This window comes from Podarcis gaigeae (assembly GCF_964106915.1).
Source record: "Podarcis gaigeae genome assembly, chromosome: 2".
Classification (NCBI taxonomy): domain Eukaryota; kingdom Metazoa; phylum Chordata; class Lepidosauria; order Squamata; family Lacertidae; genus Podarcis; species Podarcis gaigeae.
Window position 1 is genome coordinate 54,154,868 of NC_139679.1, and position 144,179 is coordinate 54,299,046.

Here is a 144,179-nt window from a genome sequence, read left to right on the forward strand (position 1 = left end):
GCATCCACAAAGCAGGCCCTGCTGGTTCAGCTCTGACCCCCCCCCCCCCAGTTCAGGCCTGACCTGGGGGAGGAGAGCAGACAAGTGGGCAAGAGCGCTGCCATCCACCCTTCTCGGCCATGGCACACCTAATGCCAGGTGGCAGCAGCATTTGTTCTGACCCAGCGGTGGACAGCAGCCCTCCTCGTCCATGGCATGGCAGGCCTGGCTGCAGCAGCTCCAATGCTGGGTCAGGTGTGACCTGGCAGTGGAGAGCAGGAGAGTCGGCTGCAATGCTGTTGCCCACCCTCCCCGGCTGCACGGTGCCTCACGCCCGGCTGCCACCGGGTCACATCTGACCCGGCAGTGGAGAGCATCCTACCTCAGGCACCGTGAGGTGCATCCAGCCACAGCAGCTTCGCCTCTGCTGCCGGTTCAGGCCTCACCCAATAGTGGAGAACAGGGGGAGAATGGGCAGCAGCTTCCCCACCCCTCTCCTACCCTGAACTGTGGTGCGCAGGAGGGCACCCTCCATGCCCTATACCCTTCCATGGTAGCACGAGTATATGCTCTGTCACAGGAGGAAGGGCCATAGCTCAGTGGCATCTCCACATAGGGTACCCGAGGCCTTGGAGAGCTACTGCTGCTTGTGTAATAATAATAATAATAATTTTATTATTTGTACCCTGTCCATCTGACTGGGTTTCCCCAGCCACTCTGGGCAGCTTCCAGCATGTATAACAGCACAATAAAACATTAAACGTTAAAAGCTTCCCTATCAAGCCTTCCCTATCAAGCTTCCCTACCTTCCCTATCAAGCTTCCCTATCAAGCCTTCCCTATCAAGCTTCCCTATCAAGATGTCTTCTAAAGGTTGTATAGTTACTTATCTCCTTGACATCTGATAGGAGGGCATACCACAGGGTGGGTGCCAATACCGAGAAGGACCTCTGCGGACAACAATGAGCTGGATTGGTCCAGATTGGCATTGCTGCTTCCTATATAGGGAATTCCCTATACAGGAATTGAACTGAATTCCTATTGAATTCCCCTGTCCCTGATACAGTACAGTTTGTAGCTGGGAAAAGGTGATTCTGGATAAGGGCCAATAAACTGAGTTTAAACCCTGTCATGGAGACTGGCATTCAAGAGAAAGAGCATTTCCCGGCCCATGATTCGCTGCTGTTGTTTGCTGGCTCCACGTATAGGGCAGTGTGTTATCCAGTTGAGATTCAGGAAAAGGCATAGATGAAGATTACTTTCTTTAACTCTTCATATAAGATGTGAAGAGACAGCCAGAAAGGCAAGTCCCACATGGCACAGTGAGCTAGTGGTGCTACATCACACTCCTGAGGTAAGAAATGGACATTCGGGACATTGGGCTGGCAATTCTGTATTATCTCTAGAATACATAACACCAAAATTATGCCAAAGTCCCCTCCTCCTAACAGGACTGTCTGATTAGGCCATGCAAATCAGAAAGTCTGGCATGTCAAGCAATAACCTCCTCCAAAGAGCGGATTCAAATGCAGCAGTGACTCTTAGCCATTGGTGAGTAAGAGCTGAAATGTTCCCATGAAAGTGAACCTAAGGATGGGGCGCGCGAGAGAGAGGAGAGAGAGTGAAGAATGAGTCAGAACTGCAATTGCGTGGGCATGTCAATATTTATAGCAAAGCTCTGTGGGTTTCTAGTGACTCTAAAGCAGCACTCCATGCAGTTGTGTTGGGTAATAAAAACCCAGTAAATTTGTCTGACAACAGTGGAGACCTGTTGATACCACCTCTTGATAAAGGATTCCTGCTAAGCCGAACTGGCTGGCTATAATACATGTGTATTCCTGTCCTCAGAGTCAGCATCTTTGAGTAGTTTTCATGCTCATCCTGCCCTCCTCCCTCCTGTGTCAAGCTAGAGGTATGTATTAAAGACTAAACAGGATTTTATCCACCATACTATTAGCACATGTACAATGAAAGAAAGATCCATTAGCTCTCCCACAACTGGGTAGCCCTGAATTATTTTATGTGCAAAGGAGTATGGGTGGGATAGAATTCACTTGGCAGCCTCCAATCTCTGAAATCTACCTGGGGTCTTTCACTGATTCCCTCCCTAGTCTAGATGGATGCCTTTGGCACAGGAGTCCTACACCTCTGGATTCGTCAAGGCTGCACCAAGAGTGCAAGGAACTTACCTAAGTTCATGTAAGACAGAAATGGGCATGCTGTGGATGTGTTAGTGGGCAGTAGCACATAGTAACAGTGGGGCAGCAGTTTTGCCTGTCTTACAGTCCATCACGTTGCTGCTGCTGACTAGAAGTCAGAGGAAGAAGAGGAGGCCATGAGGCTGTCACAAAGCCAGTGACAAAGCCAATCAGTGACAGTGTATTTGTGCTGCAACTACCTCACCACCACCTTGTCCTTCCCCTTCTGCCTCCTGGTAAACCAAAAGGTCAGATGAGTGCCAGTGGATCAGCACACCATCAGCTTCTGTTGGAGGGCGAGTGCTGCATCTGGGGAGTCAGGATGTGCCTTGACAAGAGAAAGGGTGAAGAGGAAAGGAATAGCTCCTATTCAGGTGGCTGTGGGCAGGAGACAGTATGGTGGAATAGAATCTTAAAGCTGGAAGGGACTCCAAGTGACTCAATACATGGTTCCCCATCCAATTTGGAACCATACAGGACCCTGCTTAGCTTTGCAAATGTGCTAGCAATTTTATTGCCGCACCACTAGGAGAACAGTGGGGAGCATATGATTGAAGGAGGGGAATTTCAGGTAGCTGAGGATCATATATTTTTCAAATTGTGCTGTGTTTTTACTTTCTTGGGATTTTGATGTTTCCTCTGGCATTCTAGTCTTTCATTTTTCATTGAATTTGTTATCTTTTTGTAAGCTGCTTAGAGACTGCCTTTGTATTAAGTGACACGCACATATAAAATTACCATTGTATTTTTTTCTAAATAGCTTTCCAAAGACTAATCCAGATCCCCATATGTTTTATCTGGTAGCAGCAGTAAAATGGGACCAATACAAAACTATTCTGTGAGCATATTCATTTTACTCAAACAGCTATAACTACTCTAATTCCAATACTAAGAGAGGGTGGGTAAAAAAAACACCTTAGAAGATTAAAGGTTTACAGGCACTATAAAAAGATAGACTAGAATAGATAGAAGCAGAAGAATAATGCAAAAATTCGTTCACTCTGTATTTTTAAGCGAATTTATCAGATTTGCACCTCCCAGACTAATTCACACATTACAAAATAATTATCCTTTGGATTTCACTTCTCTGGATTTTGTGATGCACTTTATGTATCAAAAAAAGAGGAGCAAAATGTGTTTAAAAGAGCATGTTTTAGGATAGAATGTTTAGACGCCTGTACATTAAGAGAAAAAACATATTTTGTTATAAAATATGTATTTAAATACAAACTTCAGTACATATATATATATATATATATATAATGTCACTGGCAAAAGCTAGCAAAAGAGAAAACACACTTCATTATGAGCACATGTGAAATTGACGCAGGCAGGAGTGTTCCATCTATGCATCCCTAGACACTGCCTCTACTTTTTGTGCCTCTTCTGGTCCTTTGTATTTCTGTTCTACCTCTGACCCCAGCAGACAAATAAGCTGATACATTCTCCCATAACTAATGTGTCGGGGACTAGGCATGCTTCCAGTGTCCAAAGGTGAACCCTCTAGATCCTTTTAAACTGAGAATATCAACACAGCAAATAATTTATTCTCTTCCAACAACTTAACCTTTCCCTTCCTATCCTGCCAAAACAAAGCACTAATTATATGCAATGTGTCCTGGTACTTTTGTTTCCTAAATGTCTGATAATTCTGCTTATGACTTCTCGCAGACATTTAATCAGCCATGGTGGTTTAACTTTCAAAGGACATCACCATCACTCGATTATTTGTTTTAGACTTTATGGGGTTTTCAGCAGGAAATTGTCCTCGGGCATGCTGACAGGTTCATGCGGCCAACTGATGGGCGTCAGTTTGGGAAGTATTGACTGGTGAAGATATTTATATTCTGAGAGGGATAGATGAAGGCTATTTTGTGCCTGTCATATGTTCTGGAAACATTTATGGCAATACAATAATGAGCTGGTAATTGGGAGAAGGAGAATAGCATGAAAACAAAACAGACTCCGCATTTCTGATTTGACCCAAAGGACTCGTGTTTTATAGCATGGTTATTAACCACAGCTACTAAGGCACTTTCAGTAAATTTGAAGCAATTTACATGGTGTGATCTTTTTGCAGGTAAATGTTGCATTGTGTATACATGGGAAGGTCATATGAACCAATTAAGTTAAATGCTGAAATCCTCAAAGCACTTAGTTTCCATAGACCTGCAATCAATGACTCTATACTTTGAGGCTCCAGTGATTGCATAAGCACATGGGGGGGGGCTATCTCCCCCCCTTACCTTGTTAGCGATAAGAAAATCACTCCCTTTATAGAGTTCATGGCCTCTTTTCTAATTACAAGCAGGTACATTTGTGAAATTGCTCAGCAGTAATAGCATGCAAATGTACATATCTTCTGCCTGCATGTCTACTTAAATCCCACTGCAATCTCCAAAATCAACTAAGTCATAATTTCCTGTGCTAAGTCTGAACAAGAACAATGCAGTTTTTCTTTGCAGTTGTCTCAAAGGTACCAATTCCCTTGAAGTTCTTCTAGAGGGACTGTAAAACTTCTTACTTTGGGCAAACACTTGCAGTCCCTTTATATGTTCATGGTTTAAGACCCACTAAATGTATATGAATCTATGTGTGTCATTGATGCCCACATCTATTCTAGGACATATATATGCAATAGGAGCTATGATAAGCATATGTACAGTGCAAAAAAAATCTGGAATGGAAAAGAGGCGTCTAGCCTGTTCAAAAGCGCATATTCCTGAGTGGCAAAAACCATTAATGCTTTCCAAAAATGGCAGGAGGGGAGCAAACCCTTTGAGATGCTGGGTCTCTCCATCTGCTTGCAACTAGGGTGGAAGAGAAAGCCATTCGATTTTCACTTTAATGCAGGGTTTCCTCCTTCGCAATTTCCAAACCAGTGCAAAAGGCAGCTACCCTTTGAAATTTATACTCTCCCGAATGTAGCTTTTAAGTGAAAAAATGCACACGCACACACGCACACAGCAAATATCAGGGAGAGGTGCTCACAGAAATGCATATATTTGGGGAATGTTCTTAGGCCACCTTTCACTCAAATATAAGTATTCTAGGAGAAATGAGTATTTAAAATGTGTAGAAATTTTCAAGCTGGCTTCTCTTTTGAATGCAAACTGGAAATGGAGCAAACTTTACTTTAGAATGGAAAAATAAGGAACCGGGAGTAACCTAAATGCTTTGATTTGGCCATCCCTGCTTGCAGCCACTGCTATCTTCCTTTTCTGGCCAGCCAGAGACAGCATCTGCAAATGTGCCACCTGCTTGGAGAGGCAGAGGAACTGAATAGCCTACATTCATCTTCCCTTCCCTTCAACTTCAGCAGACAGAACAGCAATGATCAGCCAACAAATTAGAATGACATTAGGGAGCCAACAAACTGAAGTTCAATCCAGATACGACTGAGGTGGTTCCCTAGACCAGATGGATGGGAGGCTCTTGAAGGAGTTACCCTCCCTCTGAAGGAGCAGGTACGTAGCTTGAGGGGACTGCTGGATCATTTACTGCAGCTTGAGCTTCGGGTGACCTCAGTGGCATGGCTGGTTTTCTGATCACTATATTTTTAAGCAAGCCACCTCTTAGCAGAAATGAAAGAAAAATGAATAAGAAGCACATTGATCACAGAATAATTATGTCACTTAAATTAGAAGCAATCTTTTTCCTTTTACAAAGAGCTACCGTTCTCAGAGTGGTTTAACAGTCAATCAATCTTCACCAGGGATCTCTGGCAAGTGTAGCTCAATGTTTGCTCTCTCCAGGGCTTAAAAAGACAGTGAACTATTCCCACAAATATGAGCCCATGGGTTCCTTTGGACTTCTGCCCATCTAACTCAACCTCTGCTGTTTTTTCAGAAAACTCAAACTCCCCCTCAAGTTCCTTTCCAATATTGCCATCTCCAAAATGTATTGTTCAGTGAACCACACAAGCAGGGGTCTTACTAGAATGCATGATGAGAATTTCCATTGAAAACAATAGGGCTTTATCTAAAGGCCTGTTAGAAATAATGGGAGCTGTGAATAACAATTTATTCCATTGGCATAAATGCAACCTGAACATTCAACGTGATGAAAAATGGATGAAGTATTAACTGCCTACTTGAAGAACCTTTTATCTTCCCAGATAGGAAGCTGATAGAAAACGTGTAGAAATGATACTTATGCTCAAGCTTTTCAAAGAATCATAGAATTGTAGAGTAGGAAGGGACCCCAAAGGTCATCTAATCCAACCCCCTACAATGCAGGAATCTCAACTAAAGCATTCGTGACAGATGGCTATCCAGCCTCTGCTTAAAAACCTCCAGCAAAAGAAAGTTCACAGCTTCCTGAGGGAGACCATTCCACTGTCAAACAGCTCTTACTGCTATAACGTTCTTCCTGATGTTTAGTCAGAATCTCCTTTTGCATTGTTCTTGGTACTAGACAGGATTGGGGGGGGGGGATAACCCTGTCATAATACAACATGGCTACCATAACAGTATATTAGTGTACAGTCATTGCTGCTTCCTACCCCATTCCAGAAATCCTCATGCATGCTGTAGGAAGTCCTCTATGTCCTGCTGGTCATGATTGCAGAGATTACACAATGCCATCGCTCTCTAATAGTAGGCTTGCCATATTTCAAAAAGTAAAATTCCTGACATTTGCAAAGTTGTTTCCGTTGCTTTTTCCATCGTGTTGCCATACATCTGGGCTTTTCCTGACATTTTGCCAATTTGGCAAAATTCCCTCAGACACCATCTTTATACCCCAAAACCTGGACTTGTCAGGAATTTTCCTGATGTATGTATGGCAAGTCTATCTAATAACAATAGGGAGCATCCACCAGTGCAAGGGGAAATGGGCAAGCTGGTCCCACCACACTCATGCTCTCTCACACAGCATGCACACACCCATTCACTGCACACATGCAGACCACGACCACTCATGCCCCCCTCTCCCTCCCTCCCTCCCCCCTCCCTCCCTCCCTCATACATACACACATCACATGCATGTTTCTCAATCACAGTTTCTCAATCTTGAGCAGCACAGCCATTCAGAAGGCACACCAGTCCTGTGAAAAAAACTACTTTTTAGTGATTGGAATGTGGCTTTGAGAGGCTTTATTTCATAGGAGGAACGGCAGAGAGAAGGCATTCCCCTGGCATTTGTTCAGGCTGACTGCGCCCTGCCACACTCCTGCAAGCAGACCATGGATGCCATTCCACAGCAAGCCTCTTTGAAGCCCTAACTGGCTGTAGTTTCAGCAGCTCTTTCCCCGCCCTTCAAATTGCTCTTTGTTCTTCTTACCAGTAACATGCCACTGTCATGTAGTTCAACAGATTTGGTTGTATGGCGATGTCACTGGAGGTAAATGAAGCTAATGAAAAATAAGGACATGCTTCTTAAATAAGTAAGAATACTCACTCAAAATTAGCTTAGTTTGCCTTCATTGGCTATCTAATGCAGTGTTTCCCAACCTTGGGTCTCCAACTGTTTTTGGACTACAACTCCCATCATCCCTAGCTAGCAAGACCAGTGGTCAGGGATGATGGGAACTGTAGTCCAAAAAAAGCTGGAGACCCAAGGTTGGGAAACACTGATCTAAGGGGCCATTTAACTGCTTAGAAGCCTATTTGGTAATAACAATGCTATTAATAATAAGTAGGAAACTGAAGCAGAAGTTGTTTACACCAAGCAAAACATTCTGAAAACTTTCCAGTTACTCAAATGTGTGTCTGGGTTTTCCCCCCCTACTGAAAATATTCACTGAAGAACTTTCATCTCAGACCTACATAATGACTCATAAACTGAACAAGTGTTGTTCTGCCAAAGAAGCATAAGTCCTGAGGGAAAAACGGGAGGGTAAAAGGTATGACTTTATAATTAAGCTATGAGAAGCAATAAAAGATATTTAAAAGACCATTTGGTTTGTACATGGAAAGTTTTGAGTAGCATAGGTTAATTGGCAAGGTGACTTGGACTAAGAATTGCAGAAATGAGATGGAATTTCTTCAAGTCAAGAGGGCACAGGTTATCAGTAAAATGCAGACTGAGTAAGTTGGGGAAATCTTAAAAGAAAAGATTTGTGACTTAACTGTGTGACAGTGGCAATATCAGAGGTAAAAACAGAATTGAGGTGAGATCTTATTATTCAAGAAACCAACATAAGGGGTGTCCCGTAGAATTAAAAGTATACTGTATTTAATTGTCTTTGTCGCATATAATAATCTATGAATATCTGCCTTCATTGTCCAGAGTTTGTTTCTGAGATTTATAAGCTACCTTTCATTACTTTGATTCTGGAGTGGATTACCTCTGTTTCCTATGGATCAGACTGTATATAGATCTAACCCTTTGTTTCTGGTAACCCCAGACAATATGAAAACATCCAGATTTGCAACGCCTGACTAGGGCAAGCCTCAACTTCCTCAAGTCCATTGTTTGACCTTTGTAGCAGTAGTGGCACATGGTAGGTTGGAGCCACAGCATCATCCTCCAAAAACCACGTCGCTGCTGCTTACCTGGACAGGGCTGGGGCAGGTTGGAGGTGCTCTCAGCAGTGCAACAGCAAGGCCCCAACCTCACTACTGTCCCAGCCCTATGCTGAGAAGCAGCAGTCACACTGGTGTCAGGGCAGCAGCTTCACCCTCATCATACATATTGCTACTGCTTCCTAGGGCACAGTCAAGTTTTCCCAAAACTAAGGCAATGACTATGGGCCATAGCTGTCAACCGTCCCTTATTTGGTGGGAAACTCCCTTATCCCAGCGCTGTGTCCCGTTGCTGTCCCTTATTGATGATGTCCCTTAAATTTTCCGGGTTTCAAAGGAAGCAGCTCCTCTCCCTCCCTCCCTGCTGGCCAGGGAGGAGGGAGGCTCCAACTGTATTGCTTGGCTGCCCGGCCCGCCCCCCTCTGGCATCCTCTCACCAGCCTCGGACCCCGGGAGCCCCTCCCCACCGGGACTGGCAGGAGCCTCGGGCCCTTCCACCGCCATCCTCCTCACGGCCGCCTGAGCGTCTCCGCCTGGGGCCTCCCCTCTGCCCGCTGCCGCCGCTCCCGCTAGGCCATACTGCAGCTTCGCCACTGAAGGACTCGGATGAGATGGGCAGCCTGGTGCGGCCTATGAATGGCTGAGGAGCCTTGAGAGGAGAGCGAGGGCAACTATAGAGAAAGCAGTTCAGAGAGAGAAGGTGCGGGTAGGTGTTCCAAGGGCTAACCATAGTGGGGGGAAGCGGAAGAAGGACCGCAAGTCCCATAGATTTGTAGTGGTAGACTAGCATAGATGGTCTGATCTGCAGGTTTACTTCGGGCGCTATTTCCACCCCCCTCTTCCTCCTGCCTCGCTTGATGGAACTGAGAGCTGCAGATGGAGCACGGGAGAGAAGATACAGAACTGCAGCAGCAGCTTCATAGCTTGGACTTCGTTTTACGCAAAAAGTGGTTGCTGCTTGTAATTATTTAATTGCAGTGTTTCATCAGCTGGTGTCTTGAGCAGCAACCTCTGGAAACAAAGAGCTAAAAACCGGCACTGCTCTCCAAAATTATCTGGTCCCTTTTAACTTTGTATTTCAGCTGGTTGACTAAAATCCCTTATTTTCAAATCTGTAAGCTGACAGCTATGCTATGGGCTTCTGTTAAGGAACTGGTGAAAACCATGCCTGCTAGATTCATTCTCTGTCAGACTGTCAGAGATGGTCCTGAACAGAGGTCTCAGGAGAATTCATTTGACTGACTCAGATATTAATTTTGTGTGAACCACTTAGAGATTTAAATTATATTAAGCAGTGTGTGTGTGTGTGAGAGAGAGAGAGAGAGAGAGAGAGAGAGAGAGAGAGAATTTAACTCCTGGGGCACTTCCAAGCCTGCTTGGAGGATGAGGATCAGCTTGAGAACTTTACTGATTTCTCTCCATTTTTTTCAGAGAGGAATAGGCACATTTCTGGGCCAATCCAAGGGGGTACTGAGGAAATTTGTCCATTCCAGCCCTGGATTTCTAATTTCAGCACTGTTACTTCTTGCAAACACTTGTAACAAGCAAATATGTAAACGACCTGCTTGTGATCTTATCTACTGCAGATGTCAGCTGGAAGAAGAAGAGGAGGAGGAGGAGGAGGAGGAGGAGTTTGGATTTGATATCCTACTTAACACTACCCTAAGGAGTCTCAAAGCGGCTAACAATCTCCTTTCCCTTCCTTCCCCACAACAAACACTCTGTGAGGTGAGTGGGGCTGAGAAACTTCAGAGAAGTGTGACTGGCCCAAGGTCACCCAGCAGCTGCATGTGGTGGAGTGGGGAATTGAACCCGGTTCACCAGATTATGAGTCCACTGCTCTAAACCACTACACCACACTGGCTCTGGAACCAATGGTTTGTCCTTTGAGCTACATGATAGCACAACTTCCTTCTGTATGAAAGAAGCTGTATGGGATCCCAATTTGAACTGCAGCATGGAGGAAGGATGAGGTCTAACACTAACCCCCTTGTTGTAGGACCCTGATCTAGATTGCGTCCGTGGAATAGCTTTCAGGGGGGGGCAAGTGTGAAGGTGTTAAGTTTGCTTAACTCTCTTCCTGTCTACTGCAAAAGTTATAGAGATAAGAGTAAGAGAGAAAATATATGAAGGAAATTGCATGGTCAACATTATATGCATTCATATGCCTTGATGCCTTCTCCTGTATGCTTTATCATTCAAATGTTTCATTCTTTTGCAAGTTGCAACCACTGCTCTTCATGTCCAATATCTATTTTTTCTATCTTGGTCAGGGAAAGAATTGTTGTTGTTGTTGTTGTTGTTGTTGCTGTTGTTGTTGTTGTATTGTTTGAATTCTCCCCACCTGGCTGGGTTTTCCCAGACACTTCCAGTACATATAAATACATAATAAAACATGAGACATAAAAACTACCCAATAGAGGGCTGCCTTCAGATGTCTTCTAAAAGTTGTGTAGTTCTTTATCTCCTTGACATTTGATGGAGGGGTGTTTCACAGAGAAGATGCCACGGCTGAGGAGGTCCTCTGCCTAGTTCCCTGTAACTTCACTTCTTGCATTGAGGGAACTGCCACTGCAAGAAGTGAAGTTACATTCTATGTCAAAATGACTTCTAGCATTTTGATCCCATCTTTTTTTGTTTTTATTTCCCACATTCATTACTATATGTTGTTGTTTTTCACGCCAAAGTCCAAACACCCTTGGCCCTAGTGTGACGTCTGAATTTGATTTAAAGTTGGGTGCACTTTGCGAAACAGGTAGGGTGTTTATTTGTGAGAGGAGGGGAGTAATGTTTTGCTTTGTATTTGGCCCATCAATCTCTCACAGTTGAGACTATTTTTATAGGGAGCTTGATATTTCCCAAGTGCTTCTCTGAAATGACATTCAGTTTGGTCTTTTAAATAATTCTCAAGCAAATGTATACATAGTTCTGAAAATATATTTCCTCAGCCATGTTCGTAAACAAGGGTAGAGTTTGTCAGAGAGAGAAAGGAGTTCAGTTCTCACATAACCTGCTGCGCTATGAGTCTGTGAAACTCTTAGGAGCAGAGTCCATTAGTCCTAGAACACAAGCCAAAGTGCACATTCCTTTTATGAGTTTGTCACCAAAACTCCGCTCTCCCCACTGCTCTGAAAGTAGCTGCTTTGAACTCATTGTGAACTTTGAACACAGTACTGAAAATACATACAGCTTAAATATTCCCACAATAAATTAATGTGTAGGATATACAAACACTTGGCTGGAACTAGGGATGAGACGATCTGTCCATTTCGATTCTCTTGGTTTGTCACTTTTCCATTCTTAGATTCAGTTCTCCACATTTTGTAGCAATATGCCATTTTTTAAAAAAAAATCCTTATGAAGATGGATCAGCGTTTTAGGGTGAATTTCTCCTAATCAGCATTTTTCTGAGTGCTGTACACATTTCTGCAAGCAATTTCTCCCAATATTATGAATGTTTATATTCTATTTTCTGTCATATCTTCATTTTTATGGACACTTGCCCCTAACAGATGCCTTTTCAGAAGCATAGTTTGGTGGGAGAGCTGCATTGCAAAATTCAGATAAATACGAATTCTGAAGGATGGCTGTGTTTCGGTTCACATCTTGTTTCTGAGTGTGCGAATCTGATAGATTCAGCTTAAATATGCACTGAATCAAATTTTTCCTCCATCCCTAGTTGCAAGCAAGTCTAACTGTCTTCATTAAGACGTAGTTCTAGACAAGTGTGCATAGGACTGAAGCTATACTCACTTAAGCCTATTTATGTTGGAAGGGTGGTGTACAAATTTAATTAAAGATTGATTGATTGATTGATTGATTGATTGATTGTCTGACCATCTTTATGTATGTGAATGCATGAAAGGGGGATCAGAACCACATCCGCTTGCCCTTACTAGGGAGGGATAAATTTACATTTTCCTCTGCTTCTCATTTTTCCACTCTTAAATTCAGTTCTCCACGTTTCCACATCAGTTTCTGATTTATTAATTAATTGATTTTAATAAGAAAAATTCATCAGCATTTTATTGCATATTTCTCCCTTACTTATCTTTGAAAATGGATGGTGGTGGTGGTGTTTTGCATACATAGCAATCCCATCTGGGCAAGTGATCAGACCCCGATTCACTCAATGTAAGCACTGGATTGCAAGCTCCTCTGCTTTCTGGGAGCATTAGGGAGAGAATTCTAATTAAGATTCTGTCAGTCTGGAATCCTACAGTCCCTAAGAGGGCGTCTCACGGGCCACCCAATACTCTGGGTTCGTTTGAGGCTTTCTCTCCTGTGCTGACAGTGTTCTGATGGCAGAGTGGGCAGAAAGAGGGCATTCTGTGGGGATATTTAGGGAGGCTTTGGCTCTCCTGGATCCCTAGAATGCCCCCAGAATGGGTGGGGAGAAAATGCTAACCTTGGAGATGGCGTATTTCTCCCTCCCCTTCCCCAATAGCAATCAGTGGGAAGGAGGAGATCATGGTTGGGCATCTAATTGAGTGGGGAGGAAAAACATGTCCACACTCCATTTTCAAGGAGCCTGGTGGGCCTCTGAATTTGGTGGTTTGTCTTTCCTTTGCGTCTCCCTCCCCTTTGCCCTTGGTTAAAATGGGAGCAACTTAACTCTCAAAGCTAAGATGCCTTTCTTTGAAAAATGTCAGCAATGCCATCATGCCCCCAGCATGCCTCATTAGAGCTCACGGGATATAATCACAACATGTGGTTTCATTTCTTTCTGGTTGAACAGAGTGGGCTGTCACAGGGTATAGAAACCCTTTTTCTTCCCATCAGTATTTAATTCTCTTGCAAGAAATACCAGGCCCCCCCTTTATTATTATTAGATAAAATACTCAGTGACTTACTGTTCTCTTTCACTCTACCCCACACCGCCTTCTTGGAATTACCATAGCCTTCCATTTTAATGCAAAGAACCGTTCTTTTGCCTTTGCCTCAGTAACTGCAGCTCACATATGCTTGTGATTAAATGGAATTCCTTAATTCTGAAAATATATTTCTCCGTATTCTCACTCTGCTGAACATTGAAAGCTTTGGAGTCCCCCGTGGATATCCTCTGGTTTCATTTATCTGTGAAGCTGAGGGAACTCAATGTGCTGGTGTTCTGTGGGCTACATTTTCTTCAGGATGGAAAAGGGGGGCTGTGGGTGTCAGCACAGATCATGTATAACCCTCCCCACTGCAGAGTTCATCAGCTTATGTCAAATGGGGTGCTTCCAAACAACCTGTTTACTTTTTTAAAATAAGATTTTATTAAAGCTTTTCATATTAAAATAAGATAAAAGAAACTCATCTAAATAAAAAGAAAAATGGAGAGAAAAAAAGAAGGAAAACCAAAGAAAAAACAAGAAAGAAAAAGTGGGGGGGGGAGAAAAATAAAAAGGACTTCAGATTTTCCACCTGTCAGTTAAATAAAATAAATTATTTGAAATATTCACTCTAGAATGACACCCAACAGATCTACTTTCTGTGTTAGACAATAATTTCCCAGTCTTCTGACCCAAATAGTTTAATTCATTCAGACAACCTGTTTATTGAAAATTCATCCTGATTTGTTTGTAGGGAAGTTACACAATGGTGTATCAAGAAACTGTTACTCCACAGTTTTCAGGGCATATTCCCTTTACAAAAATTCAGATATTTGGAGAAAGCACACTGTCTCCCAAACAACTGTAATTGTGCAACCTGAATTTTCTGCTATGTGATTGAACCCAGCTCAGAAATAACAACAGTCTGGGAGCACCCACTGTCTCAAAGTGGTAAAAGTGTGTGCTTCTCTTCAACTGATTTCATTCCCCACTTCTTGACATTACCTATATTTCAAGTTTCTTGACATCCCTGGCACTTTCCCTGCAGTATCTATAAAATGGCTTATTCCAACCCTTCAGGATACTGATGGGCTCCAGTTCAGCCTCAGCCAGCATGGCTAGGTCCTACTAACCATGCTCAAATGCACTCTCGTTCTCTCACTCACACACAGGACACACAATGCCCCTCTGAGTATCTGTGCAGATCAACTGAGGAGGGGGCTTCCAGCTCATGATGGGAGGGGAGCTGATGGCAGGAGAGGAGACGATTTGCATCCCCAGTAGGGGACTGGGCCACATGAAGATGCTCAAACATCTCTAGTCCCCTTGCCCCAGCACCACATCTGCATTCTTTTAGCTACTCTCAAAATCAGTGGGGTCTGATTTGGGGAGCCAGGTCATGTCCCTGAGCTGGGGATTAGCCATTTCTGGGTTAGAAGATCACACAAGTGTACTCATTGGCACATTATCAGGGGGGCCTAAGTGATATTTTCCATGTGTGGATGGGTCTCCTGTGTGTGTGTGTGTGTGTGTGTGTGTGTGTCCCATTTCCATTTTGTAGTCATGGAAGCAGTACAAACCACCTCTCAACTGGTTAACGGAGAATTAACGAAAGCAGTGGGAAGGAGAAATCTGGCAGTGCTATTGCCAATGTAAGCCTTCAAATGGTCTCCCTAATATAACCTTCCCTTGCTCTGTCCTCCAAATAAACACTCAGACCAGCGCATTTCGGTCAAGTCTTTTCCTCCAAGCTTATTCTCAATTCCAGAGGGTTCTTTAAAAAAACAAATCACAGCATTTTATTGCAACAAGTCTCAGACTCAAAGTCTCAGACTCAAAGTAAATAAATAAATTTCTCACTCGAAACAAGAGAGTGTGGATTTTCCAAAATACGCCCCACACACACACACACACACACAGGAAGTCTGGCTGTGGTAATACCAGGAAATAGAACAAACTGAAGGCTTGAGTACAAAACCAATAAGTTTGTTCTTCTGTCTCTTGGCCATTGATTGAGGAAAAGAGATACAGATCACATCTGATGCTTAGGACTTTTTCCAATCATCATTCATACATGTATCACCTACACACCCACACATTTTCCCCAGTGGCTTTTAATATATGAAAAATAACAGCTATTATATAACACATCATGTTCTCTTTGAAATTCATTGCACTTTTTTTTCTTACCAAAAAAAAACCCTTCAAATAATTTTGATACTGCAGAAGAATTTTAAAATAGATCTGACTACAGTATCTTAATGTTAACAGGTACTTTTCTATGCAGAGTGGGTGATAGAGATTGTGACTAATACGCACCCAGAAAAATAAGAAGGCCCTTATGCCGTATTTTGGTTAGAAGAAACCTTCTCACAGTAAAAGATGGTCCAGAAGCAAAGGTGTGCTGTATACAACAGAATCCCTGCACCTTGCTTCGTTATTCACCAGCTGGCAATGTGGAGTGCCATTTTTCTCTACCTGCTTTCCCTGTTTAAATGTACAATGCTTTAAACTGAAACACTTCTTTGATGTGTCTAGATCCAGCCTCAGTGTGTTCCCCATAAGGTCTTGGCCTGGCCTCATTTTAATTCTGACAGTTAACTGGGATTTAGGAGTATGTTGTTTAGAAAATAAATAGATAATCAAAACAGAGAATTTGCTCAAGACTCCGAGAGAAAGATGCATCTGTTTTTATTTCTCTCTGTTTCTCTTTTTTTTTAATAAAATTTTTATTAGGGGTTTTTACAAAATAAAGTACAAAGATAAACAACCTTTCTTTTATCTCAACAGAGTTTCATAACTTCTTTGGACTTCCTCACATCTCCCGCTGCCATTTTCATCATCATAGATTTTTCCATGCAATTTATCATCTAATTTGCAAATTTTATAACCACTTATTTAAATATAATCCTCTGTAAATTAATTTCTCTTAATCTCACTTTACATCCCATTCCGATCCGATTTTGTGGTGGCCAATTATTTATGATCAAACATCCTACTTAACTTTCCACCAAATCACAATATTTTTGTAAATAAGTCTTAAATTTCCTCCAATCTTCTTCAACCCTCTCTTCTCCCAGGTCTCGAATTCTGCCAGTCATCTCAGCCAGTTGCATATAGTCCATCAGCTGCATCTGCCATTCTTCCAGAGTGGGTAGATCTTGAGTTTTCCACTTCTTGGCGATAAGTATCCTTGCTGCTGCTGTTGCGTACAAAAAGAATGTTCGGTCCTTCTTTAGCACCATCTGGCCGACAATGCCCAGGAGGAAGGCCTCTGGTTTCTTAAGGAAGGTATACTTAAATACCTTTTTCAGCTCATTATATATCATTTCCCAGAAGACCTTCACCCTGGGACAAGTCCACCAGAGGTGAAAGAATGTTCCTTCATTTTCCTTACATTTCCAACATTTATTGTCTGGCACATGGCATATTTTGGCAAGTTTAACTGGGGTCATGTACCACCTATATATCATTTTCATTACATTTTCCTTCAGAGCATTACATGCCGTGAAGTTCATCCCCGTGGTCCACAACCTTTCCCAATCCTCAAACATAATATTATGCCCAATATCCTGTGCCCACTTTATCATGGCCGACTTAACCATTTCATCTTGTGTATTCCATTTCAACAGCAAGTTATACATTCTTGAGAGTACTTTAGTCTTAGGTTCTAACAATTCTGTTTCCAACTTCGATTTCTCCACCTGGAATCCTAACTTTTTATCCTTTTTAAAAATTTCTTGAATCTGAGCGTAATGTAACCAGTCTCGCACTTTGTCTTTCATTTTTTCCAAACTCTGCAATTTCCAATTATTGCCCTCTTTCTCTATTATTTCCCAATATTTCGGCCATTTGGCCTCCATATTGGGTCTTTTTCGGGCCTTAGCCTCCAGAGGTGATAGCCATCTTGGAGTTTTATTTTCCAATAGGTCTTTATATTTTGTCCAGACATTAAACACTGCTTTCCTGACAATATGGTTCTTAAAGGCCTTATTGATCTTAACTTTGTCATACCATAAGTATGCATGCCAACCAAATGCATTGTTAAAACCTTCTAAATCTAACACATCAGTGTCCTCTAGGAGTAGCCAGTCTTTTAGCCAGCAGAAAGCTGCGGCTTCATAGTACAACCTTAAGTCTGGCAGGGCAAAGCCCCCTCTTTCTTTCGCATCAGTTAATATCTTAAACTTAATTCTGGGCTTTTTGCCCTGCCAGACAAATTTAGAAATATCTCTCTGCCACTTCCTGAAGCACTCCGTCTTATCCACAATTTGCAATGTTTGAAACAAAAACAACATCTTAGGCAATACATTCATCTTAATAGCAGCAATTCGGCCTAACAAAGAAAGCTTCAATTTTGACCAACTGTCCAAGTCTCTCTTAATTTCAGACCAACATTTTTCATAATTGTCCTTAAATAGACTCAGATTTTTTGCTGTTATGTTTACCCCTAGGTACTTTACTTTTTTAACCACAGTTAGTTCTGTTTCTCTCTGAAACCGTTCTGACTCTGCATCTGTCAAGTTTTTTCCCAACACCTTAGTTTTCTGTTTGTTTAGTTTAAAGCCCGCTACCCGACCAAAGTCCTGAATCAATTGTAACACTCTTTTTGTGCTAGATTCTGGCTCTTGCAATGTCAAAACAAGGTCATCTGCAAAAGCTTTAAGTTTATATTGTTTCGCTCCGATCTGAATCCCTTGCACCAACCGGTCCCCTCTAATCAAGTTCAAGAGCACCTCCAGGACAGAGATAAACAGCAAGGGGGAAATCGGGCAGCCTTGTCGTGTCCCTTTTTCAATCTTAAACTCTTCTGTAACCACATTGTTGACTATCAGTTTTGCCTTTTGTTCTGAGTAAATCGCGTCAATCCCATTTTCAAAACCCCGCCCCACTCCCATTTCTTTTAAATTCCCCTTCATAAATTTCCAAGAAATGTTATCAAAGGCCTTCTCCGCGTCTATAAAAATTAGAACTGCTTTAGTGTTAATATTTGTTTGCAAAAATTCCAAAATGTCAATAATGTTCCTTGTATTAGCAAACAAATATCTTCCTGGGAGAAAGCCTGCCTGGTCTTTATGAATTGTCTCATTTAAAACCCTTTTGAGTCTTCCTGCCAAAACGTCAGCAAATATTTTGTAATCCACATTTAAAAGGGAAATGGGACGGTAGTTCTTAAGTTGTGTCTTTTCAGTTTCTGATTTTGGTATCAATGTGATGAAAGCTTCCTTCCACGATTCAGGCGCCTTCTTTCCCTCCATAATTTCATTGCTGACCTCCATCAGTGGTTGAATCAAATAGTCACTTAATATCTTATAGTACTTGGAGGTCAAGCCATCTGGCCCTGGAGACTTGCCCAACTTCATATTCTGAATGGCCTGTTCTATCTCTAATCGTGTTATTTTACTATTCAGGAGTGATCTATTTTCTTGTGATAGTTTTTTAAGTCCATTTTTCTCCAAAAATTTTGCAATCTCTTCCTCATTTTGTGGCCCTTGAGTGTATAATTTCTTAAAATATTTCTGGAAACATTTTCTAATTTCCACCGGGTTCTGAATATTCCTTCCTTCTATTTCCAAATTTGTTACTATGTTCAGCTTTTGTCTCTTCTTCAACTGCCAAGCCAGCAGTTTCCCACATTTATTAGCCGATTCAAATGTTTTTTGTTTCATTGATTTAATCTTCCATTCTATTTCCTGATTTATCAGTTTGGAATATTGTGCCTGATGAAGTTTAATTTCTCTCAAGATCGGCTGTGACTTCGGGTTTACTCTTAGTTTCTTCTCTAACTCTTTAATTTTCCCCAAAATCTTATCCTTTTTCTCATTTTGTAGTCTTTTCTTTATAGCGTTCTGTTGTATCAAGAACCCTCTCATCACAGCTTTGCTTGCGTCTATTTCTCTCTGTTTCTCATTTTTCCAACCTTCAGTTCAGTTCAGTTCTGCATCAGTTTTGCTTTGCTTTTTTTAAAAAAAAGTTCTCACAAATATTCATCAGGAATTTATTGCATATTTTCTCTACATCTTCGTATACACATTTTGCAAGCAATTTCCCCTAATGGAATACAGTTATTTTCACAAATAGATACATTGCTCAGCTCAGTCTTGCTCACGAGCATTTAAGCAAATGAGAGGTTGGAAGAGGCCTCCTGGATCAGGCCAAAAACCCATCTAGTTCAGCATCCTGGCATCACAGTGCCCAGCCAGATGCCCATGGGAAGCTTGCAGGACTTGAGTGAAATTTGGCCTCCCTCAAAACATGTGTTCAGATGCATCCTGCCTCAAGCAGTAGAGACAGAACTTAGCCATTGCAGCTCATGACAATGGATAGGCTTCTCCACCATGAATCTCTTTAATCCTCTTTTCAAGCCATCTAAACTGGTGGCCCTCGCTGTCTCCTGTGGGAGCAGAACTCCTTTCACATATTGCGATTAGACAAACTGCTAGAGAACAGTTTGGAGTCATTCTGTGACAATTGCTTTAACTGCTGAAGCTTCCGCCTGTTGTCTGAAGATGGTATGCTCGCTCCATGAACCATGCCAACATGCTGGGAAAGCACATTTGGCATATTTGTGACTGTGACAATAAACAAATATGTCCCTCACAACTGACACATTTGTAGTTTGTTCTTTGCTATTTATACCTCAGGAGAAAACCTTTCCTCCTGGTAAATTTCATCTTCTTATACAGAGCTTTCTCTGCAAAGAGAATCGTTTTAAAGTTCAGAAACCCAGTTTAAGCTGGCGTGAAATCTCTTGTAAAATCACCTCTCTGCTTGCATGAAAAACTAAATGTCCTAAGAGGTCAGGAGTGCCCTTTCCATGAAGCAATGTGAAACGGTCGCTTCAGGCTGCAGATTCAAGGAATCACTGTTTCTCCCCTGTCTCTAGCCTCTTGTTTCTATGTTTAAAATGAGCTAATTCTGCATTAGAGAAGACATCCCATTGTGATTTTTTTTTGCATCAAGGGGTAAAAATGTCTTCTTGCTATTGCTATTATCACCTGCAGTGGTTGCAACCTATGCACTCTTTCTGGGAAGTAAGCCCCAGTGAATACAATAAACCTGTACAATACTGTACTGTTCATTGTTTTTATTGTTGCATTAGTGTTTAATAGTGTACAGTGGTGCCTCGCAAGACGAAATTAATCCGTTCCGCGAGTCTCTTTGTCTTGCGGTTTTTTCATCTTGCGAAGCACGGCTATTAGCGGCTTAGCGGCTATTAACGGCTTAGCGGCTTTAAGAAAAAGGAAACAAACTCACAAGAACTCGCAAGACGTTTCTTCTTGCGAAGCAAGCCCATAGGGAAATTCATCTTGTGGAACAACTCAAAAAACGGAAAACTCTTTCGTCTTGCGCGTTTACCATATATTTCTGTATATTTCTGCCCTGATAAGGAATAATAAGAATAAGAATAATACACCATAAAATGTTGCCTTGTCCCTTATATACCCAACCAATCAATGCTTTCTGCAGGAGAGGGCAACCTGCAGGTACCCTTTTACCAGGACGGACCATTCCACACAATCTCACAACTTGGCCTTTACTGTGGTGGCTCCCACCCTATGGACCACATTCCCATTACGTATCAAGCAGGTGCCATCTTTACAGTCTTTTCACTGTCTGCTTACAACTTTTCTGACAAGCTTTCTAAATAGCATAGCTTTTTTATTCCTGTGGTTTCTGCATATATTTGAAATTGTTTTAATTGTTCTTTTACATGCAGTTGTTTTGTATACAGTTTTTATTGCGAAATCACTCTGAGATGCTGCATCGGAAGCAATTCATAAATGAATGAATGAAAATAATACGAATCATAGTAATACTGGCACAGCTGGATTGAGTTGTTCTGGAACCCCCATTTCTCATAAAGGATTCCTACTGATATGCCTAAGTAAATGTTACATTTCATCATCAGATGCCAGTGAAAAAATGCAGGGTAAGTTAACTCTACAAGGTTATCACTGCCCCGCCATGTGGAGACCATTTTCCCCCCAATGGCATCCCAATGGCAAATGTCTGACCTAACTCTGTGTTAGCATCACTTTGATTTATGTGAACATCTAATTATCTCAACATTGCCGATGTTCTCCATCCTTCCCCCATCCTTCATTCAGATACATGAGGTTGATTGCATACTCTGCATTAATCAAAATACTTTTGAACAAAGCAGGCTTAGAATTCTAAACAGCACATCATGCTATTAGCTTCAGGCTTGTCTCCCTTGTTCAGGGTTCCACACACCAGCCTCGTATTGATTTTTCTGCATCTTTTGTTGAGAGCAGAGCAGAATTTGCCATTTCCAGCCCTAAGTAAGCTTCTTCAAGAAATCAATAGACCTGAAAGAAATAGGTGAGAGGAGTGCACCTTGGGCACTACAGCAACCTAAATAATAGATTGATGGCTTGAAAAGTGTTAAAAGGCTTACAAAATGAGAAAGGAGTCAAGAAACAGAAAACTGAACGTAAAGTCAAAAAGATGATTGGCAGGGGTTAGCATTCAAAATACCAGTGGACCCTATTTGGCATTCATAATGGCAAAGGATGAGCTAAAGGAAATTAAGTGCCTTGCTCACAGAACACCTCTTATGCCCATACAAGGGTCTGTGTAAAGTTTCATATTGTGATAAGGAACAGTAGGACTATCCACATGAAAACAGCAGGTACAGATGTAAAGGAATAAGATTGCTGTTACCGTTTGATACCGCTTTCTTGGAACTCCTAAATCCAAAACATTTGTGGTGCCTCAGATGCCCTGACTTAAGCATGCCATCTGTAAATATGATCCCTATATGGCTGTCCCATCAACATCCAATTCTGCTGCTCCAATACAACGAAGTTTAAAGTAACTAGGAACTGTGTAACACAGGACAACCTCTTTGGAAGCTGTACAATAACGAAAACGGTGACTGCAGTATAGCATCATCATAAGAACAAAAAGACTCCACTGGATCAAGCCAGTGATCCACTTGGTCCAGTTTCCTGTTCTCAGAGTGGCCTGTGAGAAGTACAACCTGAGCACAAGGACACTCTCCCCTGTTGTGGCTTCCAGCAAATGGCATTCAAAAGCATTACAGTGGTACCTCGGGTTAAGAACGTAATTCGTTCCAGAGGTCCGTTCTTAACCTGAAACTGTTCTTAACCTGACGTACCACTTTAGCTAATGGGGTCTCCCACCGCTGCTGTGCCACCACTGCACAATTTCTGTTCTCACCCTGAAGCAAAGATCTTAACCCGAGGTACTATTTCTGGGTTAACGGAGTCTGGAACCTGAAGCGTCTGTAACCCAAGGTACCACTGCGCTACATCTGACCATGCAGGCAGAGCACAGCCATCAAGGATTGTAGCCCACTGAGAGCCTTATCCTGCATAAATTTGTAGAATCCTCTTTTAAAGCCATCCAAGTTGGTGCCTGTCACGGGATGGTTTTGTATTGAATGATTACCTTTATTCTGTTGCTGACTTTGGAGGAAGGTCTGGGTGTCAATTTAATTAATTAATTAATTAATGCCCTTGAATTCTAGTGAGGGGGTCACCATTATCATCCCGCTCTTATAAACTGTCCAGACCCTCACAGTGATTTGCTTTCAAACCAGTGCATGACCAACCATTGACTGAAAATGATCTTATTAATGTACTGTGCAGCTAATGTTAAGCCAACTTGCGGTTTTCTGCTGGTGCAGATGCCCCCTTGAGGATCAGATGTTCAGACAGAGTGAGCTGGCACTATGTCAGCAAAATCAGCTGAGGGTCTGGCTCTGAGTTGTTCAACCAAGGGCTGGTGAGGAAAATTAAACTTCATGCACCATTGACTCTGCGCCTTTAGCAATATTTCATGGTAGGGCTTTTACTTCTTTTGATCATTTATTTTGTTGCTGGAGTCTGCAGTGCTAAAGGCAGCCCTTCCTTCTTATTAAAAGAGCAATCTATCTGAAGAAGGTAAAAAGCAGAGCAGCTTCATTATTATTTAATTGGGAGAGCAAAGGTTAACTAACAGTGGGAGATTCTTTGTTTCTGCTTTGTGACCTGAGCAGCTATACATATATATAATGGGAGAATTTGTGCATGGGAAGCCCTCCTAGTTAAGATTAAGTAGCAAATGCTGGAATCCAGAATGGTGCCTCTGCTGATCCTTCGAACTATGGAAATATTGCAAATCTTCCCTTTTGGCTTCCTAAATCATCCATTAGGCTCATACTACGTTATTTCCATTTTATGGGGCGACATTCCAACCATCTGCTGGCTGTCAGTTCTACTGTATCTGCAGCTCCACACCTTCATAACAAAAAGCAGTCTATTTACCACTCCAAGCACCATTCAGTTTCTCTGTCTCTCGTTTTCATGGGTCTAAACTGAGGAGAGTCACAGCCAGGCCAGCTCCAGGTTAGTCAAGGGATGGACAAATCTGCCAGTTTAAGTTCTCCAAGTTTCCTATTTTCCCCCAATCTAAAATAAAATTATCCACATTTCTGCGACAATTCACAATCCTCCTAAAAATTTGCCAGCATTTTTGTGTGATTTTCCCCAATATACAAAAAATATAAACATTTTTTGCAAGCAGTTTTCCCTAAAACAATGTGTTTATAGAAATACATTTTTTAATGAAAATGTGCATTTTATGCACACTTTGTCCTACTATATACATTTTGTACATATTAGTTGACTGGAAAAGTGCACTGGAAAAGTCAAATAAGACTGCTCACCATTTCTGTTGGGTGGCGTTGCAGCCAGGCATCTGGGCCCCTGCAGTGATCCAGCTGGGGGGTGGAGATTGCCATCCCGGCCACATCACTGGCGCAGGCTGGGATCCCACCCAGGGGTGACCCCACTGACCAATCAGCGCCAGTAGGGGGTGTGGCCGCATGAAATTTAAACTGTGACGCAGCCAGGAGGACCTCCTCTCTCGCCCTCCACTGGATCTAGGTTGACCTTTAAATGCAAACTGAATCACATTTCTCCCTCCCTTCCATGACCTTGGTGGGTACGTGTGACTTGGGGCAGGGCAGGTGTTTGTTTGTTTTTAGCCAACCTCACTATAGTAGAAGCATCAAAGTAGGAGGGGCAGTGCAGTAGAAATGTTGTTTAAAATGTTGGCTGCAGCCAACCTCAACTAGATTCCAAAATGAGCTGAAGGGGAAACAGCATCTGCCTGGAATGGAGAAGAGTGCCAGGCCCTGACATCTGTAGCAACAATTTTGGGTTGGCAAGATGCCTGATGGTGCCAAATTCTGAAGCCATAGCAGCAGGCTGCCTATGGGTACGTTGTTGGCACTGAACATTGCAAACAGTGGGTTGCCTCCAGGTAAATCTTCCACAGAGTGGACCCATGGGAATGAATGGGCCCAAATTAGTCATGACCATTGCTTTCAATGGGTCTGCTCTGAATAGGGCTAACACTGGCTACAACTTAGTGAATCACATTAGGGGGCTGGAATGGATGCTAGCATTTCATTTGCTGAATCTTTGGGATAGGCAGAATACTTACTGTAGAGAGGCAGAATGAATGTGGGCTGCAACATTTGTTCCATTATATTACATTATATTGCATTTCGTTTGGATGGATGAATATGCCAAGTGAGCAAGTGGAAGAGTTTGTAGAGGCCAGTGTGCATGGAATCACATCACCCAACATTTTAATGTGTTTTTTTTCTGAAAAGCAGCTGTACAGGTTCCAAATGGCACTTTTGGAAGAGGGAACCCTTTAAAATCCTTTCCTTCTTCTTTGGTGGTCGCTTATAGCCAAGTAAGTTTGTCTCACCATTTCTCTGAGCTAAATCCATTCCAAGAGTTAGCTGCGTGGGGGCGAGGAGGGGAAACAGATTTCACCTGATTTCCCCCTTCCTCTTCTTTGGACAAACCTTGGGGAAGAAGCTTCAGATCAGGAAAACATCACAGAGTGAGGGCGACCAGAACCACAGCTATGGTCCAGTTTGGAGCTACAAGCCCCTGCAGCCACATTTAAGTAAAAAAATCAAAATCAAAGAGATTAGATAATAGATCTGTCACATCACATATAGATTGGTCCTGGGAGTGTGTGCTAAGTTGCAAGCAGAACTCATTAGTCCCTGGTCAAAGCTTGTTAGTGTAAGTGAAAAGGAAGAACACGATGCTTAGATGGCTGAGCTTACAAAATGCAGGGGTGAGGAACCTTTGCAGCCTAAGGGCCACATTCCCTTCTGGGCCACCTTCCAGGGGCCACATGCCCATGGTGAGGTAAAACTAGATGGAACAATTAATGTAAATTTTTTCCATTGAAGTGTAAGCTAGTTTCTGCACACACTCTCCTTTCTATTCTCAATCCAAGCAAGCAGGAGTTCAAGGGCACATTCCAGCCAAGTAAATATACTCAAGCTCGATGAGGGGTGTGTCCTGGGAAGAGAGGGTGTAGCCAGAGTGCAATCCCAAGGGCCAGATAGAGGGCCACAAATGGCACCCAGGCCTGAGGTTCCCCAGTCCTGCTACCACAGCTATAGAGTGTGTGAAGGAGCTATAGAAATCTCTTTAGAACAGGGGAGAGGAAAGTCCTGCCCTGGTACCCATGAAAGGTAACCCATTGGGGGTGGGATACACTGCTGTGGTTGATATTAAATATTGGACTTCTCAGACTGGACTTGTGTGATCTCCTGGACCCAGAAGACTGGATTGCCCTTTCTTCAGTCTTCTCTGGAGACAAAGCAAGCAATGCAGCTTTGCCATCAATAATCCAGGATGAAGGACAAGGTAAATGGGCTTCATTTCTTTTATGTGAAGGGACCTTCCCTATATCTGAATGACATCCAATAGCTGGCGAAGTGGAGGCCAACATTATCACCAACAGTGGATCTGAGAATTATGTGGATGGGAATGGTGACACTCTAGAATGAGGCTGTAAGTACGGTGAATTGACACCTATCCCCTTTGTTGACAACTTTACGGTGACAGCTGAATACTCATTTGTCTTTTGGGGCCTTTGGGAGATGAGACCCCTGGAGGCCACAATAAATATTTTCTTTGTGCTACTCTAGAACTATCTATAGTTGTGAAGCATTTGGTTTGAAGATTTCAAAAAAAATACTCTGTGCTATGTTGCATTGTATTTGGTAGCTTTTGAAAAATACCCTGACATCACATGGGATGAAGGGTGGGACAAAAATGAAATGAAATGAATGAATGAATGAATGAATGAATGAATGATGAATCAAAACTCTCACCCAGTAAATGATTTCCCAACCTTTCTTTTACAAAGTCACTGAATGGAGAATAAAAATCAGTAACTCCAGTGTCCTATCAAGGACTGCTGTAATTCACATTGACTGATTAATTGGCTTCCTGTGAGATCAAAGATGCCACATGATTTCAGTTTCCTAAATTTTAGCTCCTTGCAGTAGATTGAATTTGTTTTCTAGCATCTTTCCTAGCACTTGGTGGCTTTATAGGGAAGAACAATGCACATTTTTTTCAGAATACCCAACAATCTAGAGCAGATGTGCACTACTTGATCTCATCTCAAGGAGAATTTTGACATGAACTGGTAGGGAGGGCTGGCTTGGCAGTGTCATTTGTTCCAGTGAAGCTAACAGTGAGGAAGGGGTGCAATACTCTTTATAACTATTCAAAAGTCTCAATGGGTTCAATGGTAAGTGGGTGTAGGACTGCAGCCTAATTTTAGCAATGCAATGAGTTGTCCTGATGCAAGTATTGGATGCTTCACTGAAGCTTAGCCACTGTCATGGGAGGATAAACATGTTACAGTTCAGTGAAAGTGGCTGCGATAGTGGAAGCAAAGATCTAAGGATTACCTTTGAGCCCAGACTCTGCATTGTCAGGGACTCTGGGATCTGAACCAACCAACTCATGACCTGAGGTTGCAGCTTCATCTAGTGAGCTATGTGAGACTGTGTTCAGGGTTGTGTGCCTCTTCTGGTAAAGAATGGAATAACTCATTTATTTTATTCAATTTATGAGTCGCCTAAGAAAGAATATAGAATAGGTTGTACATCAACATCAGCAAACTGCAGTCTTCCTCCAGTTTCAATTTGGTTTGGGGGTTTATTGGTTGGTGGGTGGGGTTGTTTCCCCCTTTACTTTGTTTCTCTTTCCACGCTATGTTAACTTGAATGGAAATACTTCTGCAGACCCTTTGCCTGTCTAGCTAGTGACTGCTGGGGGGGGGGGGCTATCCTATTCATAATGTAAAGCCATCAGTTCTATTCGTTACTGGAACGTGAGGAGTAGAAGGCTGAGAAGCTGAGGCCTGAGCCAATTGACAGAGAGTTAGAAAGTCAGTGTTGTTCATTTTCAGGCTTCCAATAGAAACCACTAGAGACAAGAGCCCTTTTAAAGCATTTGCGTTAAAACAAGCCATAAGTGCTTAAAAAGCTTTCCTCAAGGTAAATGCATCTTGCTGCTGCTTCCGTTCTCTGTATAACACACTATTCTTTCTCATGAGGACTCTTTAGGGGTGAGGTCTGGAATTGTTGAAAGGGTGTAGTTTAGTGTTGATATGCTTGCATTGTGTGGTATTGCTAGTGAATAGTAAAGCATCTCAATCCCAGGTCTTGCTTCCATTAGCTCTGGGTCTTGAGAGGTAAGAAATAATGGGTTTTCCCTGTCTGCCTTTCAGGACTTCGTGAAGCTGCTCACAGGCAATTAATACAAAGCTTTCTTAAATTCTGCCCCTTGATAGTGGCTTTCACCTGAGGACAGAATGCCATCTCCTTTAAGCAGGGTCAGACATGTGCATAGGGCAGAGCGCAGTAGCAGTTGGGGGATAAGGCAGTGTGGGGTTCCACTCCTTACCTGGCTTCCCAGCCCCAGGCAGGCTGCCAGGAGAGAAGGTCAGGTGCAGGTGTAGTGGTGGAACCAAGCCAGTGCCTCCTGCCACCAAGTTTGCACTGTGCCAACCTCCCTCTCCCTTATGGTAACCAGCAGCAACCTTAGTGTTGGGAGTCAGTTAAGCAGCACATCCCCACAGACCACTACTGGCAGAAGGTGATGTACATAAGGAAAACAGCAATGATTTAATCAACAATCTTCTAGTTCCAACAGTGCTCACCATACCTCCTGGCCACAGGTTTTGGAGAAACAAAGGGAAGTGTGGTAGAGCAGGTCCATTACATGCAAATGGTCCCTGGTTCAGTTATTGTACTTCTTAGATGCCCAAATGACTTCTAAGCGCATATAACAATAAAATCAATTATAAAATTCATACGTAATTTAAACACACAATAATATTGCTCCCAGAGCATTAAAGATCCTTAATGAAAATGTACAGTAAAACAAGGCAGCTGAAAAGCATGAGAAAGTAGTTAAAAATAGTTGAAACAGTAAGATGAGAAGTTCAAGTTTGGGGAATTGCTTGCTTAAACAGGTGTATCTCCAGGAGCCAGCAGAATGCCAGTACTGATGGGATTTAGCTTCAGTTTGTTGACCCTCATCCACTCCACCATTGCATCCAGGCACCAGTTCATTTTATGCAGAGCCTGCCTGACTCAGATCTGACAGAAAAGTGGAACTTAGAGTCATCAGCAGACTGTGTCCCAAACCTCCTGATGATTGCTCCCCATAGCTTCATATAGATGTTCAATAGCACTGGAGTTAAATAGCATGTAGGGCCAGGAAAACAATCCTGTCTGAAACCCAGAAGAGCCACTGCTAGTCAGTGTCGGCAATTCTGTAGAGAGGGTAGGCAATACTGACTTGATAGAAGGCGGCTTTCTTTGCATTCAATAACTAGTAACTAGTAAACCATTTCCAAAATCCTGTCCTTGGTTTATCATCTTCATAAACATACTTTGTGACTGAGCATCTTCTGTAGCTTCACATCCACATAGGACCTGGAAATTTGGTAGTACTGTATGGATTCATGCTTATTTGGGCTTCTCCAAAAGAGCAAGATGTGTAAGCAACTGAATTTGTTGCTACAGGTCATTACCGGCCTGTGCTTTCATTGCAAAACTTCTTAACTGCAATATCTTGCATGGTTTGAGAACATTGCGTCTTTTTTACATAATTTATTTGGGGGGTGGGGCATAGAGAGTATTTTTGCAGAGAATCTTCTTTATGCTTTTTTTAAAAAACCACATATGATGAAATAGATGCTCCTGTGACATAATCCATTCACTCCAACTTCCTGCCATTGAATGGCTTCTCTCAAGAGCAAGAGAAATCCTGTGACCACAGTTGATAAAGAGGCCAATCAATAACATCAGTCAGCTTTCTTGGACTTGCAATTTATAAGATTTCTCTTTTAAAAGCCCAGGTGGACTCAGTTTTCAGCTTACCCTATCATTTTTTTCCATCTTCCATCTGTTCTTACAGATATAAGAAGTATTTTATGATAACCATCCAGGCATGCAGGCATGCAGAGCCTTTATACTGCCTTTAACTGCAGTACTGAACAAAGAAGATAGTGGTGCTTCAGCGAACTCAGCATGCTAGACACAGAAAGTCGAACAGAGTCCTGCAGCACTCCTCCATTCCCCCAATCCACTTTTTACAGCACCGAAAAAGAAGCACTAAGCATCAATGGTCTTTTTAAATACACCCCTCCAAGCCATAGCCATCCACACAGGGAACTTCCATATAACAATTTGCTTTGGATTTGGTGTTACATACAGTATGTATACAGGTTTTGCACTTCAAATCACACTGATGGTCCATGACAGCAGATACTTCCATGCAACAGTTTGCAATGGATTTGAGCTTTGTGCAGCATCCACATGACATCATCCTCATCAAAATACTGTTCCATATCCCCCCCCCATTTAATTCCTATTTATCCGTATGTTATTTGGCATAGTTTCTATGAAAAGGGTGAATCCTGAATTAAATGGTAAAATAATATGGGATACATTTTGAGGAGGACATCATGTCATGTTGGAAACCATGCAGTAGTTCCAAGTCCAAAACAAACTGTTGTGTGGAAGCATCTTCCACTGACCCATCATCGTGGTTTGGTGCCACCTGAAACTGTCCCTGTCCCTAATAAAAATCTTCCTCTGCCATTTTTTTCCAGGTTGCTTTATATATGATGAGCGCAGATGATCATTGTGGTCCATTGTGGGGGCAGCGGGGGGGAACAACTTCAAATACCACAGTTGGTTAATTCCTGTAGCAGCCTGTGGGGCAGTGCAGATGGGTCTGCATTGCTCTCCTGGCTTCCCAACAACACATATCACAGCTGCTTACAGGGAGGAAGAGGTGGAAGGGGCAAGACAGCTCAGAGCTTGGCAGGTGTGGGCTTGGGGCAGAAGCAATCTACACCCAGACTGTGCTGAGTTTCCTGCTGCCTTGCCTCTCCCCCTCCCAGTACGTAGCAGCTGCATGCAGTGTTAAGAAGCTGGGAGAGCAAGGCAGGTCCACCCAGCTGCCACTAGACAATACTTTTATTGGGACCAAGCAAAATGTCACAAAATAGTGGAGGTCTCCATAATTGCTCCTCAGGCAAGCAGGGAGTGGGAAAATGAAGAAAAATAAGGGGGGAGGATACACAAATTAGTCTGGATGCTGCAGCCATAAGATCAACTTTTACCCTCAGTTCCAAGATGGGTATTGCAAACTGAATAAAGCTCAAATTACCCACCTGGTATTCCAGCATAAAGAAGCAATGGCTGTTCCAATTTTGAAAGCAAAGCCACATTGTTACTCAGATCTGCTCTATGCCTTAAGTGAAACATAGGTCCCTGGTTATGCAGAGAGCAAAAACTTTCATTTATTTACTTATTTCATAATATTTATACAATGCTTGATTGTAAGAAATCAAAAAGAAAAAATCCTCAAAGTGGTTTACAAAAAAACCACACGCTGTAACATCAGGAAAAAAATAACAGTACATTAAAACATACAAGAGTTAAAAATACTAAAACAGATTAAAATTCACACCAGCCTTTCTAAGCATCTGGGTAGGACCAACTGTTGTTGTTTTTAATAAAAGCTGTATTTTTGTATTTTACAAAATTTCTAGCTTTTACTATATTTCATGTGGGGTTTTTTAAAATAAATAAATAAATGGGAGAATAGCCATGACGTCTTCTTTGTCCCAGCACCCCTGGGTGCATCCTGCAATCTGTCTTGCACCTAGCGATGCTAATCCAATTATGTCTGCACAACTTCCTCTGTGTTCCATTTTTAAGACTGTTTATATAAACGACAAAGCTTCAAGCAAACGACACCTTGCCCAGCTTTTTCTTCCCCGCTCCATTCCCTCGTTTATTTCCAAAGAACTCAAAAGCTTCCTCAGGACTGGGATGTTTCGGTTCATTCCAATAAATACATTATCATACCATGACTTTGAGGGGTGTGGGGTTTTTTAAGTGAAAACTGGCTCTCAGGCATCAGAACTGAACATTTAAGGACACAAGCCTTTACGGAAGGTCAATTCCATTCATACACTAACTAGGTGGGGGGGGGGGATTGCAGGCTGGCCCCACTCCAACTTTCCAAACCCCACTAGCCTTTCCCCCTTGATGCCCATTTATGTGGTGATGTGACTGAAAACAGAAGCCTGCACACATACGCACATCTGTCCACAAAGAGGCTCCTCTTTTTGGACATTTTGCAACTGTCAGGACAGAAACAGCACACTCTTGCTTCATGGGCAAGAGCAACCATAGTGGTCTTTTCCCCCTCTAAAGGTGGAAGCAACCTTCTGAATATCATACATATCTTTTTCTATTTGAATGAATGGATTTCATTTACCTTAGTGAAAAGAAAAATGCACCAGGTATTATTTTTGCAGTTTAGCTTATCATATTCCCAGCTGGGTTTATGATTCACAGACAGAGCTGTTAATCTCTAATCCTCATCTCTAACCTTGTTGCTCTGATTGGAGAATCATGATGTGCAGCCAACTCCTAAGCAGGGAGGTTGAGCAGAGTTAAATGCCATATTTCTTTCATCAGCAATGTAAAATACCTCGGAGCTACTGTGGAAGATCTGTCTATATACGAGTAGGTTTCTTGTTTTAAAAAATCCATCAAAATAATGGCTGCTCTTTCCCTTATCTATTTCAAATTTTGAGAGGGTTTGAGTGGCACCTCTGGGACAAGTTATAAACCCTTCTTATGGAAGAGCATTTGTATTCCAGGGATGCCCTCTACTTGGGCACAGAACAGCATCACAATAATAGTGGTGTGTCAAAATATGGCCAGCCCAAAACTAGGGGGAGCAGTGTTATTTTGCAAACATTGCCAGTGGAAATACACATTCAGAACTGTAGAGAAAGTAATGCAGAGCAACAGAATATCTTCCAGGTGAGGAGGTAACCCATCTGCGATGCTTTACATTTAATGGGATGTTCCTTTGACTGTGTATTTGGATGTGACAGAGGGCCACAGGTGGTTCCAGTTCTGCTGGGCAGCACTAGGAGGAAATAAGGTGACCTCTTTACCACCACTCATTCAGAATATGGAAAATGGAAGTGGCTTTGTCTGTCCACAATGCTGCTGCCACATTTCAATGTGGTTTGTGATGTCATGTAATTCCTGATTAGCTAGGATAACCTTGTGAACAAGAAGCAGATAGGGAGAAGCATTTATTTGTTTCTTTGAATACTAGAACCTAGGCTCATCTGATGAGTTGGAAAGTTGGAAACTCAGGACAGACAGAAAGAAGTACTTCTTCACATGGTGCAGAGCTAAAATATGGAATTTGCCGCCACGGTGATTTGTCACCAACATGGATGGCTTTAAAAGGGGGAAATAGACAAAGGACAAGGCCATCAATGGCTACTGGTCATGGTTTCTGTGTACCAACTTCAATATAAACACCAGTTGCTGAAGAACACAGGTGGAGTGAGTGCTTTTGTGCTCATGTCCTGCTGGAGGGCTTCTTGTGGACACCTTTGGGGTTAAATATAATTATGTCAAAGCATCAGAAAATCAGGAAAACAAGAGCTGCAAATAGACACAAAAGTGAATAAAAGAGTGGAAGATAGGGGGTTTACCACCAGCACTACCATAAAATGGCTACTTTTTCATTGAAATACAAACCTCATGAAAATGCAGCTATAGTTTAAAGTAAAGTGGCAACAACATAGAAACTTGCCAGTGACATTCCTACTCAAACATCCATGGATTCCAAAAAGATACTCCAGAATGGAAAATTGTAAACTGAAACAGATTCATAGGTTTGGGGGGGGGGGCATATCTGTCAGCTATTCAAGAGACTACCCAAAATTTGACTCTGATGGTTACAAAGAAAATGCAAAGGCCCTAAAAATAAATACATAAGTTATTTTCTGAACAGAAATACGATGATGTAAAATCGCCACTAGCTTATGATGTCACATTTCAATTCCATCACAAGTGAGCCCACATTCACCCTATCATTTGTTCCAACTCCATGCCGTCCTGAAAAAACTCCACACAGAGTGTGTGTGTGTGTGTGTGTGTGTGTTTGTGTGTGTGTGTGTGTGTGTGTGTGTGTGCCCTGTATGTTGCTCTCTTTTTTGTTCATTTGTTTCTTTTATTACTATTTGTTGTTCTTTCCCCCCTGCCTGCTGTGCATTGCTCCAAAACTGGGACAAGAGTTCCACAGCCCCACTGGCAGAGTGCATCATTAAAAATATATAGTCTGTGTATTTAAACCAGGGGAAAGGATGGCTTCTGGCAATATTAGTGGCCTGATTTCAGTTCTCTAAATGAATAAAAGCAACCGTGAGAAAAACCTATGCTCTCCTTTGTCAGCATCAGGACAGGGGACTCCAGTAAATATGGGAATGATCTGGGCTTGTATTTTAAGCAGCACCTTTGCACAGGGATCTAATTCTCTCCGACATATCCAGCATTTTTTTCCAGCTCTTGCCATGTGTCTTCACATTCCTGTATCAGGGCCTTTCCTCACACAGTGGATTCCCTTTGCAAAGTCATGAAGGGACCTTTGCAGTCTAAGATGGCCACTTACACAACAGCATGAATTTTGCATACGCTGATCCCTATGTGTAGAAGCACATTTTTAAATGATTATAATTTAAGCAGAAGCTATTGTAATTATTAATTATTAAATTCCTATGCCACCCTTCATCCGAGGATCACGGGTCAGAAATGCTGTATATCTCACTATGGTGGGGAAGATGGTGTGTGCCGGTTATCACGAGGCAAACTGTTGATGGGCCCCTGCTCTCCCTTCCTAGGCTTCTTTCTTTCTCTCTAAACTCTTGGACCAGACAGCCTTTCAAATACAGGATGCCTCAAAACAGGGATCATGTCCACTCTGAAATAGTAGGATACATGGGCAGCCTACTTTGGAGTTTCTGCAGCATGGCTCCCTCTTGGGCTAATGTCAGGAAAGCCCTTGAGAGGAGACTGCACTATAGCTTCTTCCCAGACAAGCATTGCCCTTGTTTCTAAGAGGGTTGGTACTGAATGGGGCCTGGGAAGGAGCCTTTGGTCATGTTCTTGCCACATAATTTTTAGGGTGAGAATCCCTCTAAAAAGTAAGCACTCAATTCCCACAAAAGTTCAAGAAAATATGTATTTCTGCAGTTGGGAGATGTTTGCCTTTCAGCTCTACCTTCTTAGTTCATCCCCCCCCCCTTTCCTTATTCAGTTAAAGCAGGTGAAAAATCAGCTTTTAAAAGGATAGCTTTACAATTCCTAACAGTTTCAAGTTAAACAGCTCTTCCTTCCCTTATCAGGATCCACCACAAGGTCATTCTGGCAGCTGTTGTTGAGGATTTTGTCTGGCTTTTTCCTCCCTGCATTTCCATTCCAGGGAGGGGGAGTGACGAGAGAGAGAGAGTTTCATCTATGGATTTTGTCGTTGTTTTACAGCTATCAAAAACACTGGATCACTTAGTAAAAAACAAAACAAAAAACAAAACTGATCTGATCTGACATCCCGAGTAAAGAGGCTTATTAATTCTGACCATTTTAAACAATGGTTAGGGAAAATCATAGTCTAGCCTCATTACATTACATTTAAGCATGCTAAATATGCCCTCCAGTTTCCCTATGGTGAGGCTTAAACAAAGTGCATCATATTTGACTCTTAGGATGTTGTGTTTCATTTGTTTTTTAATCTAGGAAAATCACTGGGAACTGCACTACATATATTAAGTAACCTCTTCAGTTTAGGTACCAAACTTGAATTTGTGGGCTGTAATTCACAAGGATTTCTCCCTGGTTTAAATGAAGACCTGAATAAACAGACAATGCATCATGATGATTTTTAAGAGTCGTTTTTAGAAAAAGCAGAGCTGGGGTTTGTGTGGAATAATTGCACCATAAACATGTTATTGGCTCTTTAATAAGTGCATATTTGGATCAGGCAATAAATATTTTTTATAGCGTCAAGGAAGGCAACATTAGAGCAAGGTGATAAAATTAATTATATGTTAAGAGAGAGGTTGAGAGGAAATAGCAAGATATGCAGAATCGTAAGATTGGCTACGAACTGAGCAAATTGTGTCTAAATCATACGTTTACCCCCAGGACATGTCTAAGGACATAGGATGCAGTCACTTTGTTTAAGTTAGGGAGGGTTATGGTCTGGATGAATGACCACCTGGAAACCTTATGTATGCTGAAACATTAGAACAGCACTGTAAAGAATTATCTAGTTCAGAATCCTGCTCTCACAATGGCTAACCAGAAGCCGGTGGGAAGCCCAACCGTAGGACCTGAATGAACCATGGCTCAACCCACGTGGGATTCACAGCAACTGGTACTGAGAAACATCCTTCCTCCAACAATGGAAGGAGAACATGGAAGATAATATGCTATTTATATCTATCACTAATAAATAATCTAAGGAGTCATCACAGCCTTGCTCAAGGGAATCTTCCACTTCCTACCTCATGAAGAAATTGTTCCGATCTCCAATTTATTACCTTCTCACTTTTAGCCACAAGATTAGAGAACGGTCCAAAAGCAAATTATAGTTATTGACTTGTTTTCTTACATTTGTATCCCATCGTTCTGTCGTCATGGAACCCAAGGTGCCATGCATGTTGTTCTCAGGGGGTTTCCCTGCCCATACCCAAACCTACTCAGCTTCAGCAAAGTGGTGGGCAATTTGGCAATTTTGGTTTTTCTCAGTTTTTTCATCATATTACAAAGAAGTGCAGAGAATAGGAAACACAAACTGCTCCAGTTTCTTGTTTTCTGCACATTCAAGTAACCTTTGAAGTCGCTACTGCTTCCATGAACTCTGATGCACAAGAATCACAAAAAAATCAACCAAAGAAGCGCATAATCATAATAATAATATACAACAGCTATAATAATTAGCAATCTATTATTATTATTATTATTATTATTATTATTATTATTATTAATACATTCATTCATTCATTCATTCCACACAGATGTCCTCAAAGTGGCTCACAGTTAAGGCGCAGCAATAGAAGATTGCTAATTTCATGAGTGGGACCTTGCCTAGCTTAGCCCTAACTATTGCCCTCAAACTATCAGCTATTGACCTTGTGTGTTATCTTTCCTTTACAAAAACTGACCCTGTTTCTCGAAAAAGTTTGAACCAAAACACTGCATTTGACTCCAGTCACATATATTCACATGATGAAGGCTGAATCCAAGGTTTGTTGCCATTCTTCCACTTCCACTTGGAATCGCCTGCGCTTAACACAGCTTCACCTGTCACAAGTGACGTCAAAGCTGGTTACTCACAGGCTGCTGTGCAGAATAGAAGAATGGCCAAGAGCCTTCTGGTCTTCATGGGAGGGGTGACAGTTTGGCCATGGCCCGTAAAATGGCATATCACAGCCAAGAAGCATTTCCTTCTCTGCTTTCTGGGGGTGCAATAGCGCTGCCAGTCATAAAATTAACACTAACCATCCACCAAGTGACTCTTGCTATTTTTATCACTGTAGGCATGTTAATGAAGCAAAATACATTTCACTTTTTTTTCAAAAAAGAAAATAAATCAATTAGGCTCAACACAGCATACGCAGAGGCCCTAGAAACACATTGTGATTATGGTCAGAAAAATATTCAGCGGTGGTTTATACCAGCCTAACATGCAGGATGACACTTGACATCCGTTCCTGCTTCTAAGATTCAACTTTCTGTTTCTTCCTTAGCCCAAACAAGGAACCAAAACCATCTCTTAAAATGAAGCTGTGGGAGAGATAAAGATTTTAGGTTTGGTTGGAAGGCAGCATTTAAAGAGGCAACCAGGCCAGGGAAGTTTCCCTCAAAACTCAGCTATGAGGCTGAAAAGTAAGCCAGGAAGGAGAAGAGAGAAAACCAAGTGCAGCCGAACCCCTTTTATTCTGTTTAAGCCAAAAGTCCTTCACTCCTTACCAGGAGTTGCATTTTTCTCCATTTCTCATTTTTACATTCAAATCTCCACATTTTGCAGCTTCATTTTTTAAAGAAAAATCCTCTTGAAAATTTATCAGCATTTCAGTGCAACTTTCTCCCAACACAGACATTTTTCTGTGCAGCTTTGACTAATGTACTTGTTTCTACAAGCAATTTCCCCTAATATAATGCATTTCTGTGTGTAATATTTTCATTTTTATGCACTCTTTCCCCAAATATATGCAATTTTGTAAGCATTGTTTGGTTGAATACCTGCAAATTTTGAATGGTGGTGGCATTTTCGAAAGTGCTAAGTTGACATATTCAGCTTTAAATATGGTACTGAAGCAAATTTCTCCTCCATCCCTACTCCCTACTCAGCTCTGCAATTGTTTCCCCCATCTCCAACATCCAGCACAATAGGAAATAAAGTAGAACTTAAGAAGAATTTGCTAGATCAGGCCAATGACCCATGTAGTCCAGCATCTTGTTCTCACAGTAGCCAATCAGATGCCTATGGGAAGCCCCAAAGCAGGGCTTAAGCATTCTCCCTCCATGAGAACAGGCATTCAGAAGCATACTATCTCTAACAATTGAGGTAAAACATAGTCATCACTATTATATTTCTTAATTTCTTTATTCATTGAATTTCTATCCTGCTGTTCATCGCACAGCGGTGGTGGGTCACATAATAAAATCAATGCACGCTATACATATCTATCATATCACACAAACGAAACTAAATTCCCTACAAAATACCTAATTGTTTCTACAGCAACATAACCAGTACTGGCTGCCCCTGCTCACAATCCCTCCCCACCAAAAGCCTGAGTAATGAGTTGAGTTTTCACTGGCACCTAAAACAGAGTAAAGAAAGGGCCACTCACACTTGATCTGGTGGGGGGAGAATTCCAAGACCAGGGTGCCACCACTGAGAAGGCCCTCTCTGAGGTAAGTGAGAAACATGCTTTACCTGGAGATGGTACAACAAGAAATACCTTGCCAGCCAGTTTTAAAGCCCCGGCAGGATGGCACAGAGATAGGTGTTCCTTCAGATAATTGAATCCCAAGTCATTTAGTGATCTATTCTGGCCCATTGCTTGTTCATTTTATTGATCAATTCCATTTATGAATCACTTCCCATAAAATATTTCATGGTAAAAACATTGGCAATAAAAACAGGTCTGTATATACAATAAAAAACAATTCCAGGTACTATAGACAAACATTTTCAAATCCAATGCAGAATGAAATAAAGGTCTTTGAGTGGTGCCCAAAAGACATAAGACCGAGCCCTGCTGAATCAGACCAATGGTCTATCATCCTGTTCTCACAGTGGCTAACCAGATGCCTATGGGCAGCCTGCCAGCAGGATTTGAACGCAACTCCATGGTATGCAGAAGTATACTGCTTCTGAGAGTGGAGGTAGAACATGGCAAAGTTGCCATTGAGAGCTTTCTCCTCCGTGAGCATGTAGCCAGGTTCTTTCCCTTCATTAATGATTTAGCTGGTGAACCAGCCAAAGCTCAAGAACTCTAAAAGCCAGCCAGGAAATCCCACTGCTGTGTTATTATTTCCACAATGTAATGTCAGATATAGTGCCAGATAGGTATCCTATTGTATGGTCAAAAATTACTGACTGCAGCAGGGCTGTGCCTGAACAAACTTGGTGCGCTACGTTAGAGAGCAACCTCTTCTTCATGCGGGTATTTAGTATGAAATCTGGACAGAGCCTGCGTGATCTAAACTCTCCATCTGTAGGCCCCCTCTGATCAGGAACTGTGGAAAGCAAGGTCCTGCCACACGTACAGAGACGGGCACAAACAGGTCATACACGCATGAGCTCTCTTCACAAGTTAATCTCAAGACACATAGGGAAAGGACTACAAATAGGGTCCAGCCCAAGATATTTTGCTGCCTGAGGCAGAATACCAAATCCCCACCCAAGGCTGGCCAAGTAAACTGGCTCCTGAGGCAGAAAATCCCACAAGTGCATGCCACCTCTGATACCGTATTTCATAGCCATCTAGCTAGTATTGCCTATAGTTAGGAGTAACAGGGAAAGGATGTTATTCACATTGTACACCGATGTAAACTTGGGCTTGCAGGTAGGGGTGTGCAGGTAATCATGCTCTTGAAGAATCCAATATAGTACTGGCCAATCAGATGCCTGAGGAGCAAGCAGGGCTCACTCAGGACCAGCCCTACCATTAGACAAAATCAACTGCCTGATTTTGGGTGTCATTAAAGGGTAACAAATGGTTATTGTTTTAATCCGCCTGTATTTTAGCTGTCAGGGAAAGGCACTAAAGACATACGAACATAACAAAAACTACTAGATCAGATGAAAACTCTATATCAAGTCCATCATTCTTTCCCAGCAACAGCCAACAAGATGGCTATGAGAAGTCCACATATACACAACAGCACTCTCCTACCCATGATCCCCAGTGACTGGTATTCGGAAGCACACTGTCTCTGATATGGAGTGAAATATATAGCCATCCTAACCAGTAGCCATGGGTAGCCTTATCCTCCATGGGCACGTCTAATCCCCTTTTAAAGCTACCTTCAGCTAGTGGTCACATTCACATGTTGTGATAGCAAACTTCTTAAGACTACAGCCTCCATGATGACAACAACAATGTTTTTGCAGGTTTCAACTAGTTCTCCCACTAACATCAAAGCAATGTTTCAAAGGACTCAAATATTCTTCAACAGCACTGATACTTCAGTGGATCACAAGTTAGCAGAAGTACACAGCACTTCTCAATCCAACTCCAACAAAAGAAAACTCTCAGGGGGAGGTCAGATTTGTCCATTGCTTGAGACACCTAAACTATACAACCAATCGCATATTCAGGATGCCCGCTATGATTATGAATCTTGGAATTACAAGATTGACCCACTGGGAGATGAAATTCAGCTTCCATTTAATTGGCATTGCCAATCAGGTTCTGAAAAATCAAGCCATTTTTTTGTTATTCTCCACCTCTGAGATATTACAAACTAGAAACCACAAAATGGGAGAAGTTTCCAAGCAAAGAGATGAAGCAGTGGCTGAATTATAAACACTGGTGATGGCATAAAAGTGTGGACATCTTAAATGACCACCTTAAAGGTTTTTTTGTGCTTACTCTTTTGCTTATAGATGTAATTGCAATAATAAATAACTGTGGGAGAAGAAACCACAAACAGCTCTTTCTGCCAAACCCACAGGGTTTCTTCTTATTTAGAACCTAGGAAATTGCCTTATACCAGGTCGTATCAGTGGTCCATGTAGCTCAGTATTGTCCATACTGACTGACAGAAGCTCTCCAAAATTTCAGGTAGGGGTCTCTCCCCACCCTACCTGGAAAAGCTGGGGACTGACCTTGGGACCTTGTGCATACAAAGTAGATCCTCTGCCACTTTTCTCACACCATTTCAAGGAGGATAGAAATCAGCCCAATCTGAATTCAAGTTTCCACGGGCACCAAACAAATAAACATTTCAATGGGATATGTTCCAATCTGACGCCATCAGTTAAATGCCTCAGTAGTTGTTGCAGCAAGAGGTTACAAAGGCAAAAAAGGAGGAAAGAGATTGTTATTCTTATTAAAAACACAATGACAAATAAAACACAATGATTTATCTAATAAACGTAATGTAAATTGCTTTATTTGACCTTATGTTCACAAAATAATTTTTATTATATGTATGAAAGCAGCTTACAGGCAATAAGAATTATGAAAACATTCACAATACTTAAATAACACAGACCTGATTCAGGGTGTATATTTTCATTAGGCTTCTAAATGATCTCTCCCAGTCCTCTTTTGCTGACTACACTTCTGGATGAATGCTATAATAAGGAGTATGTTTCTGCAAAAGTTTGGGGTTTTGCTAACATTCTTACCCTTCCCCTCACAAAAGGAACCCCCCAGATTATTCTCTTGGAATGTGTTTGTATATCAATGCTGGTGTCTGTTGGTGGGATTGGCATCATCATTGTTTTTTGTTTATATCTTCAAGGGAATGTCGCAGGAATTTTGATTTCTACGTAGGTAGTCAAAAAGAAATATTGGGCAACTTGTGGGATAGTGGGGGGTTTTGCTTCTCCATTCACTGTGTCGGCATCCAGAATAGGAATGAGGCACTATTTTCTACATGAGGGAAGCCAACCAAGACAGCTAGAATTTATATCGCAGTATCTCACTTCCAACATTCTGAATGGGTACAGTAGCAAATCGTGCAGCTTCAGATGACATCAATATTTATTTATCTCTTCATTTTTTATTACCAGTTTCATAAGAGCAAAGGAAACCTCAACAGGCCAGACCAGGGTGAGGGTGGGATGTTTCCCATGGTGGCCAAACAGATGCTTCCCAGAAGTCCATGTGCAAGGCCCAAGGGCAAGAGCCCTCCCTCATGGTTTTTCAACAGCATCTGGTATTTAGAGGTATACTGCCTCAGAAAATGGAGGCTCTAGCTGTCATGGATAATAGCTATTGATAGGTCTATTCTCCATTTCACTGGTTACATGGGAGGGGGAGTTCTCCCCCCCCCCAAGAAACAATAGTCAAAATTTGACATTAAAAAAAAAGTCCGAGAGGGGTGGTTTATCTTACAAAATGACAAATACCCACTGTTGGTTAACTAAGATGGTTTTCTTCTTAGCTCAATTCATCTTATAAGTTGTATTCATATATAAGGTGTACTATATACAGTTTCACATGCTGACGTTCAAGCAAAGTCAACATAACAGGAAATTCCAAAATAAATTTATGGCAATTTGTTTTGTTTCTTATAAGGGCACAACTTTTGCATTTTGCCATTCAGTCAACTCTGGTCCTATATTTTTGGTACAGAAAGCCCCACAAGAACACTGCATCATCACCATCACACAACTTTGTCGGTTCTTCAGCTTCTCCTGTGTTTTGAACAACTACGTGTTACATAGTTATCCAGGCAAAGCTCACTTTCAGAATTGTTCCTTTGTTTGTTTTATAAAGTGCTGACTAGTAAACTGGTCAAAAATGCAGTGAATGAGACCCCAGAAATATCCCATTATTTAGACATATATAAAATAAGATAAATAAAGCTAGATTTCTTAACATATGAAAAAATAGCCATTTAAATAATAAATAAATAAAGCCAGTATTGACACATTGTCTTCCTACTATTAAAAATATTCCACTCTTGTTATAAGGCTCTATTGATGTTCAGAAATCATTTATAAAGGCATCCACCTAACCTGGCAAAAGTCACCAAACTTTACTTGCAACCTATGAACACTCAAATACAACTATGCAAGTCAAACAGGAACCTCATACTTAGCTTAATACATTTTGTTCATAAATAAAATTCGTTAGCCTCCCCCCAGTTCTGTTTCTGCAAACATTTAACAAGCTGATTTTCCATTTCCTTCGCAGCTGTGCAGTATCTACAATTTAGATCTGTTTCAAATTCAGGATGAACAACATAGAACAATCTCTAAATACAATGTTATGCAGGTTGGAATTCTTTGTTTTAAATTGGATGCTTCTGTCAAACAGCAGCTAAGTGAGCTCTGGGCTTTTGTGTGATGGCTTTAAACTCTCGCGATAGCACACTTTCTTACAAAAGAAAAAGAGAGAGAAACACCTTACAAATCTTCCTTCTGCATTTCGATGGGCTGCTAGCTCTTTCACACCTCAGGTTTTATGCTGACCATTTTGTGTAATGGGGTTGATCTTTTCCAAAGAAACGTCAGCTTCAAAATCCAAGATACCTGATAGGGCTGGAGAAATTTTCTCCAACGTTTTAGACAGTTCCCCCTCCTCTTCCTTTTTTGCCATGTCGTCTTCTTCTGGGCATATAACAGCGTGGGGGATCAGATAGACTAAATTGCATTCTTTGGGGCTGGACCCTCTGGGCTCGAGCTGACTGGAAAAGGCTATGCCCCCGTTGTTGTTAATACTAACCGTCTCTATCGCATTGATGGAAGCGGGACAGAGTCTGTAGCATCCCAAGAGAGTAGAGAATGCCTTGCGGAAGTCTGCGTTGAAGGCATAGATGATGGGGTTCAGCGAAGAGTTGGCCCATCCGAACCAAACAAAGACGTCAAAAGTGGCAGAACTAATACAAAACGGTTCTGCTCCCTTGGATTGTATGGTGGGCTCACAGAAGGGCACCATGCAGTTCAGTATGAAAAAGGGTAACCAGCAGCACACAAAGACCCCCATGATCACCGACAAAGTCTTCAAGACTTTCGTTTCTCTCTTGAAGGACATTTTGAAGGAACTTTCTGGCTGCTGGCAATCCATGCTGCTTCCATTGCCGGCGGGGGTTTGGCAGTTTTTGGCGTGCACGGCTGCTCTTTCCAAGGCGGAAATGCGCCTGATTTGCTTCTGAGCAATCCTGTATATCCTCGTATAGGTGACTATCATGATGGCCACTGGGATGTAGAAGCTGATGAGGGAGGAAGAGATGGCGTACATCCTGTTTAAGCTGGAGTCGCAGTTGTCCATAGCTACCCCTTGGAAAGTGGAGTTCAGGTCTAAGAAGCTGGTGGTTTTTGCCTTGTGCCAGTTCAGCTGCACTGGGATGAAGGAGATCAGCACAGACAAAGTCCATGCCACACTGATCATAATGAAGGCTGCCCTTGGGGTCATTTTCCTCTCATACCTAAATGGGCTTGAGATGGCCCAATATCTGTCCACACTGATGACACACAGGTTTAAGATGGAGGCTGTGGAACACATGATATCAAATGCCACCCAAATATTACAGAAGGACCCAAAAGGCCAGAATCCAGCTATCTCTGCCACGGCTTTCCAAGGCATGACCAAGACAGCTACTAACAAGTCTGAGACTGCCAGAGAGATCACAAAGAAGTTGGTCACCTTGGACCTCAGGTGGCGGAACCTGATGACCGCAGCACAGACCAGTGTGTTCCCTAGGAGCGTGGAAAGAATCAGCAAGGAAAGGAAGCAGCCGGTGAGGATCCGAAAGCAGGAATCCCTTTTCACAAACATCCCTTCCCCGTCCATAGTGGTGTTGTTCCAAATCATGTTTCCTCCCAAGGCAAGATCATATCATGGGGGCTTGCGATGACATCAGCTCATGTCCTTGCAGAGCTTGCAAAAGAGACATCAGGTGTCCATTAATTACTCACCACCAGGCAGACCCCCACTAAGGATTGTGCTAAAGTCTCTTCGTTCTCGGGAGGGATCCCATCATCCTTAGGAATCTCATTAAGAAACATCAGGCATTCTGTGGCAAGTATCTGAAACTGACTGTCACAGTCATGGTTTCCCCCCTCCAGTAATCCTTCCTGAATTTCAGCCTAAAATGGAATACTCTTAAGCAGAACAGGCCAGTAGAAAAATCCTCAGAGTCCTGTACAAATAAACTCAGCATCCCAGGGGCACAATCACTCTCCAGCCTACATGGATTCTCCCTTAAATAGGCTATTGATTCACTTTGTCCAGTGTCCATTTAACTAGCCCTTCAGCTCTATTGAAGCAGAACACATTAGGTGCTTTTGTTTCCGATTTAATTTTCCATCCCTTCCATTGGCGGGACATTTTTATATACATACTCTTTCAGACTTTGTCCCTTTCTGCTACCAAAATTTAAAATGTCAGTTCTGTCTTTACAAGTAGATTCAGAAATCAGCTCCTCACACTGTTCCACATTGTTTTTAAGATTCACAGTCCTAGAGGCAAAGAAAATAAATTTACATTTTAAGACATTCAATACCTAAGAGATCACAATTTATCTGTCTTTTTTTAAAAAAGAAAGAAAGAAAAGTAGAATTTTTCCAAGTCCTACCTTTTTGAATGTTGATGCTCTAGCGTTGTCCAGGGAAGAACATTTTCCTTTCTACTTTATTGAGAATTTGAATTGCATAGCAAAGCAAAAAAGACAACAATCGCAGCTGCCAGGCTGCATTGCATCAGGTATAATCTTCTGACGGTATGTAGGGTAGGCAGGTATGTGGACCTGCAGGTGTGCATTTTATTATTATTATTATTATTATTAGCAAAATCCACCAGCCCTAACTTTCGAGATCTCTCCTTCTAAATTAGTCTTCTGAGGATGTGGACGAGCTCCTTCCTTTTCAGTGCTCCCTTGCGATTCATGTGTAAACTCTGTGCATCAAGTCAGTCCCCGTTTGGGTGCTCATCACCCAAGTCACGTTTTGTACATCCCGTCAAAGTGGCCCATCAGGATGAAATCATCCCAAGCAAAGGCACAATATTTCCAATTATCTGGCAAAGATCTGGGAGAAGTTCAGCTTGTCTTGTAGCCGTCATTGGATGAAGGGAGGGAAGGAAGGAAGGAGTCGGAAAAGACCTGAGTGCAGATCCCTTTGGCCCTTGATGTAGTTTCCCAGCCACCGACTATTATGTGCAATTGGAGTTTGTTAAGAAGCTGAGGTCCATCACTGTTGAGCGACTTTCTCTTGTTTCTCTGAGGAGCATCCACCTTCTCCCTACAGCTCAAGATTGTGGCATCCCAGAGATCAGATCATAGCCAGTCCCTCTCCCTTAAAAACACAGCCAGGAACAGCAGCTTCCTCAGGGTCGTCTGTTCTCCACCTCTGGGTTTACATCTCTGATCCCAGGTGCTCTTTCTTCAGCATGCTGAGCCAGGGACCCTGACGGCACACGATCCTTCCTGCCCAGAGCAGCAAGCAGCAACATTGCCATGCAAGAAAAGGTCTGTATATTCGAGGTCTCTTTCCTAAATCACAGAGGAGGGAAAGCCAAGCATGAGGCAGAGAAACTGACAAGCAGGAGCCCCTCAGATTGCCTGCCCTGAAAATTAAAGCAGCCTCCCCTGTAGAGAGCATGGAGGAAAACACAAAACTCTTTTCCCACACTCTCCAGGCAGGCACACCAGGAAGCACCGGGAGATTAATTACCCAAATATTCAGATTTTGAGCATGCTCTATTAATTTAAACTCTCCATTGCTACATTGCTCTCAGGAGCACTATCTCACAATCGTCCCAAAAGTCAAGGAGTGCTGATTTATCCTGACAGTAAACGGACATTAAATTATTTTGGAATAGTCCATGAAAGTGCACACCAAGCGAGCCCCCGAGACCTAAGACCCGGGAGATGCCTGATTAGCAATGTCATTTGGCATACATATGCACTTTTATATGTGACTGTGCATAGCCACACATGTCTATGAATATTGAAAGGTAATCTAAAACATACCGTGCACAAAAGAATGTAGGCATTTCAATTCTCCTAAGTCACCCTTTGTATTTAAAACCAGAGCGCTATAGAAATAACAAGCAAACACCACAAATGAACTCTGCCGCCTTGCCACGAACCCCAGCTCCCACAAACGAAAACACACACATAATCCAAGCTGACACCAAGATCTGAAACTCATCTTTGCCCTCTGGCATGGACCTACCAACATCGAGAAGTCATTTATACCACCGTGTCGTGGCTGTTGCAGAGTGTAGTGGCTGTTGCTCCCAGCTGAAAGATCAACGCTCACCTCATCTTTTTCCTGCTGGTTTATTTCTGGTCCTCCTTTCCCTCTCCCCCCCACCCCCCACTATACATCACCACTTTCTCTTTGCAGTTCACTGTGTTCACTAACTTCCCATGTCGCAGACTTCTGCGTGGGCCTGGCTCCCTCTTATGGCAGAAAAGAGAAGCACTTCCCTATATTAACAGATGCCATTATTTGTTTTGTGTCCCTGATGTGTGACTGTGTATTTGTGCAAGGAGGGGGCGTTAAGAGTCAGGGGGAACACAACCCTTGTCCCTAGTATATATAGTACATACAAATCCTAAAGCAGACCTGCAGCTAAATAAAAAAGGTGCCTTTTTTAGCGTAACTTCAGGCCTAATCATTCATTGCTTCAAAGGAATAGTCTGGTATAGATGTGACAGTTTCAACCACTTTTCCCCATTTAAAAAACAAAAACAAAAAAAATCCTAATTAATCATACAAGCAGGAGGCAAGGAGAAGAAGGAGACATTGTTCTCCCTTGCCCTGCATTCCTTACCAAAAAGCAGGAGGGATTAATTTTGCAGCTGCTCCTTTGCAAGCATGTTCTCTGAGAAGCTGTTTGCAAAGAAGTGCCCTGCACCAGGCAGTAAAGTCGGGGTCCATTCCATGGGGTTTCCTGGCTTTCCTTCTTGCCTGATGCCTTGGCCCCTGGGCATAGGCACTGACTCCTAGGGGCTGAAGCAGTTTTGGAGGCCCCAATTTTTTTAGGGGCCTGGGCCCCCTCAACGTTTAAAGGACATTTGGCTCTGTCCCTGGCTCCTGGACATCACATCAGGCCCCCTCAAATAACTAAAGAAGATGGTGTCCCTGGCCCTGGGCCATCCAACCTGGCAAAGGTAGATATCTCATTTAAATCCCTTACTGGTTGTCTATAGGCCAATTTTGGAAAGACTTGGAAGAGGCACCCTTATCAAATTGGCTTAAAGGAGTTTGACAATTGGCCCTAATAGGGAAATGGACCAAATAAATATGACTAGCTAAAAAAGAGGCACAAAGGCTCATTTGCAACTGCTTGGTACTGTTTTATTGATTACATGAACAAGAAAAGCAATCCTGAACTCTCACAGACATCCAGGCTGTTTTGGTCCTCCCCAGACGGTGGAGATCTGGTTCCAACAGCTACTCAGAAGTGATGTTCACTGGCTGGTCTTTGAGCCTAACCCTCCTCACAGAGGACTTCTGAGAACACAATTTGGCAGGATGGCATTTGCTACTTTGAAATATGATCAATGCACAAAAAAGTGATTGGTGCACAGTCTTAGGGCATGGCATGGAATGTATAACCAAGTCTTCTGGCACACCACACTGACTAGGCACTTGTAGCCTTCATTCTCCCATGTGGAGGAAGCTAGGCTGGTCACCAAAAAAGCACTCAGATTTGAATAAAATGTGCATGGCACCAATTTGGAAAGAGTGGCTCTAGATCGAAAAAAAATACAAAACATTTCACCGTAGAGAGGAGACTCCAGGCAAACAACAAGAATTATCAGAGTTCAAGAAATTCCAGGGAGGCAAAAGACTCAGAAGGATGCTAACCAAGTGAGAGATGTGGCGCGAGAGCAGAGGGGCAGTTGCTACGGGTCAAAGGCTATTTCTGCAGCAATATACCTGCCTCCAGTGTCCTGGAGGTGCTCAATGAAAGGAGAGCTTTTGAGCCACGGAGAAGAGGTCTCAGAGTGAAAGCAGTGAGACAGCCACTGAGGATTGACTCCTAGGGTCACTCTGGAGAAGGAATGTGGGGAGACTATAGAGTTGTTGTTCTGTATGCTCCAAAGCTAAACATTTAGGAACACTGAAAATGCACAATGCTTCAGTTTCAAGACAATGGTGTGCAAGTTCCGTTTCCTACATCGGAACATCAATGTAAGCACAATGTACCGGTAAGTCACTCCAAAAGCAGATATTGGAGCACTCCAAATCATTTGCCCATGAATGTGCAGCGAAATAGTAGATCTAGCTCAAAGGCAACACACAGAGATCTGTGTTTGCTGTTGCAGTGCATCCCTAATAATGATTATTGTATGATTATATATTTAATAATCTTATAATCATACAATAATCATTATTAGGGATGCACTGCAACAGCAAACACAGATCTCTGTGTGTTGCCTTTAATAATGTTATAGTCTTAGATGGGAGAGGAGGTATGAGGGGACATGTCTGCAGTGACTATCATGAAGTGACCCTGCATATCTGACTTTGCCACTACACTGCTGCCCAAAGGGGAGTATGGACTGGGATTATTCCTAATAGCCAAACCAAGAGACCTGGGTAGAGTCTGCATTTGGCAACTGGGCTTGAGGTTCCCTAACCCTGATCTATGGACACAAGTTAAATAATGTACAACAGTCATGGGAAGATGTAGAGAGGTTGGGAATTGACATGGTACTCCAATGTTTCTTTGAATTTTGTTGACTTGTTTTTGTAACACGTTAAGAAAAGATTTTTAAAAATAGATGCATAAATGGATAGATAAATGATAGATATTAAAAATCCATTTTGGTGCCAGTAGGCATATCTAAGCTTTAAAGAAACTTCAAAATGTTGAGGGGGGGGTTTCTTTCCAAACACTCCAGCATGAAGAAAGAACCTGTTTGCCCTTTTGTTTAATCTGCAAAGCTCTAAAGAAAGCGGTGGATATGAAGAGTCTGACAACATAATGAAAGGCTTTTCAAATGTTGAGATTTTGTGAAAGCAAGATTTGTGATCAGCTCATTAGGATAATCTGTTTTCATTATTTGAAAGAAAACCTTGACACCCCACTGTGGTCAAGGTAGTTCAGAGAAATGTGATTGAAGAGTTTCCTAAAAGCTGAAATGGCAGTACACTCACTCTGATACAAGCGCGTGGATTGCACATCCTGATGTGCTTTCATTGGAGGGAGTTGTTGTGGATTTAAATCACACTACTTTAGGACTTCTGGGTCTGCCATGGGCAATGGCACATGGCAGAGATTGCTCGCACTGAGTGACCCGCTTGCTGTGAGGAGACAAGAAGGTAGCGAGGGCAACACATCTTCTCTAAAAAAAGTCCAAAGGTTTTTAGTTCGGGTTGTGTGGCTATTCCCTCCCCCCCACAGGTGGAATAAATGAAGACAACGGACACAGAGTTTTAGGTTAATGGGCGAAAATGGCCACAACTTTATTGATTACAGGAAAGAAGGGTATTGGCTTTAGGCATTGGCCCTAACCGACTATCCGGTCTGACCGGGAAGGGTTAAACACCAACAGGGGGAGCCACCCGAGATGCATATCCCTAGGCGCTCCCCGAGGGGTTACCGCTCGGGGGCGCGCTTTAGGCCCTAGCCTCCGTAGGTTTCGGACGAGGCGTCGCCCCTCGGAGTCCTTTAACGAACTACCCTTCAAGCATTGGGGGAGGTGATGGCGTTCCTCTCCCCCAACCTCATCTGCATGATAATACCCCGGCCAATGCCTACCGCCAAAACCGAGGGAGTTGTGACGATTTGCTACGAGGTAGGCGAAAAAACCAAGTGGCTCACAAAACCAGCCAATTAGCCAAATGGAAAAATTCCTACCAGGCCCCTTGCGGCGACCAGCCGAAGCCCATAGCAAGGTCAGTGGCAAAACCTAAAGGGCGGGTGGGTAGGAAACCGCGTCGTCTCCAGGGAAGAAAGGGGGCGAGCCAGGGGCTGCCCTGACCTTAAGTGGCCTTACGAAGGCCCGCCCCTGCCACCAGCCGATTGGCTGGCGCCACAGGGTATGCTAATTGGGGGAATCCCTGTCTCTAGCGAGGCTGACGCCAGCCTCGCGAGAGCGAGTGTGGGCGGGTCGTGATCCCACAACCCCCCCTCCTCCTGAAGATCGGAAGGGGCATTGTGTGGCTATTCCCTCCCCCCCACAGGTGGAATAAATGAAGACAACGGACACAGAGTTTTAGGTTAATGGGCGAAAATGGCCACAACTTTATTGATTACAGGAAAGAAGGGTATTGGCTTTAGGCATTGGCCCTAACCGACTATCCGGTCTGACCGGGAAGGGTTAAACACCAACAGGGGGAGCCACCCGAGATGCATATCCCTAGGCGCTCCCCGAGGGGTTACCGCTCGGGGGCGCGCTTTAGGCCCTAGCCTCCGTAGGTTTCGGACGAGGCGTCGCCCCTCGGAGTCCTTTAACGAACTACCCTTCAAGCATTGGGGGAGGTGATGGCGTTCCTCCCCCCCAACCTCATCTGCATGATAATACCCCGGCCAATGCCTACCGCCACCGAGCCGCAAGCCGGCTCGCCGCCAATACCCTCAGACCTGCAACCAATCCCTAACGCCTTGAAAAATATCTGCCAACCAAATATCATTGCCAACATCAGATAGATGCACGCCATCCCAGCGATAAAGCGTTTCCTTGTCAAACCGTATGCATGGGTGCTGAATGACCCGACCGCCCCATGCCGCCACTCTACGAGCCACCGTGCGCTCCACAATCCTCCTAGCTTTGTTCACAGCCACAGGTTTCTCTGCATCCCACCAACATCGCCTTTCCAGCAAAGATGACCAAATTATTGTAATGTTTTCATGGGATGCCCTCAACAATTCCAAGTCATTGATAATGTTCCATATCAGGTCCACCCCTTTCCTATACGCCAAGTCGTTCTCGCCCAGCTGGATGACCATGGCACTGGGTGGGCCCTCGGCAGCGATTTTTCTGGATACGACTGGGAAAAACTCTTCCCAACGCATACCCCTCCTAGTGATCCATGACAATTTGACCCTGCTGGGTAGCCGTAGCTCCTTATCCCAGCCCCTTTGTTCGGCGTGCCGCTTTGCCCAATATACGATGCTGTGGCCGAGGATCCACAGTCGAACCACACCAGTACCTGAAAAGAGAGAATCGGAGAACCGGATCAGGAGGAGTGCCCGGGGAGAAAGCTGAGGGGAATTTAGAAGGGCTTACGGATATAACCCTGGTATGCGTTAGATTTCCAGCGACCCATGTCCATAATTCTTTCTGCCGGTAAGCCCATATGGGCGGCGGTGGTCGCTGCCCCAATGCGAAAGGAGTGCGCGGCGTACTCCTCTTGGGGAAGCCCGATGGCGGCAATTGCTTTGCGCAAGACCCTGGTGAACTGCTGCTTTGAGAGGGAGGAACCGTCAGAATGCAAGAAAAAGGGGCCCCGAGATTCTGGTCTTACACACAGGTATTTTCTAGCATCCTTTACAGGGCAAGGGCCCGCCTTTTGAGTCGCCTGAAGGCGAACCAAGGCTCCGTTGCCAAGCTGATCAGTCTTAGAACTACGGATTTTTAACAATACATGCGAACCGCCCACAGTTACGTCCTCCAGCAATAGCCCCCTGGAGGCTGCGCGGTCCTCACAGACCACTTCGCCTATGCGTAGGGCGCCAAAAAATGCAAAAGAAAACGCTGCTGAAAATAATCTTGCTTCATATCTTGACCAACACAGGGCCCTCAGCTTCCTACGGATTTGGGTGAGTATATCTAAAGTTATTGGCCTTCTTCTGTCCCGGCCTTGAGGCCTGGCCCTGCGCCAGCCCTCAAGCATCTTACGCACCACAAAATGCGAACAGGGATCCGCCGAAAATAGAGTTTTAGAAAAGAAGGATATAGCCGCTGAATGGATATTGAGGGTTTTGGGGGCCCGGCCAAGATCTCTAAGATGGACCAAATACTCTATGACTTCCGACTTGGACGGTGGCCTGCCTGGCTTGGACCGTCCCTTTCTGATGCGGAAGGATGTGAAGTCTAGCCATGCCTTATTATACGATCTCAGGGTAGAGGGCGCTAGCGCAGACAATACTCCCTTTATTGCTTCTCGTTGCCAATATTCCAGAGGTGCTCCGGGAATGGTTGCGGCTGCTGCTGCGCATCCGGCGCCAATGAGCGAAAGCGTTCCATCTGGAAACGAGATAAAGCATCCGCGATGTTATTATCAATACCAGGGACAAACTTGGCTGAAGCGTGAAGGTTCAAGCGCAAGCAGGTAAGGACAAAGTACCGTAAAAGGGACGCTACTGTGGGTGAGCGTGACGATTGTTTATTCAAAACTGACACGACCGATACATTGTCCGTCCAAAAACAAACCCTATGGTTTTTGAACTGGTCTTCCCATAAATGAATTGCAACAACGATGGGAAAGAATTCTAAGAATGTCAGGTCACGTAGTATCGGTTTGCCTTGCCAGGAGGGAGGCCAGTGCTGGGCACACCACTGGCCCCTGAAGTAGACCCCAAAACCTAAGGACCCAGCCGCATCCGAATGTACTTGGAAATCAGACTGCAGCGCCAAACTATCCTGCCAAAGCGATATGCCATTGAAACCATCCAGGAATTGCAACCAAACAAGGAGGTCCGCCTTTACTGGCTTGGAAAGGCGTACCCTATGATGGGGTGACCGTAAGCCCGTGGACAGCTTTGCTAGGCGGCCGCAAAAAGGACGACCGGGGGAAATAACACGGCAGGCAAAGTTGAGGTGCCCCAGTAGGGATTGAATTTGCCTCAAGGTGACCTTCTTTAGGGGCAGCATTTGGCCGATAAGCTCTCTTAAGGCAACCAATTTTTCCGCCGGTAAGTGCGAGGTTTGGGCTACGGTATCAAGTTCAATGCCCAGGTAGGTCATGGTAGTGACCGGACCCTCGGTCTTCTCGCTTGCCAGAGGGACCCCCAGCTCCCTAGCTAAGGACTCGAAGGCCAGGAGGAGGGACCTGCACTCCCCTGCATCACTTGCCACCAAAATAAAATCATCAAGATAATGACCCACCCCTAGAGAGCCAGTTCTAAACTTTAGGGCCCATTCCAAGAATGTGCTGAAAGTCTCAAATGCAGCACAGGCAATAGAACAACCCATGGGCATAGCTTTGTCAATGAAGTAAGCTCCCTGGAATTTGAAACCCAACCAGCGGTAGTCTTCCGGATGAACCGGAAGTAAGCGAAATGCTGACTCAATGTCGCATTTTGCCAAAAAGGCGCCCCTGCCAAAGCTCCGCACCAACCGCACAGCTTGATCGAAAGACGAATACTTCACCGTGCACATCTCTTGGGGGATGGCGTCATTAACCGAGGTTCCTTTGGGATAGGACAGGTTGTGTATCATTCTAAATTCGCCGGGGGCCTTCTTTGGGACAATACCAAGCGGGGAGATATGAAGCCCTTCGATAGGCGGAGTTGCGAATGGACCAGCCACCCTGCCGGCTGTAACCTCCTTCTGTATCTTTTTAAACGCGATGTCAGGCCTTTCCCAGACTGATTTCTGGTTAGGGGGGCAACTGGAATTGGGTGTGAAGGCAACCGGAATTCTAAAACCTTCAGAAAACCCTTCATCCAGTAGGTGGGCTGCACATCTATTTGGATAGAACTTTAGCAATGCTCTCAAGGGTTCCAATTTTATCGGAGAGCACGCGAGGCCTAGGGAGATGTTAGTAACGAGCCCCAGCTGGCCCTTGGGCGGGGGCTGCTGGTCCGACGGAGCCACCCCTGTTTCCCCGAGCGAGGTGACCCCTGCCTCCCCGAAAGGGCTGCTGCCTCCCTTTGAAGCAGTTGACTGCAGGGTGGCTGCCTAAGCACCTATCGCATTCATGCACGTACTTACAATTAACGCGCTGACAGGCACCCTTGTTGAAGTCCCAGCACTGCCTACGGCGTTGGGTCTCTACCTTACCAAATTTTGGCTGTTGGGCGGCTTTCTTCTCGATATTGGGCCCCACATGGTCAAACCAGCAATTGTTGTCCTTTTGGTCCCAGCACGTTGAAGACAGTAGCGAGGCATTCCTCCGAAAGTCTTCATCATACGCCAAAGCAGCTTCATCTCCTGCCAACTCCCGTGCCCTCCTGACGTGTGCCAGGTAGGACACGAGATGCGCGCCCCTCTTGGGATAGCAACTTGACACCACAGCCATAAACACTTGATAGCCATTAAGCCAATTCTCAAACGTTCGCTCTACCCGGGGTATCCTGTACCTCCTTTTCCCATAGTACTTAATTTTCTCCCCTTTTCCCTTGACCTGAGCTGGGGGCAGCAAGGAGAACATATCTACATAATTGCCATTCAATATCTTGTTCCTCTTCCTCTTAGAGAGGTGGTTCCCCAGAATAAAGTCAGTGGCAGCGTTGGTTGAGACTTTAACGTCTGGAACCAGGGCCCCATCCTTCCAATCAAGCGTGCCATTAAATGTCTTCCTGTGTGAGTTGGCCCTCCGTTCGTGCACCCACTGGGGAGCTCCAATGTCCTCTCCCTCTCCCCAATATGATTCCATTGGAGCGTCACTATCCCCATCTGAGGAGGAGGTACCTGTTTCATCGTCGGAGTCCGAAGTATCCCTCTTCTTGCTTTTCTTGGACCGGTGCTTCTTCTTCGCCTTCCGCTTTCCGCTCCGTGATGTGTCGTCACCGGGGGCCGGGTCGCTGGCTGAGGCCACCTGCTGAGGGGGCAGCTCTTCCTCGGAAGATGACTCCTCCGAGGTGCCCGGTCGCCTAGGGTTGTCCTGAAATACACTGGGAACACCCACCACCTCTTGGCGGGGGGCTGATGTAGAGGCCACCACCGGCCTGGCACTTTGAGCGCTCGCCCTAGGTTTTTTAGCCGGTGCCTTGCCTTTTAGTGGACCAGACTTAGATTTTTTAGTTCGGGCAGCTTGTAAGCGTGTCCGTGGCCTGCTGGGGGCCTGCTCAACCATGTTGGCTGCACTAGTGGAGGGACCATCCTGACCCTGTTGACTGGGGGGGGTGTCTGGTATGCAATCTTGTGACACCTCGACGATGTTTGGGGAGGGGGTGATAGGTGTCCTGCACTGTGCGTAGAATGCTTGCAGCGCGGATAAGAGCTGGGCCATGGCCTGAGGGTTACAAGGGCCTGTTGGTACCAGGGCGTTACCACGCTGAGATTGTTGGGGATTGCTGTTACTCTCCATGTCCAAGCCGAAAGCAGTGACTTGGGGGGGGGGCAGTCAAGTTTTATACAAATCGGGAATTTCTTTCTTTATTTATTTATTTATTGTCTATTTATTGTTTTCTACCTTTCTTTTTACCAAACAATTTTATTTATTTATTTATTTACTTATTTATTTATTTATTATATTCATCTATCTTTATTTATTTATTTATTTATATAATTCTTGTTTACAATCAACAACCGCAATGGGAAACAGGCAACCTGATCTGTCCACAATCACTGGCTGTTGCTGTAAATAAGGGATCTGAAATGCACTTCACAAAATGCTGCAATTATACTTCTTGCCGCTAGATGGCAGTGTTCGCCAGGAATTCGCTTAAACCCACCGCAGAAGACGGGAACCAACGTAACTTAAAATAGAAATTTGTTATTCACCAAAACGCTAAATAACCAGTAGCTGCCAAATGCAGATGTGATATATACTAGTATTGTCTTCTAGATTTTTACTTATTAGTAGTTAGGAGCGTAAGTATGAGGCGTTTTATTTATTTTTTTTTGTCTATTTATTTATTTATTTATTTTTAAGGTTAATGCTCAGTCCCAGCGAACTGCCCTGGCAGGGGCTCCCCTGCTGGTGGCTTAGAGGCGCGCTGATAGAAGACCTGAGTGTATCAGAGCCTCAGAACAAATCAAAGGCAAGAATATTTAAAATTTTAAATGCGGTTGCCAGCCCCTTTCCCTTAAACAAAATGGCTGCCCCAGCTTCACACGTGGCCTCCCAAAATGGCGACCGGCAGGGGAACAAGGAACTAAGTACTAAGGAACTCAGTACTAAGCAACAGCGTATAGCAGGTCAGCCTCTGGAGACAATGCCCCTAATTATCGCTCGTTAGCTGTGAATTGACCTGCCGTCAGCACACAAAGATGTTTCTATGGCAACACAAAGAGCCGGCAGGCAACAAAAGCCTCCTTAATGGAGTAACAGCAATAGCGTTTCTATGACAACCACAGAATGCAGCCCCAGTGGGGTAGGGAGGTGGGGGAAGGAGCACAGAGCCCAGGGAGGAATTAAAGACCCAAACAGACACGGAAGTAAAATACCCGCTTTAAAAACAAGCTGGTGGGGAGGGTAAACAGGGAATGGGATCAATTACAATGTCCACAAACAACAGAAGGAGAAGCGGAGACTGTTCGACATCAGCTGTTTAAAGAGCAGTCAAACCACGTGGGGAGAGGGGAGAAACAAAGGGGCGGAACGGAGACTGACTAAAGTCGACTGTTTAAGGAGCAGTCAAACCACGTGGAGAGAGGGGGAGAAACGAAGGGGCAGAATGGAGACTGTTTGAAATCAGCTGGGGAGAGGGGAGAAACAAGGGGGCAGAATGGAGACTGTGTAAAATCAGCTGATTAAAGAGCATTCAAACCACGGGGAGGGAGGGGGAGAAGCAAAGGAGGAGGGATGAGGAAATTCTGAAGCACCTCAGCTGACCACGGGAACAATAAACACACACACAAACAGCAATGCACCAGCGGAATTAACGACGAATGGCTATGCAGTCACCCCCCAGGCACCCCAATCAATTAAAATTCAGCCAAAGTACCCAATTATGAAGAGAGCAGCGCAATAAAGGCGAATTAAGCAGCGCTCACTCCTACAGGAGAAAGGAATAACGAAAGGTAAACTTCCCTGCCGGCAAGCCTCTTCCGAGATAGTTCCACGTGGTCCAGCAGCTGAGGGAAACCAAACCGCGTCGTCTCCAGGGAAGAAAGGGGGCGAGCCAGGGGCTGCCCTGACCTTAAGTGGCCTTACGAAGGCCCGCCCCTGCCACCAGCCGATTGGCTGGCGCCACAGGGTATGCTAATTGGGGGAATCCCTGTCTCTCGCGAGGCTGACGCCAGCCTCGCGAGAGCGAGTGTGGGCGGGTCGTGATCCCACAACCCCCCCTCCTCCTGAAGATCGGAAGGGGCATTCTGGAGTGTCCAGCAGTGTCGGTAGATGTTCTCACTGAGTTCCTGAAGCTCCAGCAAGAGCTGTGGGAGGCTCTGAGATTGAGCGCAGACACATGGCATGATCGAGACCCTACAGCAAGAAGCCTTGAGATCCGTCATTAAAGCACCAACCTCTCTAAAAGAAAAGGATTTGGGACCAATCTGGATACGGTAAAAGGACTTAAAATCTAGAGATTTTTCTACCACGAACATTGTCTGACCACAACTCTATAATAGTGGAATTAAGAACAGCGAGGTTTCCCAATGAGATGGAGACTAAATGAAAGTTTATTAAATGGTCAAGAAATATTAGGGAAAGGGGCAAAAAAATTAAAGGATTACTTTGAAATTAAGGTAAACCAAGAGGCAGATTTAAAGGTGGTTTTGGACACGAGTAAAGCGGTAATGCGGGGTTTCTTTATACAACAAAGAGCGTACCAAAAAAAGATAAGAGAGATAAAAAAGAAGAAATTTTACAAGAAAGAAAAAGAAAAGAGAAAGAATTAATAATTTCCCCATGAAAAGAGATAGTGAAACAGGACATTAATATGTTGCAAACACAATATTCAATTATAATAAAACAGGAAACAGAATGGAAAATTAAATATTTAAAACAGAAACAATTTGAACAGGGTAATAAGTCAGGGAAACTACTAGTATGGCAAAGAAAGAAAGAAAAAACCTGTATTAATAATAATTAATTAATTATGATGAAGAATAATTAATTAATAATAATTAATAATTTAAAGGAAATTATGAATATGACCTGAAATACAGGGGAGCTGCCAGAATCCTAGAAGCGTGCTTATATAACTTTGATCCCTACGCAAGATAGAGATCCAGAGCTGGTTAAAAACTATTGACCTATATCTTTGTTGAATAATGATTATAAACTTTTTGCAGTTATATTAACCAACAGGTTGTAAGATGTATTAAAAGGTAATCCATCAAGATCAGGCCAGATTCTTGCCAGGAAGACAAATGAAAGATAATATCAGAAATAAAATTGATGTAATAGAATATTTAGCAGTGAGAAATGAAAAATAAGCAGCCTTAATGTTTTTAGATGCAGAAAAAGCATTTGATAATGTCTCCTGGGATTTTATATGTTTAAAGTTTTGGACTATATGAGCTGTGGAGACACTTTTATAAAAGGAGTTAAAGCAATATATATATAGAATCACAGCAAAATCAATAGTAAATAATGTACTGACTATTGTAAGATTACTGAAGGTACTAGACAAGGTTGTCTACTGTCACCTTTATTGTTTATATTAGCTTTAGAAGTTTTGGTGCAAAGAATAAGATGTATTCAATAAATTAAAGGGGAAAGCGTGGGACAGAGGCAATACAAATTAAAAGCATTTGCAGATGACGAGCCAGTGTGGTGTAGTAGTTAAGAGTGGTAGACTTGTAATCTGGGGAACCGGGTTCGCGTCTCCGCTCCTCCACATGCAGCTGCTGGGTGACCTTGGGCTAGTCACACTTCTCTGAAGTCTCTCAGCCCCATTCACTTCACAGAGTATTTGTTGTGGGGGAGGAAGGGAAAGGAGATTGTTAGCCGCTTTGAGACTCCTTCGGGTAGTGATAAAGCGGGATATCAAATCCAAACTCTTCTTCTTCTTCATATCTGTAGAAGAACCAATAGAGTCGATTCTGAAAGCATTAGAAGAGATTTTTAAAATGGAAAAATAGCAAGGCCTAAAATTAATAAAGATAAAACCAAGCTCCTGGTAAAGAATATGAATGATGAAAGTAAAAATAAATTACAAAATATATCAGGTCTAAAGATCAAAAAGAAGGTTAAGTATTTAGGTGCATGGTTAACAGCAAAGAAAATAAATCTATATAAAGATAATTTTTTTAAAAACCTGGGAAAATATCAAAAGAAATTTGCAAATATGGGGTAGAATTAAACATTTGTTGCTGGGTAGAGTGTTGACTATAAAGATGAATGTATTACCAAGAATGTTAATTTTGTTTCAATCAATACCGCCAATTGGCAAGACAGATTGCTTCAGCAAATAGCAAAAAGATATTTCTAACTATATCTGGCGGGGGGGGGGGAATAAAATATAAAATACTGATAGACACGAAAGAGAGAGGAGGTTTTTCCCTGCCAGATATGAGATTATATTATGAAGCATCTTGTCTGTGCTGGTTGAAGGAACGGTTGCTGTTGTAGAATCTGCATTGTTTAGATTTAGAAGCTCACAATAATATTTTTGGTAGGCATACTTCTTTGTGGTATGAAAAGGTGAAAGTACATGAAGTTTTTACAAACCATATAATTGTGAAAAAATGGTATAGCATATGGGATAAATATAAAAAAATTACTGGAAACTAAAATACCACTTTAGCTTTCACCTTTGGAAGCCATAGCAATGAAAAAGAAAAAATATGGTGGAAAGTTGGGCAACTTTTAGAAATTTACTAAGAGAGAAAGGTGGAGAATTTAAATTAAAAGAGTTTAAGGATTTACCAGGAATGTTAACAACACGGTTATAATATCATCATTTGAAGGAAATATTTTAAAAGGATATGAAGCAGGGGTTTGAGGAACAACTATCTCAATTAGAGAGAGACTTGTTAAATTCTAATGCTAAAGTGATGTCTAAAATGTACAAAATGTTATTGGAATGGGAGACAAAAGATGAACAAGTGAAATCTTCAGTGATACATTGGGCAATAGATATTGGTCATAACATGGGAACGATTATTGAATACAGATATAAAATTTACAGCATGTTATGGTTTAAAAGAAAATTATATGAAAATGCTATATAGATGGTACCTAACACAATGTATAAATCAAAGTTGAATAAGTGTTGGAAATGTAAAGAGAAATAAGGCACCTTTTTCGCATGTGGTGGTCTTGTAATAAGGTTAAAGCTTACTGGGAAATGATATATAATGAACTGAAAAAGATGTTTAAGATAACATTTGTTAAAAAAAACCCAGAAGCTTTTCTCTTGGCAATTATAGGATTAGAACTACCCAAACAGTAAAGAAATTTATTCATATATGTAACTACAACTGCAAGAATGTTATTTGCCCAAAAGTGGAAGGAAGAAGAAGAAAATGGTTGCAGAAACTAATGGAGTATGTAGAAATGGCGAAACTTACCAGAAGAGTAAGAAATCAAGATAACAAACTTTTAAGAAAGGAATGGAATGCAATTTGTAGGAAAGGATGGAAATAAACGTAAGGAACCGCAGAAAGAGGGGGAAGGAAGTTGATTGAAATTGAAAATGTTAAAACTTGGTTAGATAATTGTTGTAACGTATATAAATGAAAAGGGACGTGGGTGGCTGTCAGGGAACTGCCATCGGAAAGGCAGGCGGTGGAAGGGCTCTCAGACGCTAAGAGAGACTCAGCAGCAGAGGAAGGCACCAGCAGGGGGAGGGAAAGAGCTCAGAGAGAAAGTGAGTCGGAGGGAGGGCTCCGAGAGACTGCCAGCGAAAACAGTGGAGAAGTCTCAGGACCCCCCATAGATACACCCACTCCTCGCCGGAAACTGTCTCGCCGAGAATCCCGAAGACGTGTTTCCGTTAAGGAACTTTTATGTTGGAGCAGATTCCGCAAACGCCCACTGTCGGATTCTGCTAGCGATTGTCGGAGTCATGTTTAAGGGGGCTCAGCTTAAGGCAGAGTTTGAGGAACATGCCCAAACTCTGAGGGACTAAGCTTTAACGCACAAGCAGCTCATCATCCCATCACAGTGGCGCTGCGGGTTAAACCACAGAGCCTAAGACTTGCTGATCAGACGGTTGGAGGTTTGAATCCCCGTGACGGGGTGAGCTCCCGTTGCTCGGTCCCAGCTCCTGCCAACCTAGCAGTTTGAAAGCATGTCGAAGTGCAAGTAGATAAATAGGTACCGCTGCGGCGTGAAGGTAAACGGCGTTTCCGTGCACTGCTCTGGTTCGCCAGAAGTGGCTTAGTCATGCTAGTCACATGACCTGGAAGCTGTATGCCGGCTCCCTCAGCCAATAAAGCAAGATGAGAGTCGGCCACGACTGGACCTAATGGTCAGGGGTCCCTTTACCTTTACATATAAATGAAAATTATAAATATTTTTAAATAAATAAATCAATCACACTGCTTTAGTTCCCAGCTTTCTTTCTGTGAATGATTCCTATCATGAAATGTCCTCCTCTACCTTCCTGATCATCCTGTACCCTCTGAAAAAACTGCTTCTGGAGGTTAAAATACCTATGGGAATAATGTTAATTATGGTACAAGAACTGCAGGCTGAAGGAGAAATTAGCAGCATTACACTTTCTTTTGTAAACAAAGGAGCAGCTTGGGTCCCAAGCTATTCATTAATAATAATAATTTTGATCTACAAAAGCATCTTTCAGGATTCTTGAATGTTCCGAAATAAGAAACTTCATTTCCTTTCTTCCCTGCAATGCAAATTATTTATAACCCTGATGTATACATTATTAAAGGCCAGTAAAATAGTTATTTAGGCAACAATTCTATGCTTACTTACTTGAAATAAAGTCTCATTGAGCTCAGTGGGACTTATTTCTGAGTCAACCTGCGCAAGTTTTGCAATGTTAAAAATAAATCTCCTATATTGGCATAACAAACTGTGCTCCGGTAAAGCTTGTAAATGAAGACTTAAGAAATCTCAGGCAGGGCGTTGGAGGGAGGGTTAACTGTCATGAAAGAACAAATAGACTCACTGAGCTGTCAGGCAGAATCAAAGGTTAATTTCCTAGGGTTTAGCATTTGTAGAGCTGCTTTTATGCCACCTATAATTTTTCTTAATGTCAGTTACGACAGATAATGCTTAGCTAACCTTGAGCAGCTAACAGTAATGCACGTTACAGTCTGTTGGGTTTTTTCCCCCAAACACACACACACCAAGGGGAGGGGAGAGGGGGAATTGTACCACCGCAAGCTTCCCTTCCCACGGCTTATTATTATCCCGTCCTCTAAATATTATTCATTTCATCCTTGAGGGAAAAGATGTGGAGCAAGGAGGTGAGAAAACATAATTATTTGCCACCAGGAGAGCCTTTATGTGCTACTTAGTGAGATTTGTTAAAACACACACACACACACAAATAGATTATATTAATACTCAACCATTTTGCCGTATCTGTTTAAACTGCTTCCATTTTCTTTTAGAACAGCCTTCCTCAACCTTGTGCCCTCCAGATGTTTTTGATTACAGCTCTCATCATCATCTCTGCCTATGGGCCATGCTGGCTGGGACTGATGGGAGTTGTAGTTCAACATCTGGAGGGCACCCAGTTGAAGAACTCTGTTCTACAATAAAGGCAACAGCAATCAATCTGTGAAGCATTGATTTGATTAAAGAGGGTGCTTGAATAAAAATGGTAACATGTCCCTACTAGTATAATGTTTAAGGCAAAAGGATAGATGAAACAAGCTGAAGAGCCCACCAATAACAAGTGGTCAGTTTGGAACTTCTTCATTTAAGGGCCCTGCTTCCTTCACAAGCTGGATGGTGATAAAAGCAAGAAAATCAGTTGCAAAAACGTGTAGGCAACTGCCTTCCATGCTTCTTATTTAGACTCTCATTTATTGAAGGTTTTAAACAGAGGTTGGATGGCCCTCTGCTATGGATGCTTTGAGATTCCTGTATTGCAGGGGGGTGGACTAGATGACTCTTAGGGTCCCTTCCAACTCTATGATTCTTATGTCACATCACTGCCCTATCCCCCATGTCTCTAGTATAAGTCACGCCACCTCCTGGCCAGGTGTAAGTGTCAACATGCAGAGGGCCAGAAGGCCAATTGGCTAGCCCCAGCTGGGCCATCTCCTTCCAGCTGTCCTGCTGCGAAGACCCATTGGCCTCTGCTCCGATGTAAATCAGCGACCCAGGCTTCAAAGCCAGGGCACACAATCAGCATATCAAACTGTGCACACAGAATAGGCGTGAGGCTTGTGAAAGCATACTACAACTACAGATTTATTAATCATAAATCAGGACAAAGAAACATGTCGTCTCTCTCTTCATCTTCTCAGAGAGACAAGGAAAAACAAAAGCAATACACACAATGGAAGTTTCCAGCAAGCTGTGCTGGAATGTAAACAGACATGTGACACGCAACAGTTCCACACGTCTGCTCCTTAAGGTGGGATAGAAATTCTCAACAGTAAGGGGGGGAGAGAAGCAGGAGATGGGCTGAATCCCAAAGTACAGACCTCCTTTTTCCAGCTGGGACATCAGTCATGGAATCATTACAAACACTGCATTTTGCATTGCAATATCGCAGGATTTTAACAGCCACCACCCTACAACGGGTGCAGCTTTCAAGTTGTGTGAATTATTCTTTTGAAAGTGTTTACAACAGAACAAGCCCATCAAGATAAATCTGGATTTAAAATGAGGTCTTTTGAAAGTTTCCATTTAAATCTAAGGCATCCCAATAGCACTGCATGTCAAGATGACAGCACTCTTGCCGACTGCTGGGGGAGGGGATTGCGCAACACAATCACAGGCTATTTCTTTTCCATTTTGATGACTTGCTTGTCAGCAGCCAATATATGGCTGTACATATGCTTCATTCACGACAACTCAGAATGACTGGGAAACATCTGTAAAACTTATGTAAACCTCTCAACAGGTTTTAAATTCTAGCATTTAATACATTGTGAGCCCTATGTCGTTAATAAAACACTGCAACTCGTTTGTCGGTCTAAAGAACCAATGTGATTTAGAACTGATTTGTCCCATGTGAGTAATAAAATGAAAGCTGTTAAAATCCCATTGTTAATGTTTAAGTGACTTCAGAGCAGGGGAATCATGTCAGACTGGTGGAACCCTGGAAATCATTTAGCCACAGCTTTAGACTCAACTTTCCTGTTGATGTGCCCCAATGTGCTAGTTCAAGGATCACTTTTTTTCAGTGATATATCAAACATTTCCTTTGGCAAACAAAGACTAACCTTGATCTGCATTTAGGCAAGAATAGCCAGATGCACAAATATAAGATGGGGCACATCTGGCTTGCCAGGAGTGCATGTGAAAAGGATCCATGGGTCTTAGTAGACCACAAACTTAACATGAGTTGCAGCAGCAAAAAAGCTAATGCTATTTTGGTTGCATCAACAGAAGTACTGTATAATGCCCTGATCAAGGACCGTAATAGTCCTGCTATACTCTGACTTGGTCAGACCACACCTAGAGTACTTTGTCCAGTTCTGGGCACCACAATTTAAGAAGGATACTGACAAGCTGGAATGTGTGCAGAGGAGTGTGACCAAGATGATCAAAGGTCCGGAATTCAAGCCTTGAGGAACAGTTGTGGAAGCTGGGTATGTTTAGCATGGAAAAGAGGAGACTGAAAGGAGATATGTTAGCCAATCCAGTATATAAAGAGCTGTCACGTGGGAAATGGAGCAAGCTTGTTTTCTCCTGCTTTGGAGGGTAGGACCTGAACCAATGGCTTCAAGTTACAAGAAATGAGATTCTAACTAAACTTCAGGAAGAACTTTATGACAGTAAGAGCTGTTCAGTAGTGAAGCACACTCTCTCAAAGGCGGTGGATTCTACTTCCTTGGAGGTTTCAGAGCAGAGGTAGAATGGCCATCCGTCATGGATGCTTTAGTTGGGATTCCTGTACTGCAGGGGTTGAGCAAAATTACCCTCAGGGTTCCTCTACAATTCTATGATACTTTGAAATGTTGCATGAAATGTAGGCACAATATAAGAATTCACTACCTTCATTTCAGTTGTCAGCCGTTCTCAACCTGGTGCCTTCCAAATGTTTTGGACTCCAAATCCTATCAGCCACATCCAGCATGGCCAACAGTCAGGGAGTTGTAGTTCAAAACATCTAGAAGGTACCAGGATAGTCTGACTTAGATCAACATATATGATAGTGGTGAAGAACCCTCCAACCCATAAGTTAAATTAGACCCACCATCAGTCCCAATTTGGCATGTGAGGCCATTTTCTCCAAACCACACCCTCCTGCCTCAAGACCCACTGGGATCAGCGGTGCTACAGAACTTCTTAATGGGAACTCCATAGTGCAGCTGAATTCTATCCAAAGCAGGGCTTGCCAATCAATTGGGTGCCTTCATAAGATTTCCATGAGGATGTAACCAATAACAGAGGAGGGAGTTGGTGGGGGGACAGGATCAGAAAAGGGGAGAGGGGAATTGAATAGTAAGAGGCAACTGCAAGGCAAACTACTAGAAAGGGAGAGATAGAGAAGTAAGGTGACAAGCAGCATCACAGTGATGCTTCAACATGCAAGAGGAATGGAGCAGATACTGCCAAGAGGAAGAGAGAAATTTAGAGGCACAGAGAGAGAGACAAGTTATACAATTATACCTATCCTTTTGGGATATGTCAGACACATACCAGAGGGAGGGAGAACTGGTTCTGCAGCATTAGGGTAGATAAAAAATAATAATGGGTGAAGCTGTGATTTCCAGGCAATGGCTAGGCAATGGCCTAGCAGAATTGTGGGGTGCAGCTATACAAAATAGGCACCCAAAGCAGGATCTGGTTGGGGGGAGTAGCTACTGGCTGGACAGTTCTCAAGAAGAGGGCGAAAGTCTGAAAGTACAGTAGGGCTTCCAGCTGAGCAATTCAGAAGAGTGGGTAATGTAGAAACTGCAACAATAACACGCAAAGGAGGAGGGAGCAAAGAAGATCCTTGAGAGCTCAGGGATCCATGACAAGTATTAGTCCTAGAAAACAAACAGCAACAGAATCTACTTGGCCAGCTTTCAAAATGCTTCATCAGACTGCATCCTTAGTTTCAGGGTACCTTCCCAGAAAGAATACCACATAAATAGGAAGGCCAGCCTGACCCTAGCCATTGGCCAAGAAGGAGCAGCTCAAGATAGCTTGCTTCTCTGATCCTGAAAGAAAGAAATCTGTTTGCATTGTCAGTTGTCTTGTTACTGCAGAAGCAAGAAAAGTGTCCCCCTGACCCCTATAATCATTCAGAAGACCCAAACCAATTGGGAAATGCAATCCTAACAAGAACACCAAGAAAATATTATCAGTCTGTCTCCAGCTGAATGCAGATGCCTTTTAACAACTCTCCTTTTTGTTCCGACATTGTCAAAACCAATCTTCCCCATCCACCATTTTCTATCACCTTTTGTGATAGGAGTCTCGTCCTTTTGTTTGCAAGCCTGGGGATCAGGGGCTGTGTCTGTTTGTGGCTTATATACAGCACTGACATAACTCAGGCACTCTGGGAGGGAAAAAATCACAATAATGTTATTAATATTCTTACAAACAGATCATTCAAAGGTTTTCATTTCATTTTCAGCCCATCAGAGTGACACTGGTGAGCATTCAGTGGTAAATGCATGAATCCAAATGAAGTGCTCAGTATGACAGGCCAGGTCCTTTAAACAATAGTGAGAGGGGAAGGAAATTAAAAAATGCTGGCTCCAGCAGGTTAATTGGGACAAATGAGGTGAAATAATAAAGGCAAGGACATGGAAGGACAACTCTTTAGAAATATTTGGAAACATAATTCATGTACCTCCCATAGGGTAGAAATGGATAGAATATAAATGTATAAGTCATTGTGTCAGAAACAAAACTTATTAGAGTCCTTGCATGTTTTGATTTGTACAGTAATTTTCTGTATACAACACGGAATGACCTAGAAAGCAGCCATTTCAACCCTATTCAGGAGGATCACATTCAGTGCTTCCACTATACACTCAGATTAGCAATGAGCGTAGAACCTAAATGCATATGTGAGTGAATGCATGGAGGCTCTCTACTGGGGTGGAGAACCTGTGGTCGTTGAGATGGACTACAACTCCCATCATCCCTGAGCATTGACCCCATACTGGGTGGGGGTTGGGCGGATGGGAGTCGCAGTCCAACCACGCCTGGAGGGCTACAGATACTCCATTCTTGCTGTATTGTGTCATTAATCTGACTATGTGTAGACTGGGAGTATGGCTCTGCAAACAAGCCTGGCCTTGTGTTTCTGTAAATCAAACAAGAGTGATTACTATCTGGGCCTTCACTTCACACAGCAAAATGTCTCAGATCAGCTCTGCATCTTAACTTCTGGGCTCAGGAGTTCAGCCAATTTACAAGTCGCATCAGACTGGGATTACAAGAAGAACTGACATTTCCTCTGATTGGTGTGTGTGTGTGTGTGTGTGTGTGTGTGTGTGTGTGTTGTTATTACATTTAACAACTACATTTAACCCTAACCCTAACCCTAACCCTAACCCACCGTCCCTCCAAGGAGATCATGGTGGCATAAATGGTTCTCCTCCCTCTCCATTTTATTTTCGCAACAACTCTGTGAGGTAGGTTCTGCTGAGACATTGACTGGCAGCAAGCTTCATGGCCAAGTGGGGATCTGACAACTTCGTCTCCCAAGTCCTAGGCCAGCACTCTAACCACTACACTATGCTAGTGAAGTTGACATCCATCTGAGATGTAAGTGATGCAAGTTCACTGAATAATAATAATAATAATAATAATAATAATAATAATAATAATTTATTATTTATACCCCGCCCATCTGGCTGGGCCTCCCCAGCCACTCTGGGCGGCTTCCATAAAACCCAAAAATACAGTAAAATATCACACGTTAAAAACTTCCCTGAACAGGGCTGCCTTAAGATGTCTTCTGAATGTCAGGTAGTTGTTTATCGCTTTGACATCTGCTGGAAGGGCGTTCCACAGGGTGGGCGCCACTACCGAGAAGGCCCTCTGCCTGGTTCCCTGTAGCTTTGCTTCTCGCAATGAGGGAACCGCCAGAAGGCCCTCGGCACTGGACCTCAGCGTCCGGGCAGAATGATGGGGGTGGAGATGCTCCTTCGGGTATACTGGACCGAGGCCGTTTAGGGCTTTAAAGGTCAGCACCAACACTTTGAATTGTGCTCGGAAACATACTGGGAGCCAATGTAGGTCTTTCAAGACCGGTGTTATATGGTCTTGGTGGCTGCTCCCAGTCACCAGTCTAGCTGCCACATTCTGGATTAGTTGTAGTTTCCGAGTCACCTTCAAAGGTAGCCCCACGTAGAGTGCATTGCAGTAGTCCAAGCGGGAGATAACCAGAGCATGCACCACTCTGGTGAGACAGTCCGCAGGCAGATAGGGTCTCAGCCTACGTACCAGATGGAGCTGGTAAACAGCTGCCCTGGACACAGATTTGACCTGTGCTTCCATGGACAGCTGTGAGTCCAAAATGACTCCCAGGCTGCGCACCTGGTCCTTCAGGGGCACAGTTACCCCATTCAGGACCAGGGAATCCTCCACACCTGCCCGCCTCCTGTCCCCCAAAAACAGTACTTCTGTCTTGTCAGGATTCAACCTCAATCTGTTAGCCGCCATCCATCCTCCAACCGCCTCCAGGCACTCACACAGGACCTTCACCGCCCTCACTGGTTCTGATTTAAAAGAGAGGTAGAGCTGGGTATCATCCGCATACTGATGAACACCCAGCCCAAACCTCCTGATGATCTCTCCCAGCGGCTGCATGTAAATGTTGAAAAGCATGGGGGAGAGGACAGAACCCTGAGGCACCCCACAAGTGAGAGCCCAGGGGTCTGAACACTCATCCCCCACCACCACTTTCTGAACACAGCCCAGGAGGAAGGAGCGGAACCACTGTATGACAGTGCCCCCAGCTCCCAGCCCCTCAAGACGGTCCAGAAGGATGTTATGGTTGATGGTATCAAACGCCGCTGAGAGATCCAGCAGAACTAGGAAACAGCTCTCACCTTTGTCCCTAGCCCGCCGGAGATCATCAACCAGTGCGACCAAGGCAGTTTCAGCCCCATGATGAGGCCTGAATCCCGACTGGAAGGGATCCAAATGGTCCGCTTCTTCCAGGCGTGCATATGTGTTAGCTCCTATGAAGCCTACAAATAAATAGGTACCAGGGTCTATAGTCTAAGGCTGATCTAAGGCTGCAGTCTTGAACTACACAAAATTAAATTTAAAATGTCAGAGAGAGAGAGAGAAAACCAAGTTCCAGGAGATCCCTGGCTTGGATGACTACAGCTGCAAGTCTTGGCAAGGTGGTTCTTTGGTTGCTCTCAATAGAATCATTGCTGGTCCTACTCAGTCCCACTGAGGTTAATAAACACAACTAACTCAGGTTCATTACTTTAAACGGGTCTGCTTTGTGTAGAACTTAATTGGATTCAACCAACACAGTGCATTTAAGGCTAAGGTTGAATCAGCTCCTTTTTGGTCTGAAATATGGGGTTTCCTTAAAAAATTCAGAAACTTGAAAATGATCAGAAATAAATACTATAATGATTTAAACCACACTTAAGACGGAGCATTTAAGATTAACAAAATGGAGCAATACCCAAATCCTATCCTTTCAATTTGGATTTGGATTTGTAATAAAAACAGACTTGCTCAGTTACATGATTCCTCCCTTGCATATTTAAACTCTTTCAGCCTGTTGGGGTGCACACTGCAATCATAAACATATGCAAGGAACTAAGCTCCACTCAAAGCAGTGAAATTTAATTCCATGCCAGCATGCTTAGAATTAAACTGTTAATCTTAGCTAAGGACCAGAACTCATGAAAATTCCAAACAATTTTGCTTATGTGAGAAGTTTCTATTTTTCCACTGTGATTCTTATCCAAGAGAGTACATGGATAGCAAATTCTAGAGGTCTTTTACTATTCTGTTTGCAAACCATTCCAGTAGCAGCCTGGCTAGTCAGCTTTCTATTATTCCTCTTAAAAGCAAGATAGATCCATTATGCCACCAGTATCTGCCATTCATCATGCTTTTATATTAATATATCAGAAAGGAATTGTTTGATTGAGTTGTACAAAGACCAAAGTTCCTCCTAGTCTCTAAAGTAGAGCTATTCTTAAATGTTATAAAAAAGGTTTTATTAGGAAGCGAGGAGCTAACTTTGTATCAGCTGAAGCAATAATCCATTTATTTAACAGAATGTGATTTGCCATAAGGGAGATGGCCTATTTGGGGGCATAAGAGAGATCTTTCTTTATTTTTTAATGTTACATTATGTATTTAATGGAATTCTGTGTTGACATGGCTTTGCAATCATCGCCACTGCTGTGATTGTGTACTGCATTGTCATCGTTCATCAGCAATACAACATGCAGCTTGATTTGATTCAGTGCCTTGTGTGCAATACTCAGTATAATGTCTGTTAAAGTCTAATTTATCTACAGTGAATTATCCTGAGTAGGGTGCCCTACTGAGTGATTGTTCTAATTTTTGTTAAGAGCTATAAGTGCAGAACCAGAATAAAGCACAATGATTTTAATGAGACTGGGAACAAAAGGAATATTGCTTGCCTTTCTTTGCCAAATGACTGTCACAGAACTCTCTCTCTCTCTCTCTCTCTCTCACACACACACACACACACACACATGCCAAATTTGCATTGATTTTGTTCTCTCTTACATTAACGAAAGATAAAATAAAAATAAAAGCCATAGCTACCAGCAGTTTGTTTTCTGGATGTGATTTCTTTGTGGCTTTGAACAGTCCCAGGGCTACATGCCATTCATCTCAATGAGGTCCTAATGAAATCCAGCTAGTCACAATGTCTTTTGATAGCCTTGACACTCTTCCCTCTGTCAGTTGCTGTATGAATTATTTTGTTGTTTCTGAGCAAGTCCCTCTGTGAGACACACAGCTTCCCAGAGCTGGAAATATTTTGTGGGTCTCTTTCATCATAGTGTTATTCACATCTGACTCATAAGACGTCAGGGACGGCATTTTCTGATATCACAGAATTGTCTCGTGTTGCTTGCTCTGGAACTCTTAATGGCAAACAGATTCATTCAGGGTGTGTGCACATTACTACCTTAAGAGCAGAGTGAAGTTGTTTTTTTTCAATCTGTTTCACAGCCCGTCCACCCACCTTCCCCCCCCCCCCACCATCTGGTTACATCAACATGGCTTCATTAGTGTCGGATTCATTTCTGTTTATGCACCTGCCATGGGGCGTTGACAGGGTGATGATATATTTGCAATGGTGTTCACACCTTGGCTAAAGATAAATTGGGAACAGTTTACAGACTTCAGTCAGCATGAAGCTGGTTTGAGAAACACATCAAATGGTAGAATCTTATTAAAAAGTAGAGGATACATATGCATTTTGGATAAGGTTGTGTGAACATGGATTAAAGACCCAGCATTAGAAACACAGTGAGTGCACAGTAAACGCATCCTCATAATCTAGAATAGTAAATTTGTGCATTTACACTTGTAGCCAGCAAAAGGTAGTTGTGCAAGTATGTATCTCCATGATTTGTAGCAGCTCCACTTCCCTCTTGTTTTAACAATAGCAACAATATAAAGGGTTTCTGCCACCATGACAAGCCTTTCAAATTAAATTGATAAAATTAAGCAAGTTTGGGAGAAAACCAGTAATGGAGTTCTCTGTGATAGTACCTCGGGTTAAGAACTTAATTTGTTCTGGAGGTCCGTTCTTAACCTGAAACTGTTCTTAACCTGAGGTACCGCTTTAGCTAATGGGGCCGCCCGCTGCCACCGTGTGATTTCTGTTCTCATCCTGAAGCAAAGTTCTTAACCCGAGGTACTATTTCTGGGTTAGCGGAGTCTGTAACCTGAAGCATCTGTAACCCGAGGTACCAGTGTACTGAGAACATATTATCTCAGAGGTGCCAGGTCCCACGCTGCCCTCCAAGTCCCCATAAGTCAGGCATAGGCAAAATTGGCCCTCCAGATGTTTTGGGACTACAACTCCCATGACCCCCAGCTAACAGGATGATGGGAATTGTAGTCCCAAAACATCTGGAGGGCCAAGTTTGCCTATGCCTGCCGTAAGTCATTAATTTGCAACTAGTTCTGGTTAGTAGACTTAGAGTTCTAGTAAAAAGGCAAATAGATCTCACATGCCTGAAGTGTGAATTTTGAAGGATAGCTGTGTTTTGGTCTGCGTATTGTTTCAAGTTTGATGGATTTAAATGTGAACTGAATTAGATTTCTCCTCCATCACTAAGGTATCATTTGTGTTCTTTAACTAGTATTGGGAGCCATTGCCCACTCCTATGAACTGCCATGTGCATGCCCATCTCCTGGGCACTGGGCTATAACAGATTATAAACATGCAGTTTTAAAACAAACTTATTTTTTTGCTACTTGTTTGGTGTCTGCTGAGACATTAGCAGGAAGGTTTCAGAAAGTAAGTTATGGGCTGCATGCAATGCACGGCGGGAATTCCTTTCCTCTCCTGCCTCTCTTACCCGTGAAAGTTTCTGCCATTATAAATTTGATGGAGTCTTTAAGGTGTCATGGGACTCTTTATTGCTTTTGCTGAAGCACCAACCCCCCCCCTCTCCCTGGAAACCGTATCAATTTGTAGTTTTCCTTGAGCTTTCTCAAAGACCTTAGTCATTCCCCTAAGGAGTTGAAGACTTATCTTCACTTGCAGTTCCTCAAAGCCATTTTGAAATGTGTCTCCGCTGCTGGGCTGACAATCTCTATGTGTGTTTTAAAATCTCATCCTACAGTGACAATGAGTGAGCAGCCCATGGGGCAAAATCAGCTTGTCTTTGAAATTTTCCATAAGCAAATGCAGGGGTGAGCTTTCGGGCAGTAGTAGGCAGTAGCTGCAGATTGTCCATTTCTTAGCGATGAACCCCCTGAGAATTTCTTTTAGATGATTTCTCTCAATTTTCCTATCATTTTCATCACTGGGGCTGTAATCATATGGCTCCTTAGTTTACCTAGAAGTAAGCCTCATAGAAGACAGTGGCATAATAGAATCATTGTGTTGGAAGGGGTCTCAAGGGTCTGGCCCCTAACAAGGCAGGAAACCCACAGGTACCTGATATGTAACCAACCTGCTTCTGATTAAAAACCTCTAACATAGGGCAGACCACCACCTTTTGAGGCAGTGTGTTTCATAATCAAACACTTCATACTGTCGGGAAGTACTTCCTAAGTCTAAATCCTTTTCCTTGTAAATTGATTCAGATCCTAACCAATGGTCTGACATAGCATATAAGGCAGGATTTGTGATATGTGCTTCAGAACTGTTTTTTAGGCACGCCTTCCTCTTTTTATTATTTTCCTGCATCTACTACATATTTTGGAAAGCTGTTTGTCCATTTAATATGCATTTGGACACCTCAGAACAGGTTATAAGCAAATTTGTTTTGTTTTTGTAAGTCACCTTTCTGAAAAAAGCAACTAAATAAGTAAATAAATAGAATAATAATTTTGCATTATGGTTCCTGAAATCAAGGAGCAAGGATTCATCTATTTCCTGAAATCAAGGAGCAAGAATCCATCTATGTTTGGGTGCAATTGGACTCCATTATGAATCAAGATGGTGGATCAAACCTTTCAAACTACACTGATCTTTACCACTGATTCCAAAACTGCATTGATTTTTTGGCCTTAGAATTCCCAAACAACACCAGGTACAAGGCTGCTAGTGTTTTAGATATGCAATTCATAATACATACATACCCATTTACTATTCATCTTTTTCTTGTTATCTATATTACATATCTGAGTGCTCACTGGAAGGACAGATTGTGAAGCTGAGGCTCCAGTACTTTGGCCACCTCATGAGAAGAGAAGACTCCCTGGAGAAGACCCTGATGTTGGGAAAGATGGAGGGCACAAGGAGAAGGGGGTGACAGAGGACGAGATGGTTGGATAGTGTTTTCGAGGTTACCAGCATGAGTTTGACCAAACTGCGGGAGGCAGTGGAGGACAGAGGTGCCTGGCGTTCTCTGGTCCATGGGGTCACGAAGAGTCAGACACAACTAAACGACTAAACAACAACAACAATATTACATATCTAAGAGAAACAATAGCTCCATAAAAGTAGAAATATAGAAATCAACACTGTAATATGAATCATACGTCTATTTTGTAACATGAACCAAAACAGAATCAGTTCAAATGCTGAATGGGAACTAAACTTATATTGGCCTAAATATCCAAACTGCTAAACTCAAAGTGGAACTGAGCTACAATATTTAGCAATGCTATTCACTGGGGGGAAATCCATTAGTGCATTGTGCCACTTCTAATCTTTCATGACTGCAAACAAAGGAAACAAAGTATCCCCAAAGTTTATTACCAGAAAACTCAACCAATTCCCTAGTAACATTCTATATATATGATACAGGCTTTCAATAAAAGCAAAATAATTTTCATCTGTCATTTTGAGTTGCTGTAAAAACCTAGTCCTGTAGTGCCACTTACAGGATAGATCTAGTAACTGTGAACAAACCTTTTGTGATATGCTGCCGTTCACTGCAACTACAGTGGTACCTCAGGTTACATACGCTTCAGGTTACAGACGCTTCAGGTTACAGACTCCACTAACCCAGAAATAGTACCTCGGGTTAAGAACTTTGCTTCAGGATGAGAACAGAAATCGTGCTCTGGCAGAGTGGCAGCAGCAGGAGGCCCCATTAGCTAAAGTGGTGCTTCAGGTTAAGAACAGTTTCAGGTTAAGAACGGACCTCCGGAACGAATTAAGTACTTAACCTGAGGTACCACTGTATTTCATTGTGTGAAACATTCAGTAAGCTAACTTGCTAGTTGTGACAGCTCATTGGATTTCATCTCAAGTTAGTGTACTGTATGTAAACAATCTTATTTTTCAGGCAATTGCTGGGTTGAATTCCCCATGGCAAATGATTCTCATTGTAGATCCTTGTTTCTCCACTCCTGCCTTCCAACTTGATTTGGACAGCTCAGAATGAGCTGTTCCTTTGCTCTAAAGAACAAAGCCCTTCTTAAAGGTTGGTGCAGGCAAACAAGGCCTGAGGGTTTAGATTTGCTTTATTAATACTGATGTTGGGTTAGACTTGTATGCACTCAATTACTATGTAAGAAAACATGTGTATAGTCACGTTACCATCTTTCATGGGAGGGGCATACAGAGAAGTCTCCTTGAACCTGTAGTAGCCTCTGGTTCTGACAGCCACTACAAGCAGCAGCAGTTGTAAATCTATCTCCCAGCTTTTGTGTCATCCCATGCTCCTAGAAAGAAAGGCAAACATCCCCATCCACTCTACCTTGTAGCAACACCTCACTTTTTATTGCCAGAAAAATAAACAAAGAAATTGCCGCTGTTTCATTATATTCATTTGATGATTTGTGTCTGAGATCAAAATAAACTGTTGAACAGGTTATATGCTGGCTCTTGAGATGGTTTAGAGGTGCAAAGGAATAGGCCAGTAGGGAACAGCATGGTGGAGTGCAGCCACACCTCCGGTCAGGTGTGTGGCTGCTGCTTACTGGGAGGTAACGGGGTGAGGAATCAGCGAGACTGGTGTGCAGCAACCAGTAGAGCCAGTTTGGTGCTCCAGTTAGGGTGTGTGTACCATGCCAATCTTCCCACCAACCTCCCCCTCCTGGTAAGCAGCAGCACCACAACTCACTGTCAGGTGAGAAGTGGCCCTTTACCATGCCATCCACTACTGGACTCAGGGTACAACATTTCATATTTAGGACGTTTAATCTAGGCCAGGGGTAGGCAACCTAAGGCCCGTGGGCCGGATGTGGCCCAATCGCCTTCCCAATCTGGCCTGTGGATGGTCTGGGAATCAGCGTGGTTTTTAAATGAGTAGAATGTGTCCTTTCATTTAAAATGCATCTCTGGGTTATTTGTGGGGCCTGCCTGGCGTTTTTACATGAGTAGAATGTGTCCTTTTATTTACAGTGCATCTCTGGGTTATTTGTGGGGCACAGGAATTCACTCATTATTATTTTTTTCAAAATATAATCTGGACCACCACATGGTCTGAGGGACGGTGGATCAGCCCATGGCTGCTGACCCTGATCTAGGTGGCTATGAGTGGCAGGGAGACCTACTTGGCCAATTAAGATGAGGTTCACACAGGCAGCAAGGCAGCCTCAGTTAGCCCTTATTTAAACAAGGAGATGAAAGTAAGAGAATAATGGAAAAGAAGATTGCTCAGTCTATGGCTGACAGACTCAGCGTGGGTGGTTATGTCAGAGACAGTATGCTTCTGAATGCCAGTTGCTATGAATCACAGGTGAGGAGAATGGTGCCAGCTCTGCTTGTGGGCTTCCAATAGGCATCTGGTTGGTCACTGTGAAATCAAGATCTTGTGCCTTTGGCCTGTGCCAGAAGGGCTTGTCTTATGTTCTTAATGGAGTTTTCAGATAGTTTATTTGAATTGCCAGGGCTTATATGCATGAATCAGTCATCTTGAAGAAATGGATGTTAGCTACAATGGCCAGGGAGGCTGTAGTTCTAAAGAGATAAATGCAAACAGCAGGCCTGCATCACAGAGTTGTTATTCAGCATCTCCTTACTCAGATACCCCTGAAAATGTGGCCTTTCACACACATATCAAAACACAGGTCTGGTAAGTGAATGTGTATACTGCCTTATGCCTTAACACTTAAAAGCAAATTCCATTGCAATCTTCAGTGTAATTCCAGGGTGCTTAGGTCAGCAGCACTGGTTTTCTGATTTACTATAAATTCGGCAGAGTTAAGCAGCATTTAAACCGAAACCTGCAAGCTCAGCACACACTTGTTTAGCTTTAACAGGGTCATCACCTTTTCAACTAGTTACAAAAGAAGAGATGAGCTTATGCAAGACTGTGACATACTCATTTTTGTCCTGATTTTCCCTCTGTCGTTTTCATCGGACTATCTCCAGGCTACTTAATGCTCTCAGGAAAGAAACCAATAATCCCAATGTTGCTAAGAAGCTATTCATTTGGTTGGCCTCAAATAGGATTGTGAAAATCAGCTCAATAATTTCTTATGTATCCCCTGTGAACAGAAGACACTCTGATTTATTTTTTTAAGTGTAAAAAAGTTACAAATGACTACAATTGTAGTCATTTGTAACTTTTTACACTTAAAAGATGCCCTTGCAAGAAACAGCTTCCGGACGAAAACAGGAGCACTTCCCAACGGGAATTTAATCTGAAAACGAACCTGCCAAGGTTGCAGGTTCGATCCCGGTATGGCACAGCTGCATATTCCTGAAATTGCAGGGGGTTGAGCTAGACGATCCTAAGGGTTCCTTCCAACTCCACAATCCCATGATTTGCTGCTGGAAGGGTAAGTCCGCGTTAAATAGGAAAGAGAAAGCGAGCGGGGCATGTTGAGGCCCAAGCTGCCATAGAGAAGCCTGGCGATCCCCTACCCCACTCCAAACACCGGGCAGAGCGCTGCCCTCACATGTTTTTCTAAGAAGCCGGTCGCGGGGGGGGGGTGGCTGATTCAGCTAAAATCCCGGTCGGAGGGTGGGGCTTGCGGGGTCCATTCCGCCCCTCCTCCCCACATGCTGAGCACCGCAGAGGCGGGCACCGCTTCACCTTTTGGCTCTCCCTCGCGGCGCCAGGCCCGGGTGCCTGGAGCGAGCGAAAGCCCCTCCGCCACGGCGCCACCTCGCCGCCCTTCTCCTCCTCCTCCTCCCCTGGCGCGCCCTCCTCTTCCTTTCCCTTCCCTCCCGAGGGGGCGGTCCGGACGCTGCTCGCCCCTCCCACCCCGGCTTGGCCCGCTCTGCAGCTGCCGCCGCCGCTTGCTCGCCTCCTGAATTTCTTCCGGCGGGCTTTGGCGCGCCTATCGGACTGGAGCCGGCGCGGACGTGCGGGAGGCAGCCGTGGAGCGGGGCGCGCAGCGGGCGCCGTGAGTAACCCTGGGCAGCAACCAGAAGCACCTCTCTCTCCCCATCCCTGGCCGCTCGGGAGGTAGGCGCTCCTTCGACGGCGCTGCACCCAGCCAGCAGCCCCGAAGTGGGGGGGTGACCCTCCCCGCTCTCCATCCCCCGGAGCGGGTGCAGGGAGGGAGGCCGGCTTGGCGCCCCGCAGCTGCTGCGTCTCTGCAGATGACGGAGAGCTACGCCTCCCTTTCTCCCCGGTGCCCGTCTCTCGAGCGCGCTAGAGGCATCCTCTTCCCCCAGGGTGCATCTGCCTACAACAGTAGCCTCTCCCCCCAAATACAATACATAGGAGCCAAGGTCCCTTCGGCCTCCCAATAAAATATTTCAGTGCCCCCCCCCCGTTGATGGGCATTTCCACTCCAACGGTACGCGTGCGCCGTGTCTTGTGTGTTGTGATGCGGGGCGGGGCATACATGGGCCCCCCAATATTTTATTCAAGTTGGCACCCTTGATGCAATGTGGCATCGCAATGCCCGTTTAGCTAACCCACTTTTCCTGTCCTCTTGTGCATCTATTCAGTGAGCTCAGCGACAAACCCAAAATGTCCCTTTCGGTTATGTGTGCGTTCCCAGTAGATGGATCTAAAAGTAGTGGTTTAGTTTTTAAATAAATAAATAAATAAATAAATAAATAAATAAATAAGAGAAAGAGACCTTCGTTTGGGTACTGATCGCTTTCTCCCTTCTTCCAGCTGCCTGATTTTGCGTTAAATGGACCTCATAAATACTTTGAGAATGAGGTAGACCGGGTTAAGGTGTGTGCGCTTTTACAATTAATAATTTCCCACGGCCACGTTGTTAGGAAGGGAAAAGACGCGGCCATTCTCCCCAAGAACCTCGTTTGCTGCAGTTGCATTAGGAAAGGAAAGGGTAAAGCCGTCGAGGAGGCTGTCCGGGCTCGGCTAAGAGAAATGTGTCACTGCGGAGAACAGGTTTTCGTGTGAAGTTGCTGCGCTGGCAGGGACTGCTGTAAACCGCGAACATCTGGAGGTGACTTCAGCGCGGAATGATGAAATCTCCCGCTAAGTTACACACCAAAGATGGCTGCTTTGCTGCTGTGCAGGCTGCCTCGGCAGTGGGAATTATACGGGAGCTGTAATTTTTGTTGCTAGGTTACGTGGGGACTTCTCCCACCCTCCTATAAATTGCATCTTGTAATATTGATGTTGTAGACCCTCTTCCTGACTTCTGTCTTCCTTTGCTTCGTAGGCTTCTCTAGCGCACTGTGGGGAAGTGTATATTGCAGACAAAGCGGCTGGTGCAGATAAATGCCAGGGCAAGCTGATTTTAAGTGAAAGTAACATTGGAGGGGCAGGCTGTTTGCCTCCCTAGCTTGATGGATGTGGTGCACCACTCCTCCTTCCCAGCCATCAGCTGGGCTGCTGGTTTTCTCAGACTGGAGCTGCAGGCAGGGCACAGTTTTGTCAAGTGAAGCAAATGAAGTCTGACACCCGTAGCCTCGAAGTTCTGAATGGCACCTTCTTTAGAAATGCCACGAGTTGATTTTCATTAGAAGCAGGGGAGGGGAAAACTAAAATTGCTCAGAGGAGGCAGGAACCTTGGTGGATTTGTTACCTGTCCCATTGCATGGTGCTTGTTGTTCTTAAGCTATTCTGCGTAACCTTCCCAGTGTACCTGAACCCTCCTGCTGTGACAAGATGGCCAGAAAAGTAGTTGGCAGAAAGGGTAGGAGTGTTTGTGTTGAATTTCATCACTTTAATTTTAGACTTGCTTGTTCCGTGTGGCTGTAGTGCATTGCACTGATACCATCAGGGTGGTTATTAACTCTTAGTAATTTGCTCTTTGGTTGGCATACTTGGAATAGCTTTTTACAGCAACTTGTTCAGGGGTGGGGACCCCCAGGGCGCAAAGTACAGCCCTCCATGACTCTCTGACCACATACAGCCCCTGACAGATTAATCCTAAGGCAATATGGTCCTCAGCAGTAAAACGTTCTTTTGCTTTTGTCCATGTGACTGTAGTTAAACTGTGGATGGGCCTAGAGAAGCGTTCTTATCAGTTATATGAGGTGGGGGACGTTACAGCTAAGTCTTGGCTGTGATTAATGTATCCTTGCACCCAAAAAAAATGAATGAGCAAGACTTCTTGGCTGCAAGCCACAAGAGAACTCTCAGAAAAGAGATAAGCTTTCTTCTTCTAAGAATCCTCCAAGAAAGCTCTTAAATAACTGAGCTCATTTTGAATGAGCTAAGCAGAGTTTGCCCATTGCTTCTTGGAATCCTGCTCCTGCAGTGAATTTGTTAGATTGCTTTATGCAAACTACTAAATCCCCACCACTTTTTTTAATAAAAAAAATAAAAAATGTTGGTATTAATCTGTCTCAAAAGACAATGGCCTGCACCTCCAGGGGCCAAGTCAAACTGCTAGAGAATCACAGCATTTGCTGTGGCTTCAGATGCTGGTAACTGGTAACTGCTGCTTTCCTTGTTGTTTTTGTTGCATTATGTAGTTAATCCTTACAATATTATAAGGCATGGATGGGGTGGGGGCTGTGATCCTTCAGATGTTATTTGACTGCCACTTCCATCATCCCTGACCATTGGGCATGCTGGCTGAGACTGTTGGAAGTTGGAGTCCAATAACTTCTTGGTGGCCACAGGTTCTCCACCCCTTCTATAAAGCACATGAAACATTTTGAAAAATGCAATTAACTACATCAGTGCTATTGTTTGTTATCACCAGGTACTGGGTTTTGTGGCTTATTTGGTCTTCTCTAGTCAGTGTCAGCTCCTGTGTCCTTCAGAAGCTGAACGGACATTTCATAAGCAAAATTCATTCCAGGCAAGCAATAAACATATATACCCAAAACACACTAATCTGATTATAACACTCCGGTCTGAAAAATGTAGTTTAAACTAGAAGGATGTACGTAAATGTTTTCAGCTCTAATCATGCAGTATATTGCTGTGGGAAATCATGCATTTCCATGTACCAGCTGTGACTTGCAACCATATTATACAATAGAAAGTTTTTATTTTTAAAAGAGAACTAATTTCTGATTGCTACTGGAATTTCATTGCAGGTACATTGTTGACCTTTAAACAAGGTCTAAAGTCTCCTTTTTTGCTGTTATATGTACTCTTTCATACTAAAAGCATTTGGCTGAACTTTGTTCAAGACTTGCATTTCATTTTGAAACTAGATTAGATTTTACACTTGTGTTACTGATCTCCTACATTTTGTGTTGGTAAGACCCTGTAACCTTTCAAACATTCAGGCTATTCGCCAGCTCAAGTTTAACCAACCAGTTTAACCCTGGCTTCAACAAAATGCATACACTGTACTGTTTCCCAAAGACTTTGCGGTTTTGGAACAGCCATTGAAATCCTATATGCCCTACCTTTTCCAAATGCAATACACAGGTATAGTTAATTCTGAGGTTCTCTTTCAATCTTGAAGATTGCAGCTGGAATCCAGAGAACTGCAAAGCTGCTTCCTCATGTACACCAAGTCTGCCTATGAATAATCAGAAGGGTTCCCAAATATAAGTGGGCTGTCTCACCACAATTAGAAGTGTGTGAAGTAATACACAATACTATCTAAAGAGAGCTAGTTATTTACATCCAGAATCTAAACTTGCCTGATTGCATACTCTAGAGCAGCATTCAGTGGAGCATGAGCGGTTTCTGCTATCAGCAAAAAAATGCAATCCTTTGCACATGAGGAAGATTCCCAGACATTCAAATCATCTCTTTGGATCCCTACCTTGGGCAGTACATTGACCAGCTTCAGTGATTCAAAGATGGGAAATGGTAGCTCACACTGTCTGTCAATTATGGCATAAGCAGTTGCGGTTTTAAAACAATAAGAAAGATAAGTTGGAGCCAAGTTCAGCAATGCAATTAAACTGTCTAGGGTATGTGGATTTTTTTTTTTTCAAGAGCCAGTGTGGTGTAGTGGTTAAGAGCGGTAGTCTCGTAATCTGGGGAACCGGGTTCGCGTCTCCGCTCCTCCACATGCAGCTGCTGGGTGACCTTAGGCTAGTCTCACTTCTTTGAAGTCTCTCAGCCCCACTCACCTCACAGAGTGTTTGTGGGAGGAAGGGAAAGGAGAATGTTAGCGGCTTTGAGACTCCTTAAAGAGAGTGAAAGGTGGGATATCAAATCCAAACTCTTCTTCTTCTTCTTGGAGTTTTTTGTGTTTTTTTAACTGAGTAAACATTGGCCAGTGGAGATCCTGACCTATGATAAGGTTTCAGATTAGAAACTTCAGCAAGCCTTTCCAGTTCTAAGAAAATGTCCCCTAGAACCAGGAGATGATTAAGAGGTGTGTTTGTGGTTTTGCTTGTCTATGAGAATCCAAGCTTGACTGATAATGCTGACGTGGGAGTAGGCAGGACAAGCTTTTGTGTCTTTCACGAATAAAACCCTAAATAATTTTGCATTCAGACTAGCAAATTTGTAACCCTTTGTAACCTTGGTTTTTTAGTATTGGGTTGACTGGTAGGCATTGGACTATCTCTAGTACCCACTTGCATTTTTGATGCAGCCCCCCCGATGATGGAATGACAGCTCAGCATATTGTTGTTGCAGGTGATAGAAGAATAAATGGCACCTGCTTTCATTTTTCATATCGATGTGCATATGTATACACACATGCACAGAAATTGTGTAATATGCTGCTTCAGAGGTTACCTGCATCTTTAAGGCATGGGTGAGAAATAATGAAAAGTCTGTGAAATCTGTGTGTCAGATTAGTTTCTGACCCTATGGACAACATGCCCATAGTTATTTTGCTGCCTTCTGCTAACTGCATCTTTAAGATGACTAGGGGAAAGTAAAATCCAATACAGTCCTTAATGTGTCTATCTCATATAACTTTGTAAGTAGATACACACACTGTTTCATCCTCAAGTGAGCTGCAATAAACTTTTCTGCTATTATGAATAGAAAATTAAATATGATGGGAGGCTTACAAAACAGACAAGGGCATTCAACAAAAGCTTTGTGGGACATCTTGACCTACTTTTAGCATGATCTCATCCATGTTGCAAGCAGGGTTTTTTATTGAAAACTCTGGTCAAATATCCTGTTATTGGAGATGTAGCACATGTGCTATTTCAGCATTTGACTGCATCACTGGGCTGAGTTTTCTCTATCTCTGATTTTCAACAAGAGTTCAGAGATCTGTGGCAGAGAACCAGAAATCTAAAGGGATCCAGATAAACACAGGAAGCCAAGAACTGTGAAACTGAAAACTGCTTCTGTCTCCGTTTCTTATTTAGTGTTCTTGAAAAAATGTCAGCCGATATACCATTCAACATCAATATCAAAGAGCCTCGCTGGGATCAAAGTACGTTTATTGGACGAGCGAGCCATTTCTTCACCGTCACAGATCCTAGGAATATTTTGTTGTCCAATGAGCAACTAGAAAAAGCAAGAAAAATTGTGCATGATTACAGGTAAATGTTTATTTTTAAAAAGCACCCTAATTTAATCCCAAGGGCTCAAGGTAGTTGAGAATACTCAAGGCATAATGTAAAAAGAGTAAAATAAAATAGCCACCTGCAGTAGAAAATAATACCCAGGCCCCACTCTCTTCAAAAAAAGCAACTCTTGTAGTGTCTGGTCAAGAAGAGTCTCCAGCTTGAATCTCAGGAAGTCTTAAATGGGAAGAAAATCCCACAATTGTGGAGCCAGCAAATACCAAGGCCTCCTTAAGACACCCTCTTGCAAACATGGTGTACAGATGTTATCATCAAAAGGGTGTTCTATGCTGATGTTAGAGGGGGAAAATATGTACACAGTGTAAGGAGCAGCCTCTGATACATGGGTGTGTGGATGTGGGTGTGTATTTATGCATTATGACCAGCCCTTCCAGACATCCCTTTTATTGTGCATTCATTATTTTTGTGCTCATGCTATCGAGGCTGACATATGCGATCCCACTTTCAATCCTGAAAACACGGGGTGGTGACAGTTCTTTGTTTTTAATCAGGTCATATCCTGTCACTGCCTGCTGAAATCCCATAACTTCCTATACAAAAAAATGATCTGGTTTATTTCTGCCTTGCCTCTGTTGTGCTATAAACCCCTCCAGAGAGCAATACGCTATTACTGTGGCAAGAATATGAGGCAGAACGCCATAAAACACCAGTCCAGAGGCATCCACCGTCATGAATTGTAACTGCTGATCAGAGCTGGCATGCACCGTGTTCCAGGTGTTATTGAACTACAACTCCCATCACCCCTAGCTAGCAAGGCCAGAGCTCAGGAATGATGTAGTCCAACAAGATCTGGGGACCCACAGGTTGAGAACCACTGAAAGTCCAACCCTCTGCAATGCAGGAATATGCAGCTGTCCAACCTGCAACCTTCACATTATTAGCACCACACTCTAACCAGCTGAGCTATCCAGGCAGCGTGCCAAGAGCTACAACAAGTGGGGTGCTCCTAAACATGGTTGCTTGAGAGGAAAAGGCCTTCTGCAATGAACATTTAGGAATGAGGAATTAAACTTTGTTGTCAGTAGTGAAGAAGAAGGGAAGATGGGGTGGAATGTAAGAGAATGATAAAATATTTTGGAGTAGAATGCCAGAAGTCAATTTTGCAAACAAGCAGTGACTATTTTCTCCTTAGGGCCTTGCCCTTTGATGCACAATTGCATGAACAAAATTCAGTGTGAGCCAGCTGCTTACACTGACCTACCTGCAGTACTCCTGTGACTATACTGACATGAGAAAGAGCAGTTACGATGATGGAAAGGGACACAGAGGTTCTTATGCTAAGCTACTGCACAGTTGTGTGTGCAGAGAAGATATGTGCCAATCTTTCGTGTGAATAATTACTTAAGTTTTGGACCTATCTTAACGTCATATTTATAATTGCATAGTCACATATATTTCCATCTGCCCCAAGACAAGGAATTGCATGCCCTGGATTAACAGAAGATGAACTATGGAGGGCGAAGTATATCTACGATTCAGCCTTCCATCCAGATACTGGGGAAAAGATGGTTTTAATTGGTCGCATGTCTGCTCAGGTGCCCATGAACATGACCATTACTGGCTGCATGATGACCTTTTATAGGTAAGTAATGCATGATAGTACATGAGTGAAATAAATATGCAATTGAGAAATCCAATTTGAAGGCCATAGTCCTACTGACATTGGTTGTAACAACTTTGTGTACTCTAAAGGGTTTTAGTGCTACTGCAGCCCAAGTGAATGATGTTGTATACTTTGAATGTTCCAAAAAACAGTTAAAATGAACATTTTGGGTTTCCTCTGCTCCCTTATATTTTTCACATATTGGTTTGGTTATTTATTTACCTTCAAAAGAAAGCAAAGTAGAGAAAATTCAATCTGAGAACTCTTGAATTTCAGTATGCCAGCTACTGATGGGAAGATGAAGTATCAAATTTTCCTTTAACCATGATTATCACTACCTTCCCACTTGAATTATAGTAATTGGCTTTTTTGTCAAGTCTTACAGGATAAAAACCACCTGATATTAAATTTACATTTTAATAATCTATGTGACTCTCTAAATCTGAGCTAGAAATGTTTGTCAAATAACATAGCTCTGTACCTGGGAAAAGCACTTCAAGTTTTACATTATTGTAACTGAACAGCTACATCTAATAGAATCTTAACTTATTTCAGTACTCAAACTGGAACAGTTTCCTCAAGAAGACCTGTGCATTTCTACATTTCATGTAGGAAAGCTATCATTTTGTGAATAAACTGTTCAAAAGACTTATTTGGCTGATCCTTTACAGAATCATCTTTGGGGGGAGTGTGATGAAGAATAATCAGCCCAACAGCATTTGATTGTCTTAATCTCATCACTTTAAATAAAATTGGTGGTACTTTTTGTTTTTAAGAACAACTCCAGCAGTAGTCTTCTGGCAGTGGATTAACCAGTCGTTCAATGCCATCGTAAATTACACCAACAGGAGTGGAGATGCTCCAATTACTGTCAGGTAAGGTATTCAAGCCACACCAGGCAGAAAATTCAAAAACCTTGAATTACGATATCTGCTCTAGTTTAGATCTAAATTCAATGCTATGATGTGAACAGCCTGAGAAAATGCTTTAATATTTTGCACATGTAATCTCTATGAGTTATAATTATGCTCTAATTAGTGTAATGTGATATGCAGGCAGTGTTATCTTTGATGAAAGCCAAAATAGCTCACAAGACTGATGATGTGACCAGTCACTAAAGTAGGGGTGGCTAACTTGTTTTGCCCCCTCCCCCAAAAGGAAGCCACATTCACCCTTGACCACATGCCAGCAGTGTGTGCGCCAGTCCACATTCTCACATGCACACACACAGTCCAACACTCTCCCCTACTCGGCTTATCTGTGATCACTAGAGGGGGTGTGGTCAACTCCCTCTCTGAACTCCTAAAGCGATCAGTCTGATGACTGGGGAGGAGACTGCTTGCATCTCCCTCACAGTGATGGGCTCTGCCCATCCCAGCACTGGGTCTATGTTAGTGCTTTCCCCCACTTTTAATAGCAGCCATCAAATTGATGGGGCCTTGCCCAACCAGAAAAAAAATGGTTAGCTCCCCAAACCATGGGGGCTAGTTGTCCCTGCCCTAAATCATCTTCCCTAAAGCTTGGGATGAGGGTGGTAATTGGTTGTGGAGCCAGCAGTAAGGTTTAGTTTTTGAGCCGCAGCCAGGCCCTGCATATTTGAAACAGCCCTGTATTCTGCCCTGCTCTGAGGAATTCATGCCCAAGGCAAGAGAGGTCCCCTGCTTCTTCTGAATGGCTTCCAGCAGCTGTAATAATAATGGATCCCAGATTGCCTAGTTTGGATTATTATTAAATTTGCAATGTGGTTTTTCATAGACTGGCTTGACGTGACGACATGTAAGCACAAGGTAAACTATAATGGGGAAATCGAAGTGATGCTAATTTAATAACATTAATATGTAACATGCATATAGCAAGCATTCCAAGCACTTCACGTACACCGCCTCAGTAATATATGCGAGATATTACTAGATGCATGACTGCCTAGTTACTTCTGTCTGGTACTAAAAACAAGTTATTTGCATGTAGATAATCACCCAAGGTCATATCTGCATAATTTGAATGACTAAATTAGGCTACTAATGCATTCTAGACATCTACTATGGATTGCAGCTGGTATGGGATCAGAGCATTTCAAACAGGCATGTGTGCTTCACTTCTATAGTCCATGAAGTTGTCTGGTTCTGGTGGGGTCTTTTAAATGTCTTGAGAATTATTCATCTAGTCGAGCACATCTGGGAAACATTGAGGCAGAAGACCAAAAGATGTTGCCCAGATGTGACAAGAGCAAAGTGAAGATGATGTTCTTGAATGTAGGAGCAGAACTGCCAGTAGGATACAGGTGGTCACAGTACAGCCACTCAGTGTTGCTTGATATCCTAAGCTTGCACACTCAGAGGTTGTGTGTGTGTGTGTGAGAGAGAGAGAGAGAGAGAGAGAGAGAGAGACAGACAGACAGACAGACAGACAGACAGACAGACAGATATACCATAATTACATGCTCGGAAGTCTTTGCATCAGAGCTGAGGAACCTGAAGCCCTCTACATGTTGTTAGACTGTGGTTTCCTTTGTCTCTGATCCTTGGCCATGCTGGCTAGAGCTGGTGGGAGCCCAGCGATATCTGGGGGCCCTGAGGTTCCCCACCGCTGCTTTTTATCCTTCCAGTTGCTTTTGGTATAACCAGTTTCTGACCGGTATCAGAGTGTAAAGGCACGCAGTGAAGCAACTTTTTTGAAGCTAAGCACCTCTGGGTCTGGTCACTGCCTGGGTGGGAGAGCACTTGACAGCCTTGTGTATGTGGTGCTGAGCTGGATATAAATGTAAGAAATGAAGTGAATTACTTCCCAAGATATTCTGAGGTGATCTATCTGCCTCTGGTGAAGATGGCTCAAGGTTACTCAGTCTCCTTGCCAGCTTATGATGGCATTAGACCTGATTGGGGTGGGGGACCCTGTTTGGGGGCCGAGATGATGAACGTTGTTAGACTTTTGTTAAGGCTCCAGCCCCAAAATTAGTACCTTGAGGATCCTTTGTATCTTTTCTCCTTCATGAAAAGGACAGTCTGTCCATGCACCTAGATCCTCCTGCTCTCTGATGAATGGACTGGCATAGTTCACCGTATAGTAGAGCTGGCAAAGGAAATAGCTGCAAAAAGAAAGCCATGGCTCATTCTGCAGAGGAAGAGTCTACAAGGATATCTGAAGCTTCTATCATGCTTCTAAACATAGTGAACTGTCAAACGTATGAGGCAGCTTTATATTGTTAGCCCATTAGCCTGTCTAACCTACTATCATATGGCATGACTGACAGTGGGTCTCCGAGTGACATCTTTTAAACGGAATGTACCAAGGACTGAGATGAGGATGTGTTGCATACAAAAACCACATGCTCTACCATTCAGCTATAAGATCTCAGCCCTCAGTCTAAGCACGATGCTTCCACTGAGTCCATCATCAGAGTACAGGTGTACACCACCCAGCTGTCAGTTTGGTGCCCAAGAATATAGAAGTCGTGCTGGATGGGGTCAGAGGCCAGCATCCTGCCATCACAGTGGCTAACCGGATGCCTATGGGAAGCCAGAAGCTGGAACCTGAGGGCAATAGCACTCCTCACATGTGATACCCAGTGACTGGCATTCTGAGACATACCGCCTCCCAACTGTGGATATAGAACATATAGATCACTTAGGAGTCAGCCACTTAGCATCATAAGTGGGAAAGGGAAAAGTTTGTAACCCCACTAGATGCCTTGACATTATATTCCGGTACAGTTTTGTCTTTCAGCCAAGAGAACATATTACAGTACCATGCCAGTTGTGCTTACATAATTGGAACATGTGCGATGTAACATATACGGCTATTGTGTGCACACAAACATTCTTATTTTTGTTTTAGCCAGCTGGGAACAGCCTATGTTTCTGCCACCACAGGTGCTGTTGCAACTGCTCTAGGACTTAACGCACTAACAAAGGTATTTAATCATTTCCTCCGTCTTGCTATGAGAAAGAGTTTTGATTGTTGTGGAAACTTTTAGTTAATGATTTCCATATGCACGAGGAGTAACAAGGGTTATTGTGGCACCTTAAAAGCCAATGCATTTATTGTGACACGACCTTGCATATTCAGGAGCCCACTTAATCTTTTCATCTGTGGGTTTATCAGTCTCTTGTGACTGAATCCTGTTTGCTTCAGTTCAGTACTGATTCATTTTTATACCTTTGAATATGTCAGCACACAGAAATTAGATGTCAGAGAGAAGTGTTCTAGCCTTGCATTTTCCCTAGCATTTTCTGGAACTTCCAGCTTTCTTTGTACAACAGTTATGTGAGCCCAGGCTTGGATTTACCACCTCACCGAAAATATAGTCTCAGTTTCTAGGGCGAGGTCTCTTGCAACTGATATTCAGATAATGTGCTGTTTCTGATTCTTGCATGAAATCCACTTTAGATTTCTTTATAAATAGTTTATACTGCTTGTATAATAAAAATCTAAGCAGTTTACATAGAAACAATGAAACAACATTAACTAATACAGATATAATAATAATACATTTTCCTAAAAGCTAGATAAAAGCAAAATGTGATTGTATATCACAAATAAAAACTGAGCGATGCGCAGAACAAAACAAAAATAAAGCTTTGGTATACATTTTAAAGAGGTGTTTAAAGGTCATTTTTATCTCCAACCCCAAAACGTTTAACATGTGCATATCTTCACTGTCCATGTCATGCATCTGATGAAGTAGGATGTTGCCTGGGAAAGCTTCTGCTGCAATAAATCTTCAAGAAAACATGAGACACCCTGCTGTGTTTGCTGACATACTCTAAGATGGCTACACTTAAAAAAGCTTTCACAGAATGAGTGCAACTACTTTTCAAAGATAGAGGGTTTTTTTAAAAAAATAATAATGATCATATAGCTTCCCTAAATGGCATTTCATCAAAAACTTAACCTGATTTCTGGGAGTGATTATAACTCAACATTTCTGTTTTAAAATATTTTTATGTCACTGGAATCCAGTTGAGAAACCACTCTCATTTTTTAAAAGGTACAGTCTATACCAGTGTTCTCAAAAGATTCTAGCTTCAGGCACATATATTCTCTGATGTGTTGGCATAGATTCTTAAGATCAGCTTTTCACAAAACAATACTTAAGATGATATTTTAGAGTGGCTGAGGATTGGTGGGGTTTGTCTATCTTCAGGTAACTCTTACTTCTTTTTTCACAGCATGTCTCACCTCTTATAGGACGTTTTGTTCCTTTTGCTGCTGTAGCTGCTGCTAACTGCATAAATATCCCATTAATGAGGCAAAGGTAAGATAAAAATCTAGCATGTGCTACGGAGCACCTCTTGGCTTAGGAGGGATGCTGCAAAATTTGTTCCAAGCCAGACTCTGAAAGGAAATTCAGAGGCTCATTAAAGCTCATTTCAAAGCTGGCACATGCTTTAAATAGTCCTGAATTCTTCTCCAGCTTTGACTGAAATTGGATGTGACTCCTGCAGAGTCCTGCCTGCAGAGGAAGCCACTTTCAGGAAGCCTCACCCACCCACCCCACACCTGATGTCATGACAGCAGGTGTGGAGCAGGTAAGGGCAAGACTTCAAAGGAGCAATCGAGAGCTTAAAACTCCCAAGTTGTTCCTTGAATCCAGAAAGGTAAGTTCCTACCCACACAACAGCTGATGGGTGGATCAGAGTGTGCCTTCAACACTCACACTTTGGCCAGGCAGGGGTGGGGGAGATAGAGATCTGGCCCACCAGCCAGCAAAGATTCCCCACCCTGTGCTAAACCAACCCATGGCTTAGCTTTCAGTGGCGCAGCAGGAGGAGGACTGGGAGAGGAGCACAGTGGCCACAATCGAATCTTCATTTGCACAAAGCCATAGCATTGCTTGAGCATCATGTGCAAACCAGCTCTTATGAATGTAATGAAAAACAAAGCAGGGCTGTTGTTGAAGTTTACAAATGATTAACAAATGTTCTGGAACGTAACTTTAGGAACATAAACAATTTGAGCATATAGTGCCCTTAAAGAGTAACCTTTCGCAATTGTTCAGCTTTTTTCTTTTCTTTTTTTAAAACCCAACAGGGAACTAAAGTATGGTATTCCCATTACAGACGAAAATGGAAACCGATTGGGTGAATCATCCAAAGCTGCCCAACAGGCCATTGTGCAGGTGGTTATCTCACGGATCCTTATGGCTGCTCCTGGCATGGGTTAGTTCACCTTCAGCTAAGCATAAGTCGTGATTGAAATCATGCCCTTCTAAGAACTTTGGCTTCAGTACATTAGATTTGAACAGCTAATGGCTCACACATAAAAGATATTGTAGAGAAACATGGCAGAGTTTTATTTATTTTTACAATGTATCTGCAATGCACTGTTGTTATTGTAGCCATTGCTCTATCTGACCATCAAATATTATTAAAATCTTTTTTTAATTAATTATATCTCTTGTGAAACTTCATGTGCACATTCTCCTTCATCTCTTTATAACCCTTTTTCATCTCCATACATTGCTAATTTATTTATGCATATTAATAGAGTGCCTCAGGAAAGCTATACACTACCAGTAAACTCATTGAAGCATACCTGTTATTAGAAAGTGCTCTGTATACATAGTTTGCTAAGGCTTAAGCATTTCATTCTTTGTTTTTGTAGCCATTCCCCCGTTCATAATGAATTCTTTGGAAAAGAAGGCATTTTTAAAGGTAAGCCTAAGCTCTTGAAGATATATTAATTTCCTTCTTATAGCCAGTACAATTAAGAGCTCAGTTTTAATGAAATAGCCATTCACAGAGCAATAAAAAGAAAAAGAGAAAATCTGCTGTTATTCCCTGTCCTGCTCTAGGGAACATTTTTGTTTGTGAATAAAACAAGGGGTTGGGGGAGGGGGATGTGAAAGCTCTTCATTCCATTGTGCAAATTAGATCCACACCGTTGCTTTCATAAATTGTAACAAGGAGATATATGTTGATTAAAGCGTTTATGCCATAAGTCAGGGTTATTTTCAGATGCATGACATCTCCCGCAAGGACCTAATTCGAAGCTGATGTACATGAAGTATGCTGTCACATGGAAGCTGCTTTAAGTTAAAATTGATCCGTATGGCAACGGCTGTCATGCATAAATGGAGTACTGCATGGCAGCTCCCTACATAGTCAGATGACTTTTTCCATCCTGCTGTAAATTTGCTTATTTGGGGCAGAGTGAGAGGTTTGTGGTGGCCTGGAGTCACCTGCCTGAAATATAGTATGCCTCTGAATACCACTTGCTGGGAATCGAAGATGGGCAGATGCTCGGGCGCTCATGTCCTGCTTGCAGGCTTCCCACAGACATCTGGTTGGCCACTCTGAGAACAGGATGCTGGAGTAGATGGGCCACGGGCCTGATTCAGCAGGGCTCTTCTTGGTTTTTTGTGCATATAAGTGGCTTGTGCATATAAGGGAGTAATCATTAAAGTGGCCTCCATGCTTCTTATGCTCTTGCTGATGGACTAAACATCAAGAATATTACCAGCACCACACATTGTTGCCAACCTATGCGATTCCCCGAGAAGCTGCTCTTTTCATGTAACATTCTGTATGTCGGGGAATTCAGTGTCATTGTAAGATATTAATCTCACCTAGGGCAAGCACAGGGCTTCTGCTGACAGGGTTCATGAGTGAATCCCTCCCATAATTTTTTTCTTGCAACATTCAAGTAAGAATAATTTTCTAGGGACATAGTTCATTAAATATCAGTTATGCTATATAGGCCATCATTATCCCCACTGACAGATAGCTACTTGCCTGAGGTTACCTCGTGACTTAGAAAGAGTTTGATCCAAGTCTCCTAGATTGATATGAAGTCTTAGCTGAAATAGGTTATGTATGTGGAATTCACTGCATCATGTTCGAAGAGTCAGTCAGTCAGTTAAATTTATTTGCTAAAATCCACTGGACTTCACAAATGTCTACATTCTAGCGCACGTAGCCCCCAGCACACTGGGCGCTGTGTTGCACAATGAAATGTTGTCTAATCCTCTGGGCTGCTAAAGCAAACATGGAAACATAATTCTAGTTACAGGTAGGTAGCCGTGTTGGTCTGCAGTAGTCGAAACAAAATAAAAAAATTCCTTGGATCTGAAGAAGTGTGCATGCACATGAAAGCTCATACCAATAACAAACTTAGTTGGTCTCTAAAGTGCTACTGGAAGGATTTTTTTTGATGGAAACATAATGTGTAAGTGTATTTATCCCCATCCATCAGCAAATAAGAAATATTCTCTGTAGAATTCCAGTGGGGGACTTGAATATGTTGGAAGAAGCAGGGATGTTTGCTTAAGCTTATTACACATTTTGGAGTTAACATTGTTTGCATTTGACTGTGACAAGTTACGTGATGAGCATTTCTGTTGGTTCAGTGATATTTCTTGCAATGGCTAATAAAAAGAGAATGCCATATGTCAAGCAAAGTCTCCATTGGCGTGTATGTAGTTTAATCAACATGAAGATGTTGTACTTTTTTCAGATCAGCACATCTGAAAGAGCCCTTCAGTGACTGTTCGGTGTTCTTTGACACCATCATGACTCCCTTTATGTTTTCCTGCTCCTCCCTGCCCCCTCTCTGCCTCATGGACTGTGAGCTCAGGTGAATCATTGCTCTACAGCTAGTTAATTATAAGACTTGCTATTGATCAGCCCTGGATCCATTGAGCAATGAACTGCACTTCTTTTTTAAATAAAATAAGCAGCTTCGGCATGTCAGCTTAAAGTTCATTACTTGCACTACTCTGACACCATCTACAACCTGCTTTATTAATGCATACAGGCTTTAGCATTTTCCCACCATTCCAGATAATAGCTCTTGTTCACTCGGCCTAAGAAAAAATATCTTTACTTTAAAGGTTCAGACAAAGAGAAGGAAAAGAGGGATTCTGTGAAGGTCTTCATTTCTTTGAATCCTGCTGCAGAAACATTGCCTTCCTTTCTAAGAATAATAGTAGTAATTTTTTATTTATACCCCATCCATCTGGCTGAATTTCCCCAGCCACTCTGGTCGGCTCCCAAGAGAATATTAAAAACACAATAAAACTTCAAACATTAAAAACTTCTCTAAACAGGGCTGCCTTCAGATGTCTTCTAAAAGTCAGATAGTTGTTTATTTCCTTGACATCTGATGGGAGGGCGTTCCACAGGGCAGGTGCCACTACCAAGAAGGCCCTCTGCCTGGTTCCCTACAACCTCACTTCTCGGAGTGAGGGAATTGCCAAAAGGCCCTTGGAGCTGGACCTCAGGGTCCAGGTTGGACGATGGGGGTGGAGACGCTCCTTCAGATATACTGGGTCGAGGTCATTTAGGGCTTTAAAGGTCAGCACCAAGCCTTTGAATTGTGCTTGGAAATGTACTAGGAGCCAGTGTAGGTCTTTCAAGACCGGTGTTATATGTTTCTAGCTCCAGGTGGCTGTCCTTCTATAACTGTAGTAAATATAACTGTAGTGAATCTTGCTGAGTCATGGAAATGGCTGAAGCTTTCCAAATGTGACTCCCCAAATAAAAGCAGACAGTTCCCCTGAGAGCAGTGGTGAATATGGAGCATGAGGAGTTGGCTGCAGCATAGTAGAAAGAAATGACAGCAGCCCCAAACATGCCTGGCATTTTAATCACTGGGAGTTTGAGAAAAATATGTGATTTTAATTTGAGCAGCACCCTGGCAGCACTTGCTTTTGTCCTCAGCCGGGGAACAGAGGAAGGAACAAGCAGAAAAGCCATTTCATGCTGACTTTATCTCATTAAAGGTAGTAATAGGAGGTGGGCCATAGTTCAGCGGCAGAGTGTCTGTTTTCATGAAGAATGTCCCAGATTCAATCTCCAGCAAACTGGCACTGAAAGAGACCACTGTCTGGAGTCCATAAAAGTCACTCCCAATCAGCATAGGCAATATGATCCAACTTGCTAAAAGGCAGGTGCCAATGTTCCTGGTTAGACATTGAGTCTTAAGACAGTAATTTTGGCCCCATTTACCGCACCCATGCAGATGCTCCAGTTCTCACAGTTGTGGGAGGCTAAGTGCTACAAGCTCACCAAACTTGAGTAAAGGTTTCCGGCTGGTATTAGCCGGCCCCATGCATCTGAGAAATACATTTAAACATCCATGTGTCTGTTGAGCATCAGTGGCTCCTCTTGTTCCCACATATAGGAATGTTTTTGTGCGCCTGCTCTATCTGAAAATGGCAGCTGACTTGAATGGTGCTATGAGCCCCAATGCAAATACTTAGAAAAAGAGACTGCCTGCTGTTGTTTCTCATGATTCTGTGCAATAACAAACTTAAAACAAGCTTTAGATTGCCCTTGTGTCCAAGAGGCAGCCCTACACAAAACTGTCCATCGTACAAAAAATGAACCATTTCCGAACAACAGCTTTGAGAAATACAGTGTCATCTTGTATCCGGTGTTAAAACATCTCCAGTGCAGAGTTCTATCCTCTGCCCTTTTGTTATGATTCCATTGGGTGGCATCTACTGGTGTCTGGTTGATCATAAACTGTGGTGCAATAAGAAGTAAATAGGAGTCCTTTGGCTGGCTGGAGTTCTGCCATCTGCCCAGTTTCCAGAGAGATGTAAGTGCTGCATCATTACATGCCGCACCATCCTTGAAGTTTAAAGCTGCCATTTGTTCCTTGACTACCTGATTCACAGGCAGCAGCTTTGTGGCTTTGGATTCCTGCAGCGCAGAGAGAGCCCCAGTAACCTTAGCTGTCCACATCTGTGGATGTGATACATTTAGGCATTGTTAAAGATCCCTTGTATATGTCTAATCTGGGAACTGATGAGCAGTTCAATATAGTCACTCTGATCCTAAAGGCTTGTTCATCTACATTAATTCCCTAGGAGTAAGCCCCAATGAACATAGTGGGTCTTACTTCTGAGTAAATATGCACAGAATATTTTCCCTGCCTCTTTCCCTCATATCTAAAGCACAAAATCTATAGTTCCACATTTGCTGCTTATTTCCAACTATTTAACACTTCATTCTGATCCTTAATACAATAGCAGTTTATGGAATGCTTTTTACTTGAAAATCATAATTGCACACATCCATTGTAATTCTAACCAATTAACTATTTTACTTTTAATCTTCATCCTGTTTATGATACCATATATGAAAGGGAATAATTGTTTTTAGTAACAGAAGCAAATTCAATATAGAAGAGGCTTGCTGTGGTTTGGTTTCATTAGCATTTACTTTCTGGTATAAGTCTTAACACAGCATCTTTATAATATCCCTTAAATGATTAATTGTTGCAAGATTAGTTTTGCTTGATGATGTGACAATAAACTGTGCATAGGATTTGTATGCTGTGAAACAATGCATTGGGTTTTTTTAGATGTTATAATAATTCCCAAAGAATAGCTGTTCCTTACTGACACAGGAACAACAGTTGATAATGGGAAAAGGGGAGCCTTGTCTATCAGTTTTTATGAAGTTTTTAAAAGTTTTTTCCCCAAAGTGAGGGTAGGGGTAGGATTATATTACTCTTGCTTATAGAGAAATACCACAGAATGCAACCCCTGCCCCAGTTTCTTTTTAAGTGGCACTTGCAATTCTTTAAAAAAGAAATTCGGTGCAACTTTAAAATATACATTGGAATTAATCCTTTTGCATTATTTAACAAATGCAATATGGGATCACATGTTATAGAAAGTCCTAACATTGCTCACATTATCTGAGTGATTCCTCAGTACTTCCTGATGTGTGTATTTTTACTACAACTATATAAAGGTAAAGGTAAAGGTACCCCTGCCCGTACGGGCCAGTCTTGACAGACTCTGGGGTTGTGCGCCCATCTCACTTAAGAGGCCGGGGGCCAGCGCTGTCCGGAGACACTTCCGGGTCACGTGGCCAGCGTGACATCGCTGCTCTGGCGAGCCAGAGCCGCACACGGAAACGCCGTTTACCTTCCCGCTGGTAAGCAGTCCCTATTTATCTACTTGCACCCAGAGGTGCTTTCGAACTGCTAGGTTGGCAGGCGCTGGGACCGAGCAGCGGGAGCGCACCCCGCCGCAGGGATTCGAACCGCCGACCTTTCGATCGGCAAGTCCTAGGCGCTGAGGCTTTAACCCACAGCGCCACCTGCGTCCCACCTACAACTATATAACAACCTCTAAAGCACCCATCCCAGGGTTTTAATGGATAACAGCAATGAACATTTTCAAAACCTGAAGGCCCAAGCCTTTCCCCCTATAGCAATGACAGTGCTTTCAGTGGAATTTTACAAAAGTAATTCATCTAATTGCAGGAAAGGACTGCTTTCATCCCTTAAATACTCTGTGTGTCTGATATTATAATACTGCCCTACTTTTAGAAATCTGTCCTGCTGCTAAGAACACATGGACTAATCAGCAAAGTCGGGGTGTGTGGGTGCCTATTGACCTTGGAGGCTATAACATCTGACTCTAAGGCTGGGAATGTTTGCAGAACCCATAGTAGTTAGGTGTGTGTTCAAGCATGCCTTCTCCATTTTGCATAAATTTCCAGAGTCCATGTGCTTTGAAAAGGTCTGGACCCAAGAACGTGAATATTACATATGTGGTGAGAGGAAATATCTCATTTCATCATGTCACATTTCTTTTAAAACGCAGAGGTTTCCATGGATGAGTGCCCCCATTCAAGTGGGTTTAGTTGGCTTCTGGTGAGTAAAAAAATAAATAAAAATGAATTCATGGGGATATGGTTGTGGTTATCATAACAATGTTTCCTTCTGTGAAAGATGTTGATTTTGAACCCTAAATGGGGAATTGCACATTGTGCTTCATGTGTGCAGTGTGGCTGTGTATCTTGTGTTTTCTTTAATTCCAGCAATGGTGGGAGGGGCAATTGCTATTGAGATCACAACATGTGGAAAGAATAGGATTGTCCTTTCCCTCTTCCCCTATGATCCCATCCAAAAATAACCAACCAGGTTCAGCTGTAATCAATTAAAGAAAAGCTAGTGGCTTCACAGAGGCATCTGATTAGTGTCTGTGAGGACCAAATGCCAGACTAGATGGGACTTTGATCTGGTTCAGCAGAGACAATACCTGCATGCTACACATTAAGCATAATGTGTAGTTTTGACTTTGGCACAATGAGGCCATCAAAGCCTCTCTTTAAGACTAAGGCAAATAACTTGGAGAAAGTGCTATGATAACCTTTTCCCAAAGCAGCTACTGGGCAAGCAATGCAAAAAAAAGCAGACCTTGAGCTTCTGGAATAGGCTGACTTTGTCTTGGTTGGGGAAGATACAGAGCAAACCAAAGGGGAGGAACGGGGGGCCATATAAGCCCAGAGGGGGAAACGGCATGTCATAGTACGGAGTCAAGGAACTTCTAGTCCACAGGCCAATCCTGGCCCACCAAGGGGTTATCGGCTGATAGGCGGGAGGACAGGGTTTCATCAGCTGTGTGGGGATTACTGGCCTGTGCAAAAGCACCCATGGAAACAGCTTGCACACAGAAGCTACTTCAACGAGGTTTAAGACATCGTCTTCTCCAGAGGCTCAAATGAAAGCATAGGGCTGCCTCCTGCCTTTCCTTTAAAGTCCCCAATATGGTGGGACTTGGAAAAGGCTTTGTGAGCCTTATCCTGCTTCCCGTTTAAACCTCCAAGTTTTGGAACTCAAACTGGGTAGGGAGGAGTCTCACAGAAGCCTTTACAAGTCTCCCAGTGGTTCCTTTTCAAACCTCCCATATCAGAACCGTGTTCATTACTATCAGCTCTGTTGAATAGTAAATAAATTGAATGTAGCACATAAAGAAAGTGATGCAAGAGCAAAGGAAAGAAACAAGGGGGAGTTCCATGCATCTGATGAAGTGGACTTTAGCCCATGAAACCTTTTGCTGCAATATCTGTGCTTTTAATACTGATGTCCAGAGTTAGGATTTTAAGGTGCTTTGAAACTATCTGCACATTTGAAAGAGGCCAGTTCGTACTTTGAGGACAGTTACCCCCAAATAACCTAACTTAATGCTTGTCTTTTCCAGTTTGGTGTTCGCAACACCTCTGTGCTGTGCATTATTTCCACAAAAAAGGTAATGTGTGTGTTTTTTTTAAAAAAAAATACTTTGGGCTATGATGAGAGGTAAGATTATGCTGAGCACATTGCAAAAAAATTAGAAAACAAAGAGTCATCATCATTTCTATGGCTATGAGCAGAGAGACATTCCAGAAGTCAGAACGTAACCCCCCTCTTTTTTTTAAGACTGGAAGTAAGAAATTTTCAAAATGGCCTTATTATTAGGATAGGTTCCCAGCCCAAAGTCTGCTCTTGCCTAGCTCTGAGGAAGCAGGTTGGGTAGCACTTCTGTTCTAATCCTGCCTGGCATTGTAAGATCAGATCTTTCTCACGTTCATTTTCCTCGCCTTCACCCCATTCACTTGTAGTTAGTGCTATTTTTCTAGAAAAAGCGGTGCCAGAACTCACCATGAACACCCGCCTTGTTCTCTTATAATGACAATGGCGCCCACCTGGAACTGAGTTCCGGCTGGGGGGTGGGGGCTGATTCTGTCTTGAAACACTTTCTCATTCATGACTATGTGAGGAAGGTGATGCTGCTGTTTCCCAGCCAATGAGAAACCACTCTGATGCCTCTTCAACTACTTTTACTTAGGAGTGGGACTTTCAGCAGCGGGTTACCTTGTTCCTATGCAGATTGGTGGTCCCAAACTCTCCCCTTGTTACTGCCATATCAGCTTAGAATAAATTACTGTCAGTTAAATCAACAGCACAGACCTCCAACACAGGTCTGTTCTTTAGAGAAACAGATCCAAGACAATGCAACAACAGACAATACATAAAACCTTAACTAAGGACTACGTGCATGGAACACCACCACCTAGTGGTTGGTGGTGTTGCTTATATAATAATCACTCCTTCACCACCCAGAGGAAGCCCAGGAGAAGAAGCACAGCAGTCTTCCTGCCTTCTTTCTCATCACCACAGGCATTTTCTTGGTTGTTTTCTATAGCTACTCACTGGGGTTATGCTCTACAGTCATTCAGCCAGATTACTAATGGGCTGCTGTGGGGAAGGATGCCATAGATTCCCTAAGAGCTTCTTCACACTGAAGTGCTTTATCCTGCAAGCCAGTATAGGATCATGGGGGGAAAACCTTACAGAGGCACCTGGAACGTCTTTCTGTTGAAGATGAACAGCTTTGGTGTTCCCTGTTGCAACACTGTGGTCCTTTGTGCCACCTTGTATAAGGGATATGTTTGCTTCTGCATTGAGCTCTAAAGGAAGCTACATAAACAAAGTTTGACTCCCATTTGCTGGGATCAATAAATATAAACTTCACTTCATGGATTGATCAAGGTTCTTTCGTGGAACCAGAAATCCCCCTGCTGCTTCTCTTCTGGCACATGAATGCCAATTTAACTCAAAGCAGTTTGATTGTTAACATTATTTCCCCTCTTGGCTTTGAAAAAGCCTATGAGTCAAAGCAGTTCCAAGCTTAGCTTGAGAAGGATCAGAATTTATCACGCTTAGGTGGGTATTCTCTGGCGTTGACATGTTAAAGAGTTCTGTGACACAGTTTTTGATTTTAACTGCATGCCTTTGTTTTCACACATGCTAAACTGTTTTTTATTATTAAGAGTGAATGCAATTAAAATGTTAGCAATCAGTTTTAAAGACCTGTTGGTGATACACGAACTGTTAGGCCAAGTTTAATTTATAAGTGAAAGCTTAATGGTTCATGTAAAGCGCATTTTCCTGGCTGACACATTAACATACCTCACCAGTTAACTTTAGCCAAGCAAAACAGCCAAGCAAAAACTTGAAAATCTTCTTCTGTGGCTCATAATGTTGAACAAGGAATATTTGATGTGCAAGAAAATACTTTTAGAATTGATAATGAAGTACCCTTAGTACAAAATCATATTTGATATAAATTCCAACTTTTTAAAAAAATAAATCATCATCATAAAGCTTCACCACTTGCATGTATGAAATTTGATCATGGGTTGTATGTGACGTCTCTTCTATTTTTCTTTTGCTCAGTTCCATGTCTATAACTCGTCTGGAGCCAGAATTACAAGCCAAGATCCAAAAGAGCAACCCTGAATTGGAGCGTGTGTATTTTAACAAAGGGTTATAATTTGTAGAAGACAAAATATCCCTCAATGACAATTAGGTGAACTTATTTTAAATTGTGAGAAAGCCTTGTTGAAGACAACTCGGTCCTAGTGTATTATTTCAATTTTACACTTTTCTTTTTTTAGCACTGAGGTTATTTAAGCATTGCAATATAATTTTCCTAATTGTGGCCTCAAATTGCTGTCGATGCCATTACTTCACTGTCCACTTTGTTTTTCTGCTGCCAATATTTAAAACAGTTCCCATTAACTACTCTCAAGAAGCTAAAGATGAGATTCCTTTGGAAAATGTTGCAGACAGAAGGAGATCACAGGATGCTATTTTAGATTTGCTGCCTTTCTCAATTTTGCCCTGCGGTAGGGTTGCCATACGTCTGGGAATTCCAGGACATGTCCTCTTTTGGTGGTCCTCCATGCCCCTCTGGGGGGATTTTACATTTTAAAGAAAATGTCCTGGATTTTGGTTTTTTGATTTTTATTTTTAAAAAATAAGGCTCCAGGCTCTGGCTTCAATCCTAAAAAAGCTCAAAAGCTCAACAACTTTTTGTGTCCGAATTTTTACCTCTTGAAATATGGCAGCCCTACCCTACAGGAAAGCAAAGAGCAAGTTCATCTTTGCTATTATATTTATACCTACAGTTCAGGTGGCAATTCTCCATCAGATTCCTTTCCTCAAAGGCCCAGAGTGTGAATGTGTGGTTTGCATTTGATACTGGGTTCATAAGTTGCCTTATCTCAGTTATGTAACAAGTATTTGGGGATGGGTGGGAGAAGTGTGATGGGTGGGGGAACTTGAATGATGTAGAGCAAAGGAAAGCTATCTTCCCCCATCACTTCTGAAATCACTTAACTAATACAATGAAAGGAAACTGCTAATCATAGAAAACATAGCCTCTTATAGTGTGCAAAGTTCCCACAGATGGAGCAAACTCACCAAATTGCTCCAAATTGCCTTTGAGCCTATCCAAGTGTTGCGCAGGGTACATGGTACAGTCCTCTCATTAGGGGTTGCATTTTAAATGTGTCCCATGTTAAAATGTGTGCATATAAAGTTAGTTAGTATACTATGCTAACTCTCTGGTTGCAGAAAAAACCACCCTGTTCAACGTGTGAATTCACTCTTAGTCATGGTGCCTGGCATACTGCAGCGTCGGGCAGGATCCTAATGGCTGCCAAACTTAATTTGTGCTGCTTAATTAGTGGCAGTTGCCAAATTCTTGGGGAAATCAAGAGGGGGGGGGAATCAAAAGACTGGGTTTCTGCATTACATTCATGAGTTTCATTTGCCTTAACTGACATGTTTCCCCCAGAGATGGGGGTGTATTAGTTCTCTATTTCCTAGCCTTATTTTTTCATATCTGACAATCACATTCTTGATACAATATTTTAAGTCCAGTCACATGAAAACACTATGCTGCTAAAAACAATGGCAAGAGTGCCCTATTTTCCACCCAAATGAGTTGTGTCACTTTATAATATTGGTGGTTGTTGGTCAACTGTTTTAGGAAGCACAGACATTGTTTATAGTACTTTTAATCCACTACTTATTGATTATGTTTTGCAATCCTTATTTATAGTGTGATCCTGTGAGGGGTAGGCTGCTATTATTTCTGAAAACCAGGGCAGACCAAACCTTTCTGCCCACCCCCCAAAAGCCACCTGGGAAGACTATGTCTGAGTTAAGATTTGAACCCAGGTTCTAATACTCTGTTCACCAATCATCAACATTTCACTGTAATTTCAGTATGCCTAACATACCTACTTCATTGCTACTACATATCTTTTCATGTATGGTAAACCAATTTTAATGTCACAGTGAAGACCCCTTTGTACTGGTATCAATAGATCTACCTCTGTACTCAACAAAATTGTTAGCCAGCATAGACCCTGGCCTTTGTCCATGTTCAAAATAATACACAATCAGTGAGTGTTGTCCTACCAATGTGGTAGTAACTTTATATGATAACTATTGTGTAGATGTGTTAGACACAACATAGAATCGAAACATGCCATACAGCCGAGTCTTGTTTAGCTGCAGGTGATGTTCATCTTTGAACTGAAAGGAGGAGATCTAATGCTTGATCTGAACGTTTTGCTTTGAAAGACCCACCAACAGTGGGATTTGCAGAGTAAAGTCTGTGGTTTTCAAGCTGTTTTCCGGGAAAGCCTGGGGTTGCTTAGAAGCTTATCATGACTTTCTCAGTGAAATGATCAATAACAGGAGACAAGCTTTCCTGAAAGGCAGCTTAGCAAGCACTACCAGTCTTCCCTACAGCAAGAATGAAAGCATCTGGTATATTGTAAATTTCACTCTCAGCTCATATGGGACATTAATGAGAAGGTCAACAGGCCTGGCTGAAGCCCCAGATGAACTAAGCTGACTGTGTACTCTATACCAGTGTTTCCCCAGCTTGGGTCTCCAGCCGGTTTGGGGCTACAACTCCCATCATCCCTAGCTAGCAAGACCAGTAGTCAGGGATGATGGGAATTGTGGTCCAAAAGCAGCTGGAGACCCAAGTTGGGGAACTACTGCTCTAGAACAAGGGTGGCTAATGCTTGGTTCGCCAGATGTTGCTGGACTACAGTTACCATCATCCTTGACCATTGGTGCTGCTGGCTGGGGCTGCTGAGAGTTGGATATCAGCAACACATGCAGAGGTTGCTCACCCATGCTCCCAATTTTTTGAAATTATATTGAGAAATTCCTTCAGCACAGCTATTTCATGTGGAAATGAGCACCTGAATACAGAGAGATTGGAAACACTGGGGAAAGTGTGATTTAGGTATTGTTTTTAAACAACCTTTTTGCCTCTATTTCGTTCAGTATTGCCAAATATCTTGTGTTGCTTTCTTAGACTTTGCACTTTCCCCATTGTTGACATGCATCAGCACTAGTTTGAAAAATGATAGTGTGACAAATCATTTGCCTTTAAACAGGAGTGATGTGATAGGCGACAGACTGCTCCTGTGACCAGGTGGCCACAGTGAACTGCATTTGCACCCATTTCAAAGCAGTTAGGGACAAGGGGCAATTCTGCTGTACGATCAAAGGATAGTACAGGCTGGTTGCAACTCCGACTTGTGAAATTCTGCTACTCTAGACGCAATCTTTTTTAAATGATCTAGCAGCCTGGTTGTATCACATCTACTTAGAAGTAAGTCCCACTGAGTTAACTAGGGATTTGCCATCCAGTAAAGAGGCTTCGGACTTTGACTTAGGTTGGTTGCACTGACCTGGTTTTCCTGGTGAATTCTAAAATAAATAATGGCAATACAGTAAATAATTCTATGGGAGAAGAAATGTGCACTTCAGTTAAACAGCCAAGAAATCACAGAAAATAACAATTTGGTCCCTCTTTTAAAGTGCTTGAATTTTAAAACAAAAATCTGAAACTTTCCAGTAGCTCTTCTCTTTAGTTGTTTGATCCGTTTTGTGTAGCCTCCATGTTTTTGGGAAAACTGGGTATTCATGAATGGTGTACATGGAATAACATTCTGCAGCACAGAGTTGTATCCAGTTAAATCACTGCATGTGAGGAACATGCTTTGTGAGTGCAGCAGAATCTTCCCTCCCTGTTTTCTCATATGCACACCCTAACTCTCCAGACTACATTGCGGGTGCAGGAGACACCTGGGGGAGGAGGAGGGGAGTTCTGTTGTGCCAACAGAAGTCATTCTGTGCACATAATGATTTAGTTGGATACAACCCAAATAGTTTTATTGATAGATTTAACCAGGATAAAGGAGGATTCTTTTGCCCCATGGAAGTACATGCATATTCACACAAACATATTATGCAGTGTAATTTTTTTTTTTAAATTAAACAGGTTTAATAACTATGGCATGTTTCTTGGTGGTATTAAGCAGAACAAAATAGTATTAAGATCAGCCAATTTACACTGATCTTGTAAAAATAGATTTTTTTTAAAAAAATAATTCCAATAAAGTGCAATAAAGTCATATGCCTAGGAAAACTGCCAAATTATATTTCTACATTTGGAAAATGATTCTGGATTACATTGTGACCGAAGAACATTTTTGATGTTAGTATTAACACAATGTCTTGCCAGTGTTGATGGAATTTATTGTGGTATTTTAAAAGTATGCTGGATGAAATATTAAAAGCAGTGACTGGCATGAATGGTGGTGGTCTCTGTTTGAAACAAACTTTAGGAGGGCAATGTTTATGCTCACAGGGATATTCTTGTGTATGGGTAAGCAACATAACATACTTTACATTAGATGGTTTCCTCCAACCAGATACAAACTAAGTGTAAAAAAAAAAAGTGTATTGCATGCCTGAGAATGAATTGTAGTTTCCCTCTTAATGGTTTCAGCAGAAAAATGATCAAACCTCTGCTTGTGTAAAAGTTTTAAGTGGACAAGAGGCAATTTATATAACACGCAAGTACAATAACATCCATTTTTCCATCTGTACTCCTCCTTAATTTCAGGTGGGGATTCATTTTGATTCCAGACTCCTGGCCCAGTTCAAAATTTCAATCTCTTCTATAGGAGCTTCAAAAGTGGAGTTCTGCATTTCCAGAACATTGTTGCTTTTAGGTGGGATTCAATCACATACCAGCAAATTCGAGTGGTGCAGTTCCAGTTGACTGGCAGGTCTTGCACAAGAAGCCCGCTTCTCCAAAGGACTGGGCTTTTTTCCAATAAGAAAAGTAATAGGAAGATGCACTGTGAAATATGGGATAGCATTTCCTTGACACAACTTCATCTAGCCTCCCCACAAACAAATCAGGATGAATGCTCAATAAACAAGTCATCTGGGCATGCGTATCTCTCCCACCCCAGCACATTCCCCTGAATGTGAGAAACACATTATTTTACCTAAAACAAAGCAAATGAAGATAATGGGTCAGGGTGCAACTCCTCTGTCTGCCAACATCAGCTTAGAGCAGAGGAACCGCTAGCCTTGACAATCGCTTTCTCTCCACTGTGGGAGAAGGAGGACTACAAAACAAAGCCCCCTGCACTTTTTTCTTATTAAACCTACTTTCAAATCCATTTTTCCTCCCATTGAGGGGTGAAGGGGGGAAATCAATTTCTTCTGCTCACAAGTCAGAGTGGGAATGAATGCAGTCTCTGGGAAGAGAAGGAACTAGGGCAGGAAGAAAAGTGTCATGGTGTGATAATTCATAAATATAGTGCAGCACTTCTGTGTTCCTACAGGCAAGCTATGGGAGGTGGAGAAGCAGTGGAGGGGATAAAGAGACAAGAGGGGTCACTTTTCCTGCTTATTTTTTATTTGTGCAGACGCATTGTAAATCACAAATCTTTGGTGAAACTTACTATTTCAGGTTTGTTGTCATGTGGAATACAGTACAGCGGTACCTCGGGTTAAGTACTTAATTCGTTTCGGAGGTCCGTTCTTAACCTGAAACGGTTCTTAACCTGAAGCACCACTTTAGCTAATGGGGCCTCCTGCTGCTGCCGTGCCGCCGGATCACGATTTCTGTTCTCATCCTGAAGCAAAGTTCTTAACCTGAGGTACTATTTCTGGGTTAGTGGAGTCTGTAACCTGAAGCGTATGTAACCCGAGGTTTTGTTTGTTTAGTCGTTCAGTCGTGTCCGACTCTTCGTGACCCCATGGACCAGAGCATGCCAGGCCCTCCTGTCTTCCACTGCCTCCCGCAGTTTGGTCAAACTCATGCTGGTAGCTTCAAGAACACTATCCAACCATCTCGCCCTCTGTCATCCCTTTCTCCTTGTGCCCTCCATCTTTCCCAACATCAGGGTGTTTTCCAGGGAGTCTTCTCTTCTCATGAGATGGCCAAAGTACTGGAGCCTCAGCTCCAATATCTGTCCTTCCAGTGAGCACTCAGGGTTGATTTCCTTTAGAATGGATAGGTTTGATGATCTTGCAGTCCATGGGACTCTCAAGAGTCTCCTCCAGCACCATAATTCAAAAGCATCAATTCTTTGGCGATCTTCTTCAGTAAGGGCACTAGGTGGCAGCAACTCCCCTTTCCGGTTTTCTGTTATAAGGAAATAACACTCCAAGTGTTCATCACTGCTCTCTTTGGAGGACCAAATCTCATGCTCACCCAATATGTGAATCCAAGAAGCTTCATGGAAAAATGGGTACTGCAGGCCTACCCCCCACAAGGTAGTATGAAACTTACACATGGATGCAAGCTTAATTCATTTAATTTTATCCCCTGCATTTTGAGAGGATGGAATTGTGCGAAATAGTCCTCTGCAGGTACTGATGTATATGTGTGGTAACTGCATCACATTCCTTCCTTCCTTCCTTCCTTCCTTCCTTCCTTCATTTTTAGTTCACTTTTCCACAGACAAAAACCATGCTGAAGTGCCATACAATGAAGAAAGCAGTAATACATTTTAAACGATAAAACATAAAAAACTCTTGCATAACAATATAGCGAAACAATAACATGGTAACAATTTCTTACTAATACTGCAAAACAAATACAGTAACATACAAACAACCACAATTCAATACTGTAACGTTAACTAGATCACTTAAGCAACATGCAGCAACCAATAGCAAAAACAACAAAGGAGCTGCACAGTTTCATGTTAGTCCTGGAAACGGGGGGGGGGGGGGTAGCTTTTTTCATCTTTGAAAATTACATACAGCTGAAAGGAAGTTGAGAGATTAATACATGTCCCACTTATTCTTTCAGCTTTTCAAGACTTAGTTTAATTCTACTACAGTGGTACCTCGGGTTAAGTACTTAATTTGTTCTGGAGGTCCGTTCTTAACCTGAAACTGTTCTTAACCTGAAGCACCACTTTAGCTAATGGGGCCTCCCGCTGCTGCCGCCGCACTGCCAGAGCACGATTTTTGTTCTCATCCTGAAGCAAAGTTCTTAACCTGAAGCACTATTTCTGGGTTAGCGGAGTCTGTAACCTGAAGCGTATGTAACCTGAAGCGTATGTAACCCGAGGTACCACTGTAGATCTTAACATCTATGCAGCTTCCTTGGAAAACTCAGCTATAGGTGTGAAACTTTCTATCTGTCTTTTGGGGGGTGGCTGACCTGGGGGAGGCAGACAGCAGTGACCAAAGAAGAGGGTGCCCACAGAACTTGCTCAAAAATCAAAATGTGCTCACATACTTGAAAAGGTTGGCATGCCCTTTTCTGTACCATACATGGAAGGTTGAGGAAGCAGGGAGCCTGGAAAATCATTTTCTTCTGAAGGAAAAAAAATATTTGATGAAGAGGAAGATTTAGAGCCCACTTTACTGTACCTTAGTACAGTTCAGCAAAAACAGGCATGCATGTACTACAGGCTCATGCTGCTTAGCCCCTTTGAACAATACTAAACCTGAGTCTGAATGCATTTTTCAGCATCATCTGGTCTTCTATGAGAACAGAATTATATACAATGCAGATGATCATTGGGGGATAGATTAGATTCTCATGCAAAGCTTCTCATCAGGTTCAGGGCTCCCAAAACCAGCTGTTATCTTCAACTGTTGCCATGCAAGCAACTGCCCTTCCTGTGTGCCAGGCCTGCAGTGGGCATACAGAGAAAGGCTCCTCCTACATGGCATAGAGACTTCATAACAAAGACAATAACTGACTTGGGTCATTACCATTTTAAACTGTGCATACCGACCAAAAAATTAGAAGCTTTCCCCCTGAGAGTCATTTTCAGTTTTCTCTCCCATTAGTTTGATTTTCTATTTCTTTATCGTTTCCAAAATTACAATAGCCATCTCCTCAAAGGGCAAATGATTTAATTTAATAGCATTACAGAAACATCTCTGACACTGCATTAACAAGCGCAGTGATTCACAAGGCCGTGTTTGATGTTCACCAGATGGAGAAATGACCCACTTGACAACGTACGCAATCCAGCCATTCTGCATGTGCATGACGTTATTGAGGTGCTATTCTGAATAATAGTAAGAAATAATGGTGACACCTATGACAAATATGTTCCTCTAGGGGCAGCTCAAACTGTTTTCATTGCCCACAAATGCAGCCTACCAGCCACTACCAAATGCTTCGCCAACCCCCCCCCCCTTCACACCTGACCAAGCTCTCTCCCTTCACACCTTGCCCCCCCCAAAAAAACCCTTCCTTTACACCACCCCAACCCAGGGCCAGATTTAGGTTTGATGAGGCCCTAAGCTACTGAAAGTGATGAGGCCTTTTATATGTCCAGCTGTCCTTTGTCAACAACAAATTGTCACTGATTTTTGTGTTGAATATATGCTATATGGTAATTTATGGACCTAACAGGTATCTAAAGCCATTTGCTGTATGTAGTTTTATTTTATTTGTTTTTTATCTTATATTTTGGAAATGTACACCCTGGTTTTTTTCCTTTAAATCTTTTTGGGGCACCCAAGAGATTGGGGCCCTAAACTATAGCTTGCTTAGCTTATGCAGTGGTACCTCAGTTTATGAACAGCCCTGTTTAGGAACTATTCGGTTTACGAACTCCGCAAAACTGGAAGCAGTGTTCTGGTTTGCGAACTTTACCTCAGTCTATGAATGGAAGCCAAACGGTAGAAGGGCACCAGCGGCGGGAGGCCTCATTAGCATAGCTGTCAATGTTTCCCTTTTTTTAAGGGAAATTCCCTTATTCCGAATAGGATTCCTTGCAAGAAAAGGGAAAAGTTGACAGCTATGCTCAAAGTGTAAGGAAAATAAAATACCTTCCTGATGATTTTGTGCTTCTAAAACACAAGGAAGTAAGGAGACCACATCTATAAAGTCTGGTTAGGGTGTATTAGTAGGTAAGTTAAATGAACTCCCATAATGAAAAAAGCAGAACAGCTTTGAGGATCAATAATAATTTAAAAAACCCATAACTGATATTTATCACTATAATAGCTTCAATGAAAGGGAATACATAAACCTAAATGATTACGTGTAGCATCATTTTTATTAGCCTATTTTGTTTAATAAAATGCCTTTTAAAGCTGTGTTGGCTGTTTTGGTAGCCTGAAAGTTTCCTTTATCATTGATTCTTTATGTGCCCAGTAATAGCTCAGGCTTGTAAAAGCATATGGGTTTATATTTAAGGGCTAAGTCACTTTGCCTTGCAAACCTGGGGAGTGGGTTATTTGTTTTATCCTGCCCTAGAGACAAAAAATGTCATTGATAAGGCAGCCCCAGCTCTTAGGCTTAAAATTTAAGAGACATGCCACAAAAGGGGAGAGGGATTGGGACAGAAAAGGGGGGGGAGCAAATTCAGACATGATTCCTTAGTTACAGAGTTCTTGCAATGACCATCTGGAATGGAAAGAAAGGGGGAGCACAAGGAGGCTGGGATACTTTGGTGTTGATGGAAGATGCTTGAAAAGGCTTCGTTTTCAATAATGTTTTACATCTGAGTGCTTAAAATACCCTTCGTTGTTAAATTCAGGGCAGGGAAAGGATCTGTCGTATTCCAAATGGAAGATAGTGCTGAAGTTCATTCCATTAGCTGAAGGTACCTAATTATGTGTTCTTTTATTTCCACGCTATTTTAAAATGTAAGAGTTAATGTTAGTCCTACATATTCCAAATATTTAGTAGGCAGGCAATTGAGAACATGGGAAGCTGATTTCCTCCGAGTCAAATGCTACACTGAAGCATTGAAACAGCAGCAGTTTAAAATAAAAAGAGAACCACAGTTACTAATTAAAAGTTTCTTAAAATAAGGTATCCAAGGTCTGTTCAAAAGGCAGCAAAGTAGGTCTATATGTGCCCCATAGAGAGGGAATTCCTCAAATATGGGGCCACAGCTAAAAATCCCAACAGTCTAATATGTATATTGAGGGCAAGTGTCACTTCTTTGCATGAACCAGCCCTGAAAAAATATCCAGACCTAAGAAATAGCACTTGCTAGATGAGACAAGATGGGGAAAATCCATAGCCAAATGGTAGAGCTTCTGTCTTGAAAGTAGAAGACCCCACGTTCAAGCTCTAGTGCAGGCATAGGCAAACTCAGCCCTCCAGATGTTTGGGGACTACAATTCCCATCACCCCTGACCACTGGTCCTGTTAGCTAGGGATCATGGGAGTTGTAGTCCCTAAATATATGGAGGGCTGGATTTGCCTATGCCTGCTCTAGTATCTCCAGATAGGGCCATGGGAGACTGCTGTCTGAAACCCTGGAGAGCAGCTGTCAGTCAGAGTAGACAAATCCCAGACCAATGGTTTGATTTGCTACAAAGCAGTTTCCAGTGTTCTGACATTCCATTGTATCTGAAGAAGTGTGCATGCACACGAAAGCTCATACCAAGAACTAACTTAGTTGGTCTTTAAGGTGCTACTGGAAGGAATTTTTTTTGTTCTGACATTCCATTGTTGCTCTCCTCTGGGCAGCACTTCACTGCTCTTGCCGGTTTTGCTGGCTCCTTCTTGACACTGCAATTAGATACACAGTGGGACAATAGTATTATGAAAAGCCTTCCTGTTGTCCCCTTGCTGCCAGTGCAGGCTGTGTGCTATTATTACTGGTTTTGGCTTTGCCTTGAAAGTTGGGGCAGGGGGCTTCAGAAGAAGAATTTTGAGGGCAAGTTTTAATTTGGTCATTTTGGTCTTCAAATTCCTTACCAACACCAAGCAGCACCAAGGGCATTCTGATGCAGCAGGCGGTCAAGGCTACAGCGGTGGCAGCATAGGAAAGCACATGAGAGAGAGAGAGAGAGAGAGAGAGAGAGAGAGAGAGAGAGAGAAATTAATTAGGCACCTCTAGCCAGCCACTTTTCCAGCTTTCCAAAGCCTCTGAGCTCTTGAATTATTCATTGCAAGTGTACACTTCAGATAAAAACAATTTGGCTTTGCACTTCTTTTACAGTGCTGTCCTGCCCATCTTATAATTTCATGCAGGGAAATATTTTGTGGCGAACGAAGTCGTCCAAGAGATACCAAAATAAAACTGAGGCATACAACATACAACGTACCCAGAACCAAAATAAATAATTTAAAGGGCCGTCCCATTAAAGGCTGGTATTCTATTAGGAATGTGTGTTGTTTTCTCCTTCAAGTAGCTGAGAGAAACCAGTAGACCTTTCAGACGTCACATTGTATTCCTGTGTAGGAAGCATGTGTTTCATTTCAGCGACAGCGTCCAATTTTTTGAAAGGCACAGAAATCTTGTACCATTGTGGTGAGTTTCCTTGATCTTAGGAACAGACAAGGAAGGGGAGGTGGCAAGCATATTTTCCCAGGACTTGGTTTTACTAAAATTATAAATAAGATGACATGAGAATTATAGAAGTCTAAAATGGAAGTCACTAGTAAGCTAGATCAAAAGCTTAGAAGTCATTCAACTATAATTAGAAACAGAAACACACACACACACACACACACACACTTATGCTTTGGTTTTTGTTATAATATGGTTGTAGAAAATGAATGCATTAAACCTGACCTCTTGGTGTTGGATTATTTGGTGACTCAGTCATAAAACATACATTTCACTTTCATTGAATAAATCAGTGACAGGTTTCACAGAAGTTTTAACAGTGCCAGTTTTCTTTTTCCTAACAATTATGCATTGTATTAACACAAAACCACAAATTCCAAGTGAACTTCTAGGAGCTTGGAAATAAAGCAGGTCCAAAACGATGCATAAGTTTTCTCCAGAATTTTTCTTTAGGCTACATGGTAAACAAATTGGGTGGAGGGTGGGCAGAATAGAAAGAAAAAAGTTCATTAGAGCCTCCATCTCATAAGCGACTTGTGGGAGGAAGTACCAGACATTCAAATGAGGCTTTGTAGATGCTGGGCAGGTTTCAGGTTGCACTTTCCCTGGGAAGGAAAAAACACATAATGGCTGATATGCCCCCATCCATCTGTACACATATAACAAACAGCTGTTACCCAGGTCTGCCTCCTTCCTTAGGTGAAAAACACAGGTTCCTTGGTATGCATTAAAGAGGAATAAAGATATTGCCCACTGGAGGGACACTATTGCACTGCAACACAACAAATGTAGGACACACATACAAAAAACCACAACCACCAAGTGTGGAACATATTGTATTTTAATGTTTTGCTGGACGCCAGAGTGGCTGGAGTGCCTGGAGAAACCCAGCCAGATGGGTGGGGTATAAATAATAAATTCTTGCTGTTGCTGTTGTTACTATTATTATTTGTACAGAAAATTTAGTAGGAAACTATGGCCTGTGCACAGATTGCAAATGAAGCACCATCACAGCCGCAAAAACCACCTAAAAGGCTTTCACACACACCCCAGCCTATTGTATTCCTTCCTTGGATGATGTGGCATCCAGCCAGGTGAGGTAGGAAAAGGCCAATTCTGTCCTCCTGGAAGCACCATCACTGAGTTGTCACTATGGCAACATGGCTCATTCTTTAAGATGCTGATGAATGGCCAGCCATGGTCATTATTTTACAAAGAGACAGGTTTACTTGTTTAGCAGATTATTCTGCTAGGTTCACAGGACTGGAAGGCTTCCCCAGATATCCTCCAGCTCAACCCCCCAATACTATAGCATTATAAATCCACCATAAACGCACTATTATTGCATCAAGGACATGTTGCAGAAAACTCCCGCAAGAAAACACCAGCATGAAGCAGCTCGAAGACATTGTGAAGCATGCATACAACATGTTTCAAAATGTGTACCATAGATGCACTAGATTTACTTCTGCATAATATGTCAAGTGGCTTTGACACAATTGTTTCTGTGTTGGCTGAAAACTTCTTCACTTTTTCTGCAAGAGCTGCATTCTTAGAACACAATCATGCTCTGTAACAAAGCAGCAATTGGCACTATTGTCTGTCGTCTGTGAACAAGTAAACATTCAGATAAATGGCAAAGGCTATTTACATAGATCCAATAGATGTGACCAGGCTGTGACTCTGAGGAACACTCTCTGTTAGGATGGCCACTGGGCCATAAATGCAAGACCAGCTTTTTCTGTCATTTTAAGAAACAACAAGCCATGCATTATTTCAACCCAATAGCAGAAAGTAATGCTCACGTACATTTTTTGTGTGTGTGAGCAGAGGCAGTATCTTCTAAGTCAGGGGTCAGCAAACTTTTTCAGCAGGGGGCCGGTCCACTGTCCCTCAGACCTTGTGGGGGGGAACTATTGGGGGGGGGGAATTAATGAATTCCCATGCCCCACAAATAACCCAGAGATGCATTTTAAATAAAAGAACACATTCTGCTCATGTAAAAACACGCTGATTCCCAGACCATCCGTGGGCCATATTTAGAAGGCGATTAAGCCGGATCTGGGCCCCGGGCCTTAGTTTGCCTACCCATGTTCTAAGTCATGGCTGGGGAATGTGGAGCTCTCCAGATGTTGTTGGGTTCCAATTCCTATCAGCCCCAGTCAACATGACTGATGGTCAGGTGTGGTCAGCCCCGATGAGCAATAGAGTGCCCATCCTGAAAGCCAGCTTTCACTGCTCCCAGATAGCTTGAAATGAACTCCTGTGCAAGCTTCGTTTACAGGCCCCTTCTTGCTTGCACAACTAGTTGCTTACACACACCTGCCTTAGCTGCAAGGAGTTTAGGAGGAGCACAGCAGGTTGCTATGACAAGTTCTGCAAATGAATGGTTGAAAAAATGGAAAAATCCCCCAGGGGTCACTGCGGAAGCACCCCGGACATAGTGAGAAAGCACATGATGGGACTAGGTGATGGAATTGTTAAGATCAGAGACAGGGGAGCTAATGGGTCATCCTACCTCTGCTGATAACTTCTTTCACTGAGAGTGTATTGACAGAAAAGGTGGGCTTACTGTTACTTCAGTTAAAAGGACCAGGTAGCAAGTGATGGAAAGTAACCCTCTCTGCCTGAAACCCTGAAGAGGCTCTGCCAGTCAAAAGAAACAATACTGGCCTATCTGACAAGTAGTTCGATCAGTGTTTCACATTTTGACAGCCCAAATTTGCAAAGCATTTGAGGGCAAAGTTGTTCATTTGCTCTGACCTTGATGCTAGAAGTTGGATGGGGGGGGGCTACCCTTGAAACTTAATAGGGAGCTAGGTCTGTTAGAGTGTTAATCCTGTGAGCCCTTCCCTCCTGTGCTCAGGTTGTATATATGAGTAAATAAAACTGTATCTGCTAAAGACATCACAGTCTCTGTTTATTCCAAGAGAATCAAACCCTGGAAAAGTGCAGGAACCCCTGGAGTCTCTTGCTGCTCAGAGATTGGGGTGAATGCAATAACGCTATACCACCAACACACCATTGTGCTTTATTAGTTCTGAAATGCTTCGCTAATGTTACTGCGTTTATTGCCAACTGAAGTGGTACTATAGTGCTACAATACAACAAAAGAACACAACCAAGTGTGGAACATTTGTTGCATGAAAAGGTACAGAAAATCTTGTAGGAAACTATGGCCCATGAACTGATTGTGAATGAAGCATCGTAACAGCCTCAGGTAGAAATGATATTGCAGGTGGAAATGGTATTGAAGGTGTGATTGTGTATAACTGACTTGATAACACATGTTGAACACAAAACATGAATGTTCAATGAAAGGACATACTGTAAGGTGGATACACACCTTGGCTGTACACCTAAAATTATAAAATGTGACGTTACCCTGACAGCATCCTGGAAACAAAGCATCTCAATTATTATAGCTATATTAAACTAGCGCAACCTTTGGCAATTTGACCTCTTCCAGATGTTTTGTACGACAACTCCCATCATCCCTAGACAACCTGACTTTATTAGGGCACGTAAGATGTTCTTTAACTTTATATAATAAGAGGGTGCAAACAACCTGTATTTGTTTAAGAACTATTCTTGAAACAAACCTCAAACTCATCTCCACATGAATGAACGACAGTGTGAGCTGGAGACAGGCCCTTGTTGCATTTTTTTAGCAACAGCTAATATTAGGTAAATTATATATTTGAAAAGAAGTAACTCACCATGTGATCACTTGATAGCTGGCCAGTGATATTGTTATTCCTAGAGGAGATCTGGTCACAAAGCTGAATAAACACAGAAACGCACACACACACAAACATTTTTAACCTTTTGGTAAGATGACTTAGCATTGTCTTACCATGCACTCAGTTCTGGTGCTTCTTCAATACCATATGATAGTCTGTAATGTGTCGGATTTAAAAGGAAGAGACCATTACAGTTTATGGATTATGAAATTTATATTAATTCTTTATGTTAATGCGCGACTGATGATATTCCTATTATGGTGTAATTTGTCTTTTTCTTCTTGCTGTTGTTGTTATGTGTTGAGCAAATAAAATATTTTTTTTAAAATAAAAGATAGTCTGTAATGTGTAATTGAATGAACCAGCACATCTATGTGAGGGTGGACATATTCCCAATGTGATATGTATAACACCACTTTTTCCAGTCACCATAATTGTGGAAATCAAGCAAACGTGCCCACACTCCCACATGGAGGCTCTAGCTGAAATGATCCCAGCCAGGTCACAAGTCCAACAGGGTCCTTTGGGTTCTTCTGGACAATCACATCAGGGTCATGTCATGATATCTTTAGTGAGGAAAGTGCACAGATAGGCCCACAGCTTACATCTAAAAATAAGACCCCAGTCACATTTAGTACGGGATGCGGGTGGTGCTATGGGTTAAACCACAGAGCCTAGGACTTGCTGATCAGAAGGTCGGTGGTTCAAATCCCCACGACGGGGTGAGCTCCCATTGCTCAGTCCCTGCTCCTGCCAACCTAGCAGTTCGAAAGCACATCAAAGTGCAAGTAGATAAATAGGTACCATTCTGGCGGGAAGGTAAATGGCGTTTCTGTGCGCTGCTCTGGTTCGACAGAAGTGGCTTAGTCATGCTGGCCACATGACCCAGAAGCTGTACGCCGGCTCCCTCGGCCAATAAAACGAGATGAGCGCCGCAACCCCAGAGTCGGCCACGACTGGACCTAATGGTCAGCGGTCCCTTTACCTTCACCACATTTAGTACAGATTGCCATGTTTAACAAATCCTTAATATCCAATATTAACTCTTCTCCTGACATATTAGCCTTCCATGGCAGAGAGACTTTGCCACACACCAGCATCCTGCAATGGCAAAGTTTGACAAGCATGCATATTTTTTCCTCCTCTCTTTTTTCTCAATGAGCAAATTAGCCTTCAAGGGATCTGGGTTAAAATTCCAATTTGGTCAGGGATGCAACTGGTTATTAATGCTTCACCACTATAATATCAAATGAAGCAGCACACCAGCCCATGGTAGCCTTTCTGTCCCTGACCCATAGGACTGGAAGCAAATTAACTCATGGGAAATATTAGACAATTTCATTTCTGCCATCAGCAAGAGTTGAAGTGCCTCCCAATGACATGCTAACACTGACCTTTGCAATGAGGTGGTGCAATGCCTGTCTCTTGAATGGGAATTTCTACAGGCATACTCTGTGCGAAGTCGTTCAAGTGGCAGAATGCAACCACCCGTGGAATTCTTCCTTGTCGTTTTAATAAGACATGCAGCGATCCTGAGCTTTCAGGTACTGGGGTCTCTCAGGTCAATACATCTTCCTAGAGAGTATGACCTTCTTGACAATACTGGCCTACAGGGAAGATCAGTAAATCATTGCCAAACTCTTGTGGGAAAGTGGCAAATCAAGATGTGGACTTAAACAAATGAGCGCAGTATTTCATTACTGTCTTTCCAGGAGAAGAGTGATGAACTTCAGTCCGTAAAACAGAGTGACACAACTGATAACGTGTTGCCAAGTGGTGTGCTGCTGTTCGAGATACCAACCACTCAGTTCCATTTCCTCCACTCTCTAGTTCTTCATTCTTCCCACCCCAACAGCCAAGACTGTCAGCATTTTGTAGTCAATGAGCACACTCACTCCTCAGTCCCAGTCAGACTGCTTTGCTAAATGACCCAGTATAAAATAAGCAGCACATAAGCAGCACACAAAACACTACCAAACCATTCTACGTTCTAAATATTATATTAATAATCCAAAAATTGAGAGAGCTATGTACAAGATCTACTACAGAAGCCACAAACAGAAAACTCATTCAAATTGTGTCCAAAAGGAAGATTCAGTCTTTAGAGTTCCTTTAGCCAGGCTCCTGTAGATATCAACGAAGGTAAGTTTGATCAAACGAAGTGTCAGTGATGTTGAGCTCAAGGGTTAGATATCAATGAGGATAAGTTTGATCAAACAAAGTGTCGGTGATGTTACGCACAAGAGTTAGACAGGGTGCCGGCATTTGTCACCTGTTTCGCCCAGGAAGAGTCTCGAGCTTCTTCGGTAAATTCACTCTCACGCTTTTGATACATTTATAAACATTCAAGTCCATATGTTACATTTCTTCTTAGATTAAGCTACAATATTTAATTTCTTTCTTCAGGAAATTCTTCAAGATTCTGGTATATTTACATACATTCAACTTCATATGTTAAGTTCTTTCTTGACTTAAGCATTTATTCATTTACTAAGCCTGCACCCTGTCTTATCCTCATTGATATCTAACCCTTGGATTATTAATATAAGATTTAGAACGTAGAATGGTTTGATAGTGTTTTGTGTGCCGCTTATGTGCTGCTTATTTTATATTGGTCTACTATGAGAATTGGCAGCATAAGTCCATTTCTTTGGTACTTGCTAAATAACCCTGATTACTGCAAATTTTACCAATACACATCCCTCTAAAGCAGTGTTTCCCAAACTTGGGTCTCCATCTGTATTCAAACTACAATTCCCATCATCCCTGACCTCTGGTTTTCCTAGCTATGGATGATGGGAGTTGTAGTCCAAAAACAGCTGGAGACTCAAGTTTGAGGAACACTGCTCTAAAGCAAATCTGGAGAATATATGGCCTTCAATCTCCTATCAACCACACCCAGCATGGCCAATGGTCAGGGAAGATGGGAGCTATAGTCCAATGGCACCCCTACCCTGCTCTAAGGACTACTTCAAACAAAAGAAAAAAAAATTTCTTCCAGTAGCACCTTAAAGACCAACTAAGTTAGTTCTTGGTATGAGCTTTCGTGTGCATGCACACGAAAGCTCATACCAAGAACTAACTTAGTTGGTCTTTAAGGTGCTACTGGAAGAAAAAAAAATTGTTTTGACTATGGCAGACCAACACGGCTACCTATCTGTTACTTCAAACAAGTTTGTTCTTGCCGTTTTCAGCAATTGTACCCTAGTAAAGGTAAAGGAACCCCTGACCATTAGGTCCAGTCGTGACCAACTCTGGGGTTGCGCCCTCATCTCGCTCTATAGGCCGAGGGAGCCGGCATTTGTCCGCAGACAGCTTCTGGGTCATGTGGCAAGCATGACTAAGCTGCTTCTGGCGAACCAGAGCAGTGCACAGAAACGCCATTTACCTTCCTGCTGGAATAGTACCTATTTATCTACTTGCACTTTGATGTGCTTTTGAACTGCTAGGTTGGGAGGAGCAGGGACCGAGCAACGGGAGCACACCCCGTCACAGGGATTCGAACCACCAACCTTCTGATCGGCAAGTCCTAGGCTCTGTGGTTTAACCCACAGCGCCACCCGCGTCCCTTTTGTACCCTAGTAGAATAATACATAACTTGTGAAATCATATATTAGTGGGAGTATGTTTGCATGAACACACACAACCACACACACAATGGCTTTAAAAGAGAGAAGTAGACAAATTCATGAAGGATAAGGTTGTCAATGCCTACTAGCCACAATGGTTATGTTTTACCTCCACTGTTGGAACCGGGGCTGCCACAGAAAAGCTCTCTCTTGGGCCGCCATTCCCCCCACACCTGAGGCTCTACAATATTAAGGTCCACACTATGGGGGTGTGCATAGCCTTTGCTAGCAGCCCCATGGCCATAATGTGTTATAAAGTTGTTTGCTTGGGGGGGGGTTAAAAAAAGTTAAGATATAGTTACTGTATAAGTAATGTGGACTCTTAACAATGCATTGCTAATTTAGACTCTGAAAACTACTCCAAATATTTTAGCAATTAATGCATCATCAATTGGGTATATGGTTAGTTATCTTGATGCCATTTGTTTTTACTGTTGTTACCTGCCTTGGGCACCGTGTGGAAAAACAGAATGGAATGCTAAATCATAAATGAAAGAGGCCACAGAAAGGACACCCGTGCTATAACTGCTGTGCTATCCAGACCAGAGCTGAATATATATTTCAGATTTATCGTCTGCATCGAGGGAGGGCAGTTTGTAGTCTTAAGCTACCAGCAATAAGCTTAGCAATTTCACAGTCAGCCTTTTTCTCACACCCACATTTACATATTGTTTATCTCACATTTAAAGCAGCAAGCAGAGTCAGGCTTGGTTGCCATCTCTTAACAAGTCCTTAAAGATCCATAATTATTATGTCCTTCAGTTTGACTTTCCCAGAGTAGAATTTAACCCCTATTTATCATTGAGATGGTGGGAGCTGCTTATCTAATATAAGGACTCTCTCTCTCTCTCTCTCTCTCTCTCTCTCTCTGTGTGTGTGTGTGTGTGTGTGTGTGTGTGTGTGTGTGTTGAGGGAATTTCCTGTTAATAGGAATGTGGATTGTGTTCAACGCCCTGCTCTGACCTTTTTGGGTGAGAAATTCACCCTCTTCCCCCCTCCACCAATAATAGTACCCTCTGAAGTGATTTGCTTGCCCGTCAAAAGCAGCTTTTCATTGCTAAAGATACTGAATCTCTCTCCTTTTTCCTCGTTTCCCCCCTCCCCATCTCCTTGCTTCCCTTCCATCTTTCATGGCCGTTGCCATGGCGCCCAGGGAGAGCAAAGCACCGCAGCAGGGGAGGGGGGAAGGAGGCGGTCCATGCTGCAATTTCCAGGCTCTCTCCTCAGTGAGCTCATCAACCTCCTCCTCCAAGGAGGGAGGTGGCCGAGGCTCTGTCTATTGCTGGTGGGTGGGTGGTTTCTATCCTCAGCAGCACCAACCAAAGGAGGGGGGGACAGAGAGAGAGAGCAGTTGCTGATGTTGTGCTCTGAAGCAACCTCAGTAGAAGGGAAAATGGATCCAGCTTGCACATCCTTCGCCTTTCAACACCTTCCCTTGGTTTCAGCATGGTGAGCATAAGCAACAGAGAAGCATCGGCTTCATCGCTGCTTTCCTTAATCATCTCTAAATCCGATGGCAATCGATATTTGAGGTGTGCTCTTTGCTGTATGAGCATCCTAACCATGTAACAATGACTTTCATCGGAGCCTCTGGAAAGGGTGGAGGAGGAAGGATGGGAGGGGTGTTGTGGGAGAGAGGGGAAAGGAAGATGGAGAGGGATGAAGGCTGATTAGGCGCCGTCTTAGGAAATGCGGCTCAAAGATTAATTGCAACTGCCTTCTTGCCCGTACATTTAGCAAAGAAAGATGCTTTTGTTTGTCCTTTTCCATTGAAATATGGGATGCCTTGTGGATGTCTATCAGCTTGAAAATGCAGTTGTTATTTCTGGGATGTTTTAATCCCTCCTTGTAATTGCCCAAATATTGGGCTGGGCCTCAGCCAGCTGCAGTAAAGCCAGAAATAAGCAATGTCGGATCCTGTCAATGGCTGATCGATGGATAATGTTTACTGCTAGAGGTGTGTGTGTATCATTTGGAGGCATTGCTGAAAGGTTCAGGTCGGATGCAGTTGGTTTGTAGGAGTGTGTGTGTGTGTGTGTGTACGCACGCATGTGTGCATGCATGCCACACACATCTGGGTCTCTTTGTAGGTTTCTACCTACAGCACATGTGCTGTTTTCCTTGCCAGTGATTGATTGACAACGTCTTCCACTCAGGCTGGTATGAGCTATCTATGGCCTCTTGGTTTCATTTTAGCCACTCGGGAGGGATCTATATCCTTCATTTGGTGTGCTATATGGCCTCTCTTGGTCACTGCCCTCATGTCCTACTTGGGGGCTTCCAATAAAGATCTGGTTGTCCACAGAAGACTGAACTAGGCAGGCCTTAGATCTGATCCAGAAGCATTGCTCTTATTACAGTTTTTTTTATGACAATAAGATAAATATTTATCAAATTTTAACTGAATTGATTTTTGGAGAGTGGGGGAAGAATAGTGGCAACCCATATTGAGCAAACCTCCATTTTGATACTTCAGAACCTGGAAAAACCAAATCACTATTTCTCCACACTCCCATCTCCATTCAGTCTTCCTGGATGTATGCATCATCTTCTTGAATTATAGAAAGTAGGTTTTTGTTATGAGACTCACTGGTTTAACCCTGCAATGATTATTTTGGTCATAGCTTTTTAAATGAGTACATCTACTATTGTATACATTCAGGGCAGAACAGTCATGATATATGTTCCAGGTCAATTTATATTTTTATTCTTACAACAGTAATAAATCCACATAGTGACTTAAAGAGGCAGATTCAAAGCATTACTTTACACTACGTAGATTTGATGTACTGTGTGGGCTACTATAGTTATGGACAAAGCATGGCACCATATAAGTCAACACTGGTTGTGAACCCCCAGTTCATAGCAAGCAGTATGTGCTCTCTGTATCCATGGTAAATCGTAGGGTTTGCTGAGGTGATCACTGATCCTGAGGTTTAAAAGACACATTGATTCATCTTTATTTGGGACAACTGCTTAAGTAAATCGAGGCTACAAGTGAGTTTTTAGAAAATGAGAAAATCACAATCCATATCACTTTTTTTTCCTCAGAAGAAATAACAATCCCATAGTCAATATGTTAGGTCTGAGTAGGAGAGGGTTCAATAAAAGAACCCAAGTTATTTGAGATGATCATTTCTTAAATCTTACGTTTCTTTTGCACCAGTAATGTGGCAAATGTGGTAGAGGACACAGAAATGACAGTTCTTGCTCACTGGGCTCACAATGAAAAGACGTTTCCAGCCAATTTACCGTACAATACATGCACACTTCTTTCTCATTCATAGCATGCCATCTCTCTAGCTCCCCTTAAGATACTGCATTCTCCCACAAATGCATTGTCCTTTTTAGGAGGACACTTAAGAATGGGAAGTGTGAATGAAACAGACAGGGGTTTGAAAACACACCATGCTCAATGGAGAATCAGAATCTGCTGCTGATTGGGTATAGTTGATGAAAAAACCTCTTTTTGTTGTCAGACTGCTTTTAACAGAATTCTGACCTGGGGAGAGGGGTTGTTACAGACCATAGGGACCCAACCATAAACCCAAAATTAAATTTAACCATGCAGTTGAATATGCTGAACAGGAAAATAACGTATGAACAGGGCAGGCTTTGTTATACAAAAAAATAAAAATACTAACCAATCAAATAAATTTATTTAACCTTGTCACTTCTACTTTCATTCCTTATTTATTATCTTTGGGGGTGGGAACAAAAGCTTTCTCCACTGTGGGAAGACCATTTGAGTCATTATCCCTATACATATGATCTCCCTTGAGGAATCACTAAATTTTATCACTAGTAAAGAACTAGTGTTCTCCCAGCTGCTGTGTATACTGCTACTAGGTCAGGTGTGTGTGAAATGATGCAACTAGTAACTATTGTTTGTGTCAACAAGTCATGGAAGAGCTGTGCAGCAAAGTGTGCTTTCTGCCACTGAGCAGAATTATTTGGCAAGAGAGCCTGGTTATGTCTTTGGAGAGGCAGAAGGATGGGGTGAAAGGAACTGTTTCTCAAAACTTTTAGCAGTCAGAATATCTCTAGGCAAAGGTGCCCCGTCCCCCCCACTTTCCTAGATCACCAGATGGAGGTGTTGATACAAAAAGGAGATGGAAGGAAATAACTGGAGGAGTGGGGATAATAAGATAGCCTTGCTGTCTTGTGCAGGTAACCATATTACTGTTCACCACATCTTTTTAAAAAAGAAGAGAGTTTTTGGATCTGTTCACTCTTATCAACCTACCCGCTCTTTGAGATCAGTGAGGATGTCTATGTATTGTTCTTCACAGAGGGCAGCCCTCTGTTTGAAGAGCTCTCTGAGGACTATTTGGAGGAATCCTCTATTTGGAGGGCTGTCCAGTCTGAATTCCATTCAAACAACACCAAGAAGGAAGAGCAAGGGCCTAGGAATTGCCCATCAGTGGACTGCAGACTAAGCAGCCATATCAGACATGTGATCAATCACAATCTATCAAGCCAGGGTTTCCCAAACGTTGGTCTCCAGCTGCTGTTAGACTACAACTCCCATCATCCCTAGCTAGCAGGACCAGTGATGGAAATTGTAACACCCAAACATCTGGAGATGCAAGTTTAGGAAACGCTGTTTCAAACTGGTGAGATGCATTTCATTTATTTTTAAATTGCAGTAATACTTTCTAAAGTTTTCAACTGCACATTTGCACATGCAAAATTTGCACATTTGCACATGCAAATCTGGCTCACCTCTTGCCTTTTTCTGGTGACATGCTAAGATCAGATTAGGAGAGCTTCCCTGCAGGCCTGCTGGTGAGATCTATTTGGTTGGCTGCCCCATTGCCCCAAGGTCAATGAATAAGAAGAAGAAGAGTTTGGATTTGATATCCTGCCTTTCACTCCCCTTAAGGAGTCTCAAAGTGGCTAACATTCTTCTTTCCCTTCCTCCCCCACAACAAACACTCTGTGAGGTGAGTGGGGCTGAGAGACTTCAAAGAAGTGTGACTGGCCCAAGGTCACCCAGCAGCTGCATGTGGAGGAGCGGAGACGCAAACCCGGTTCCCCAGATTACGAGTCCACTGCTCTTAACCACTACACCACACTGGCTCTCTGTACTGAAGCCCAGCAATGGAGCACAGTCCCATAGAGATCGAGGAACATCCAAGCCAAACTCCATCAACATGGGCAGTTGAGCAGACACAACACCTCAGCTCTGCTTCCCTTTTATACTTTGCATGCAGATTGCAGCATCTGGGCTTGATGAGGCAGGTGACCTTCACCTGCTCCCAGCCTACTCCAGGAATTACACACCTCCCAGAGCTAGTAAGCCCTTGCTTGCCTCAGCCTCCTAGAGAAGCACTCCTGCTGCTCCCTACACTGCTTCAGAGCCCACCTTGTTCATGGAGACAGGGGTCCCTCTGGTGATGGATCCTGTTTCTCTGGTTTCTATACAATGACCTCCACCCCCTCGCCATCCTCCATCACCCTGTGAGTACTTCCTTCCCCATCACCTGCTTACCCCAGTGTGTCCTAGTCCCGGCTACACCCCTCACTGGAATCCTCTTCCTGTTATCCTTCTAGTTCATGACACTTGGAATGTCCTGGGAATGAGCCGGCACTTGCAGCTAGCTGAGTCTGACGAGAGCACGGCACCCAAAGAGGCACGTTTTTTGGTACTGTGCTCTCACATCCCGTTTTCATCAGGGGAATGCTGAAGAGTGTGCCATTCTGCTCCGCCAGTAGTTTTGCCTTACTGGAATGTGTCCTTGAATGTGTGCCATGCGCTCTGGCACTTGTCATGGTCCTCTGTGCGCCAGTAGCGGTTTAGTCATGCTGACCACATGACCCAGAAAGCTGTCTGTGGACAAACGCCGGCTCCCTCGGCCTGAGTGCCGCAACCCCATAGTTGCCTTTGACTCGACTTAACCGTCCAGGGGTCCTTTACCTTTACCTTTACCTAATCCCTCTGACTTGCAAAGAAAGGGAATGTTGAGGTGTGTGTGCAAAAATGTCTGACATTGCATGGTCTGTTGTGCAAAGGTTAGAATCACATCCACTTTTGCCACTGACTCCACCTGCTGTTGGCATGTAGCCCCTGGAATATTGCCCACAAGAGGATATGGCCCTCAGGCTGAAAGAGGTCCCTAACCCTGGCCTAGTCAAACTGGCTTACAACCCAGTCAATTGCTAAATACAGTCTGTATGTCTCTGTTTGGTAGGAAAGAAAAACAGCATCTGAAAGCAGCTAGGTCGTTCATTAAATGCATGAGAGGCCATCTCAACAATTTAATTATTATTAAGACTGTAATCCAGCAGGGAAGAGGATGGTTTTTTTCTTTCATTGCTACAAGAGATGACTAACTTTATGGTACTCATGTCAGGAAAATATGTGTAATATTACTAACAAATTCAAGCCCAGAGCAATGGTCAAATTTATGATTCCACAACCCATCACTTTACTGTATTTCATGGTAATGTATTCTGGATAACATTACAATTTCACAAATCGGTTTATAAATGCATATGTGGGCCTCATATTTCTACCGCTGAAATTGGTATAAATGCCAAATAACTGGAACAAAATTAGTGAATCAAATTCCGCCTTACATTAAAGCTCTCTTCAGGTGTTCAGCCGTGATATGTGAGGCCAAAAGTGTGTTAAGCGGGTGGGGGTAACATGGGTTGACTTTGCTGCCAATGTCTCTGAGCACTGGACATGCCCACTCTACCCCTGACCTTTGCATGTTTAGAGCAAAGGTCTGTAAGGGGCTTGTTAGCAGGAACCCTGAAAGCTAAAAGGCTTACAAGCTCCCTTCACAACTTCACACCAAATACACACAAGGTTTGGGAGTGGAGATGACGTGCCAAAAATGTTGGAGGCAGGACTTAAACCTGCCTGTATCTATCCCTACATGCCTTTTCTCTCAGGTGCCTGAACAGGGCTCCAAATATATTCCATACATTTTCATAGGAGTGTAGTTCACTGGCGATGTATTAACCACTTCCTAGCTGCATGCTTTGCTAGCATGTTAAGAAGAACCATTTTGGTACCAGTTTTTAAGTTTGTAATTTGGGCAAATGTTGATGCCTGAGTGGACCTCTTTCTTCATACACACCTCCCACTTGGTGCTATGTTGATTTCCACCCTTTGCCTCCTGTAAAGCAGAAGATAAATAATGACTGGCAGCTCAGTTAGAAGGAAGCCTCATTGAATTAAGCAGGGCTTACAGATGACAGCCTGTGCCAATAAATGCACCCCAAGTACATCAGGGTCTTTTTTGTGGTACTTGCTATGGACACTGTACCCATGGCATGTACATATCTTGTAAAAAGTGCTATGTCTGACTATCAAACACAGGGATCATGGGGTGGAGAGAGATCTTTTGTAAAGGAATGCTCAGAGATGCTTCCTGCCAGGTGCACATATCATCCATGGCTGCACAAATTATGACCCACCAGCCCAAAATGCCAGCCCACCAGGGACTCAGTGAGCCTCCAGTTTTTGCTGCCAGGAACTGTAGTCAGAAGGCACTGTCACAATCATGACAGGCCACATAACATGGGTGCTGGTCTGCCTTTAGCTTGGTGGGTCAACTTGTGCTGGCCTGACCTACTTGCTTTACCTGATAAGGTGGAGCTGATTGGCTATGAACATGGCTTTTAGAACACATCCTATCTCAACACATTAAAGCTGGTAGTTAATAAAAACAGGACTAGCTACACACACACACACACACACACACACACCAATTCCCAGAGGCTGCTATGAATTTCACTCTCATTTCAGTGGAACAGGGAATATTGATGAGCAGTCTAATGCTACTGTTGACACACATGCTGCCGCTGATGAATCACAGTGTATATAGCACTGGTGGTTGTGGAGGGAAATCTTAACAGATGTGGATAACGACCATCTATCACTTAGCATACCACTGGTTTCTTCTTGGTAAGTCACTCAGTGTTTCCTCTGCGTTATCTGCCAACCACCTCTCCCCATGTGGACAGAACTAAATTCTTCTTGTTATGTCATCATTAAACCACTTGTATGCAAATGGTGTCCGTGATTTACTTGTGGCTTGCAGAGTTCTTAGCATGAAAGTGATTATTATGGTACTGCATATACAAAACAAGACGTTCTTCAGCAGTGACACCAACAATATTGGTGTCTACCCAAGTCACATGCAGCGCAAATGGAGGTGCTTATATCTCTACTTTGCATTCACTAGTGGACACCATGACAACAACTATTTCTGATCGCTGCACAAAGCTCCCACTGGAGCACAACAAGCCATCTGACAACTGTCCCCTTATAGGATACAGGATCATTTACACTTCTTAGAACTTCTTGCAACTTAAGGAGAAAATACCAGATTGCATCTGTTGGCTGCAGTAAAAATTCTTTCATAGATTGAACCCACCCTTTATTTATTAAAAAGCCAATCATTTACAATTTTAAATGCATAGTGCAAATGAGACCTTGATCCCAGCAAGTGATGCCAGTGACTGAACTCCTGTGGCCCTGCTGCTAAGATGTGGTTCTTGCCCTGCATTGGACACGATCATGAAACACTGTATAACTGTGCCAGAGTTATCTTAAGCAAGCCAGAGACAGGAGAATTGGCAAGTTGCTAAGGTGGTGGAGGGCATGATGTCACAGGAAAAGATGTCCTTTTTGAAGTGTAAAGGTGTTCTGGGGAAAAGGAGGAGGATGTAGGCAGAACCATATTGGCACCTTGTGGAGGTGCCCAAAAACCAGGAGCCATGACTGACCGTTGCTTGAGGAAGCTATGAATGCAGCAATGAGACACTCTTAGGGCATAACATTCTGTACCCTCTCCATTTACTTTGGGTGTAAATATGTGTAAAATAAACCATATTTCTTAAAGACACTGGCCTCCACTGTGCCTAGATTTCCCCAACAGAAACACAAACCTGGGTGAGCATCTAGAACCCCCCTGGAATCTTGCTACTGCTCTGCAGAAATTGATGGTGGCGTGCAACCTTCATAACTATATATAGAGATGGGTTGGGGGGAAGAGAGTGCTTCTCTGAATGTTTAATTTCTTTGAAACAAAATTATGTGGCTTACAAATGCAAGCTGTAATTTTCCATGTTCCCTGTGGGGAAAGAGGGACTGTTCAGCTATTTTGTCAATTAGCACTAAAAATACCTTATCAAAAATGTGTGGGTTTTGCTTACTCTCTCTGTGGTTCTTGCCTGAGAAAATCCAACAGCAGCATTATTGTTTTCACTTAATATCCGCTGTGTTGTGCAGGAGAATAGGTGGTCCTGTGTCCTACTTTACGGATCCTGGCCCGTCTGGTCGCAGTCTTACCTACAGTAATGAGACATAAAAGGTAAAGGTACCCCTGTCCATATGGGCCAGTCTTGACAGACTCTGAGGTTGTGCGCCCATCTCACTTAAGAGGCCAGGGGCCAGCGCTGTCCGGAGACACTTCCGGGTCACGTGGCCAGCGTGACATCGCTGCTCTGGCGAGCCAGAGCCGCACACGGAAACGCCGTTTACCTTCCCGCTGGTAAGCGGTCCCTATTTATCTACTTGCACCCGGGGTGCTTTCGAACTGCTAGGTTGGCAGGCGCTGGGACCGAGCAGCGGGAGCGCACGCCGCCGCAGGGATTCGAACCGCCGACCTTTCGATCGGCAAGTCCTAGGCGCTGAGGCTTTAACCCACAGCGCCACAATACAATATTGTGACATATTGTATTTCAATTTGAATTATTGCAGTTATTCCTAAACTTGTACCTATACACAGAAATTGGCATTTGCAAATGTTATGCTAATATGTGTACTTCTTGATCCTCTTGTGTTTTCCTGTTTGCAATGTGCAAGTGACCTCTCTAAGGAGCATGCAATTTTTTTAAAAAAGAGGAACAGATTACTATATCAAGTTGACATTTATGTGACCGTCAGATTCTGAAGATGACACAGCACCACCAATCATCTTCACTAAAGCACAGAACTGGTATTGTAACTTTGGGGACTTCTTTCCTATGGGTATAGGTGGATTTGGGGCAGTGCAACTGGTTCCACCATAATAGGCGCTGAGCCTAGGGGGCACTACAGGGTGTTGCAACTATACCTGAAGGAGCATCTCCACCCCCATTGTTCTGCCTGGACACTGAGGTCCAGCTCTGAGCACCTTCTGGTGGTTCCCTCACTGCGAGAAGTGAGGTTGCAGGGAACCAGGCAGAAGGCCTTCTCGGTAGTGGCACCCACCCTGTGGAACGCCCTCCCATCAGATGTCAAGGAAATAAACAACTACCTGACTTTGAGAAGACATCTGAAGGCAGCTCTGTTTAGGGAAGTTTTTAATGTTTGATGTTTTATCATGTTTTTAATATTCTGTTGGGATTCACACAGAGTGGATGGGGAGACCCGATCAGATGGGTGGGGTATAAGTAATAAACACAGTAATAAATAAATAAATAAATAAATAAATAAATAAATAAATAATTTATTATTATTATTATTATTATTACATAGTTGAGCAAAATGGAAGGCTTACTTATGCTTATGTTCAGTGGAACTTAATTTTCAGTAGGCATGTCTAAGATAACCTATTTCTTTAAAGTGGACATAATAATGTTTACTACATGTAAGCCTTAATTATTTTCTGCAGATTTCCTTAGGAATAATTTTATGCATGGTTATAGATTTCATAAGTATTACTATACACATATTTATCTGAGATCTGCACTTAGCTACTACTGCATCAATATATCACTATACTGTGATATATTGATGCAATAAACAACACAGGTTAGTTGGTAGGCATTCCAAGTCACCAGTATGCTTACAGTTTCATTTCTACCCTTCAGTTTGGCCCAGAATTTCACTAGTGGTGTGGCTGCAGACTTTTTCTAGTCTGCCATAACTGATTTATTTTCTGTCTGTGTTTATTATTTTTAATTAATATTCAAGGAATTGATTGTTATGCTGCTTTTATTGATTTGTTTACTGCATTGTGCATTGAGGAAAGTGATGAGATGGTGATGTGTTGCAGTAATTGTGGCAATAATTAGCCAGAGAAATTTGTCCTGGTAGATTGCTTCTCCCCCAAACCAGCCTCCTGGTCTCTCTTTTTAAATACTGAATATCTGAATATCTCTTTTTAAATACTGAATATCACTAGCCAGCCCCCAGCCCCCTTACTCCCATTCTGAAATAAGCAGCTGATCTTGCATGACCGCCCAGATAAATTGAGACTCCTTGTGATTTCTTTATTTTATAATCTCAAAGCAAAGCCACTTTCCCTGGGAAGCTTCATGCACTAAGTACAATTAACTGCCAGCTAAGATAGGTCTAAAAATATTAGGGTAATGGACATAGAATGAGCTTCTTTGGAATCCATAGCTGAAAAATATGTGTTTTCAAATCTCCTTTGTAAGTGAAGTGTTTATTTAACAGGCATTTTAGTGGTATGCCTGTGTAGAAAATAACCAATATCTGCGGAAGGCTTCTTAGTGGTGCTACTGAGCCAAGGATAATCTATGCACACAGTACAAAGGCTGAGCTTTTGAACTACTTCATATATTTTGTAGGTCACAGACTGACCTATATGATTTCTCTTCTTTTGTTTAAGCCACTGCCGTCTGTGGTCAGTGCATTAGCCTGTAGGCTGAAAGCCCCACAACAATACAAACAAGCTTCCTTCCACATATGGCCAGTATGATGGATACAATTCAAATAAAAAATATATATTGACGAAATGTTTTACCAGCAATATCATTTGGGTTTTACTGACAAGTTCCTCTTCCTTGGCTATCTCAAATAAGTCAGGGTGTTTGTGGGAACCTGTAGGCCTCCAGCGCCCATCACACCAAGCCAGCATGTCCAAGGGACAAGGATGGTGGAAGGTGTAATCTGGAGGGCATCACATCAGCTTTCTCTTGTGTAGACAAGTACCAATAGCAGATTTGAAGGCATTCACATTTTCAACATCATATAGAGAGAGATATAGAGATAATTTTTATTAAATTTTCTGTTTTACAATTTAAAGTACTCATTTTTATATCCTTAAGATATCAGTGACTTCCCGTCTCTTTCCATGGTTCATTTTACATATCATAAATCCCTGCATATTTAACAAAAGCTATACCATTCAATATTCCATTATTACATCCATCCAAACTTATTTACACTGTTGAATTTTTCTTAATGCTGCCAGCATTTTCTCTGTACACAGCTATTTCCCATATATTCATTTAACGTTTTCCAATCGTCTCTAAATGTATGTTCTTCTTGTTCTCTTACTCTATATGTTAAGTCGGCAAGCTGCACATACTCTGTCAACTTAAGTTGCCATTCTTCTTTGATTGGGACCTCGCTTGTTTTCCACACATTTTCAACATCTTAGACACATTTGGAATATTATCGTTAGCTAGATTTGCCTTACAGGACTTGGTTAGACTTTTTAAAGGGATTCTTCAGCTATGACTTGTTCACCTAGAACAATCAACCAATGGCCAAACTATGCCAGGGCGTGCTGGCATAATCAGAACAACCTAGTTGGGATCATAAAACTGTCCAAACTCCATAAAAGGAGAACACACACACACACATTCTTTTTATTGCCGTCCAAAGACCCGCAAAAACAATTTCAAAAGCAAAGTATAGCAGAATATGGAAAATATGATTTTGTGCTACTTGTTTATCAAAGGATCACTCTAGCCATTGCATGATAATTTCACATAGCATATCTTATCCTGGATCAGCCTAAGCCTGTCATTTTAAATATATTTAAAATGGAGCAAACCCCATTGGATTAAGTGTGACCTAGTAAACATGCACAGAACTGCACTGCATGTAGATTTTACAACACACTGTAATTTAACAGAATGATCAGTCATTCAAAATTTAATTATTATCTAATATATTCAAGTGATATAACTCCAGATTCAGAAGGGGCTGTCCTCCCTCTTGTCTTTATAGAAGACAATTTATAGAATTAGCTGACAATCAATTTACACACAGGCAGTGCTTTTTTTCTTTAAAAAAATGTTTAGGGGTACTCTCATTTTGACTCAATAAAATCACCATTTTATAGTTCAGATTGGGGAAAATAAACACAGTAAATGGACAAAAGTACAAGGATTCACAAAATGTTTAGGGGTATGCATACCCCTCCTTCCCCCCCGAAACAAAGCACTGCTCACAGGTATGGGAGTATTGATTTGAGAAAGAATTCCAGGTTTACTTTTCCAGAGTTGCTGCTGTTAATAATAATGATCCCTGTTGGCTTTGACTGTTTCCATTGAGCTAGAAGCTTTGAAGCTTTGTGGTGGCAGGGGGGTGTTGTTCACATTTTAGAAAGGGACCCAGTGGTAATGTGTGGTTTGGTAACCAACTGGTGTTGAAATGACCAGTCTTTCATAGAGCTGTAAACATGGCAAGAAATCATGAGTTTTGAGTCAATAGACCACATCTTACATGTTACATTTATTTACATGATGCGCCTGACAAAATTTACATACTGTTTGATTGTAGTAAAACCTCTAAGCGGTTTCCAAGAACTATTTAAATTATGGTTATTTGAACCAAAACATATTGTGAAGGCTTATACTAACAGAATATAGAGTGTGCAAAAGTTCAAGAATTCTGAGTAAGGATAGTTTAGTAGCACATTCCAGGTCTTAAAATTGGTGTAGTTACATTGTTCAACACATTATGCAATCAAAGTTGTGTGCATTAGAAGTATTCCACAGGATTCTGCTCATAGTTACTGAACAGGTTGGCAACAAGATATAGATAAAGGATTTGAGAGCCAGGTCTGGGATAAATCTTGGCCATTCTGAGCAAATACCAGCAGCATTAGCATGTGGGATTGAAACAAAAGGGAAATTGGTTTTCCTTGCTCATTAGCACAACCTTAATGAGGTAATGTATGTATTACAGATGCTTTCCTACATCTGGGATAGATAGGAGTGCTCCTGAAATCTACAGAGAGTGGCTATGTGTGTACTTAAAAGGCAAACAAATCCTGTGTTCTCCACTTTTCACCACAAAGAATTGTGACACTGAGTCACTGAACAAGGTCACCCAGCAATCCACTGTCAGAGATGAGAAGGCATTCAAGCCTATTCTGATTCTTGCTGGGTTTTCTCTCGCACTAAAAAGAGACTAAAAGGTGTTTTACATTGTCTCCAAAAAGCCTACCATCTGGACGCCCATTTTAGTGCAGGGCACTGTGATTAAAATAATAATAATAATACTGTAGGATTTTTTGTGATTAAAAAAAAAATACTGTTGGAAATGTGTCCATGTCCACATTTCAAACTATGAGTAACAGGAGAGCAGAGAATGCCCTCTGTTTCTGCAACCGCTGCATTACCACATGATACTGAGTGATTTGTAAAGTGCTTCAGGATGCTCATGATTTCAAAAGAAGCTCTAATGGAAGGGGGAGTGGGTATCCCTTTCATTCTGCTTATGTGCCACTTAGATCACTTTCTTGTCATCATTGGAGACTGTAGGGGTATTCACTGGTTCACATTCAACGCATGCACAATCCATGTACCAGTGTACACAAACAAATGAACTGCACACTCATACTATCATTTACACGTAGTGTTCAATGATTGTACAGTCTGTGTACACAACAGTTAAGCTGTACACCAACACTTGTACATGCATAGAGACAGCTTGCACCTGTGTTCAGTGTAACGTGAGACTGTGCCTTGCTTCACTGTTCATGGGGATTTCCCTCACCTTCCTCTAAGGGAAGGGAAGGAAAACAATGTTGCATTTTTGAAGTTTAAATTGTGAGACAGAGGATGTCAGGTAGAGAGTGGGAGGTTTTGAGCTAGAGGTGGCTGAACTGACTTGGAAGCAGTTTGGAGGGGTCTGCAGGAGTCCATCTTGTTTTGGGGATCCAATCCGTGTGTGTGCATGATTTTATTTGATTTGGGAAATAAAATACATGCAAATGCATGTACGCATATATCCAAATACATCTATCTATGTCAAACAACTATAAATACAAATGATACGATAAATTCCAAAATTATAAATTTATAAACTATCACATAGAAAAACTAATATACCTATCAATGTTTGTACTGTATCTATTGTTCAGGAATTCGGTTCAAGGAACCCATTAATTTTTTTACATTTTCTCTCTCTTGTTTTCCATCTCTCAATCTTGCTGACTCTGTAAGCTTATGCACCGCAGCTACCTTCCAAAATGTTGACAACCATTCTTTTACTCTTTCTTTTTGCGCCAGCAGCATACGAGCTGCAACTATTCAATTCCTTATCAACTCCTCAAATTCACTCAAATTTCATAATGAAATTTGCCAAGGGGTCTAAGAAGCAGCATGTTATCGATGAATGGGTTTTAATTACGGTTCCCTAGAATCTATTGATTCATTGATTAATCTTCTAATTGAACCAAGGTGCTGGGTTCTTTTGGCGGCTTTGCTTCCCGCTTTTGCTTGTTTCCACCCTGCACTTCTTATCTATTTGTAACTCAGACAGAGAGCACAAGAATGTCATAGGTATCCTGTGGTCTCCCATTCAAAGAATACTCAGCCCTACAGCATGGCTGGAACACAGAGGAAACTGCCTAAGGATCCATCGAGCTCACAAGCCTGGCAGCAACATTCCAGGGTTTCAAGTGCTGGGAGTGGAGCCTGGAACCTTCTGTGTGCAAAGGACATGCTCTACTGCTGAACTCAGCCCTTCCTCCTCATGGCTCATGTCCTCAGGGAGGTGGGGAGCCTTTCCTACTGATGCCAGGAGTAGGACCTATTGTACCCTTGGAGAGAAACTGTGCACTGCCAAATGAGCAAATAAGGGCTCTCCTGAAAGCAGAGTACCACAGCAGCAGTTTTTAGAAGAAATTCAAGCAACCATGAAGGAGAATCTGGAAGCAGCTGGCAAGCTTGTGCTGTGGAGTGTTGCGGTAAATACTGGGCATCCATAGACTTTGTAGGAATATAGGGAGCTGCCTTGTACCAAGTCAAGCCATTGGTCTGCCTAGCTCAGGGTTCTAGCTTGGTGCAGTGATTCTCTAGGATTTCAGATGAATATTCTCCAATGATGGGTGTTGGACCTGGCACCTTCGGCAAAGCAGATGCTCTGTGGCTGAGAGCCTGCCAAGCAGTGTGAGGAATAAAGAGTCATGGGAACTAGAGAAGCATTTGGGACAGAAGTCAGTCAGCTGAAGTCTGCAGCCATGAGTGAGGAAAAACTTTTTATAGGCTCTCTCTCTCTCTCTCTCTCTCTCTCTCTCTCTCTCTCTCTCTCTGTGTGTGTGTGTGTGTGTGTGTTTAGTATCCCCTGTGCATCCATGCAAGTGAAAATTCAGATAGAAACGCAAAGGGGGGAGACCTTAAATACTTACTTTATCCCACTTGAATCCCGTGAAAATCTCAGTCTCTAATGTTGCCTGCTTCTATGTGAGTGTGAATGGTGGGAAGGCTGTATGTTAGGAATGTGTGTCTGATTAGAGTATTAGGAGTATGTGGTGTGGTAATGCAAGAATGGCCACTTCCAGAATGTGACCCCTGAGAGAATTCCACCTCAGGCTGAAAGATTTCCCTGCTCCTGCCTTAGTGGGTAGGACCAAGCCCCTATAACTGGTGTAGTCCAGAGGTGGCTGGGGCAAAAACCCCATTGCAGAGCTCTTGCAGACATCCTTACAAGGGGATTCTCAAGACCTGGCAAACAGTGGACTGTTGTGTCTTTGGAACCCCTAGCACAAGAGCCCATTGCAGGGCCCTTGTGGGATGCTTTGCAAGAACAAGCAACCAGCTGATAGTCAGATATTTCAAAGTCCTTTTGCCTGAGCCTTGCCTCTACCTGCCCCACACCTGACCCCATAGATAATGTTCGCTGTAGTGTAGGTGGGCCTGGTCTGGGCAAAATGACCCTGTGGGCCAGATGAAGAGGACTGGTGGGCCTAATTAGGCCTGTAGGCTGGAGGTTCACAACCCCTGAGTTCTCAAACTTGCCTAGGAACCAGACCTTCTTTGGGAAAGGCTATGGTTCTACAGCTGCAGGGTGACAGCTCATTCTTAAAGTAGTTATTTTGCCTGTAGTCTGTGGGGATCAATGAATGTTCCCCTAATGGCAGCCAATAACTGGAAATCTCTTCTGCCTCTGGAAAGCGACACCCTTCAGTAGAGAAAGTGTTGTTTCTGAGTTGCAGAGAGGTAGATACTGAGTCTTCAGTCTTCTCTCATCCAAAGCGGGGGGTGGGGGTGGGGTAGAATACCCAGGATATCTACAGGAGTGGGAAGCTCTTCACAATATAAAAACAATTGGCTCTCCAAGGAGACTTCAATGGAAGGAGATATATTTGCCATCAGTTGATTGCCCTGCTTTGTGCATGTCAGTGGCATGTTGATCTATTTAGGGGGGGAAACGCCAAGGAAAGAGCAGTTGAAGGCCAGCAAGTGTTTTTTATTGCCAACACAAATATGTTTTAAAAACACTTCGTGACATGGGGGGCATTAACTTCCAAAAGACCCATATGTTGTCTGTACTGTAAAGACATAGAGATGTGAAAAGGGGAAGTAATGGCAAACATTGATTTGTTTCTTTTGTGTTGGCAAAGGGAATAGCAGCTCAGATGGGTCCCAGGAGAGAAGCCTTGATGCAGAGAACCCATAAATGAACAGGCTAATGCGCATGCTTTCCACAGGCACAGCAGATATATAAATCCACATTCGCATAGCTATGTCTGCTAAAGGAAGGACCACTGGAACGTCACCTGTGCAAAGTGCCAGGCTAAGCATAGTCACCAATAAAACATGGTTTCACTCACCCACAGTCTCTTAAACATGAAGATATAGGAGATATAAATATGCAAAACTGAGATTCAAATGATCTTTAGTAGCTCATGTAAACATATGCCAAGACTTCACATTCTGGTCCCTATCTCAACAACAACCACAGTTGCTGGCGCATTTGATTTGGCTCTTATTGGCTTATGTTTTACTAGATTAAGAAAACTCTTACTATGGGCATGCACCCAAAAACATATCCTACCCTCATCTGGAAGCTGTGATTCACCTTGGGGACAATGGTGAAGTATTTTGCATTTATGGATTTGAAACAAAATATGTTCAAGAATTCCACAACTCCAGCTAGAGCCAATTGTAACCAATAGAGACATCAAAGCAGCATCCTTCAAACAGGCAACTGAAAGAAGGAAGATGTTGTTAAGGAGGCATTTATGGCTGGCATTTTGAACTAGATACTAGAAAGCAAAGACAATCCAGAGATTAAAGTACTCCCCCCCCCCCACAAAGCTGATTTCCAAAGCTCAAAACCGTACAGTCATACCTTGGCTTCTGAACGCCTTGGGAGTCAAACATTCCGGCTCCTGAACGATCAAAACCCGGAAGTGATTGTTCCGGTTTTTGAACATTCTTTCAGAAGCCGAATGTCCGACGGAGCTCCTGCGGCTTCCGATTGGCTGCAGGAGCTTGCTGCAGCCAATCTGAAGCTGCGCTTTGGAAGTCAAACATTTTGGAAGTCGAACGGACTTCCGGAACAGATTCTGTTCAACTTCGGAGGTACGACTGTATTAGTTTTAATGGAGTTACAGTTCATCAACTCTCATACTGAAAAAATATATTTTCTGTTCTGCCTTTGTATTTCCATAGATGTAGTGAACATACACAGGTATCAACTCATTTTGGTCAGATGTTACAGTTGGTTGAGTCTCTGCCATCACTCCAACTAATAGAATTAATCTGAGCCTTGAAAAGCACAGAGAGGTGAAAGAGAGAAAGAGGGTGTACTTCCCTTCTCCTACTGTTTAAAGCAGCTAGAATGCTAGTTAAAAGAGACCTATAAGACCAGCAAAAGGAAGAAAAACCATGCCTTAATCATTAGTACCTGCAGGGCTTTGTTTGTACACCAGCAGTGTTCACCCATGGCTGATAACTCATTTTTTTTACCAAAAAAAGAGCACCAAGTAGTAGTACCAATATATCTGAGGTGAAAGTTAGGCTACCATGACTATAATTTCTTCAATTCTGTTCTTAAAAGCAGCTGCATTGGCTCCCTTCTAATTTTCTGGCAAAGAGGCTGTTAAATTCCCCATCCAACAGATTATTCAGTGGTAGAATGTGCTCCCTTCCAGGTTCACAAGCAGGCATGTGAGGGAAAATCAGTAATAAAAATCATGCTTCACTGCAGTCTTAAACTGAAATATGGAAATGGTTGAAGCCATTTCCAAGAGGAAAACAGCACCACTGTGGGTGATTTTAAAGTGGCCTGCTGTCTCACCGAATCCCTATTCACATATCCCCCCACCCAGAGCCTTTTCAAATAGGTTAAACAACACTGTTCCCAAACAAATCCTTAGGGATGCAGCTATGATTCACTTCCCCCCATTGTAAAAATTGCTCATGTATTCCTACAGTCTTTCTGTTTTGTTATCAGTTACCAGTCCATAAAAAGAACATAATAAGAGCTTGCTGGATCATGCTAGTGGCCCATTTAGTCTGGCATCCTTTTCTCACAGTGGCAAACCAGATGCCTATGGGAAGATATGTGCTCTTATACTATAGTGTTAAGCCTTTTTTAAAGGAGTCTGTGATGTGTTGCAAAGAGCTTTTGGGAATTCTAAGTATATAGAGTGTCTACTGTATAGATTCAACTACCTATCTGTTGATCCTCTTAAATAACTTGTTGGTGAGACAAGCTTATCCCTTTGAAGAAGCCATGACTTCCCTTGACGAGGCCTATTCTTTTACATTGTTATTCTTTAAAAAAGTTTTTATTTATACTTTTCAGGTTTATACATTTCATTAGTTTTACTATCAATTTAACATTTCAAAGTTTGACTTCCTTCCCCCTCTTTCTGCAGTTCCTTAAATTTATTTTTTTAATTTCTTCTGCATAACCAAATGTCATTTAATTTGCTCATTTAATTAATCTACTTTAAACATATACTCTTATGAAACTGCAGGTTATTACAATAACCCTGCCAATGTTTTTATCTCTTTGGATCTGTAAATATTCAATAAACCATTTCCATAAAAAGTTTGTTATCTTGATTTCTTATTCTTCCGGTAACTTTCACCATTTCTACATATTCCATAAGTTTTTGTATCCATTCTTCCTTTGCTGGGACCTCTGCTTCTTTCCATTTTTGGGTGAGTAGTATTCTTGCTGCTGTAGTAGCATACATAAATAAATTTCTATACAATTGAGGTAGTTCTGTCCCTATAATTCCCAAAAGAAAAGCTTCTGTTGTTTTTTTACAAAAGTTATTTTGAACATCCTTTTCAATTCATTATATATAATTTCCCAGTAAACTTTAACCTTACTACAAGACTACCACATATGATAAAAAGAACCTTCTTTCTCTTTACATTTCCAACACTTGTTTGATTTAGATTTATACATTTTTGCCAGTTTACTCAATGTTAGATACCAACAATATATTATTTTCATATAATTTTCTCTTAAACCATAACATGCTGTAAATTTTATATCCATATTCCACAATCTTTTACATGATTAACAATCTTAGCCAAAGTCATTAGGACCAGTTTATTTTATTATTATTATTATTATTATTATTATTATTATTATTATTTGCAATGTAACAAGTTTTATTAATAGTCTTGCAATACATTACATATATATAGTACATCTCATAGAGTAAATTGAGATTTCAATCATATACACACACACACAAAAACACCATATACTTGTCTTTTCTTACATAGTTATAAACCTTAAGCTTCAGCTGTGTTTATGCTACTTTTTTGCTGTTATTAACAAAGATTATTAACAAAAGTTACTAACAAAATATCATAAAAACTTCCTGTCAATTCCCATTTTATTCTAATAGTGAATGTACCTACCATTATTAATCTATTCTTTATATATTCTCTAATACATTCTTACAACAATTTGTACCATTAATCTTCTTTCTCCTAGATTTCTTTATCCAAGTTGATTCAAATGCTGCCATAGACAAAAAACCATTGGTACATTTTTGTATATATCTCTGGTATTTATCCCTTTTTTGTGCAAATTCTTGTCTTGAACTGCCCCTTAGGCTGTTGGTCAATTGCGCCATTTTCACATATTCTTGTAACTTATTCTGCCAATCCATTATAGTCAGAACATTTTTCCCTTTCCAGTTTTTTGCTACTAGTGTTCAGGCCGCTACCGTAGCGTATAGAAATATTTCTCTTAAGTTTTTCGGGATATCTTTACCAACGATGCTTAACAAAAATGCTTCTGGCTTTTAAAAAAATGTTGTTCCAAAGATTTTTTTCAGCTCATCATAGATGAGGCCCCAGAATTCTCTTATTTTTCCTACACGTCCACCACATGTGGTACATGTCTCCATTACTTTCCCCACACCAACAGTTAATCGCGATATTTTTATACTTCCTGGAAAGCCTTGACGGGATAAGATACCATCTCTACTGCATCTTTAGCATGTTCTCTTTAATATTGTAACACGCCGTAAAATTCATAGTTGTTTTCCAAAGGTTTTCCCATTCTGCCAACATTATGGGACCAGTTTATCTGAGATGGAATGTGTCTGTTGGAACTGGTAGGGAAGAAGGCAGAGAAACCAACAGTAAGTGGACCAGAGCCAATGATAGGAAAAGCCAACTAATTTTGTCCCCATTCTCATCCCTGCTGAGTTCTACAAGGGTTAACACTGTGACTAAGGCCCAAGAAACTCAGAGTCTGACAGCTGTCTCTTTGAGTAGTAAGAAGGCAGGCAAATGGGGGCTGGCTAAGGGCAAACTGGGGTTGCTGGGGCAGGGCACCATTTGCCCTAGTAGACCAGCCCATTCACTGGCTGCCTTGCCTATAATTTCCTGAATCTCTATCTTAAAAACAGTTGGCTGTGTTCTGATTTTCTGGCAAAGAGGATGATAAACATTATCACTATTTAGTGGTCACTCTAGGATTCACAATCAAGAGTGAAAACTGTGTCTCTAGAAGGTGCGTTTAATTTGCTCGACTGCCTTGCTTAACAAAGTCAAAATCAATGTCTTCATTACGGCTCAACTTTAATTGGTTTCAAGTGTTTGTTTAATGATGATTAATTGAATTAGTTTCTTTAAATCATTTAGTTAAATGAAGTCTGTCTTTTTGTAAATCTTTGTGTAAACAGACCACTTAAAATGTGCAGGTTTGACAAAAGGAACCAAAAATAAATAAATTGCAAATTTATGTGTTTATTTCCGCCTTTGGTATTGGGAGCTTGGAGAACACCTGCCTACACCAAGCCACTTGTCAGGATGCAGATTGCTGCAGACTACCTTGTATATTGTAGAAAATATCTACACATGCACACAAACACACACTGTCATCTGCAGAAACACTGGAATCAGGCCACTCTCTTTCTGTTCGAAACCACATGGTAGGGGGCAAGAGGAGCTGCAAACTGAGAAGGCAAATAGGTGAAATAGCTTTCCTCCCCATTCTGATAATGGGAGACTCCACAGGACCCATCAAAGACCCTTCAGTCAACAGAGCAACAGCATTGGATCAGACTCAATCTTTCAATTTTAGGACCAGCTTCAGGAGACGAAGAGGCAGTACTGAGAAGTTTTTCTTCTCGGTAATCACTTTTAATATAGTCCCAGGGTTGCTGTAGATCAGGAGTTAAGCCTGTGAGCACCTTTGGATGTTTGAGTGTAAAAGGTAAAGGAGCCCTGGATGGTTAAGTCCAGTCAAAGGCGACTATGGGATTGTGGCGCTCATCTCGCTTTCAGGCCGAGGGAGCCGGCGTTTGTCCACAGGCAGCTTTCTGGGTCATGTGGCCAGCATGACTAAACAGCATAACACAGTGACGAGTGCCAGAATGCACAGAAATGCTATGTACCTTCCCACCACAGCGGTACCTATTTATCTACTTGCAGTGGTGTGCTTTCAAACTGCTAGGTTGGCAGAAACTGGGACATAGCTCATCCCATCACACGGATTTGAACCGCCAACCTTCCGATTGGCAAACCCAAGAAGCTCTATGGTTTAGACCACAGCACCACCCGCGTCCCTGTGTTTGACTGACACCCCTTCTGGTAACTTCTTTATTCACTCCCCTAAATCAGCTTTCCTCCTCCACCCACCCGAGAAAGAAAGATAGGAGATCTGGGTAAAAATCAGATATAGTAGAATTAATCTGAGTGTTGAAAAGCACATAGAGGTGGAAGTGAGAAAGAGTGCCGCTCTTCCAACTTCCTCCTTCAGCTCTATGTTCTTTTCACAAGAGAGAAAGGTAAGCAGCATAACTGCTTCATGAACAAGGGGTCAGTGCAGGAGAGAGGCTTTGTAGGTGTCAGGGGAAAACCTCTAGGTGCCATTGTGCTCACCACATTACCAAGCCCTGCTCTAGATACTATTGAGATGCTTGCTTGCTTGCTTGCTTGTTACAGATACTGTAGCCATGATTTATACATGTGGTTCACCTTCGTGTGATGGTTTTATTTGAAATTAAAATATTTAAACAAAGCAAAAAAAATCATGGGCGCTTCCTAAGTTTTGTTTGAAATGAAACTGGTGGCCTCTATAATGCCACTCCCGACATCCGGAGGGGGGGGGGTTGCGGTCTCACGCCCCATTCACACTCTCGCGGGGCTGGCTGCAGCCCCGCGGGAACAAGGGAATCCCGGGATCATTATTATGCATTATTCACCGCACCAGCCAATCGGCTGGCGACGGGGGCGGGGCTAGAAAGGGGCATTTAAGATCGGGGAAGCCCATACTCGCCCCTTTCTTTTCCTTCCAGCAGCTGCGGTTTCCCTCCCTCCCACCCTTTAGGTTCTCATCTGGACTTTGCTATGGGCCTTGGCTGGTCGCCACAAGGGGCCTGGTAGGAGTTTTTCCATTTGGCTAATTGGCTATATTTTGGAAGCCACTTGGTTTTTTCGCCTACCTCGTA

At 42.6% G+C, this 144,179-nt stretch overlaps 3 protein-coding genes across 13 annotated transcripts in view; 2 read left to right on the forward strand and 1 right to left on the reverse strand.

The window, feature by feature from the left end:
• Positions 1 to 41,330: 41,330 nt before the first annotated feature.
• DRD1 (dopamine receptor D1) lies at positions 41,331 to 47,278 on the reverse strand. 3 transcript variants are annotated; one of them, XM_083717833.1, is made up of 3 exons: positions 47,090 to 47,278; positions 45,490 to 46,404; positions 41,331 to 45,373 (listed from the first exon to the last, which is right to left on the reverse strand). In XM_083717833.1, exon 3 carries the CDS (start codon positions 44,724 to 44,726, stop codon positions 43,368 to 43,370), a length of 1,359 nt encoding a protein of 452 aa, XP_083573959.1. In that variant the 5' UTR covers positions 44,727 to 45,373; positions 45,490 to 46,404; positions 47,090 to 47,278; the 3' UTR covers positions 41,331 to 43,367. The 3 variants fall into 3 exon arrangements, with proteins under 3 accessions (XP_083573959.1, XP_083573957.1, XP_083573958.1); XM_083717831.1 differs by having other exon boundaries at positions 47,177 to 47,216; XM_083717832.1 differs by lacking the exon at positions 47,090 to 47,278 and adding an exon at positions 46,885 to 46,991.
• A 30,687-nt stretch (positions 47,279 to 77,965) lies between these two features.
• Positions 77,966 to 105,935, forward strand: SFXN1 (sideroflexin 1). Of its 7 annotated transcripts, none has more exons than XM_083728307.1 (12): positions 78,469 to 78,699; positions 83,916 to 84,092; positions 85,549 to 85,719; positions 86,517 to 86,615; positions 89,575 to 89,650; positions 90,909 to 90,994; positions 91,771 to 91,898; positions 92,344 to 92,393; positions 94,195 to 94,314; positions 98,306 to 98,355; positions 99,686 to 99,733; positions 101,704 to 105,935. In XM_083728307.1, the coding sequence occupies exons 2-9, from the start codon at positions 83,929 to 83,931 to the stop codon at positions 94,222 to 94,224; spliced, it is 804 nt and encodes a 267-aa protein (XP_083584433.1). In that variant the 5' UTR covers positions 78,469 to 78,699; positions 83,916 to 83,928; the 3' UTR covers positions 94,225 to 94,314; positions 98,306 to 98,355; positions 99,686 to 99,733; positions 101,704 to 105,935. The 7 variants fall into 7 exon arrangements, with proteins under 7 accessions (XP_083584431.1, XP_083584434.1, XP_083584433.1 ...); XM_083728302.1 differs by lacking the exon at positions 94,195 to 94,314 and having other exon boundaries at positions 101,704 to 102,599; positions 102,804 to 105,935; XM_083728306.1 differs by lacking the exon at positions 94,195 to 94,314 and having other exon boundaries at positions 78,485 to 78,637; positions 101,704 to 102,599; positions 102,804 to 105,935.
• A 15,576-nt stretch (positions 105,936 to 121,511) lies between these two features.
• JAKMIP2 (janus kinase and microtubule interacting protein 2) overlaps positions 121,512 to 144,179 on the forward strand; it is a 95,538-nt gene continuing 72,870 nt past the window's right edge. For 2 of the 3 annotated variants that reach the window (XM_083728248.1, XM_083728249.1), the window contains exon 1: positions 121,534 to 121,755. The gene's annotated coding sequence lies outside the window, so the exon portion shown is untranslated. Of the gene's footprint in view, positions 121,839 to 144,179 lie in introns of all 3 variants that reach the window. The other variant, XM_083728250.1, reaches the window with a different exon arrangement.

Bases quoted from the DNA above. Each gene is read 5' to 3' on its own strand.
- DRD1 (XM_083717833.1), bottom strand. From the start codon at position 44,726: ATGATTTGGAACAACACCACTATGGACGGGGAAGGGATGTTTGTGAAA.
- SFXN1 (XM_083728305.1), top strand. From the start codon at position 83,929: ATGTCAGCCGATATACCATTCAACATCAATATCAAAGAGCCTCGCTGG. The intron at 84,093-85,548 runs GTAAATGTTTAT...ATCTGCCCCAAG, and splicing joins AAAATTGTGCATGATTACAG to ACAAGGAATTGCATGCCCTG. The intron at 89,651-90,908 runs GTATTTAATCAT...CTTTTTTCACAG, and splicing joins GACTTAACGCACTAACAAAG to CATGTCTCACCTCTTATAGG.